We start from the raw sequence: 144,179 nt of genomic DNA, 5'->3' as shown, positions 1-144,179 counted from the left end.
GGATGTTGCTGCGCAGGGTCCATTAGAGGGCACCCAGCTGACACTGACGCAAGTCAGGCCTTTGGTCGTCCCTCCACCTGCCACTCCCTTGGCTCAATCCACCGGTCCCACTGGCCATGCTGATCAGGGCGGCATCAGCCAGCCAGGGTCTGCGCCACAATCCAAGAGGAGGAAGGTTGCACCTGCAGCACAGGCTGGGACCCCACACACAGCCACGACCTCCTGCACGTTGAGGAAGAAGCCTTTCTGCAACCAGGAACTGGACTACCTCGTGGACTACGTGCGGGACTACAGCCGTGACATGCTAGTGCAATTGTCAGACTACGGCTGCCCACCGTGATACCCACTGGAAGCAAGTTGCGGAACATGTGAGTGCAATCGGCCATGAGGTGCGCACGGCTCACGAGTGCAAAAAGCGTTGGAATGACCTCAAACGCAGAGCTAAGGCTAAGCGTGCCTCAAATTACAACTTGACTCTGGTGACTGGCGGTGGGCCTGCACCGGAGGAGGAAGACCTCACTCCGCATGAGTCACTCGTTGCAGAGTTCATACCATCAGAATTGGTCAAAGGAGTGGGAGAGATGCCGGACTTTGATGTACAGTCCAGTGAGTGTTGATGCGTGTTTGTGGAGGACGTGTGTGTTTTACTTGTGTGATGTGATGTGCATGACTGCCACTACATGTCACGTGTACATGGTTATGATGTGAGTAATGCAATGCTTCCCTGATGCATGTCTACTCTGCTGGATGGTGGACATGTGAAGCAGACGGGGACTGTCCACATCACCACTTTTGCATCCTACTCACATGCTGGTTACCAGTTTTCCCCTCCGGTCCATGTTCCAGCTCACTGGCACTTCTGCATGTAGCGTGGGGTGAGCTTCCTCTCAGCCCAGGAACTATGCATAGCATAACTGACGTGCATGTGTACTCTGCCTGCAAGGGGTACCCAAATGTAGGCATGCTCCCTTGCCCCTCAACCCCCTGCTCTGCACCCCAATTCCACCTTTGCACTGGTCTGCTACAATATTGCCGTTGGGTACTTCCCTGTTCATGCCTCCTGTGTACATGCTAACATCCAGCGGCCAATCTGCCAGACATATCCATTGTGGTACATCCTTAGTACTTGATGCAGGCTGTCTCACTTGGACTGTGCAGAGGTCAGATGCCCCGCAGGGACATGAGTGCCCATTCATGCTCCATGTGCATTCCACGCATGCCCATATGTGTCCATGACTGGATGATGACTGTAATACAAGTCCAGGATGACCTAAATTGCATGGCATTTCATCTGCCTTCCCATGTCAACTGTGGCTCAGTACTGCGTTGCACACATGTTTAGGGTATGACAATCTGTGAGGGTCACAGGCCTCAGCCTGTTTAAAGGCCAATGACTCTGTCCAACTGGTGTAGTGTCTTCTTCACACGTGGGTGGACTCCAGAGGTTTCATCATGTGTCCTGCTTACTGTCCCATCATCATTTGCAGTGTTGTCACTTGACTCACATGAAGCTGTTGATGCTAGTCAACACTGTCTGTCAATACACAGGTCTATGCTCAGCCTTTTGATACCATGCTAGGCATCCCTGCTTTTGCACTTGGGTGGAGGGGTGCTTTGCTTGTAGATATGCTAACCATTGAATGCACAGGGCACGTGATGCCTGAAGTTGACCTTGCACTGCCTTCACATTTTCTGACACACACCATGGAGTCTTTGTACATGTAGGTAGTGAGTACCATACATATTCGCTGCACTGCATAGACCCACTTCAGTGCAAACTGCCACCTTTCAACAGGTCTAATCACAGAAGCAAATTCAAGTTGGCCCAGCATGCATGCCAGGTTCTATTTTGTGTGTCACATGTCTGCCTGATGTGTTTGTTGTTGGTGTGTGTGTGTGTGTTGTGTGCTTCTAACATGTGTAGTGACCTTTTTCTCTCTATTTTTCAGATGATGACGCAATGGAGCCAGAGGATGGCATTGTCATGCCAGGCACAGGGTTGTTCTCACTACAACAACCCGGCACAAGTGGGGGTCGTGGGGTGGTAGGCCACGAGAACCCCCAAGTGCTACAGTCCATCTTGTCTCTGGCTGCCTATGAGTCCAGCCCTGAAGAACACTCTGACGACCATGCCGAGTTGGATGAGCATCAGGTCCATATGTCAGGGGTGGGTGATTCTGATGTGGACACTCCTCTGTCCGCGACACCTGCACTGAGGTGTCAGACAGTCTTGGTACCTCCGCCCGTGGTATATCGGGACGCAGGGTCACCCTCCACACCAGTCAATGATGTGCCTGGGACATCACGTCAACGGGGGCATGTAGTCGTGCAGCCGCAGACGGTGCTAACACAACGAGGACACACGGTCCTTGGGTCCCGCAGGGGTCACGCCCAGCAACGTGGTCGCCGCACGCCACCACAGTATACTGAGTGGGAGCAAGACATGACTGCCCATTCTGAACGGCAGGGGGCAGCAATGGAGAACATCGCTGAGAGCATGGAGCGTGTGGCCCAATCTGTGCTCCCCCTTGCTAGGCAGGTGCTTCTCCAGCAGCAGGCGGCACGGTCCACGGCCCGCTCGCTCAGGCTGGGCATGGCGGCCTCAGACAGGGCACGCCAGGCTGAAATGTCATCTCTGCATCAAGCAATTGCTGCTCACGTAGAGGCACACATGAAGGCCCTGAGGGAGGAGTATGCTTCCCTCAGATCCACTCTGGGTGTCCTTCTGATGTCCCAGAGGGAGCGGGCAGAGGAGAGGTTTGCACAGCTTGAGCGTACCATCTCGGCTGAGTTACATGCTTGTCGGGAGGTGCAGCAGTTGTCAAGCCAGGCCTTGCAGGAGGAACTCCGTGTTACACGTGCTACCTTGCAAGAGGAAGCACGTGTATCACGGGAGGTTCTGCATGCAGACCTACATGTCATCACCACACAGAACCAGGCTCACACGTCCGGCAGACCTGCTGCCGATGAGGGGCAAGCTGCGGCTAGGCGTGGTCATGCTCCTGTGCCACGTCCTCCTTTCCAGGAAGAGCCAGACTCAGACGACAATCTATCTCCCACATAGGTCGGGCTGTGCAGGTGTTGAGCCCATGGAGGTTTTTTTTTCCTCAGCATCATCGCATGTGGGTGTTGAGCAGCACCCTGTACCTCCCCCCTCCTGTGTGCCCCCCCCCCTGGGTCGTATGTGGCCATTTTTGATTTTTCTTTTAGTTTACTTAGTTAAGTTTCTGTTTGATAGTTAGTTTAAATAGGTAAAGTAGGTTTTTCATAGTTAGTGTAATTAGTTAATATAGTTTAAAATTGCTAGTCTATTGTGCTTTCATGTGATGGTGTGGTGCTTTGTGGCTTTTGAAAGCATCCACTGTCTGTTCCAGCTGGGCCCTTCAAGCTTGTCTTGTTTATGTGTTTGCTGCTTGGGGTCCTTGACTCACATATGCCACTCCTGCTTCCCTTATCCATGGGCTCGCAAGGATGGTTCGGTGTAACAGCCTAATACACAAGGGCAATGGACTGTCACATCTGTGGCATGTCTGCTGCTGTGGAACTTGTGTTAACACCCCTAGTGGGGATGATTGGGGTGTAATTGTCCACTGTTCTTCTTTTGCTAGATGGGGTGTTTAATGATTCATGTGTACATTCATTGCTATGCATTGTGTAGTATGTTTCTTATCTTTAATGAACATGTGCATGTTGCAAATCATGCCGTAGATAGTGTGTTCCACACTGTTGCTGTGAAAGACGGACTGATGGTGTGATTTCTGATGTACGTCTCTGACATGGTCCAGTCATGTAATGCCTGAAGAGACACACACAGGTGAATATTAAGCATTAATCATGTGTTTCATGCACTTTCTGCAGGGTTGATGAGCCTCAAGACCACCTTTGCCAGCAGACATGGGCCATTGGACGTCTGGAATCAGGACACGTTTGGTGCTGCCAACATGTGCATGTGTGCGCAGGCAGAGGCACAGGGATTGTGATCATACATCTGAAAATTGATGACGTGTTTCAAGGGACTACAAGCAAGGTAAGCAGCACAGGGGGGTCACAACACAGCAAACCTTCCACCTGGCCAGTTGAACATGCATGCTTAGTAGCAGCACTGACAGTGAACTTGGACAAATATTGGTGTAAAAGCGCACAATACAGCTCAGATGTGTTAAAGGACTGATGGCTAGTTGATGTGAAAGTTGTCAAGGGCACCTGCAGGGGCAGTGTCACATACCCTCCGGTCCACCATGGTCCATTGAGGCACTTGTATTAACCATATAGCATTCCGAGACATGGAATGAAGCAGCTCACAGGGACAGACAGCAAGGGACAGACTCAGGTGCAGTGCATTTCATTTCCAAGTAGAAATTGATACATGCACTGGCTACTTTATTTTGGTCATGGTGGTACAGGACTTGTTCTGAAGTCAGACCTTGCTATATGCGTCTGTCTGCTTACACAGGGAACATTGCATGTTGTGTGAATCGTGACACATTGGTGTTCCATTTGCCACGCACCCACCGGTGCCTGACTTACTGCATTGACTGTGTATGAACCATCAGAGGGGTAATGTTACGTATGGGTATGAAGCATCCACACAAGTTTGTCTGTTTGTAGTGTATTTTGTTACTTTGGGGCATATTTGGTAGTGTGTTTGTGTGTTTTGGGCATGCACAGATTATTAACTGTGGCTCTCTGCAGCATTGAACTGCTCCTGTTACCGGACCGGAGAGTGCGCAGGCAGGAGGCCAGCACTCACCCCAGAGATAAGTTTTTCTTTGACTTCCATTTGAGTAATTTGCTGCTATTTGCATGTGAACATGTTTTGTCTATTTGTGTATGTGTTAATGTGTGTACTACATTTTGGTGCATTCCCTACTTTTCTGTGTCAGTCCTACTCCCCTCTCCTGCCCCTCATTCCCGTTTTCCAGTATGCCAATGCCTGTGCCGACTGCATATCCCTGACCCTCCTTCCCCTCCAGGGTCTCAGAGGCCTGTGTGAGTTAGACCTTGCAGGCACCCAGACCACGGTGGGGGTGGTTGTTTTGTGCCACTCCTGCGCCTGTACACGGGAGCTGTGACAGTAGACATCCGTTTGTGTTGCATCATTCTATGTTATGTACCACACATGGTTCAGATCCCGTAGTGACATTGTTTTACTGTGCTACCTTGGTTGTTGACATCATTGTGGTCGTACTTGGCCTTTGTGGCGTACTGCTCCTTGAAGTCATCTACTGGAGGCTGTTCTGGTTTGTTTTACTGCCTGCAGGTTATTTGCTTGGCTTCTGTGTTGTCCTGCTTTGAGTTCTCTTGGATTTTGTGCTTTTGCAAATCTAGGTGGACTCTGAGGGTGCTGGCAACTTTTTACACACAAGGTGGGAGATGGTGACAAAGGAGAAGGGTGATCCTGTGGCCAGGTGGAATTCAAGAATGTACGATGAATGACCCAGATGCAGTTGTTCAGTGGGTCGTGGTGATTTGTGAGGGAGGGGGTGTTTTGTTGTTGATAGTTGCCTTGCCCTGCAGTGTGATGGGCACCCTGAAATTGTAATTGTGCTTTCCTATGTACATGATGTATTCTGCTGATCAATGCCTGTTCATGTGTTGTGTTTACCTTTCAGGTGTGAGGGGATAGTTGTGGTTTGACATGCTGGGGTATACACATGGTGAATGTTCACATGTGATGTGTAGACGACACTGATGGTCACTTGATTTCACATGCATATGTTGACTGCATGTCCCTACTGACCCACACGATCGCACTATGATCCACTACATGTACAACCACCCTTCCATGTCCACGTGTACACTCTGTTTGCCTTCTGGTGCCCACTGTGTCCCTGCAGCATATGTTCTCTGACCATTTGTGGATCCTGTACATGCCTAATTTGGTTTTTTATGTAGTTTGTCGCTTAGATGTCATGCTCAGGGTGTGCATCACACACAATGGCTGTTCACTGTGCTGTGTGCTGAGCAGTGTGTTGCAGGAAGTGGGCACAGCACACAGTAGCTGCAGTGTTGATTTTGCAATGCACATTGTGCATGTAGACAGGCATTCATTGTTATGTTTCAACTACAACTTTTGGAATGCATTTGGGTATGACTTATTTTGGGTGGGAGGTTGTTGGTCAGTCATTTCATCTGATTCCAAGTCAGGCATCATTGTCTGATGCCAAATTACATTTTCACATGGCAATGTGTACCTTATTGTTACTGTGTTGGTTTATGGCTATTGCTTGCCATGTCATGTTGTGGTTTTGGAGGGTTTGAGTGACATACCAGTGATAGTCATGGCCTGTTTGGCAGGTCTGTGTGATTCACACCTTGCATGTGTGCCTTTTGGTCACACAGGTTTGCTTGTGTTTAAGTAGCTAGAGATGCACACAATGTGGCAATTCCATGGCAACAATCTCAGGGTGGTAAGGGTGTGACAGTTAACTGTCTCTTTGTCATCATCGATTGTCACCTGGTATGTGCCAGGCCTGTGTGGACTCAGCAGGGTGGGGAGTTTAGGTGAAAAATCTGTCCACAAGCTGGGTCCGTGCTTCCTCGCCACGTGCACTATCCCCTCCCATGGGCAGCGCCTGTGCCTGTGGTTGGGGATGTGGGGGCACCACCATGTCCACCGGTACGCCCTGCCATGTTGCAACATTGTGCAGGACACATGCTGCCACAATGATCCTGCATACTACTGGGCAGTGCCTTAAGTGGCACTACAAATCGAGCCGGGGCCCATCGAGGGGGCGTGGGCTAACAACGGGGGTCTTGATGGGCCGTTAGGCCACGCCCCCTTGACGAGCCCCGGCTCAATGGGCTACTGGCACCCCTGCCAGGCAGCCTTTTGTAGAGATTAGCACCCTCTCCCCTTTGGGGGAGAGGGTGCTGATCTCTGCATTTCTATTCTATAGGCTTGCCTGGCAGGGGACAGCGCCTCTCCTATTCAGCCTTAATGGTGGCGCTGCCCCTCGCCAGCTGGGGAGGGGCAGCGTCACCATTAAGACTGAAAGGGTGAGGCCACTGGAAGCAGAGGCCTTTTTCCTAAAGACTGAAACTCCCGAGAATCCACGGGAGCTTCAGTATTTAGAAAGCAAGGCCTCTGCTTCCAGCGGCCACACGTTTTCTCCATAATGGTGGCGCTGGCCCACGTGCATCCCTTGATTAAAGGGATGCCTCGCAGGTGCGGCGCCACCATTATGGCTGAAAGGCATTTTTTTCTGAAGCCCGAAGCTCTCGCATACGAGCGAGAGCTTCAGGCTGTAGAAAAAAATGCTTTTTCCTGTAGTGGCCGGGGCTGACAGGGGAGATTAGTGGGCCCCGGCAGGGCCCCGCCTCAAAACGAAATTTCGGAGACTGCCGGGGCCCAGCCCCGGCAGGCCCCGGCCCACTTAAAGCCCTGCTACTGGGGGTGCATAGAGTAGCTGACCGCCAGAGCGGTCAAGGGAGCGGAAGCGTGACTTGAGCACTCTGAATGTGCACTCCACTATGGCCCTGGTTGCAATATGGGCCGCGTTGTATCTTACCTGGGGTGGTGTGGTGGGGTTCCGGATTGGCGTCATCATGTGGTTGCTCAGAGGGTAGGCACTGTCCCCTGTAGAGGTGATAATGGTTGTGATTATTGGGGTTCGTGTATTTGTGTGTGTGTGTGACATGCATGCATGTGCACGGGCATTTGTACTCACCTAGGAGCCATGTGTCGCCATGCTGGCCAGCTTCCAGGGCCCGGCTCAGGGCAGACATTCTGTATATGAAACTGTCATGGGTGGAGCCAGGGTAGTTTGCATAGACAGAGGTGATGATTCCCTTTGCATCGCATACCACCTGTACATTTATGGAATGCCAGTGCTTGCGGTTTCGGTAGATGTGCTCAGTGGCCCTAGGTGGACGTAGGGCCACATGGGTGCAACCTATGGCACCAAGCACTTTGGGGAGGTCTGCCACCCTGTAAAAGTCCTGGACAATGGCCTGCCTTTCTGCAGGTGTTCTGTGCATGTGTATGTGCCTGCGGACTGAGGGGCATGCAGTCATGATTGCCAAGACCTGGTGTAGGCAGCGTGACTGCACGGCCTGTGAGACCCCCCCACTATGGCAGTAATCCGCTGAAAAGACCCAGTGGCCAAAAAATGCAGGACATTGGGCACCTTCTCCAAGGGGCTCAATGCTTGGGAGCAGAGGGTGGGGGATGTTAGGTCATCTTCCCACTCCCTGACCAGGTCTAGGATGATACGGGGTAGAAACCTATACCTGCCATAGACCTGGTCGTCAGGCATCCCAAAAAGGCTTGTCCGTGGTGAAAAAATGCGTGCCCTGGCTATTCTTCTCCTCCTGCGGTGTCCCACGATCAGTGCTGCGACAAATGGGGCATTCATCGTAGCTGCATATACGTGTTTGTTGTTTGCGTGCACTTTTATACTGTGCGCGGGGACGCTTCCACCTGCCTTCCTGTGGCGGACGCGTTGACGCCTGTGCACTTCTTTTGCCGTGCGCGGGTTTCCCATATTCGAATCCATGAATATGGGTTGTTCGCGTGCGTGTGGGCGTTCCGTGTAGTTTCCTGCAGTACTTCCCCAGTTACGCCTTCTTTTTCTCGTGTTATTCCCCATTCCGCGTGTTACGCCCCCCTGTTCCGCCTACTTTTGTTGTGTGCGCCGCGCTATGTGCGCTTAGCGCACGCTGTTTGGAGACGTGTGCCCCAGCATGCGCCATGCACGGATTTTGCGCACAACCAGTGGGAAAGTAGCGCAGCGCCTTCCTTGAATCGCACGCGTGCGTGTGCGCTTGCTTTCTCACGCTTGCGCCTCCTTGCGCCTGCTTGCGCTGGGATTTTCGGCACACGTTTGTTCCATGAATCGGCCCCTTATTCTCTATCATCTTGGAATGTTGGCATGCCCGCACTTGGACGGAATTATGAATGTTAGCATGTCCACACCTGTATAGAATTTTGAAAATTAGCATGCCCACACTTGGATGGAATTGAGAATGTTAGCGTGTCCACACTTATATGGAATTGTGAATATTGGCCTGCGTTGCACCTAGACAGGACTTTGAATGTTAGCATGCCCGCACCTAGGTGAAACTTGAAAGTTAGCGTATGCCACACTTGGAAGTGTGGATATTGGCCTGCACCGCATCTGGATGGGACTGTGCGGGTCAACAGGTGCCACACTTAGACAAATCTGCGAATGTTAGCATGCTAAAGGTCAGGTAACCCACTAACCAATGTAAGCTCAAACTTTACATACTTATCTCACCCAAAAAACTCACACAACCATCTCTCGCACAACAAGCCACATGCACTTCACAACACTGTAACAACACATAAGACGGAACAACAGCACACGCAGACTAACACCGATCCAAAACCCGCACCAAAGCTCAGCATCTGGTGTATACCGAGCTGACGCTGCCAACAGAACACCACTCTCACTATTCTACTCCCTCTTCACCTTATTAACCCATCCCTCCTTATCATTTACAGATCCGCCAGAGCGCGTGGGGACCAATTCCATTGGTCATGGTGCGCGGTACAAATACCTTTAACATTTAACATCTTTGCATGTGTGTGTTTTGATAACATTTGGTAGAGCGTGTCGCCATAAGTATTAGATCGCATTGTGCAGCGATCGCGCAGGCAGCGTGGCAGAGCAGATCCGAGGGAGGCAACAGGGTGCAACCGGGCTGCAGGCTCCGGCGTCCGTGAGGGACGTGTGGGCAACAGGAGGCAATAGGTCCACGGAAGTCACCTCAGGGTGCGACGGGCCTCCCTCGGTTCTGGCACTGCTGGCATACTTCCATGGAGACAGCATTGAGGGCGCATACGATCGTTAGAGATCAGAGCACTCGTTAGCGAGGAAACGTAACGTGAATTTAGAAATGAAGCGACACTGACAGGTGCCACCTGCTGGACAGAAGTTGTACCACGCCTGATTAGACTCTGCAGCTGAGGACATTTGGAATGGGCACAGTCCCAAGAAAGATCATTACGGGCTCAGTCCCAAGTAAACCTGCCATCAGCTCCGAATGGACATATTCCCAGGAGTATTTTCATATGCGCGCAGTCCCAGGTAAAACTGTATAGAATCAATTACTCCTCCAGACCCGCCTTAGCTGTGAATGAAAGTTACATTGATGGGGGCAGACCCTGGTGAACTGCATTGACCCACAAGCCCAATAAAGGTATAAATCGAGATGAGACTGAGGGATAGTAACTCCAGTCAGGAGTCAGACGTACCACATACAAGTCATGACAGGATAAATCCCAGGATCATTCACGTGGTACAGAAGGCATTGAGTGCCAGCCTTGGACCGCTTAACAAACGCCTGGCAAAGTGGATGAATTGTTAGCTTTCTCTCAGGGCATGCAGGATTTGAGAAGAGAAAACAGAGAAACTTACAAGGAGAAAGGGGGGAGAAAGAAAACCCATAGGGCATACAGTGCCCATACCCCCTGATCCCCCCGACCTCCCTGGGTAAGCCACTCAGGAAGCACAGTGACAGGAAAAGAGCAAGGTCATGGGGCAAATATTAGCAAGAAAGTTCGGACACCTTTGCAGAGGAGATCTTGCAGAGCAGTGAAGACTCATCTGACAGAAACGCAGTCGAAAACGGATGAGTCATCGTCCAGCAGTGTTAAGAACACGAGGTTAAGAGGAAGAGACCAGTGGACGATGAGGGGCTGGTGGAGAAGTTTGATCCTGATTCTTTAGTACACCCCAGTTTCTCAGAATGGGAGCCATCGAACAAGATAGCCGCTCATCTGAAAAAGAGACTGAGAGCCCCTCTAAACAAGGAGGCTAGGAACAAGATGAGGGTGGAATTCCCCAGGCCCCTAGTACCAGACCGGGTGGCAAACACACCCTAGATCTATGAGCGGATGCTCACGTTCATGGTGAGATATGGCAAAGATGTCAAGAGGGGCATTGATAGAACTTGGAGAGCATGCCAGGACAAATTGTTAGATGTGCTAGGACCAATAACATGAATCTGGCAGCTTGTCAAAGAGGCCAAACAGAAAAATGAGATGGTAGACCCAGATATTTTAGCAGGTGAGGCACAGAGAGCAATTTACTTATTAGGAAATGCCAATGGCACTATGGCAACAGAACACAGACAGTGCATTTTGGTACAGATTGACCCCAAGCAGGGCGAGTTAGCCTCATAAGAAGCGGTGGCTACAGCTAAGCGGAAATTATTCAGTGAAGCGTTCATATTTTTTATGGATAAGTTTGTCAATGCTTATGCCACATTGGACAAGGTGCAAGAACATTTTTTTTCGACAGGGCTGGCAGAGGCAGTGGGCACTCGGCCCGCCGGTACTCCTCCTATAGGTCCTCTAACCGCAGAGCAAACCGGAGAGCAAAAAGACCAACATCTCAACCCTTTCTTCTCATCAAGGGGAAGAAGTCGAGGCAGAGGATGGCAGCCTAACGGAAAGCAACAAAGTAAAAATGCAGGTAAGAGGGATGCCAGTAGCACGAGATATACAGTCAGGCACAAGAATCCCACCTGTGGGGGTGGGATGGAGGAATAGCGCAGCGCATAGACAAGTCTAAAGAAATCTCTGGAGAGTCCTGGGTATTGGAGATGGTAGGAGGTTTTCAATTGGAGTTGGAGTCCGATTAAACCTACCAGAGAAGATGAAAAGCTATTAGGCACAGAGATAGAGGAGCTGTGGCGAAATTAAGCCATTGCCCCAGCATCTGCTGTAGCAGGATGTTTCATAAGCAATATGTTTTTGGTAAGAGGCAAACACAAGGTAAGACCGGTTATCAACCTCAGAGCATTGAATGTATTTCTGGTCTACAGACATTTCAAGATGGAAGGAAGCCATCTCTTGCGGGACAACCCACAGAAAGGAGACTGGCTGGCCCTAGTGGACCACAGAGACATGGATCTGACGATTCCCATTGCTCAGAGACAGCGTCACCTCCTTTAGTTTGTCTGGAAAGGACAGAGATTGGAGTTTACAAGTCTCCCATTTGGGCTGGCATCGGCATTATGGTGTTTCATCAAGCTGATAAGACCAATATTTGGACGACTGAGAGAGCAGGGCATCGGGTTACTCATATACCTGGACGACCTCTGTCTGATGGGCCAAGACAGAGACCTGCTGTTGGAGCAAGTGACGATCACGACCGACTTATTACAACAGTTGGGATTTCTAATCAACTTGGAGAAGTCGGGGGTAGTCCCATCTCAGTCGATGGAGTTTCTAGGCTTTATAGTGGACACCGACTAGGGAACACACAGATCACCATTAGGAAAGGTAAACTCGATCAAGAAAGAAATCAAGAACATCCTGACGAAGGAAGTGAAATCCCTGAGAGACCTGGCAAGACTAGTAGGTCGACTATCATCCTCCACTCAGGCCTTATTTCCAGGCCCTCTCCATTATCGAGCCATGCAATGACATAAAATACAGCACCATGGCAGTTTCACCCACTAGTTCAGATGAGGAATCTGAGCCTAATAGCATGGGCGATTTCTGGAGATCCTGGACTAAGCCAGGACTTTCGGGAGAAGCTCGGAAGTTCATCGGGCAAACATAGGCACCTGGAACTAAGAAGACCTATAAAAACGCCTGGTCAAAGTGGCATAGCCTGTTCATGGAGAGGGGCATGCATCCTGTTCAAACAGATGCAATTCACATGGTGAATTTCGAGCCACTTTGGTGGCGCAGGGTAAAGCATATCGGACAATCAATAGATATCGTTCAGCAATATCTGCTGGACATGAGAGTGTGGAAGGTAACCGATAGGGGAACATCCTCTGGTATGCAGACTGATCAAAGGAATAAAATTCATAATGCCCCTAGCACTGGACGGTTTGTCAAACATGCAAATGAAGCAATTTCCGGATATATGGGCTGACATATTATATCTTATGTTCATGAACATTCTTTCATCTCAAAAAATACAGGTGTCTTGGAAACAATCCATCACTATTCCAATTTACAAGAAAGGTGATCGGGCCAAGACCTATTTCCTTGTTAGATGTGCCTGGGAAGATTTTCTGCCGTCTAATTTTAAGGGATCTGAATAACTGGACAAAAAATCACTTTAAGAGAGATCCCTTTCAATCTGGATTCGTGAGTGGGCTTGGTACCCTCCCTAACATCATCACCATTAACATGCTTAAAGCCCAGTATGCTTTCTGGAAACAATCTTTGTATTTTGCATTTATTGATTTCCAGGCAGCATTTGATTCAATAAACCCGGAATTACTATTTCAAAAGCTAAAACTGCTTGGTTGTCCATCATCTCTACTAGCACTAGTGGTTCAGTTGCACACGGAGACCACTATGTGTGTGAGATTATCCTTGGAGGGTCTCTTGTCATCATCTTTTAGCACTCATTTGGGTCTCAAACAAGGCTGTATTTTAGCCTCTATATTGTTTAATTTATTTATTTTTGATATGGGCAATTCATTTCTTCGAACTGTCTCTGTGCTCCCCAACTGGGGGGTCAGTATATAGCCTGGTTATTGTACGCTGACGACCTGGTACTAATATCACAGACTCCAAAGGGACTCCAGAATCTGCCATCTGCTCTCTCTACTTATGTTGAAGAGAACCATCTCTTAGTGAACTTGGACAAATCACAGATTGTGGTCTGCAAAAATCAAGGTAAACACAAATCCAATAACTGTACTTGGCACATCCGAAAAGAACCATGAAAATAGTCTCAGAATACAAATACTTGGGGCTTATGATACAGAACATAGTCATCGACAATATCTATTTGATCACCCTACAATCTAAACTCTTGAGTCTGATCTCACAGGCTAGAATCCTCCTCTACAAGTATGGGAAATTTACCTTAAGACACCTTCTACTGTTCTATGAACAAAAGGTAATCCCCATATTGCTTTATGGTGTTGAATCAAAACTTTATATCAATGATAAAACATGGAATAAACTGGAGGCTTACTTTTGGAAAAGGGTATTACATCTCCCGAATTGCAGACCCATGCCTATCCTACGATTCGAATTAGGCTTGAATTCATTGGCTTGTGGAGTAAAGTGGCGGATGTGTTCCTTTTTTCGCAAGTGTTTGTTGGGTCTGGAAAATAATAATGTCTTGAGCACGGTTGCACATTATCTGTCCTCCTCAAATCACGTTTTTCCATTTAGATGGCATAACCATGTACTGAATACCTTGGCTGAAGCCGATATATCGTTACTGCTCTTAACTGAAAATCCTGTCCGTGCTAAGACAAAGTTCTATCGCTGAGACTGGATAGAAAACCGTGAATCTTGTTTAAAACACAAAGATTTTAATAGTAATAAATTTGGCAATAAGAAGCTGGGTCAAGTGGCAGGTTATCTATTGAAATGTCCTTTGGGTTTATACAGAATAAATTCTTACATTTGAGACTAAATCTATGGCTAATCAGGGAAGTACTTGTTAGGCGCAATATTATTCCAGCTAATATGAACTTTTGTCGCTTTTGTGGGCTTCCTTCTGAAAAGCAGACTCTGCAGCATTTGATAACATCTTGTGTTAAGCTAAATGAACAACGAGCCAAATTCTTCACTAACCTGTTAAATTTGCATGAGGAATTAGATGAAAATCAGATTTGGAGCATTTTATTCTCTAGCATGACATTTTCTGTGATAAAAGCTTTAGTGCATTTCCTTGAAGTAATCCTGCCATGTGAAATTAAGCTGTAAAAAAATTACTTCTGAACTTCATTTGTAAATGTCTAAAGCTTATTTTAAATTTAGGAACTGAAATGCGTAGTTTTTATTTCTATTATTTCTTTTAACTAATTACTGATTGTTCTCTTATCTTTTATTATTTTGTTATATTGAGTGTAATTGAAAAGTGTAAAACTTGTTTTGTCTTTGTGAAAAGTTGATTTATTCAGCTATATCAAAATAATAAAAAAATAAATTTAAAAAATGCCCCCAGCACTGTTATACTCTCATTTGTAGAGTGTTAATGAGGTGGCCTGGCCAGACAACAAAGAATTGTCCAGGAAAGTTTAATGGGCAAAGGTAACTACTCTGCTCTGTCTCATTTCGTGCAAAAGTGTGTTGGATGTCAGAGCTTGGGAAGTCGACCGGAAAACATTTTTGCTGACAGGCATCACTTTCTATGTCTCAAAAAGGACAAAAGCTAGGATTAGGACAGTTGAATATTCAGCCTTCTCGGAACAGCCTAAACTATGTCCAGTTAGATGTGTGAAGGCCTATGAAAACATGTCAGGATAGCTCAGGCCTGCGGGTGAGTCTTAGTTGCTGATTGCCTTGTGCAGAACCTTTGTGGCAGTGTCACCAGCTACACCGGCCAGATGGGTAAAATGGTGCATGCAACAAGCAGGCATTGACATTTATCAGTATGTGGCATATTCCATTCAAGGCGCTATGGCGTCTAAGGGATTCAGTGTGGGAGCACGTTTGGAGGACATCTTGAAAGCGGCTGACTAATTGAACAAGTCCGTTTTTAATTTTGTTTTATTTCCGTCCGATCAACCAGCTGTCTATGTCGTTGGTGAGTATGCTTTAAATGAGCATAATCCGATCCTCTGGGTCTTGACATAGAATACCGATTTTCAATACTAACGTGATAGAAAGTTATGATTCTGTGAAAGACAAAGAGGTGAAGGATTATCCCACCCTTGCAATCGCGAAGAATTGAATGAAGCAATGGAGTGAGTGGATCATATAAGTTGAAGTAATAATGCAATTGGTGTTTCTATATGCGATTGCCCACCCAGTCAACGGTTCTGTTCAACATGGGTCATATATGTTTAAGCAGGTGCGGAATCTAAAGCTTCAGGTTCATGAAGGATAGATGCAGATAACTGTTGAAGTTTTGGTGTTTACCGGTGGGAGGCAAGTTATAAGTGGTTGGAAGCAGTAAAAGAAAGAGGAAAAGGACAGGATGTCAGGGGGTGGGGGTGTAGTTGTTCATGGACAGCGATTGGCCAAATGAGTCACATGCACATGAAGGTCCAATCAAGATCAAACTACTATAGACACTAAATGGTCGAGGGAAATGTAGTTTTTTAAAAATACTTGATTTGAGAAGTTTTTTCATATGCTGTTCGAGAAGTAAAGAGTACAGTTGAGCATAATTCTTCAACTGTGTCGTTAATAGAATCATGACTTTCTATCATGTTATTATTGAAAATCTGTATTCCATCCGCATTGCACTTCTGTCGACCCCTGGACACCTCTTTGGTCCCAGACAGGCACTGCACATGACTACACCCTCTTCCCCACCAAATATGTCAACTCTTGTCGCTGATTCACAGTGAACCAGCGACAAGAGCTGTCATATTTGATGGGGAAGAGTATCTGGTCACCACTGTTGAAGAGCAAACAAGGTCAGGCTAAATTGGAGGAAAGAATCATGGGGACGAAATCAAGCTCCACTGAGTTGTTTATTATTTTGAAGGAGCTCAAAGGTATGGCACAAAAGTCAGCCAATATCAGGTGTGCACACCAGCTAACACCATTACTTCTCAGGCCATAGATACGACCCCTGAGATTACTAATGCTGAGGGAGATATGGCGGGGGATGCATGTGTCTTTCAGCAGGTCACAGTCCAAGAAGTATCTATAACTGTGGCCCAAATAAAACCCACATCTCGTAAGTGTGACATTTTCCCAGCCTCCTATTTTATGTATTATTTTACTACCATTGCGCCCTCTGTTACATCCTTTATAAACCACTCCTTTCAGGAAGGACTAGTCCCTTATTATATCAAAACGTCCTGGATCTCCCCCCATTTTAGAAGGAGGGTCTAGATCACAATGAGCCTGCCAACTGTCGATCTATAACTTATGTTCCGTTTCTGTTCAAAGTTTTAGATAAGATCACCTGTACACAGTACGATGCCTATGTGGAAGAGAAGGGAAACTTGGCCAAGGGCCAGTCAGGCTTTAGGAAGAATCATGGGACTGAAATCGCCTTGGTGGACGTCAAATCTTGCCTAGCAGAAATTGTGGATCATGGTAATGTGGCCATGCTACTGCTGCTAGACCTGTCTGCCGCCTTTGATTTAATAAATCATGATATGATGGCAGACAGGCTGGCCAAGGACGGTAACTTCTCTAAGTTAGCAGTAAACTGGTTTCGATCCTTTCTTGGTCCAAGGAAGGCTAGGGCGACTCTCGATCACAACAATCTCTACTTCATTGTCGAGTGCCACAAGGTTTCTGTGTTTCACCTCTGCTATATAACATCTATTCTAAACCTTTATTTGATCTCCTTGATGATCTGGGCGTTAAGTTCACTAACTATGCCGATGATACTCAGATTATTCTGGAGCTTTCTGGATCTTATGAAGCAGACACACTGAAAATTGGTAAGGTTTCCGATGCTGTCAAAGCGTGGATGGCAGAGAACTGTCTAGCTCTTAATGATAAGAAAACTGAGATCTTGATTGTTGGGAGTGCTGCAAAGCTGAAAAAACACGATGCTCATTATGATGCCTTTATAACAGGGGGCACTAAAATTCCAGTCTGCAACCACGTGAAAACCCTAGGGGTCATCTTTGATCACAACCTTCATTTTAGCAAACACGTGTCCTACTTGATCTCCTGCTGTGCTTATATGCCACAGCTAGTCTGGCAGATACGTCCATATCTATCCAAGGAAAACAGGGCTCTGATAGCGACAGCTACAATAAGCTCCAGGTTGGATTATTGTAATGGGCTACTGGTTGGCTCTTCGCAGGCAAACGAGAAGAGACTGCAAACCATCCAAAATGGTGCAGTCAGAGAACCGTATGCGGCCTGACGCGCAGAGATCACATCAATGCTGCCTGCAGGAAACTACACTGGCTCCCTGTTCACCAGTGGATTCGCTTTAAAGCATCCTGTATGGTCTACAAATGTTTAGCAGGTGATGCCGCAGGCTATCTCAGTTCATGAATCATGAGGCTGCTACACAAGTGTGCCTTATGCTTAAACAGTAAGGACCTGTGGATGCAGACTAGATTCTCCTTGAAAGGCTTTGGAGGCCTGAGCTTTAATGCTTGGGTGCCGAGATCTGGAATGATCTTCCACAGTCTCTAAAACAGTTGCCATCAATTGCCCAATTTAAGAAAGCCATGAAATCACATTTGTTTGATGGAGGAGGAGTCTAGGATTCTCCCTCTCTCTCAGCCTTTCCCACTCCCCCACACCTTTTTTTGTGTTTTTTTGTTGTCTTTGGTCAAGTGAGCGCCCTGAGGCCTGCGGGTATGTTGGTGCTATACAAACATTTTTTAGAGTAGAATAGAATAGTCCACCAAAATCAGATGAGTCAGCAGGAGCGCCCACAGTGAAGATGCAATGTGCCACGGAGGGCAGAGGAGCAGCAGCTGAACTTGGTTGCCTTGGGGGGACCTTAAGGAGGTGTTCCCTTGCTCCGAGACTGTGAGGCGAGCGAGCAGCTGCAAGCGAGGTGGTCCATGCACCGCACGGAGGTGAGCGGCACAGCGCCCGGCTGCAACCCGGGTCCACACCAGTCATCCTGCGCTGAAGGGGACCATGCAGAGTGCGAGGCAGACGGTGGCAGGGTGCCACCTCGCATAAGTGACCAGCAGATGCCAAGGAGGAAGGCCAATCCACCCACTGAAATAGAGGAGCACATTCTATTTCGCGGAGCGGCTTGCCCCAGCCTGCAACACGGTAGGCTGATCTCAGCCTCAGGACATGGGCATCCCTCCCAGTGCAGGACAGGCTGATCCCAGCCTCAGAACACCGGCAATCCGCCCATGCAGGACAGGCTAACACCAGCCTCAGGATAAGGACAATCCACCCATCGGAGTGGAGGAAGGAGCAGTGCAGTAGAGTAAGGGCATTCTGCTCACTGCACGGCTGATCCCAGCCCGAAGTAGGACAGGCTGATCCCAGCCCCGGGTCAGGGGCAATCCGCCCATTGGAATCGAGGAAGGGCATTCCGCCCACAGTACGGCTGATCCCAGCCCGAAGAGGGATAGACTGCTCCCAGTCTTAGGGCAAGGGCAATACACCCAGTGGAGCGAGGAAGGGCTATCCACCCCACAGAGAGACTGACCCTGTGAGTAAGAACAGAGGGGTGAGTGACCCACAAGGGAAGAAAGGGCGGCACGCCCAGAGGACAGGAGCAAAGTGGACGCATAAAGCACCAGCGTTGCGAGCATACACGGGAGCAGACCTCATAGGAAATGCAAAGGGTACTGTGGAAAGGAAAAGGAAGAGAGGGAAGCAACACAGAGGTGACAGGGGGGTAGACTAGATGCTGGCCGACAGCACAGAATAGGGAAAAAACAAGGAATCCCAAGAATGGACAGTGGTGCGAGGACAGCAAGAGCAGCGTTCCGCAGACGACCACAACCATTTCAACTGCAGCCGCAACAGGACCAGGAACCCAGATGGGAAGAGTGGCTAGACAACTTTAAGGACTACATGAAAGCACTAGGGGAAGATGATCCCACAACGCTCTCTGGATTTCTTCACAAACATTTTGGGGAGTGAGATCAGAGGAATCCTCAAGACAATCCCATCAGAAGAGAGAGCAACGTATGGGATGGCCATCGCTGCTCTCAACAAGAAGCTACTTGCCAAACCAAACAAAGACTTTGAAAGATACCTATTCAACAGGTGCCAACAGCTCCCCCAGGAATCAACAGACTGCTTCGTCATCAGGCTGCAAAAGATGAGCACACATTGTGACTTTGCGAATTTCAATGACGAGGAGGCCATACGCCTACAGATAATAGATAGGTGCACCTCACCCATATTCAGCAAGCACCTCCGGAAGGAGCCCCTCCTGCTTGCAGCCATCCTGGATTTAGCCTGACTCTATGAAAGGATCGCACACCAAGCCACGGAGATTGGAAAGCTGACTGGAAGTGAGCAGGTGGCAGCCATATCCACGGATCGTGCAATGTGGCCATGTGAACAAGACGACTATGATAGAATACCACAAAACAGCATGGCACAGGTGGGTGGGAAAGGGAGGATGTGCTACAGATGCAGGCTGCAATTCCCCCACAGTGGACCGTGCCTGGCGATAGGGCACCATTGCACCAGATGCGGGCGGAGAGATCACTTTGCGCAAGTGTGCAGGGAATGGATTCCTTTGCCATCACAAGAGATGACGGGCAGCCTGAGGAACGTAAGAGCGAGAGGAGATTCTCATCCTGGGAAGACCAAAGGAGGAATGATCCGCCGGATGACAGCCACTGTGTAAACCCTTGGCCACCGAGTGGACCAGAGGTAGATGCGAACGAGTGGTACTAAAGAGAAGACACCATAAGCCAGCAGGAAAATACCATCACCTCGAGGCGTCACTGAAATGTAGCAAGATCCACTGACTCACCAAGATGATAAGCAGGGGGAGGTGTTGGAGAGCAAACAAGGTCGGGCTCCCTTAAACCAAGGACAACCTTAAGAGAGGAGAAGGAAGGACTGGCGCGAGAGATGGGGGAGGAAGAGGATGGCCTATCAGAGCCCGGGCAGTTTCCATGAACAGGGAATTAAAGGAGGTTGCATTGAGAATCGGCTCCTGCGTCTTATTGAGTATCCCCATCCCAGGGCCCGCAAGGGCCGGTTGGCCAGTTGTCGTTATATCGTGGTCCAATTGGAGGCCACAACGACCATCTACGTGTATTTCTTATATATTAAAGTACATAAACATCAATTGCTTCTAACTCCCTCCTCTCTTGTGGTCCTCGAAGAACAACCCAGAAAGTGACCAGTGAGTACTGGCAGATGGCCCCAAGCTCAGGTTGCCCCAATAAATGAAATGTGCGTGATTCAGGAATATTCATATGTAGGGGCTCTCAAGTGCCACCACAATGTGTGAGCCTGTCACCTACCAGTTACCTTTGCGGCTCATAGTATTTGTTCTGTGTCTAGCAGGCAAGGGGCAAGGTTATAGAAAAATGTAACATGCCTTGCTGCTTTACAAGGGCCTGTCAGGTGTTTTTGTGGGTCATTTTTGTCTTTCCGTTTACTCTTTGCCGACTCACATTTGACATAAAAACAATATACTGTCATGTACATGCCGGAGAGGCATTGCAAGGTAAAGGGGCATGTTTTAACTGTCTGCGCTGCACATAGTATTTTCTTTCTTTGAATAGCATAGGCCCAGTCGAAGATGTAATCACCACCATTTTCGTGATTCTGCTTATTTCCAATCACCTAGAAATTATAGTGGTTTGAAGTTTCATTAAATTCGACTACCTGCGTCCATATTATGTTCATTGAAATGGTTGCCTCCGTCGTCAGTAATTCTTTGATTCAGACCATACGCTCTCATAATACTGCTCCTCCGGGATGTCTCCAAAGTGTTTGGAGACGTCCCCTCCAGGACTGAACACAACTTGATTTTACTGGGTACAATACCTCAGGAAAGACCTACAAAAATGTTTTATACCATACTAACAAATAGCCGGACAGACCAAGTGGGGTGTAATTTACAGTCATCATGGCGGCGCCCCTGTGTGCCAGCCCAGTCCCGGTAGAGGACGGCGACGCCTGGAGACGTAGAGAAGGAGCGCTGCGCGCGCACAGCCGTCCTCCAGTATCTAAACAGCCTGTCACCAGCAGCCATTGGGAGATAACGCACATGTATAAATAGAGCTCTTGTTTATGGAATTTCAAGCCCAGAGCTGGCACAAGAGGTGGGTGCCTCGCCCACCCCACTCTCCCACCGACCTAGGGAGGCAGCCACAGAACTTGCTGCAGGGGTGTGATGTACAGGAGAAGCTCTGGGAAAGCTGGGCTTCATGTGCACAGTGTAGTGGGCCCCAGGGATCAGGCAAAGCACTGCAGAGGCGGGACTGACACGTGCCTCATGGGCAGAAGGACTATGACTAGTAGGCAGAGGAGTAGCTGCAGCGTGGCGGGACCTGTTGTATATACAGTGCCTCTGGGTGTAAGCGGAGGAACTGCAGGGGTCTGGGCATCACAGACACTGTATAAACAGCGACCCGGAAGAATGTTATGGTAACACATTTCTCAAGCACATGTTCGCCGAGGCATCTTGCCGCTGATCACCAACAGGGACTGACCCTGGCACCAGGCAACTAACATAAGAGAGTTTTAGGGAGCGCCTGAACAGAAGATGGTTCCTTGTTCCTCTGACTACTCGTGGCAGAGCATTCCAGAGTTTAACGGCCATTACTGAAAAAGCACGGCTGCCGGTTCTATCCAGCTTGTAGCGTGGAATCACCAGGGGCCGGCCATCCTGCGAGCGGAGAGCACAGGTAGGAACATAAAGCTGGAATTTAGCCCGGAGATATTCGGCTCCCTGTCCATACGAGTCTCGGTAAACGACGCAGGGAGATTTAAACTCAATATTGCTGAAAGCCAGTGGAAGTTCCATAGAATAGGTGCAACAGGGGCAGATGGGGCAGGGGCAGATGGCCAAGATCAACCAGAGGTTTCCACATTAGGAGCACCCTATGTATGCACAGACACAGAAATACTTGCACAAATGTCAAAAATCTTTTGTATGAAAAAAGTGGAAAGAGAATCACAGAGAGTCTGAGATGGAACCATGGTCGAGGAGAGATTAGAGGTAGATGAGAGTGAGCGCACCAGAGAAAAGCGTTCCTTTGGTTGGTTTAAAGCTTTTTCAACCTCACCCTGAAAAAAGGAGCATTTAGCCTTACAAATAGACGTATAATAGAACATAGAGGCCATTTGAAATGCCTGCTTATCACTTAGAAGGTAGCCTGAATGCCACTTCCGTTCGACTTGCCTACATTTTAAATGCTGGACTTTAAGATCATCAGAAAACCGAGGTTGAGTCGGGCATTTACGAGTTCTAACCAGATGAAAGGGGCACGCAAATCGGCACACGAGATTGATGCTGATATAAATATGGATAAATCAGTTGTCGGGACACTGCCACACTTCTCAGTAAACAGTGAGACAAGGCCATCCTTACTCACCAGATGCCAATTACGTGTGGTCGAACCATCCATGCCCTGACGGTAAAAGGCCCTACAAAATGGTCTAACCATGTGATTCAAAACACAGGACAAACTGCCACTAAGGATTCAGAGGAAAAGACAAGATCATGGGTACTACACTGCTGATGTCTTGGCTCATGAACTAGCTGACTAAATACAAAGTCCCCATACTGTCAATAAACTGGGCGGAGACTGAATCTACCAGAGAGTTGAAGCTGAGATTGAAGTCGCCAACAATTAACATAGTAGAGAATTTATTATGAAGATCCGCCACCAAGTCCATAAATATGGTCCCAAAAAGGGAGTCATATAAACAATATGGCAATGTGCAACAAACTAGTAAGGCTTCTATTTTGATCGTATGTGTCAATGGAAGAACAAGCAGCATAATTTGAGATTTTTTAGATGATTGCAATTCCACACCCCCAGGATGAGAAGATATCCGATCCAAGTGAGCGATCGGGTAGTTATCGGGGAGAAGTCATACTATATCCAGACCAGATGAGTCTTTGATCCAAGTTTCGGTAACACATAAAACATCCGGCGAGTGATCATCAATCAAATCGTAGCATGACACAGAGTGAGCAACTAAAGAGCGTGCATTTGAAAGAAAACATTCTAGAATAAGGCAGGGGTTACAGAATTTTCTAGGGAGAGGCGGGATATACGCAACGGTAGCACTGTATCTGATGGAGGTAGATTCAATAAAATGCAGCGTGAAAAGTAGCCTACCGCAGACTCGGTAGTGGAGCTAAAACCAGAGGCCGCCCATGACCTGCTGCCCATGGCCCACCAAGTGCATGGACAGGCACAGACGGGCTGGATTTAGGCATGAATTCGGCGTGCAAGGCGCGAGCCAGCTGCGCCGTCCGCTGCACCTCCAGGGGGCAGTGTTCCTAGATATGCACATGATTACCACCTAGGCCAACCCTCTCTCTCCTGCAGATGGCAGAGAGAAAAGACTATGCGTGGGGAGTGCAGAAGTAGGTAAAGGAGGCACTGTGAACAGGCCTGGGGGACAGGCAAGGTACGTCCTATCACCTTTACTCCTTATCCTGAACTAACTCCACCTCCTCACCTCCTCCTCGTCACTTCCTTTCACTTGACCCAAGCTCCACATAAGATGAGTGCATGCTAAACAATGTGAAGACATTACAGGCCCACGGGTCAGGGAAAGTAGGAGTTGTGTCCTAATGCATACAAGGGCCTCATTGTATAAGTCAGCAAACACGGTACCATCTTGTCTGGCCACTTTACATGCAATGACGAGCAGTCACTGACCTTCAGGTCCCAAAGCCTTCGATAGTAGTAATTTTCCTATGTGAGCAGATGCAAACTCTGTGTCTTCAATGGTCTCAATGTATATGTTGATGGATTCCTTCCATGGCGCCCATAGTAGGCGGTGGGAGTGAAACACCTTGCATGATGGAAGAGGAGAAGAACGATCGGGGACTGCATAGGGCCAGAACAAAGGTGCTGCCGGGAATGCAGTGGTAGGTGTGTGAGGCGGTTTCAGTTTATCGCCATTGTGGTATTTGAAGTTTGGGTCCTGTGATTTCAGACACCATGCCAATAGACATACTTGAGAGTAGGAACAGTGGTGGAGCCAGTGGAGGTGCCAACCCTCTTCCCTCTGGCACCCAGTGCAACCCCCAGCCTCCCACTGGTGCCCTATTATCCGCTCCCCGGCACCAGAAGCTGCCTCCGCTACTGTGTAAGACTCAACATGTAATCTTTATTTAAGCCCCATGTACAGCACCATCCTTTCCTGGCATCTGATCCATGTGTATTTTGCTTGCACGTCACACTGTTGCTCCGGAGCGGTTCCCTGCTCATCCGTGCATTATTGTGGAATGCGTTGTTTGTTGTCTGTGTGCGGTGGAGCATTGCATGCCCAAAGGTTTTTCACACAAATTAAAGGGATATTACAAGTTGCTTCGGTGGAATGAGGTGGTAGGGAATGAGAGGAAATTGCAGAGGGGCGGCCAATGTTACTTATACAGGGCCCCCAGGCATAAGTGCAAGAGCTGCAGAGTTCTGGAATGGGCATTATATGTACCTTATAAAATGAGACCCAGGAGGTAGGCAGAGAAAACTCTGAGTGCCTCCTGGGCATCAAATATAAAAGGCCCCGGCAGCAGGAACAGGAGGAGTTACTTTGATGTCTCAAGGGAATGGGGCAGTTTGCAGAGTTTGATATTGTGATGGAACATTACATTCTGTGATGTCACCAAGAGAATAAAAGTGGGTATCCTCCTGGGCAGAGGCGAGGAAGAGAGCAATCCTATATGAGAGGACAATACTTGATTTAGTGCCACGCGGCGTACCCAAACCTCAAGGCTTGATTTCTAGCCCCTGGCGAGCGGCAGAGCCCTAGCAGGATTATCCAGGTAACCAACCACAAAGGTTATCACAACTGGCGAATGAAGGAGGGATGGGAGACTCTGAGAATGAAAATGTGCCTCTTGGTTCCGCAGCGGCCTCACTATCTATGGGGAAGATGCCAGCAACTTCAGACCCAAAGCTGGAATTTGATATGTTTACAGCCCCTTGATCGCTGGGCCCAAAATGGTCACTGTGGTTTGAATTCCTAGAACTTTATTTTTCCACCACAAAAGAAATGGATGATGAGGGCAAATGATCTGCACAAACAGATTCCTCAAACAGGATGGCCAATAGGGCTCTGCTATAATATTTCAATCCCCAGGCTAATGCAGAACTTGAAAGGCGCCAGCTCCACCAAGTTCGACAAACAGCTCGCAAATGCATCAGCGCTTTTTACCCATGCCTGCGGCACCCTGCATCCACGTGGCCGTTGGTCGCGCAGACAGATAAGGTACCTGCACTGCTGACAGTATGAAGGCAAGTCCTGTGTGAATTAGGTCTCTCCTTCCAGTGGATCTCAAAGCTGAGGTGCTCCCACAAGTTCACAGTAGTCCACGCTGAGAAAGTGGAAGCCCCACTTCAGAGTACAGCAAATGGGGAGGTGTGGACAGTCAGAAAGAATCATCCCTGGAGTAAGCAAGGGAGCGGCCAAGATGGAACTCAACAGAGTGGGGCCTCACCAAACAACCCCAGGTTATGCAACTATTGCAGTGGAAGAATACCGTAACATAGCCCTCGCTACACCAGGTGTGCTGAATGCTCGAAGTGTGCTCAGCTCAACCACTTTCACAAAGAGTGCCAAGCTGACTCCTTCATGACTCCTGTAAGGGCCAGTGGTCCTCACAGACAAAAGATGCGCTAGGTAGCGTCTGAACCCGATGAGACTCGTTTGGCTCAGACGACTACCAAAGGACTTCCTGATCTTGACTTTGGGGCACAAACCTGGGGCCTCCAGACCAGGTGTAGAATATAAAGCTCAGAAGCCTCTATTCTTGCCCTCATTGATACCAGGCAAACTGTAGCTAATGCCAGCAAACACTGACACACTCTTCAGCTATGATATGGAGGAAGACTTACAGCCAATTCAATTCGCAGTTGAAGTGCACGAAGAGGAACTGAAAGACATTCTACATGAATTTCACAAACTGTTCCATGGGATCAGGCACCTCTGCTCGCATAAGGCACACCAAGATGAAACAGTGCAACTGATAGCCCCCAATAACTGGCATATTTCTTACCATTTGAGGTAGAAAGTGGAAGGGGAGCTGCGCAAGTTGGAGGAAGCAGCTGACATAGAGAGAGTTGACGGACCAACATTGTGGGTGTTGCCTATTGTGGTGGCGCTCAAACCCAGTGACCTGACCAATTGCGCATATGTATTGACATGCGCCTACCAAACAGAACAGTGAAGATGACAAGATACTGCATGCCCACTCTTGATGACCTACTAGCAGATATCCAAGATGCCAGACATTTCTCAAAGTTGGATCTCAACACTGGATACCATCAAATCCTGCTGCAGAATGACTCCCACTGCAATATAACATTCTTGACGCACGCAGGACTCCACTGGTACACGCATTGGAGCCGTTTGAGCTTCAGGGTATACTACGCAGTGGAGGATTTCCAGAACATGATTTGAGGAGTGATTGCTGAAATTCCAGGGGGAAATCAATGTCAGTGACGATATGTTGGTATTTGCCAAGATTCATACTGAGCATCACCAAAACTATGAGTAGTGCTGTGAAGGTTGAAGGACCAAGGACTCACACTTAACCTATGCAAATGCAAATTTCACAATGACAAGTTGTAATTCTTTGGATTTGTATTCCAGAAAGATGGTGCCTCACATGACCCACAAAAGGTCAGTGACATAAAAGCTGACCAGGCTCCCTGAAACCAGTTAGAAATTAGGTGCTTCTTGTGCAGGATTAACTACGGTGAGAGATATATTCCGAACCTCGCCTCCCATGGGGGTGGAGGAAACATCAAGCCATAGCATTTTAGGCAACAAAAGACACCATGGCAGCGGACACAACAACGTCCTACTTCAACCCAAGACAGCAGACAGAGCTAAATGTTGATGCCAATACACATGGCCTTTGCGCAGTACTCCCCCAACGAATGGCAGCTGGTGATGTGGTCACAGTAGCCTTCAAGAGCAGGGCCTTGAAGAGACAAGATATTCACAGATCGAAAAGGAAGACAGAACCATGGTGTGTGGGTGCCACTATTTTCATCTGTATCTTTATGAGAGGCCCTTCAAGGTACTTACAGATCAGAAACCCCTCATCCTGATTATCAACAGATCTGCACTCAGTCCTCCAGCCAGATATCCTGCAACTACAAGAATTTGACTTCAGCATCGAATACCGCCTAGGCATTGGGAATCCAGCAGATTTCTTGTTGTGCCAACTGTGTGAAGCAACAGCCAGTCAAATGAAAGCAGCCAAGCGCATGGTGAAGAGAAGCAGCTGTATACGTCATTAGACCCCACCCCTTCACCTCTGTCATATTGGAAGGACAAGAAGACACTATGCCTGACCCCGGATATTATTCCAATACCACATTGAAACTGCATCATATGTATCGTAGAACTGAAGCGGCAGAAGGACGTTTGCAGACCTCAATGGAGCTTGAAGACTTGTAAGTAAAATCTGCCAGTGCAAAGTGATGTCATAAAGAGAAGATTCGATGATGCACAGAAACGATATAAAGATACTTAAAGAATGAAGATGTAACTGAAGAAGCAAAGTAAACATATGCGAATGTGAAGAAATCATATACAACAAAGAAAATAAGTAAGAAGAGATGTAGTAAATGTATATATATGCAGAAACACAAGGTAGATGAGCCACATAGAAGCTTGGTGCAGTCGAAAATGTAACACGGGTAAAGCGGCCATGTTGAAAAGACAGACATCGACTCTGAATAATAGTAAGCTAAAAGCTTGAAGGAGAGATACCGAGGCTGCAGAGTTGACAGGTGCTGGAACATGAAAGGATATCTGTTTGGCCAAGGATCAAGGATGCCACAGCAAGAAGCAATTGCAAGGTACGAAGGGAGTCAAAGAGGCTAAGCAATGTACGCAGGACATATTTCTCTCGGATTAAGTAAGAACAAGAGTGAACATTGTCAAATGCCAAGTATTGTATAATTAGAAATGCAGTAAGCATATGCAAGACAAAGCAACCACATCTCCAGAGACCGAAGAGAGTAATGACACTCAGTATAATTTAATCAAATAGCACTAAATAGAAAGGCAAGATGGACAAAATCATGGTCTTCTCACACGTGGTGCAAGACCAGAAAACAAGGCCTATTCATAAGCCCCAGGCGAAGAAAGCAATGTACTTAAGTGCCCTTCAAAGTTCCAGAGAAGAGAACATCCGGCAAGGTAAACTACAAAGAAGAATCCTTGGCTGAGGGCCTAACTCATGAGAGATGATAGACTAATTGGCCAAGTGGGCAGTTGTCTGATGCTGTTCCTTGCACCTGCGTTTCGTTTTGCTTACGTGCTGCTTACAAGTCGAATCTTCAAGGGTGGCAGAGAATACCAACCAATCATGAGGGCCTATGCAATGGTATCATACATTGTTACAAGGGCCAATCCACTGCTGCTATTCTGCTGTTATCTGTATTAGATGTAGTTAGAGGGAAGTTCAAGTCATGCCTACCAGATGAAGGGCAGCTATTCATGTTACTAACACCTACATAAGCTATAGGTATATATGTTCCACTAACCAATCCCTCAATCCAATAGGTTTTATTATTTGCCACATAGTATGATGTCATAGCTGATGCATATCGAGGTATAAAGCCTCTGTGTAACGCAAATGTATCGGAGAGTGTGTGAGCTACAATCTGTTGTTCGCCTGGTTCATTGAGCTGATAATAAAGTAGTATTTTGCCATATTCTTAGAGTCTGTCCGGTTATTTGGGTCTGAGATCATTTACTATGGTAATCCCACTCTGCGCTTAGAACGCTCAAAGGTGCGACTGCACACTGGCACAAAACGTAAACAAGTTGGCGGTAGACAACATCCAGAAAGCCTTGTCCCTGAAGGTAGTCCAGATTGGCACTGCCAGAAACAGGTGTATCCAGGTGATAAAACAGGTATTCACCACAGGGAAATGGAAGGCTTTCCTGCAAGGCCAACAACACAGTACGGAAGCTGCACAATGGTGCTTAACAAGCCTATTCCGATGAACGCACCGGCTGCCCACACCAGAAGAGTAGTCTAGTTTGCACGTGTGGTAAAACCAAGGCCAGAGCAAAACCAAGAGTCATCCCCCAGAAAAGGTATAGATCCCACGGCTGGAGCAGGCTGTTGAAGCCATTGTATCAAGGTGCTACCAATGCCAGGCCACTTGTTCCTCTCCATGATTGGTACCCATGGACCGAGGCAATGCCCTCTGGGAGCATGTAAGCAACTTTGGGCCATTGCAAACGCCCATTACATCTTCGTAGTCATTGAGTTCTTCTGCTATCTGGAGGTGGAAATAGTGAATCCTGCACCAGCAATGGCTTTGCAGATAAGGGCAAGTAGGGTAGTGATACGTGGGGGACAGGTAAACTCCTAGGGGGATTATCCGGAGTGCAGAGGGCATTTTGGGGGGATGAGATTTTAGGGAGGTACTGTTATCTCTGTATGCGTACAGGCAGGCTATCCCGGGGCAAGAAGAGTTGGGGAGGAATAGCACTCGTAGGGGTGGCAGCCGTAGACATGGGATTTGATTTACGGTGAGTGGCTGGGGTCGCAGAAGACAATGGTTAGGAGCATTGGAGATGAGGAGGGCAAATTGAAGGTGGGATTTATGGGAGGGTGATGGGCAAGGTGAACACTGTATTAGCAAGCTGTCAGGGCATAATCTGTTAAGGTGGCAAGCAGAGGCGTTTCTGGGGGCTTGAGGGCCGATAGCCCCTGGTCTTTTGGTCGTAGCCCCAGATAGAAGCTCAGGGGCTACAACCAAAAGGCTAGCTAACCCTGAGTCCTGACAGTCCCGACATCAGCGTAGCCCCAGAGCTTTTCCAGACCTAGCAACACCCCTGGTGGCAAGCCAGGGTCGCATGTTTTGTAAGCTTTGGCCCTGTAACATTCAAGCAACCTTGCACTCAGAAGCTGGAGGTCTGTGTTGGTTGCTTAGTCTCCCCCAAAGGAAACATTTGCATTAAGTGTGAGAAGTGTCACAAAGCAGACCCGGTCAGCGAGCTGCTGTGCCAAAGAAACATTTATATTTGCAAAGGTCAAGAGTTTAGCGAGGAAAAAAAAAACTCAGCTTACAAGCCAAAAATTCTGCAATTCCTGGCTTCTATTTGATGAGACACGAAAGCATGTCGAAAACAAATATAGCTAAAGTATACATACCTGCCAATAGCCCGCTAAAATCATATGCAACTTTGGGGAAATGGAACAGCAGAGATTCCTCCAAGCTCTCAGACTTTCTTGAGCCTCTAGCTAAGTCCTGCTCATTTTTACAGGGAGGATAAACATATTATTTATTTAAAGCCACACTTTAAGCTCCTTCTCTTTTTTAGTAACCAATTCGGCTTAGTTGCGCACATACCTATACACCTCCATGAACACCTCAACAGTCTTTATAAAGCAACTATCCCCCATGAAAAATCGGCCTAGCTGCACACATAATCTCATACACAAACTCCACTTCTGCCAGAATGCAGCTTCCCAATTCAAATCGGCCTTGCCGCACACATTCTACTGATCTCACACAACCACTGCACCACGCCTAGCATTAGAATGCAGCTACACACCACATAAATCGCCCTAGGCTGCACACATGTTATGTGCACCCAAGCACTATTTACTACACTACTCTACTCACCTGGACTGCGGTCCACGAGGGCGTTCATCCCACAGCGCTTTGAGATCATACCAATGGTAAAAAAAAGACACGAAACAAATGCCCAATAACATAACATGATAGATTAAGAACTGCTTTCGTGCAGATTTAACAACCGCGGCAGCAGACATCCTATGCTGAGTCTCTGGGATTCCATACACAGAAGCCAGCCACCTCTCTTTCAATACACACATAGAAAGACAACTTAGAAAGTATGGTACCAACTATCTATGCTGGGGAAAACTAAGCATTTCCTTCCAAACACCATCTTCAGATCCAGCATAAATGCCCTGCTCCTATCTCACTGAGCTGGAAGAAACACCCTGCTCACAGGCCTACCCATCACCACACTAGAACCTCCGAGAAGCATCCTCCATGCCGCTGTCCACCTCAAAGGTCTCCACAAATATGACTGCATAACACCCACACTTCTCAAACATCATTGGCTACCAATGCAAGCATGGCTCACGTTCAAAACTAGCTGCATCATATACAAGGCTGTTACCATGCATAATTGCTCCAACCTGGCAGACAAAAGTCCTATCTCTGGCGGTCAGCGCACCGCCAGAAATAAGGACCACGCCAGTCTAAAGCAGCAGAAATGCAAAAAAGAAAGAACCAGGAAAGCAGCATTCTCCTTTACCCCTTAAGACTCTGGAACCTCATAATGCTCGAGGACAGCCTCACTCCCACCCTCATGCAATTCATGAAAGAAATCCCTGGGAGGATAGCTCAGTGGCAACGTGCTCGCCTTGGAAGCAAGACGACACGAAGCAACACAGGTTCGATCCCCGGGTCCGTGCTTGGAAACCTCTGAGTATTTAAGCACGTTATAAATACGTAGCTAAGACAAAAACAATTACACAACTAAAAAAAAAAACTATTCCTGTAACAGTGACTGTTAGCACTTTAAAAATGCAAACAAATCAATACACTCCTCTTTGAAGAGTACCTTCTTCACACACTGTAAGATACACAACCACCCGAACACACCCAGTTCAGTATTTCCCCTTGACCACCCTTTACACATCCCTCCCGTTTCACCCTCACACCACTGGTACATGGTCACCACTAACTGTAAATGTTAAATAATTGCTGCTATTCTGAATGCTATGCCAATTACAAATGCTAGACTAATAAGCCTTGCAGTGGTCTGCAACCTTTGCTCTTCAAGTGTTTCGAACTACAACTCCCATCAGACCTAGTAAACATAGCCAATGTTGAAGGATGGTGGGAATCGTAGTTTAAAACATCTGGAGAGTCTGAGTTTGCAGACCCCTGCTTTAATGGCTAAGCCTCCCGCCCCATAACCATCTAATGTATGTCTGTGACCCCTATTGATGCACAGCACACTGATTCACACCCAATAACTGTTAGTAAGAAACATATTTTAACTGGCACTACCTTGTAGTTTCAGTTGATTTCAAGTGCATCTTGGAAATTAATGTTGGTCTTTAATGATGTATAATGCATTCATTTTGCTATTTTTAATGAGTATGATTTCCTCTTCTGCTGAGTCACATGCTGCAACTGGATCCAGTAGAAACCATTTGTAACTGGTCAGTTGAAACGATCACCTGTATGCACCCTCACCCACGGAGTCAGTTAACCTGATCCAGTTCTAGAAAGCCCACCAAACAAAATGTGTAATGGACTGAAATCTGAGTTCATGCCATGTCACCCCTCCAACATACAAAACCCAAACTTTCTTCCGTAACCGCCCATCAATTTGTCCAAGTCAAAGAATCATTTGTTAAGCGCTGGTAAAAACCAAACATTTCCATTACAATCTATAGAAAACAAATAAAATAGAGCAAGAGACAGAAAAATATACTTGGAAATTGTGGAGTGTAGAAAATAGTGGGGCAAGCAATGGAGAGTGTATGCAGGAAAGGGAGCAATGGGGAAACAAGAAAAAAGCATGTGGGAGCAGGGTCAGAAAGCAGAGAGCCTTACATGGGGAGAAGGGCTTACCTTCCACAGTGTCCTTCCTGGAAGAGGCGCTCTTCCTCCCACACATTCCTCATATTATCAAGCAGCTCCAGGCGGTGACTGGATCCATACACCTTTTAACATCCATTGGGGGCATGGGAGAGACTCCATCCTATGTCCACCGTGGACTGAAAGGCCCCACTGGCCACTGAACACCTAATCTGGCAAGAGATGTTCTGTCTCTTCAATACCCAGGGACCTCCCCACCACTCTAGGACCTCTCCCTACTTAGCTCCCTAGGATATTACGGAGGCCCTAACCCTGCACTGTGCTTCATTGCTCCTGAGCTAGGCTCCACATAAGACAGTCTATCTGGTCCAGGATCCTGTGCACCACCTCTTGCTCACCCATTCTGTGGCCACAAGGATCATGGTCATTTTATACCGCAGTAGCTGTCACAAGATGAGAGGAATTAGAGAGACAGGCAGCAAGGCATAAACAAGTCTATCCATCTACCAGGGCTCATCAGAGCTGAAAATCTCTTGAGTAGAACAGGGAAAAGTGTTATTGTGTCTGGAAGCAAACAGGTCAGTGTGATGGAGACAATGAGTTAGACACATGTTGTCTAGCCCCTCATGGTGCATCTCCGGCTCGTGGCATGTCACCTACAATCTGCTGACGGCATTAATGAAGATGTTGTTCTACTCAATTAGATGGCCTACCAAGAACAATGCTTCGTTTTGGAGACTGCAGAGCCATATTGGTAGGGCATCCCGTCACAGAGGCCAAGAGTCCACAGTCCACACTGTCCCTACTGTCTTGGTAATACATCACAGTGGTGCTGCCCATCAGGATTGGCAAGAATTGTCTACAATTGGACAAGACAAGGGATAATGATTGCACTCCAGTCCTAGAGATTGATTGGGAAACCCTTCTCGTTCTTGTCCACATGACCACTGTCTGAAAGGTTTGACATGGGAACAGTGAGACGACGGAAGAAATGTCAACTGGGGCTAGAGTTGGCCAAAGCGTTGACCATGCCGTATATTGTATCTCAATGCAGAACATCCTAGGACCTCGCAGATTTGTGTAAAGGCTAGGATGTGACTTTGGAGATCCCCCCAAAATGTGAACACTAGGTACCCAATGCCCATTATCCAGAGTGCATCTTTAGTTTTGCTTCTTCGTGCCGGCAGAATAAGTGTTGAGGCCAACATGCGAGAGTTAGGTTGAAACAGAGAAAACACTGAACAGATGCCTCACACTCTCACCGGAGGAGGCGACTGACCATCCAGAATTGCACCGGTGAACTGGATGCTCTTCAACGGAATCCGACAGCACTTGCCAAAGTTAGGGGAGATCTCAGACTGTAGAGGCAGGCACCTCTTCTCGAGATGAAGCAACGCTATTGCTAATGATTTAGCTCTCAGGAGCCATTCACCCAGGTCTGTGAATGGGTGAATGCCCTCCTTCTTTGGTGATCAGCCACCACTCATAGGGCCTTAATAAAAACTCGTAGGAAGATGTGCGAATATACGCTGCCAGGGACCATTCCCCTGTGTTAATACCATGCGTAAAAGGTGTATGCATGGTTTTGCACTGCCAGGGGATTTTAACGTTTTTTCAGGGGGGGCCCAAAGAACAAAATGTACTTTGTCTCAAGGCCATTACACCCCAAGCCTGTCCAAAAAGAAACACCCGTGATTTCGATGCAGGCAGCAACGCATTCGATTTCACCGTGATCCATGTAAATGTGCCCCGCCATGCATGTAAATGCAGAAAGCATCGACGATTGTTTTTATTAGGACGTACACACGATGCACAGAAACCTGGGTGTGCTTGGGTTTCCGTGCATTGTGTGCACTTCTTACTGCAAACAATGAAAGTTGCAGAGGGGGCGACTGACACGCAAGTGCTAGCGTGAGCGGTCCACTTTATTAGTGTGTTCCTGCTGCAACAAATCCCAGACATCTCCTGTGATTGACACAAAGGCGATTATTAAGAAAGTCACCTCCTGACATTGAGGGAGAGCAGCCGGTTCTCCACTGAAAAATTTGAAGATCTAAGCAAGAGTGGCCCTCTTAAAGAATGACTTCCACAGAAGCTTGTTCAATAGGCGAAAATCCAAGTAGGCCTTAGGATGCCTCAAATTTGGGCCACAAGAACATCATTCAAGTCCTCGTGTTTTCAGCTCATCTGGCACTGTGACCCATTCTCCAAACTAGCGAAAGGAAGTTCTCCAACTTCCAGAATCAGGATGTTGTCCTTGAGGGATGGCGAAGAAGGACGGGGAACTGTAGGGGCTGCGACATGAATGGGAGGCAGAACCCAGATGAAACTATCCTCAGGACTCATTGGTCTGCGGCAATCTCGGGAGGAGAGCTCAGGGGCAACGTGCTCGCCTTGGAAGCAAGACGACACAGAGCACCACAAGTTCGATCCCCAGGTCCACGTGTAGAAACCTCTGGGTATTAAGCGCGTTATAAATAACCAATCATATGATATCATAATCTGCTCCCAAACTGGGCGAAAATATAGGCTCCTACCGTGACAGGTGCACAATATCCCCTTCATTGAAGAGTCTTCTGAGTGGACAGCCGGATGGCAAGGAGGGCCCTGGCACATAAAAAGCCACATGTGGGTCTTATTGCTGCTCTTACTCAGACTGCTGCCCCTTTATTTGCAGCACCGTTCTGAAAAGGAAAAAGACCTGAAAAGATGAGGCTTCTGGGTGGCAGACCTCCAAAGCCTTAAAGATTTGCTCGGAAGTCCTGAAGTGCAATTCGTCTGTATGGCTAATATGTTTAAGAGTCTTCAGTGACTTATCTGCCTTTGAGTCGAAAAGGTCCTCGTTATCAAAAGGCATATTAATCAATCCATTTTTTTCTTTGACATCTTGCAAAAACTGAGTTAACGGAATGCCTTCTCTCGGCAATCCCTTTGCCCATCGATCTGAGGCAGTCAACACTATCCAGCCCTGTTGACAAAATGTATTTGGCCGCATGCTTTCAGTCTGTGACCATCTCACAAATGGCTTTTGCATCTCTTCAGATATAAATTATGTGACGTTTCTCTGACATTATCCCATAATTTGTGCACATTGCAGTGCAGTACCCAAGCCATGGCTAACCGAGGCAACACCTCTCACCCAAAAGTTTCCAACCCCTTAGATTCTCTATCTGGGGCATATTAGAAAAAACACATTAAGTTTGAAATAGATGCAATAAGCCTAAAATGCCAGACTAACTCACATGGGATGTGCCCAAAAAACAGCAGGTCTCTAGGAGCTGATTTGGGTGTTTTGCCTCCTTCTTACAAACATTTCTCACAGTACAGGATCAGTGATGGCGCCTGCATAAGAGATTGGAATGTCTGACTTGCCATCAGATTCTAGATTGTCAGTGGCCAAATGGGTTCTATTTGCAGTAGTAGGAGATATGCCAGTCCCATCACAGGGTTTCAAATTAAGCTTCGATGAGCAGGAGCTGAAACTAGATTCTGGATCTCTGGCATAGGAGATACCACTGGGGAATTTTCAGCAAGTACCCCATTGCAGCACAAATCTAACTTCTACATGGGATCCACATTTTTACTTTTTGCTTGTTATGTATGATCCATTTTGTTTAAATGGGTTCTAGGTGTGCCCTAATTCTTCATTATTAACATTCTCAAATGCTCAAAGTTAATGTCACATATGCATGTTTTGTAAGGCCCCAGTTCACCTGGGGAGCCAAATGTAGCTTGTGGTAGCTGTTGGTTTCAAACTACCCAGGCTGTCTTAGGCTAGAAGCAGGATCTAAATATCACCCAACTCCAAGCAATTTCGAACCCTGCCATAATATCAGCAATTGTAACCATCACAGCAAAAGAGGAGCTTGATTCACCAAATGGAAATGGCCCCAACTCCTCAAAGCCAAAATATGGTGACTCATTTTCCAAATACCTTTTTGTTTTGTACTAAGCCAAGGGCTGTTTCTTAGTTACCTTAGTAAGCAATGCCACCTCAGAACCATTCAGAGCGGAGTATGGACATGCATGCTGGCAAAGATGTGGTATGAGAGGTGCTTCATTTCAAGGCACTTGGAGGTCATGGTAAAAAAAAAACACTTAAAACCCTTACAGGGGGTAATTTCATATAAAACAGACAAGCGCCAGGAGAATAGGTGGTTCGGGAGGAGAAACCATCACTAGCTGCATAGGAAAATGTTGTAAACTTGCTAATAGGAAGCCAGCACACATACCCAGAGCTCAATTCGAAATTGTTAAAGGGCAATGCTGGTTATTTACTGTGCATACAATGTGTAAAGTAGCTACTTGGAGCACAGTTTATGCACTTCCAAACATTAGTGCATCATCTGTCATACACAAGGAGGTGTTTTGGTGGGACAGGCAGTTTTAAAAAAAAATGACTAGTACTTCCCTGTCCTTACACCCTTTACCCAAACGGGATTCATCATTGTTTGGAATTCTGTGCACAGAATGTGGATCTAAAACAAGGTTATGCCAGAAAAAGCGAACGTTACTTGTCTGTAACAGTATTTTTGAAGTTGGCCACTGTTTTAAATTCACATGCAACCCACTCACTTTCACCTGGCGGTTAGATGCTGTATCTACAAAATATATCTAGATACATTTTAGATGCTCTATAAATACTTTTGATTTCAAAGATTTGTTTTTTTTTAGTTTTGCATGGGATTATACACTGAAAAGGAATTTAATTGTATACTTCAGTATATACAAATAAGAATAAGTGTACAAGTTAGTGAAGATATCTTCATGAAGGAGAATTGCAGAATGCAAATGAATGTCTGAGGTATATTGTTACTGATACACCGATGTTAAAACCTATTTTCCGTATCTGGCAAAACAAGTTATAATAATCGAGTCCAAACACTAGATGATGATGTATGCGCGGCATGCAAATCTAAAACAGATTCACGCTGTGCAAATACTTGGCTTATCACTTTCGGTACCAGTGGCAACATAAAGTCTGTGACGGGGCAGGCTTCAGGTACTGTGCTTCCCCTGGTAGCCGTTCAAAGATTACTTGATTCATTCTACGCTAGGAGATTTTACATAAGATGAAGAATCTGTGGACAGAAGGTGTCTGTTAATAGAAACAAACTTGTGCATCACTGCAAGTTAAAGATTTATATAAAATAGCCAGAGCGACCAGGCGACAGAGAATAAACATGACAACAGACACAATCTGCTCAGGGACACCAATTAAATTATCATTTTAGTAAAATGTACAACAATCTCATTTTTTCACTTTTTTACAGTCACATTTTAAAATAGAACATTACCTCACCTCACCCTCTCTCAAGATTTTCTTTAAAAAATTAAAACCTTCCCTCATTACTGCATTTCATGCTAACCCTTCTCGAAGGTACAGTACATTGTTCTTTACACAGGTTTAGTGCAAATCCCTGCCTCAAGTGCATACGTTTAAAAGATGTCCGCCATGCTCCAGGACACCACGGTGACGAAACATCAGTGTGCTAGTTTTTGAAGAGGGAAAACAACCCTCCACCACCTATGTCAAAATGCGTCCAGTAATCCTTATACATCATAGAGAGACCCATCACTCAAGGAGACCCCGTCTATCACTAGATCTTAAGTGGACACATGTTAGGTGTGAATTATTCGTCCAGGTCCATTTTTACTTTGTATTCTAGTACTCGTAGTCCAGCATGAGAGAAAAGCAAAACGGCAAATATCTTAATGCAAAGAATCCCTGCACTCATAATTCAGCAGATCCCCTGGTTGCTAGTTCCAGCATCAAATGGCACAGTGCAGACTACATTCACCAGACAATTGGCTGTACTTTAAAACACCAACCCTGATTGGTCAAACTGAATCGTTTCCCATTGATCATTGTCAATCAACACTCAGATCATTATAAATGAATTCACCCCAGAGTTGCCAACTGGCCCCAGGCCATGAGGAGCGCCATTAACTAGCCCTAGTGTTTAGCCAAATTCACTTTGCGTTCTGGGGCTTGTAGGTTCATAATCGAAACTAGGAATCCCCACATGCAAAGCTGCAAAGTAATGTTGGCTAAAAACTCAGAACCGCAAAAAATGTGCTTTTGTTGCCAGGCCATATGTCCTTATTGTTATTCTAGCCTTAGAATACAGTTGAGTTAAGGGCTTATGTTCCCCCCTCCCTCTGCCTCTGCATTCCAATCTCCTAGTTCTAGTAGTGGCTTTGCGAATTGCAAATGAGGTTTGGTCTTGCATATTTGGGAAAGAGCACCCCAGTATAAGCAGTGCTCAGTCCTTTGTTTCAATGGGGCACCACGTCATGTATGACTCTTGAACTATAGCAGGCTTCTTAGAGGGCAGCACTTTGTAAGCTAGGACATCCAGGCACACGCCTATCATGGGAAAAGGAAACTAAGCAGCACTAAATACAAAGTGCTACTGGGCAAAACAAAAAGGCATTGGAAGAGAGTGGCACTTTGTAATGCATCTTTGGGTTAGAATTGTGTTCCTTTGGTCAAATACTAATGAATTGTAGAGTATGTAGGGTTACCCCATGCCTCATGCATCATTGCACATAATAAAAGAAACACTAGAGCACAATGCCACTTAGCATTGGGATTGCATTGGATTGACAACAGGGTACGTGTATGGCAGCCAGCTATAACCAGGTGGCCTCCTAACAGCCCAGGTTATAGGACCCTCATTATGACCAAGAAGGGAGTTTCCGATTTATTAACTCCAGCCAGGATAAAATTAGCATAAACTCTGCTACTCTGGTACAGCCACATTACCCAGGTATCTCAACGGAAACCAGAAATCCAGGCCCCAAAACAAATGACGACACATGATTCACGTTTCTGTTCTGTCCAAGGCCTGCAGCAAAGGTGCCCGTCAATGCCTGAGGTGCCACAATAGGTTTCCCACTGCCAAAGTGCAGTCCTCACTGCTCTACCTCAAGAGGGACCAATGGAAGAATCTTATATTTATTGAAGGTAAGAAGGACCAGAACACTTCATAAAGAAGCTAACATACCCTTTTTTACAGAAAGGGAAAAACAAAAATTACATGTTACGAGTTCCTTGACGGGCCTCATCCAGAAACAATTTCCGTGGACCAGCAGAAGCAGAAAATATCTGTGCAGCTCTCATTGTTGCTCACAGCTCACCTGGAAGCTGCCCTGTTAAAATTGCTTGTAGGAGTCTTGGGACCTCGTCAGACTCTTCACTAGCCCTATGCCATTGTCAGAGGGAACCCGAGAACCACAGGCCACCCAATGGTAATGGCCAAGTCAAAGATTTTCAGACTCAATGACTTTCACTGGCTAATCCAAGTTTAGATTCTGTCAGCTTTTGAGGACCCATTCCTGAAGAGAAAACTTATGTGCTGTGCTCAGCTGCCAGCTGTCATTAAATCACCTTTCGTCAGATCAAAAGCCTTCCACAAAGACTCTACACAGTGAGGTCCCCCACTCGGGCCGTTGATCTGGAGGACTTGCTGCTGTTGGGAGTGCTGGCAGGTGACTTTGGCTGGAACACAGTGCTTGGGTTGAAATGGTTCGGCAAACTTTGGCTACCTCGGGCTCCATCCTTTCTCTGGGGTATGAGGTGCCGGGCCTGCAGCAGGAAGTGCCGGGATTTCTCCTGCTCTCTGTTTGACCAGTTATCCTGATCATAGGATGGTGGCATTGGTCTCCTGCAACGGTCTTTAAAGATGAGATGGCCCAGTTCTGCCAAGCTCAAAATAGTAGAGACCACACCTACCACAAAGTAGAACTGAACAAATATAGTCTTCTCTGTAGGGCGGGATACAAAACAGTGCACCGTATCAGGACAGGGTTTGCGGGTGCAATTAAACTGGAGTTCAACTTTGAACCCATAGAGAAGCCACTGTCCAACCAGGAACCCAACTTCTGCCATGATCCGCAGAACCACATTGACGATGTAGAATGTGCGGATATGCTGTATGCGTTGCTCCACCCGCAACTTGGTCCGGCGTGGGCTCTTTGGCACTGCTACTGCTGATGTCTCTGCTTCTGGTGCTGTTTCTGCTACCTCTTCCTCCCGGTTCATCTTAACACCCTGGTGCATGGAGTAGATGACGAAGAGGACAGCTGGGGCGGAAAGCAGCACAATGTGGAAGACCCAGAAACGATAATGTGAGATGGGGAACGCCTTGTCATAACACACCTGACGACACCCTGGCTGTAAAGTGTTGCACACAAACTCCTCCTGCTCGTCTTCAAAGACGTCGCTTCCCACTGTGGCCAAGATGAGGATGCGGAATATCAACATGACCACCAGCCAGAAGCGGCCCACCATGGGCGAGTGTTCCTGGACCGCATCCAGCAGAGAGCTGAGAAAGCTCCATTCCCCCATCGCACATGGGACCGCCGGGCGGCCACAGCTCTACTTCGGGAACTGCCCCTGCAAGACAAAGAAGATGTTAGAGTGGGCATAATGGGAAGACATATCAATGCTGAATGGGCCAATGGGACACTGGTTATGGAGGTGAGAACCTTTGACCCATTAAGCCCTGTAATTGATATGGGGAGCCCATTAGTCCCAGAGCTGCTTTCCATTCAAAAAGTCAATAAATTAGTTGAATAATCTGTCAAATTAACATTTCAGGAATAATGTATTGTTTGTTGTAAAATTGTTTGGGTAACTCTTTCTAACTCTTACAAAGTGTATTTTACATTTAAAATGACAAAACTGTCTTCATCAGAGTAACACCACTACCCTATAACCAGTGCAGATATACGTAAAGAGCATTGCAGGTGACTAAGCACCACCCCGCGTCTTTCTGCTTTCCTCAAACATGGAGACAGGACTTCATTTTCTTTCATTATATCTGTGGTCGTCTTTAACACCAGCATTTTGTCACTGTACGTACAACTATCTTTAAATCTAATTTCCGGGTATCGGTCCATGCCCATTCTGTCATCATTTGGTGTGCTCAAAGGGGGGGCTGGTTTATAGGATTACTGGGGAAATTACCCAACAGATTCTTTCCGGGGGGAAAAGGTCTCACTTACCCCGCGGCCCAGTCTAACTGTGGACATGCACCAAAGCTTAATGCTCCCAGTTCTAAAAGTCAAATGGAACAACACTGTCTTGCATGTCTTAAGTTCCATTTTATTTTATTTATTTTTTATAACTTTTATTTATTAAAAAAAAGTTTGCTTCCAACATATATGAATATTAACGACATCACATAACTTCAAGGTTTAAAATATTGAAATAAACATTGTTAATATATTGAGTAATAGAAACCACCAAAGGCTGGAAAATACAGGTTTGACCTCTGTAGCTCATGGGCAGCATTTACCTTTGCTCGTGATATCTAGGATGTAAAGATTATCCAAACTAGTTCTTTATAAGGGACTTTGGACCCAGAAAAGAGCAGGGCAGAAGGATTATACATGATTTTACCGACGGGAAATTCAGAGTGGAACATTTCCTCGTGACCAAAATACTGAAAAACATTAACCCCCCCCCTAATTTTCTACCCTTATAACGTCACCCCAACCCCATCCCGACTCATTTGAACCCTTTACCCCGCTACCCTTTATATAATTGTTTAATATTTTTGGTGTTTTTTCGTATTATGGTCTTGGGTGAAATTTACCACTCTGTTTTATTTTCAGTAAAATGACTGGGTACCGACAGAAGCAGTTGGAGTGCAAATATTCAGCAAGGAATGCCCACTTTATAGCTTCTACAACATTTCCCATTGATCATGCACATACCTGAAGCTTCTGATTTGGTCCTGACACTGAAGTTTTCGATATATGTCTGCGTGGTGTGCAGATAGCCACGAGGGACATTCCACGCATTACAAGTATTGAGATTTTAACTCACCATGTCTATGACGCTGTGTGATAAAAGTCAATGCTGGTAACTCTCTCCACCCACCGTCTGAATTGTTGACTGCTTACTCTAACCCCGGCATTCCTCTCATTGTACCCCTTGCGCTAGCCCTCCCTCTACCATCAACCACCCTAACCACCTTGTGAACGTGCCTGAGAAAGAGTATGTCAACTTGTGATCCTATTGTAATCTGCCACCAGCCAATTGTGACCCAGGAATGCCCGCCAAGCGAGAAACGCATCACTCCCTTATCTCACCCTTCTCATGATATGCGCGTAAAGCGAAGCCAAGTTCAGCCACTATCTCTTGGCTATCAGCACTCGGCGACGTAACACCTCCCACCTTCACTCATTCCTTCACCAGCAAGATACGGACGGGGCAACACGCTCTTCCAACTGTGAGCCCCTCATCCGCAAAACCTACCCCCATTTGTAACACATGGGCTAGTGCTTCCTACCTCGCCTCAGTGCCCCCTCTACAGGTTTAAGGAATGTGTCTTTCTGCAGTACCCTAAACAATCCAGCCTCTCTGTTCACGATTCAGATACAAGCTTGGGATTGTTGTCCAAATCAAAGTGTCCCATTTGAACAGATGAAAAACGGATTTAGCCCATCTGGTAGTCAAGGCTGTCGCATGCAGACAGCATAGCCATCTGTAAGTGGGCATATTATGCCCTTACACGGTCTTTCCTGCTATTATACACCTACTTCTCACCCTCTTATCAATTCCTTTCAGACCAAACCCAACTTCCTGACCAGATGTCCCCTGTCACATTCGCACACTTCCAAACTTTTCCCACAAAGTTCGTTTTCTTCACGTGGTTAATGGCACCCTGGACCCACTCCCACATCACAGGGAAAGATCCATTCTAAGTGTATTGCCACCAATAACCAGGAATGATCGATCACCTGTTCTAGCCGGCAATTCAAGCAATTATGCGCCCAGAAGCCTGAATTATGGAGCTGAGCGAAGTAAAGGAGCACAAAGAGTGCTCAGGGCACATAACGGTCATATTGCCCGCACCAGAACGTGCATTGAGGCTACTTCCACTGGCTGCAAGGCCGGGTGCTACTGGTTGACTCGGAATTTAGGAAATGGTGGTCAAGACGAGGAGGCAAATAGTCAAGTAGGGCCATCAAGCAACTGATGCTTGGCAGCCACTCTGGGGAATGTAGTCTTCCAGGTCAGGACCCAAGAGAGGAGGATCCTGGAGAGGTTAACGCCGGGTGGGGCAGAGTGGGGGAGAAAGAGAGGCTGGAAGAAGTCTTGTGACGCAAGTGCTAGGAATTGGGGGCAGCAGAGGAGAGGCGGAAGCGAGCATTCAGAGCAGTGCAGAAGGCTGCCAGGGTGGCGCATGGAATCGAGAGCCACTAGGATCCGTGGCCACACTGATGAAGATTGACCAGAAGGCCTGGATCCCGACCGGGTCTTATGGTCATGATATGACACGCCGGGTGCTATCAAGCGTCACAGAAACTAGTGAACGCATGGGATGGTGATTGGCATCAGACTACAGAATGGTGGGTCCCACAGAGTGACACCTTAATAGTCAGAACTATTTCAATGCATCAACAAATATACAGCTTTTCCCCCCATCTAATATAAAACCCCATTATTCACATTTACTTGAACATTTTATTCAACCAACCCTCTTTAAACATAAAAGTACTAATAAAGTATTAGAATCAAAACTTTGTAAAGTGCTGTATCCTCTCATGAACAGGCGTGTCAAAGCGATTCTGCTTGGAATGGTGGGACCCCTCCAGTATGTGCAAAACGCAGCTGGCTATGATCAAGCACACTATCCACAGAACACATGTAATATCGCCCTCCACCCGAAGATGCAGGCCAGGTTAAAAGGAAACCACGGAACCCATATCATAGACCAAAATGTATAATATATTTGCTGAAAAATTGTACTTGGTGGTGCCTGTAAACAACTGTAAGACCATTTGGATAACCAATCGCTATTGGACCCCTTAACTCTCAACTGGAAGTAGTTAATGACCCATGAAACAGATGGACGTGTGGTAGGGATGCTCTGTTGACTTTGCTGGATGTTACAGCAGAATTGGACAGCCAGGGCCACCAGACTTTTTGGGGTGGATAAACATTGATCACCCGAGTGTCGGATGCAGCGCAAGCCCGCAACGCTTCCTTTTTTGTCCAAAAATTGCCCCGCAATTGTCACCCATTACTTCACCAATAGCTCTCACCCAATTCAGCTGCTGTGAGATCCCACACGCCCATGCAGAAACAAGCATATGCCCAAATGGCCTACCTAATTCCCCCTCTATTTAGGTAATCGTACGACTCTCTTCTTCTCCCCTCCCTATTTCCCATTCCACTTCCACAGACCCAGCATGGGCACACGACACAGCATCATCGGCGGGAGTGAGGTATGGCTGCTGGCGCAGTACAACCAACCGTTACTGTACATTTCATCGAATACCATTTCACCTAATGAGATTTCACCAAATTTATTCCAACAAAAATGATAGGTGAAGTGGTATATGTTTAATGCATAACAGGTGAGGTGTGGGGTAAGGGTATAAGTTAGGGTAGGGAGAGGTGAGGGGAGGCTGTGGGGGATGTCCTCACATTATAAATAAAAAAAAGTTCAAAAAGTAAAACGTTAATTTCGTTTTTCGGTGAAAGGGATTCGGTGAAATTTCCATTAGGTGAAATGTTTTTGAAGAAATCACATACATGCATAACCAACTACTACATTATATTAAATAGTGGTTCCTTCGGAATGTTTCGTGGAAGGGTCATGTTCTTCACCCTCCCACTAGAAGTAGGAATCGAAGAACGGTCCACACTGTCAGCAGACACTTTTTCCATAAAACTATAGGCCAACATCATGAGAACATTTTGGCGTTATGTTTCCCACCTGTGCAGAGAATGCCGCATAATGCCTAGAGCACGGTACGAGATCAGGTATACAATCGTAACTCTACATGAACTCAGAAACAAAACCGGATGAGCAAAAAAAAAAAACCTTCAGAGATATCAGATCAAGGCAAATATCACACACCCTTCGGTGCTTCATGAGGACACCCAGTGCATTTTATCAGGGACCAGCAGGGCACAAGTCGCGGGACCACAGGGGTGGATGGTGTCCGCCCACTTTTTTTGGAGAGCCTCTGCAGTGGTAGGGCTTAGCCTCCAATGCCAGAAGGTCGGTCCTACCCCTACAGGGGTAGGACTTAGCCTTCAATTCCTGAAGTCCTGCCCCTGCAGTGATAGGGCGTAGCCTCTAATGCCTGGAGGCCTGACCCTGCAGTGGTAGGACTTTGCATCCACTGCCTCGAGTCCTGCCTCTGCAGTGATAGGGCTTAGCTGCCAATGCCTGGAGGCCTGTCTCTGCAGTGGTAGGGCTTAGCCTCTAATGCCTGGAGGCCTGCCTCTGTCTGCATTGGTAGGGCTTAGCCTCCAAAGCATGGAGACCTGCCTGTGCAGTGATAGGGCTTAGCCTCCAATGCCTGGAGGCCTGCCCCTGCAGTGGTAGGACTTAGTCTCCAATGCCTCGAGGCCTGCCTCTGCAGTGCTAGGGTTTTGCCTCTAATGCCTGGAGGACTGCCTCTGCAGTGATAGGGCTTAGCTGCCAATGCCTGGAGGCCTGCCTCAGCAGTGGCAGGGCTTCTCACCCAATGCCTCGAGTCCTGCCTCTGCAGTGGTAAGGCTTAGCCTCTAATGCCTGGAGGCCTGCCCCTGCAGTGGTAGGACTTTGCATCCAATGCCCCGAGTCCTGCCTCTGCAGTGATAGGGCTTAGCTGCCAATGCCTGGAGGCCTGCCTCTGCAGTGGTAGGGCTTAGCCTCTAATGCCTGGAGGCCTGCCTCTGTCTGCAGTGGTAGGGCTTAGCCTCCAACGCCTGGAGACCTGCCTCTGCAGTGATAGGGCTTAGCCTCCAATGCCTGGAGACCTGCCCCTGCAGTGGTAGGGCTTAATCCCCAATTCCTGGAGGCCTGACTCTGCAGTAGTAGGGCTTAGCCTCCAATGCCTGGAGGCCTGCCCCTGCAGTGGTATGACTTAGTCTCCAATGCCTCGAGGCCTGCCTCTGCAGTGCTAGGGCTTTGCCTCTAATGCCTGGAGGACTGCCTCAGCAGTGGTAGGGCTTAGCTGCCAATGCCTGGAGGCCTGCCTCTGAAGTGGTAGGGCTTAGCCTCTAATACCTGGAGGCCTGCCTCTGTCTGTAGTGGCAGGGCTTAGCCTCCAAAGCCTGGAGACCTGCCTCTGCAGTCATAGGGCTTAGTCTCTAATACCCGGAGGCCTGCCTCTGCAGTGGTAGGTCTTGGCCTCTAATGCCTGGAGGACTGTCTCAGCAGTGGTAGGGCTTAGCTGCCAATGCCTGGAGGCCTGCCTCTGAAGTGGTAGGGCTTAGCCTCTAATGCCTGGAGGCCTGCCTCTGTCTGTAGTGGCAGGGCTTAGCCTCCAAAGCCTGGAGACCTGCCTCTGCAGTGATAGGGCTTAGTCTCTAATACCTGGAGGCCTGCCTCTGCAGTGGTAGGTCTTGGCCTCTAATGCCTGGAGGCCTGCCTCAGCAGTGGTAGGGCTTAGCTGCCAATGCCTGGAGGCCTGCCTCTGAAGTGGTAGGGCGTAGCCTCTAATGCTTGGAGGCCTTTAAATACAGGAATAGGAAAATCAAGACAACTTACAATTATTCAGCAACAATCAAATAGATGCTAATGTGTCGAAATTGCTATGTTTGTGTTTCCGTGACTACCATCATTGAAAATAAAGCCCTGACAGCAAAGACACAATGTCAGGGGAGGAAGTGTGAATCTGCCCATGGTCTTGGACTCCGTTTCAAAGCTGAATTAAAAACCCTTCTGGGGTCCATTCCCACTTAAAGCCCTGGGGAAATTATATTGCCTCTTGGAGCGTTTTATGCAGAACAATGACAAGAAACAGGGACCCATGTTGTAGAATCAGAGGTGTGTATTTCTTTATATTTTTGGAGCACTTTTGTAGTGCACACCACATTGTCCCAGTCCTCATCTATGGAATCACATTGCACTGTTTTGTGTCGCCCCTCCCCACCAGGGTCGTGCTGGGACAAGAAGGCCTGGAAACCCAAACAAAAGTGGCCCACCCCTCGCCTCAAAAAAGTGTCCCAACCCTCGCCTCACGACCCTTGACCTCTGATGACATCACCAGAAGTGATGTAATTTGACCGCACCCCAAAGTGACATCCCGGGAAGCGATGAAACATGACCTTTCACCCCTTGACAAAACAGGAAGTGGCATCAAATAGCATTGTTCCTAAGTTCACTACAAAAAATATGGTTATGATTTCACTAATGTGATATACATTTCATACAAGAATGGATCACCATATGTATCATTAATATCTGTGTGCATAGATCCATATTGTCAAATTACTGTGAATGCAAACAGACGTCCAAGGCCAAAGGATATGTTATTGTATAGCACTTACGCTTAAGCTCTTTTTTTATAAAACAAATATGCACACAATATCGTCGAGCCTATGTTGGTACTCTTTTATCGACCTAAGAAGGATGAAAGGCTGAGATGGCCTTGCTGTGATTCAAACCTGCAGATCACACACACATCGCAGCAGCGAGCGCTCAACCCACTAAGCTATCATATCAGCTATAGTAAAATGAGCAATTATTCTGTAGTGGATACCATTAAACTGGTAACTGAGATTTAACAGCAGACCAGTTAAATTCATCTGCCGGTCTGGAGCAAAGTTGGCCGCATGTCAAGCCTGCATGCATCTACTTTCAGGCTTCAGAGGTTGGCAAAATAGGGAAGGCAGCGCACTCATAGGACATCCCATACTCTGAGCACTTGTTACCTCATACTTTCAAGCAAACATCCTGAACAGCATGCCAGGGAGATGGGAAAGATATACACATTACAACAAAGCATTCATTGTGGCACAATGAAGTCAATGGCCACTTGATGTGCTATGGTCAAATATTTCTACACTGTACAGAAGCTTTTGGGCAGAAGGATTTTGTCAAGTGACCGAGGACACCGAGATGGAATATCTTGTGATGATCGTAACAGAGACAACAGCAGAAAAAAACATGCTATTACTGCAACTTGAGAAAGGCAAAATACATAGTCCAAAATTGATGCTTATTCTACTCTAAAATTGGTTGTTTATCACTAATACATATTTATCACTAATACAACAGCACAGCAATTCCAGGGGGCACTGTGCCCCATGGAGTGGCAGCACAGTGCCAACTGCAGGCTGTGTGGGTGCCCCGGCCCCTCAACTTTGCATGCTGCAGCAGCATGTGAATGATGCATGCATCATAATTTATGATGCACACATCATGCATGCAAATCAATCATCAAAGCAAGGTAACGTGTTACCTTGCTTTGGTGAATTATGCCATTTCAGGTGTTTTTTCTTTAAATTTCAATTTCATTTTTTTTTTCAAAATTTTATTTTTTTGTCCAAACCAGCCCCCACTCCCCAGGGACGATTTCGTCCCGGCCACAGGCCGAGAGGCCGAGGGGCCAATCCGATACTGCTCCCCACGCTCATCCGCTCCCATAATCTCACTTGTTACAACTTTGCCAGTGACACTGAGATCATCCTCAAGACTCCCAACTCCCCATCCTCAGCCCACCCAGATCTGGCCTCTTGCCTCTTAGACATTGACCACTGGAGGACAAACAATTACCACCTCCTCTACCTTGGAAAAACTGAAATCCTAACCTGCGGCAAAACAGCTCTCTTTCACCAATCTACTCCTTGGCCTCTCTCCTTATAACCCACGCCCATTGCATCTCCTTCAGTCAAAAGCCTAGGATGCACCTTTAGCCGCCTCTGGTGACCATCTTCAGATTGTTTTACCGCTTGTTAAGTGTTGGGAGTCCTTGAGAATTCTCCCTTCTAGAAATTCGACAATTGTGTCTATTTGTTACTAGTTATCTCCATCAAATCTTCCGGTTTGGTGCTGCATCACTTCTTGCCTATGACTGTGAAGTTTAAGCCCATTCCATTGCCTCCGGACTTCCTTTCTTCCGTCTGTGGCCTTCAGGAGTGAGTGGAGGCGACAGACACGAGAAAGAAAAGCCTACTCAAGGCCTGCTCATCTTGTAACCTTAAAAACGTAGTTGAGGATCTTAATGTAAAGATTCTTTACTGTCGATACCCGGTGCACGACTTGACCAACTGTACCCTCTGCCAATTGTTGTCATACAAGACCAGCAAGGACCTCCACTGGAGGTTAGTGGCCTGGTTGGATGACAGGGCCAGCAACTCTGGCTTGGCCTCTATCTGTAGTTATGCCTCTGCCAGGCACAGCAGACCACTGGAGCACACTCCCACAATGAAGAGGACAAGGTCGCACAAAGAATCTTTCTGTGAGAAGAAGGCAAAAAAGGGACAAGGATCACCTGCTCAGGCTGCCTCCTCGTCGACGATGTTGTTGACATCTCCATCTACACCTACGGTCACCTCGTTCACTACTTTGGTGCTGAGAACACTTTCGTCGGCAGCTCCAGCATGCAAGCACTCTTCGGAAAAGTGATGCTCATCCACGACTGCCGTTCCTCCATCTACAACATCATTGTCGAGGACCCTGTCGATGACCCACAGTTGGCCCAAATCCTTGTTGACAACAAAGTATTCTTCAACAACGACCATCATCCCGATGATGACTCTGCTGGCAACCTTGTCGACAACAAAGCTAACAATGTTGGCGATCAAAACTTCAGTCCCATCGAACACTTCATTGATGACCAAATCAATGTATACGTCTAAGTCGTCTTCACTAAGCGCTTTGTTGCCACCTAAACCTATGCCATTGCTTAGCATCATCGAAGACATATGTTCAAGGGCCCTTGGTCTCCACTTTTCCAAAGGGAGTTGATATGGACAGGGGTGTCCTTTATGCATTGTCTTACCTCCCCAGGCCAACTCGTGCTCAGCCACTGTTTTCACTGGCTCCCTATGTTATGCCTGCATTCCCCTTCCCATCCATGGCACATCCTGAGCAGCTACTACAGCAGGGTGCTGATTTGAACATTAATACACCAGAGGGTTGTGTCCTCCAATGATGATGAAGAAGATGCTGTGCTTCCTGTTGCTGACATGCCGCTGCCAGCTCCACCAAAGCAAGGCCTTCCTCTACCCTACTCAACATTCTCCAGTGCCACCTGTCCCAATGGGCATGCCCCCCAAGCGTCCGCAGGCTCCTGCACCTTCCGGTTCAAGGGATATGTCAATGGACATTCTATCCACGCTACAGACACTGGATTCAGAGCTCCCGCAACAGCTTCCTGCTCCACTGTTGCCTTCTCCAGCACAACCCTCTGGGTTCCCTGCAAGGGAAGGCCTTGTTACTCGGTCATCCTCTGGACCTCTTCCAAGGGTGCCACTTTTGCCACCAGTCACCCTCAAAGATACGGAAACCAATGCAGATGACTATCCAACAGATGATTTTTCAGGCCTGCACTCTACAGACGAGTTTGGGGATCTAGTACCAAGTGACGGTGATACAGTGGACCTACAATCAAATGATTCACCTCTGTGCGAGATTGGCTCCTTTCATGCCCTCATTTCACAACCTGTAAAGCTCTTTGATTTTCTACCTGAGGAGCAGAAAAAGGAGTGATTCCTGTACCAATGGCGGAAATCAGCCAGCAAATCAATGGTGGCCATTCCAGTGCTAGTGGATAATTGGGAGGACAGCCTCCTAGTGATGAGGGATCCATTCTTAGCATCGCACTAAAAGGATCATTCTGAGAAAAAAATACAAGGTCCGAGATTCAGCGCCCAAATGCCTCTGCACACAACCATGCCTGGACTCACTTGTCTCCGAAGCTGCCCGTAAGAATTCTGTCAATCCTTCCTTTCCTTTTATGGTGCCTCCAGACAAGGAAGGCAAACAACTAGATGCTTTTGGTAAGACGGTAATCTCTACAGCCGTGACGACCATCAAGGTGGCTAATTCGCTCACAATTCTCTCCCACTACGACCATGAACTCTCCCAGAATAGCCTCTATGATTCTAGAAGTGTGCATTTAAAAGCTGGAATTAGAAGTGTGCCCAATAGCCTCTCTGTGTTCCCAGAAGTGTGCCCAACAGCCTCGTTGAATCTCGAACGAATTGCGCCCAGTAGCCGCTCTGTGAATCTAGAAGTGTGCCCAATACCCTCTCTGTGGAAAGTTGAATTTAGAAATGTACCCAATAGCCTCTTAGTAAATTTTAGAAGTATGCCCAATCGCCTCCCCGCTAATTTAGAAGTGTACTCAACAGCCTCTCTGTAATTCTAGAAATGTGCATTTAGAAACTGAGCTTAGAAGTTGCCCAACAGCCCCGCAAACTCTGCCTAAAATAATATGCATATCTGTATTACAGCTTACTAGAAGAAAGCCTAACCAACAGCGTAACTGTGCTGTAGCTACAACTAAATAGGCCGCCCAGTTAGTATATCCTAGGATCCAACGTAACTGTGCTAACCGTGCTGTAGCTACAACTAAATAGGCCGCCCGTTAGAATTTCCTAGGATCTAACTATATCTCAAACGGCCTAATATCTGCAAGCCTGTACAATTGTACACTAAAACCTAGAATAAAGTGAATAATATCACCCGACTTCTTGGAACCTTGAGTACAAGACTACTCACAGCCAGTGAAGCGGCGGAACATATAAAGTCCAATAAACTGTAAGTTGCACTTGAGACTACACCTAACACCTCGTACTAGGCATGAGTGCATCCACTCCTCCAGAGCCCGTCAGAAATAACCACCATAATCTGCCCCCACTCCCCGTTCTGACTCCCCTCCCGTCTCCCCCTTCCCAAATCGCCCCCCCCTCCTTTGCACTCCCTACCATTCGCCTCTCCAAACACCAAGCCAGAGAGGCACGATGGCGAGCCAACCACCCTAAGGAGACTCCCCCCCGAACATCACCACCGATCAGCCCACATTACCCATGCCCGCTCCCCTCACTATCATAGCGAGCACACCCCGCCCTGCAAGCATCCCCCCCGCATTGCCTACAAAAACCCACCGCCTCTGCTCCCCGAACACACCATTTCCCCTCCCTAAAAACTGCACGCCGAGCCTTTGCAAGAACCGAAGCCGCATCCCTCTACCCGTCTGACCCCCATACTCTCTCCCACACTCCAATCGCAATAAAGAAACTAAAGAGGAACCGTACCTGGTCCCCCTTAATCTCTCAACACTCCTCGCCTGCCCTGTCTCGACCCACAACCTCCGTACGCCAATCACCTCCTTCCCCCGTAGCTTCACCCTGCCTGAAACCCCTCTCCCTCGACTTCTCTTCAACTACAACCGAAAATCCTAACCACCCAGACCCTACCTTCAATTCCCCCGAGCCAATCCCGAGCTTCCCAACTCACACAGCCACCCATTCCCGCCCGAAACCCGCCAACTCCTCTGCTCGCCCACTATTCCCATCGATCGTCTCCCACCCCACCCCTCTCCCTCCCCAACTTCCTCTCTCTCAGCCACCACCACCTTTTGCTCCTGCTCCGAGACCAACCTCGCCTCCCGATGTGAACTGCATCCTATTTAATGCCCGTTCCGTAGCAACGTAGCAAAAAACAGATACTGCATCTTTGAACTCCTCACCTCGGACAAACCAGATCTGGTATTCATCATCGAAACTTGGTTCTCGGATGACTTTGGCCCAATCGCCAGTGAAGCCTTCCCCCCCGAATACTCCCTCATCCCACTGAACCGACTTTCTAGAGGAGGAGGAATAGCGTTCGTCTTCAAGTCTCTCTTCCACGCCTCAATCATCGATAGCCAACCTTCCATTCCACACTGCAAATCTCTCCTCGTTGGACTATCCCTCTCCCCATCGCTCTCACACAGCTTCCTAATAATCTACAGACCCCCTGGCTATGATAGACATTTCGCAAACAACCTCTGCAACTCTATTTCTACCCTCCAACTAAACCAACCCAACCTCACCCTTCTTGGAGACTTCAACATATGGCTTGACATCCCCACCAACCCTATGACACACTCTCTGATCGACGGTTTGGACGCAATTAACCTCCAACCCCACACAAACGGCCCGACTCACTGCAAAGGACACTCTCTTGATGCCATCTTTAGCTCCAACTCCCTGATTCATTTAAAACCCCCCCTCCCCTATCCTCTGGTCCGACCACTTCATTCTCTCGTTCACCATTCACTCACCCAACCGCCATCCCGTACTCCAATCTGAACCTCCGAATCTACGCAAATGCTGGAAAAAATTAAAAATCGTCCCTGACCTAGCCGACGCACTCCTCCAGTCTCCACCACTTACCTGCCTACTGAACAAACAACTAACCCTCGACACCTTTGACTCATGGCTCTCTGCATCTCTGACGCAGCTCACTCCCCTTTGCAAACCATCAACCCACTGCAGCCAATTCCCCAGATGGTTCACTCCTGAGCTGAAGATCACTAAACAACTATATAAATACCTAGAACGCAAATGGCAGAAAGACAAAATCCAGGTGAATAGGGCCACCTTGACCCGACATCTCTATCAGTACAAGGCCCAAATCCGGAAAGCAAAAAAAGCCCACTACAACTCCCGAATCCAAAACTGCAAAAACCCAAGCAAAGAACTCCACAAAATCATCTCCGAATTCACCCATCCGGCTTGCAACACGACCGTCCCGACTCCCTCACAATCACTGTGCGACTCACTCTCCCTCCACTTCTTCACCACAGCTCTCGAAAGAACAAATACTCTAGCCACCAACCTAGCTCTCTTACATCCCCAAAGCAATTCAACCCCCATACCGGCCACCCCACCAGATGCAACCATTACGCAACCAACGTTTGAATCCTTTAGTCCAATATCACCTGAGCAATTTCACAAACGTCTATCTGCCCGCAAACCATCAGGCTCGCCTCTGGACCCTTGCCCAGCCACAACCCTCAAAGAAATCTTCACTTCCACCTGCGCAGGTGAACATGCATGATCCATCATAAATACCTCCCTTTCCTCTGGTATCTTTCCCGACGCATTTAAAACGGCTTATGTCAAACCTCTAATTAAAAAACCCTCGCTCGACCCTCTGGAGCCCAAAAACTACCGCCCCATCTCAAACACCAGATTCCTTGCCAAACTCATTGACCGAACTGCCTACTCCCAACTAAATGCTTTTGTCGAAGCCAACAATCTCCTAGACCCCGCTCAATCAGGTTTCAGAGCCCGTCACGGAACTGAAACCCCCCTAACTTCAATTTGGGATGACCTTAAAATGACTGCAGACTCCGCGGGATGCGCAGCACTAATCCTTCTTGACCTATCCGCTGCCTTCGACACAATCAACCACTCAATCCTCCTAGACCGCCTCCACTCCCTAGGAATTCATGGAACCGCTCTTAAATGGATAGCATCATTCCTCAAGGATCAGTACCAAATAACGATACTCTCCAACTATACCTCCCAAGCCCGACCAGTCAACATGGGAGTCCCACAAGGACCATGCCTATCCGCCCTCCTGTTCAATCTCTACTTGACCACCCTCCCACCAGTAATCCGTTCGCACAACATCCTGTGCTACAACTACGCCGATGACACTCAACTAATTTTAAAACTCCTGAACTCAAAACCCATCTGCAGACCTGACCTGGCCTCCTACCTGCTTGACATAGAACTCTGGATGACCCAAAGCCACCTCCTGTTAAACCCCTCCAAAACGGAAATCATGGTGTGTGGAAACCTGGAGCTTCTCCCTCAACCACTACCCTGGCCATCCGCCATGGGCAAATCTCCGACCCCCTCCAACCCTGTGAAAAATCTTGGATGCACCCTTGACTCTGGCCTAACACTCTCGCGCCAAGTCAACAACGTCTCAAAGTCCTGCCACTACCACCTTAAAACCCTTAGGCGCATCTTTCCATATCTCTCTTTTCCCAACAGACTCTCTGCGGTACAATCAATTGTTATATCAAGACTGGACTACGCAAACCCCCTATACCTCGGAGTCCACGCGTACCAAATGAATAAACTCCAAAGGGCACAAAACGCGGAAGCCAAATTGCTTCTTGCACTTGGCCCAAGAGACCACATCACCCCAGCCCTCAAGACGCTGCACTGGCTTCCGGTAGCCCGCAGGGTGACTTTTAAAACCTTGTGCATCTCACATTGAGCACTTCATAAAACAGGACCTCAATATCTTCAAGACAAGCTAAAACCCAACAACCCCCCACGCACCTTAAGATCAAGCTCAGCCGGCCTCCTAGTCATTCCGAAGACAAACTCCATTAGGTTAGGTGGATCATCATTCTCAGCCGTGGCCCCCACGCTATGGAACTCACTCCCACCCCACATCCGCCAGACTGAGGATTTAATGGCTTTTCGCAAACTGCTGAAAACCTGGCTCTTCCCCTAAAATCAAGCTGTACCAAACCAACCCAAACAGACCAACAGCAACTCAATGACTCCAATCCATCAAACCACCTGATGCAAGAAACTGACAACTAACAACCGCCAATAATCTAGAAGGGAAAACAGAATTAAATTAATATAGTTCAAAGCAGTGAAATGATTGATAGGAGTAATAAGATTTAGACTCCCGAAATAAATAGAATGCATGCAGAGTGAACAAAGTGAATGACATAGATGAATTACTTAGAACAGATAACTATAGAGTTTGAATGAATGTGGGATTCGAATGAATGTGCAGATCGGATGAGTGTATGGATTGGATGAACATGTTGAGTGGATGAGTGTGTAGAGCGGCTGGATGTGTAGAATAGACAAGCGTGTAGAGCGGATGAGTGCGTAATACGGGGAAGCAAGTAGAACGCAGATGCGCCTAAAACAGATGAATGGCCAGAACGGATGAGCATATACGGTATAAGTGTGTAGAAATGTCAAGTATGGGAACCTGATGAGTATGTAGAGTACATGAATATGGACAACGCATTAATATGGAAGTGTGATGAGTGTGTAGAACGGAGGAGTGTATAGAGCGGAGGAGTGTATAGAGTGGAGGAGCGTATAGAGCGGAGGAGTGTATAGAGCGGATGAGTGGAAAGACCGGAGGAGTGGACAAAGTGGAAGAGAGGATTGAACGGATGAGAGAATGAGTGGATAGAGCGGATGAATGGATAGAGCAGATGAGCGAACAGAGTGGATGAGAGGATAGAACAGACAAGTGGATAGAACGGATGAGAGAATGAGTGGATTAGGCGGATGAGTAGATGGGGCAAATGAGTGAATAGAGTGGATGAGTGGATAAAGCGGAGGAGTGTTAGAACATATGAGTGGATAAGTGTACAGACTGGATGAATGGATAAAGCGGATGAGTAGATAGAGCGCAGATGAGTGCATAAGTGTGCAGAATGAATGACTGTACAGAACGGAGGAAAGTATAGAACAAATGAGTGTAGAGATGAACATATAGGACAGAATATCTCTGTTGAATGTGTGAAATGCACGAGTCCTTAAAGCAGATGACTACGAGGAGCAGATGTGTGCGGGGAGCAAATGAGCAGGGGATCAGATAAGTGCAGAGAAGGGATGAATGCGTAGAGGGATGAATGCGTAGAGGGGATGAAGGCGTAAAGGGGGTTGAAACGCGTAGAGGGATAAGTGCGTAGAGAGGAAGAATGCGTAGAGGATGAGTGCGTATATGGGATGAGTGAGTGCGTAGATGGGATGAGTGAGTGCATAGAAGGGGTGAGTGCGTAGAAGGGGTGAGTGCGTAGAAGCGGTGAGTGCATAGAAGGGATGAGTGCGTAGAGGGGATGAGTGCGTAGAGGGGATGAGTGCATAGAGGGGATGAGTGTGTTGTGGGGGTGTGTGCGTCGCGGGGGTGTGTGCATCATGGGGGTGTGCGCATCGTGGGGGTGTGTGCTTCGTGGGGCTGAGCGCATCGAGGAGCTGAGCGCGTCGAGGGGTTGAGCGCGTCGAGGGGTTGAGTGCGTCGAGGGGTTGAGCGCGTCGAGGGGATGAGCGCGTCGAGGGGTTGAGTGCGTCAAGGGCTTGAGTGGATAGAGTGGATGAAGCGGATAGAGCAGATGAAGCGGATGAGTGGATAGTGCGGATGAGTGGATGGTGTGGATAGAGTGGATGGGTGGATGGAATGGACAAGTGGATAGAACGAATGAGAGAATTAATGGGTAGGGCAGATGAATGGATAGGGCGGATAAGTGAATAGAATGGATGAGAGGATAGAACGGACAAGTGGATAGAATGGAGGAGAGAATGAGTGGCTTGGGCGGATGAGTGCAGATGAGTGGATAGGGCAGATGAGTGGCACTATTCACTTATCCGCCCTATCCATTCATAGAACAGATGAGTGTAGAGATGAATATTTAGAACAAGATACTGATGTGAATGCGTGAAAGACACGAGTGCTTAAAACAGATGAGTACCGGGAGCAGATGAGTGCGGGGATCAAGTGAGTGTGGGGATCAGATAAATGTGTAGAAGGGATTAATGCGTAGAGGGCTGAGTGCGTAAAGGGGGTTGGATTGAGTAGAGGGGTTGAGCGCGTAGAGAGGAAGAATGCGTAGAGAGGAAGAATGCGTAGAAGGAATGAGTGTGTAGAGAGGATGAGTGCGTAGAGGGGTTGAGCGCGTAGAGAGGAAGAATGCATAGAGAGGAATAATACGTAGAAGGGATGAGTGCGTAGAGAGGGCGAGTGAGTAGAGGGGCTGAGCGCATACACGGGCTGAGCGCGTAGAGGGGATGAGCGCGTAGAGGGGATGAGCGCGTTGAGGGGTTGTGCGGGTAGAGGGGCTGAATGGGTAGAGGGGGTGAGTGGGTAGAGGGGTGAGTGGGTACACGCTTGATGCTGACAAGAGTGCACGCGTGAGGCTGACAAGAGTGGATACGAGGGCATCGAACGGACTGAAGCACTTAGAATTGCGTAACGTATAAAGTATGGTTTGGAACACAGAGAACGCTTAAAGTGCATTTAACCCACAATGACTGGAGCAGGCATGGCGAACAGGAGCGCACGGAGCGAGCTCGAACACACGCGGCAAGCCGGAATGCATGAATGCGTGACCGAAATATATGGAACAGACTGGGATGCATGGAGTGGATAGGAGTGCAAGGAACGGACGTATATAGTATGATTTGGAATGCAGAGAATTTCTGAAAGGGTATATAACCCATCTTTTCCCACCACGCTTACTCCCTCTTTACATCACCACTCAACTAGCACACATTGATACTATGACACCATTCGGTATAACTGTTCTCATAGCAACACTCGCCGCTCACTCCACATCATTCTAAGTAATCACTGCTGGTAACACCCCCCCCCCCCAGCCAGGCGTTCTCCTCAGGCCTAACGCAGCCACATCCGCTCTGGATAATTCCTGCCAGAACGAACACATACCCCTGACCTCACAACCAGCACACCTACCGCTAGAATGCAGCTATTACACGGATACAGCACGAGCTGCACACATACCCGGTGCCCACACGCACTGTTTTGACTCTCTCTATTCTCTCTATTGATGTGAACTTCGGTTCCCAAGGGCGTTCAACCTACCAGCGCCTTCAGACCATACCAATGGTATATAAGGCGCTATATAAATGCAAGATAACAATAACCATAACAGATGACGGATGAGGCGCTTACACTGCTACATGAAGGGAAAGCAGCATTGGATGATGCCATCTCTATTGCCCTGGACATCGTGGATACAGGATTCCGCCAGATGGGTAATGGGGCAGTGTTACAGTGTCAAGATTGGTTGAAGGCCACCAATTTCCATCCGGAGGTCGTGTTGAAGGTGGTTGTTGACATTCTGTTTGACAGCATCAGCCTCTGTGGGAAGAAAGGTGATGAGACCCTGCATGCCATCAAGGTTGACACTGAAGGGCACTCTACAACACAGCAAGTCCTTTCATTCAAGCAAAGGCACTACATGTCCTCCTACCATCCACAATCATCCCGCACTGGCAGCACCCAAGAGGGTTATATAAGGGAAGATCTCAATCTTATCGAGGAAACCAGTGATGACACAGAGCTTCCTCCAGAGGTCAAATGCCAAAGCACACCTGACCAGGCCACGGCTCTACCCCCCACTTCGACACCCCAGTGCGGGACAGCTTGCCATCTTTGTCGCACAGTGGAAAAACATCACCACTGACAAATGGGTGCCATCCATCATTCAACCGGGCCATACTCAAAAGCAGAAAAAACCCAGTCCATGCTGCCACAGGAAGTACAGTGCCTACTAAAAAAAGGGGTGATCAGAGTTGTACCACCGCACCTCCGATGCACCAGAGTATACGCCAGATACTTTCTGGTAAGGAAAAAGTCAGGAGGATGGAGACCCGTACTAGACCTCAGAAGACTCTACAAATTCCTTGAGTCTCAACAGTTTTGCATGGTAATGCTTCAACAAATACTGGACCAGTTGAAAGAAGGGGACGTCCTCTATTCTCTAGACCTAGAGGAGGCATACTTTCATATCTCCAATCATTGGCTGCACAGGCATTTCCTCCAATTTCAAGTCCAGGGAAACACTATCAATTCAAGGCTATGCCCTTCGGGTTGACGTCAGCACCAAGAGTGTTCACAAAGTGCCTAGCTCCATTGACGGACCACCGCCATTGTTGTTCAGGAATTCACATTTACTTGTATCTGGATAATTGGTTGGTGTGCGCCTCATCTCTACCACTAGCAACACAACACACTGCGGATACCATCCATTGTCTAACATCTCTGGGGTTCTACGGAATCTTTGCAAAGTCATGCTTACATGCTGCTCAAAACTCGGTTTTCTTGGGCTCACATCTTAACACTCTTGCATGTGACCCAAGGTCATCAGAGGAGAGGGTGAATACGATACTGCACAAGGTCCAGCAGCTGTCAGGTCTGCCAATCAGATCAGTCCACTACCTCAAGTCCCTAATGGGAATGATGTCCTCTTGCACCCCATTGATCCCATACTGCAGGCTCCGAATGAGACCACTTCAAGTGTTCTTAGGCGACTGTTGGCAGCAATTATCAGGGTCCTGGGATGACAAGCTTCGCCTAACACCCTCTTCATCATCCCAGCCTCACTCAGGGAGCCCCCTTTGGCCTTCCGGCACATCAAGTCACAGTGACCACGGATGCCTCCCTGGAAGCATGGGGTGCAAACACGGGAAAATTCAACACCAAAGGCCAGTTGTTGCCTGAAAAAAAACCTACATATCAATGTTCTGGAGTTAAGGGCAGTGTTCTGGGCCCTGAAGTCCTTCAAACCACACTTGCAGAACTCAAAGGTGCACATCTTCACAGGCAATACCACCACTATGTTCTACATCCACAAGCAGGGTGGGACCCGCTCTCCGTATCTGCCTGCAGAGGTGCAGGCGCTGTGGACATGGGTGCTGGTGCACAACATTTTCCTAATCCACTTCCAACAGCCAGGGAACCACAATACAATAGTGGATTCGCTCAGCATGGAACTCAGGTCCTGCCACAAACTGGAACTTCACCAGAGCCAGATTCTCTGTCTCATCTCCAAGTGGGAGCATTCAGAGATCGACCTGTTCGCTACAGCGACCAACATAACATGCACCAAGTTTGCAAGACCGTTTCCCCAAGAGAAGATCCTGAGGGACGTGTTCTCATTCCCATGGGAAGGACAGTTCCTTTCCGTTTTTCCCTTGATCCCTCAGTGTTCTCAGTAGACTCAAACAGAACACCTGCACGATGATCCGGTTAACCCTGGCAAATTTGGTACTCAGACCCTCATCACCTGTTGGTGGCTCCCTACATCAGGTTGCCCCAGGTTCTCAACCTGCACTTCAGCGACGGCGGGCAGAGCTACACCATGACCCAACATCCCTTGGCAAGGTCCAATACTGAAGAGTCCCAGGAAAGAGTCCTGATTCGGCCAAGCAGTGCTTGCAACCCCTTTGCATGAGGTGAGTGTGCCAGAGGTGAGTGAGTTACTTCTGTTGAGCTGTACCTGCGCCCGTTTGATTGTGTATATGTACTGCTGTATATTCTCCAGCATTGGTATCTTTCATGCATTCATATGTGACCCTTCCTCCTACCTCTCTCTCGCCCTTTTTGGCTCCTACTGCTGTATTACGTGCTCTGCCATATCTGGAGCTGGCTACCAGGGGATGAGCTAAGGGGACCTGTCTATTTGGCTGTGGTCAGTATGACCCAAAAATAATCTAATACAGCACCAAAGTGATAAGCATCTTAAAGATTTTAAAATAAAATGCTTTAATGTTGCAGAGGATTCCCAGTCTGACTGGGAATATTCAAGAGCATGTGAATCCATGAAAGATTCCAATGCTGGAGAACAGAAGTTACAGGTAAGTAACGTATTCCTTCTTGCCCCCACACTGATTTCCACCGATGCCCATAGCTTTTCCCTATGATTTCTCACCAATTAGTCTGAAGTCTCTGCAAAGGGAATTTGTGTTTTCTAGTGCCTCCAGCTATTTATTTGTCAATGGAATTGAAACAAACATTAATTCATGCCCCGTTTTCAGGAAAATGAAGTAACACAGGAGAAGCTTGATTCCCCCTTAAATTGTGGGTATATCTAGCCTCTGTCTGAATTGGGGCTACGGGCAGCATTTATGTCTGCTTGTCTTCATGTGTATTCCCCTAAAGCTGCTTCTTGGCACAAAAGAGGTTAGCGTTCTCCTGTCTCCTGAAACACACTTCCGTCACTACCGGTGGGCAGTTGTATTGGACTGCTGATGTGATTGTGGTATGGCATCTTTTCCCAACAAAGGGCAGAGCTTCACCTAATGAGATCAGATAACCTGGGAGGGTGTGGACTGACTAACAGAACAGGTGTAGTGACCTATCCAATTGCAGTAGTTTGATCGTTGATTATGGGTCCAGGGAGAAGGAGTGGTGGAAGACTGAGGGAAAAGGTGTTTGGTAGAAAGGGTACAAGAATATTTCCCCTGTCTGGGGGGGGGGGGTTATTCCTAAACTCCAGGCCCCCCTCCTTTAGACTCATACAACTATTGGCCAATTCATGCAATCATTGTATGGCTCACTGAAATGTCAGAGAGATCATTCAAAAGGTGGAATGTCCTGCACCAGGCAAGGATTGGACACTGTGGCAATAAGACCCGAGGCGGTGGGTCAATACCGCCCCAGGTAATGCCCCCTCGGCTGTAGTTGGGCCTTAAAAAATCCCCGGGGGCATTACTGTGGGCGATATTGGCCAGCTGCCAAGTCTCTGAGGGTCGTATAGCCATTAGTACTCCAGCTCGTTAGACTGGGGTACTAATGGCATTTTTTTCTGTTTCGCCGCGTTTCGAGACAGAACAAAAAAAAAAGAAAATTGCTCCCGGGAAAGGTAAAACGTAGTCCGTTTTCCCTTTCCATTGTGGCCATCAGGAGCAGGCGCGCTGGGAACAGAAGTGTTTCCAGCGCGTTCGCTCTAAAGAAAAGAAGAAAAAAGAAGGTAAGTGGGGTTGGGAGGGAAGGAAGGGGATAGTTTGCGGGGGAGGTGGGTGGAGGAAATAAAACATACCTGAGTCCCCAGCGGTGGACGAAGGCAGCCTCCAGCCATGGGGAGACTCGGAGCGCGGATTTCCCCGTTTCGAGCCTCCTCATTGGCTAAGGGGCTGCCACGCCCCTCACCAGGAACAGAGTACCCGGCACGCACGGGACGCACTAACGTGCATGGGAATACTGTGTGATATGGCTCGGAAAAGAGCCAATACACACGTAGTATTCCCAGTGTACAGCGCCCGCCGGGTACTAATGATGGTTAGTGAGTGGACTGAATGAAGCACTGGCCGATTGTGATAGAAGTGAATAGGTTTTAAGTCACTGTTAGCAAATCCCATAGAGCTTGATGCTGGTCAGTTTTGTGTGCCGTAAGGTGGTCTGCCCCGATGTAAGCAGACATAGGTAGGGAATGTAGTGTTAGTGCCAGGAATGCTCTATATACCTTTTAGTTCTGCTATAGGAGCACCCCACGGGTACTCCTATTGGAGGTGGGTTGTTTCGTTAGAACAAGAGAGCCAGGTAAAATATGAGAGCATGCCATACCCGGGCACTCCCATAAACTGGAGAAGGGTTGGATTTAGCCACTCTGGATGCCCCATAGCTATCCAGGTTTTTGTGTGACTGAGAGGATGGTGAATGCCGGCTGATGCTGGGAGCGACCCGTTAAGCACTTCCTTTGCTGAATCTTAAGTTATGTTGTGTTACTAAGCTTTTGTACTGTGCCCATCAACACTGTAGTGGTCTATGGTAAGGAGTAGCATTGTCCTCAGCATCTAAGTGCTACCTTTCTCTGAGGTTCGGGAGTAGGAGTTTCTCTGGGGAGTTCTGCCTGCACATGCCTGCAGTGGGTGGAAGTAGCTGAATGCAGGGAAGTGAAAGAGAGGAGTCTCATCCCTCTTTAACTCCAGAGCATCAGGGTCATTAACAACCTCCTCCGCTTAAGGTCATTAATGCCTTGATGCCTAGTCGAGGTGAGTGTATTCATTTTTATTGTATTGCTTATAGTGCAAACCTAGCTCAAGAACAGCAGAGTGATTAACAACAGGAGGGTGCCAACATTGGGCTTGGCATTTTATATAGTGGTGCAATACTCTTGGTGGAGGGAGAGAGGCATTTTTATTCGCTCGGCAGGCATTGTTGAAAGAGCCCCATTTTTAGTGTTTTGCAGAACTGGAGGATGGTGGGGCATTTTGAGCCTATCCCGGGACTGAGTTCCCGATGGTTGGGGCGTGGAAGGAGAAGGACTTCTTCCAAGTCTTCTCTTTACGGGCTTGGTAAGACTCCATACTTTTGACCGTTTTCCTTGGTGAAAAGCGAGAGCCTGCAGAGATGTGGCGTTTAGCCTTCAAGTATGTTGGTATTCTGTTCGAGACTGCTTTGCAGGCGATATATGCAGTTTTGAAAATAATCCTGGCAGGCAGAGTAGGCCAGTGAAGCATGTGTAGTGTTCTAGGGATACAGTCGAATTTGCAGGCACCTTTAATGAGGCCGGCTGCGGTGTGTTAGGTAGCCTTGAGAGGGGCCAGGTGTGGGGTTGGAAGCCCGGCAAGGAGGGTGTTTCCCCTCAGGGATTTGGCTGAGTTTGGCGGCTGTGGCGTGAATCCTTGCAGGCACATGCTGCCTGACCATTGTTGCACAAGTTGTTTTCTGCCGGGGGAAACAATGAGGAGAAATTCAGTCTTGTCGGATTCAGTTTAAGGTAGGCATTTGGTATCCATGTTTGGATGGTAGCCAGGCATTCACAGAGGTGAGCGATGTCCTTGGTTCCGCGGACCTTAAGGTGCAGTTAAGAGTCATTAGCATACTGATGGATGGCTTTGATGGGGTTATTTAGGAGAGTTCCCAAGGGTTCCATGTATAGACTGAAGACAATTGAGCAGAGGATGGAACGTTGGGAGAACCCACATGTGAGTGGGAGTCAGCTGGATTTGAATGAGCCCATCTGTACGGCTGGTGTCTACCAGAGAGATAGGATTCAAACCATTTTAGGACCGTTCCAGAGAAACCCATCATGTTGGTGAGGAGGGTAGATGAGTGTTAGGTGGTCAAGTGTGTCAAAGGCAGCAGGGTGGCCTAAAAGGAGTAGGAGGCATGTGTCTCCTGTGTCTGTGCTTCTCAGCGCATCGTCCGCCACTCGGCTGGTTGCAGCTATGGTGCTGCATTTGGGCATACGTCACACTGGTAATCGCATGAGGAGACCAAGCAGGTCATTTTTGGCAAGTAGTTGTGTCCCAACTACTTTCGCAAGAAGCTTCCCAAAGAACAGAGGCTTGTGAGGGGTCTGTAGTTGGCTAGGTCATCTGGGTGATGAGAGAGTTTTTTGAGAAGGGGTCACAGGAGATCTGTCTTCAATGCCTGCGAAAGCACCTTTGCTGAGAGAGGCATTCACAATCAGTTGTCTAAGTGGGCGGGAGCTGTCGGGAGCGGTGCTCCTCTACTTCTTTTAGTTAAGTTTTACCGTTCCTATACTTTTATTTTAAAAAGAAACCGTTCCGGAACGGTTTCGTTTTAAAATAAAAGTGTAGGAAGAGGTTGGAACTTGCACTTTCAGTGCACTGCAAAGGATGTTTCCTTAAAGAGCAGGCACACGTGTTTTGGGGTTTTTATTGTGCATAGGAGGGGGCACTGTGATGGGGTCTGTGGGGAGCAGTGCAGGCCAGTAGGGAACATAGTTCCACTACTTCTTTTCGCACACTTCGACCACTATTCATAATAAGTTGAGGGAGGTCGGGAGGAAGTCGTCTGTGAAACAGCAGGTTTAAGGGAAGCAAGTGGGTCAGAGGGATGCTTAGGAGGCAGGAGGGTGATGTTGGTCCATGAGGACGGTGCCAGGTGCCCGGGTGGGTGGCAGGACTCTGTCTGCTATAGAGCCATTGATAGGATATTATTCAGCCTCACCAGGGAGGGGTTGGCCAGTCATCACTTTGTTAATTCTATGAAAATGTTACCCCATTTGTATAGATTGAATATGGGGGGGGGGTGAAATTGTAAATGAGGATCATTGTAAACAATTGGTGCACAACTTAATTATACATTCATTATCTTTCTGGTATTTAGTGCAAGGTTTTCCATAAACAAATAGAGGTTTGACTTGTGTCACAATATGCAGCTTGATGCCTTCGTGTCAGAGAGTGGTGCTCAATGTACATGTATTGTGTGTGTGCAAACATCACGGTCGAGGTCCCTAGTGCCCCACTAAACAATGGCGGGTGGAGCCATTGTATTTTGTATTGTGCACTCGCCCTGCTATCTGTTCTTGCCCTCTGTTTAGGGCACTGTGCTTAAGGACTCGCCTCATGTGATGGCCCTGGTACTGTTATGGAGATCAGCGCCTTGAAGCGCCCTGTATCGATGGAGCTTTCATCTATATTTCATTCCAGTAGAAACAAGTGGTTGCATATACATATTGGGAGAGCCAAAGAAGCTTGCAAGTTTATACTGGCAGCTGTTTTTAACAGAATGTGCTTTACAATTGTAATTAAAAAAACATATTTTGGGTGTCAGTTAAGAAAGGAAAGCGCTGCACTGATGACAGAACTGAGGCCTACAGAAGGAGCTGTATATGGTGGATGAGGCAGGGGGAAAACATGAAAAGAAGCGGGATGCATTTTGTATTTATCATGGCATGTGCACTTTGTACAATGCAGGGCTTTCAGAATACCTTGATGGTATGCAGCTGTAATACTTTGTATGCATTGGGAGTTGTATTTATGGTGATGAGCATGGTTTGTTGGGTTAAGACCATATTCTGATCATGAAGTCTGTGGGACTTCGAATGCTAATGCAATTGCCATCTCAGCCTAATATATTCAAATTGCCCAATGAAAGGTATCAAAATTTGCATTTTGTTTGATTTTAAAAGTGGACAAACATTGCGCCAAACCCTTTCTCTGCCACAAACATTAAAGAAACTGGCTGCTGCTTCTCCCATCCATCTCCAAGTGGAAGGTCCATTTATTTATTTATTTATTGACTTATTTCATTTGTTATAAGGCGCTTCATGCCCGTAGCCCTCGGAGCGCTGAGACCCTCCAAATACGTGGTCTTCCACCTTGCTTCACAGCTGTCATTGCAGGACAGGTCTCCATTGTTGCCATCATGGTCCATTTCAATCTGCAGGTGTTTATGCAGTCCTGTTTTTGTTTTAATCCTCAGACTTGTAGTCTGAGTTTTATAATGGGGAAAGCAGAACTACAAATGCAAAAATGCAGAGAAAATAACAGGACTAGATCATCACAGGCAAATCTGAATGTATCATGTGGGCAACTATGGCAATGGCCATGCCATGGTAAGCAACTTTCCTCACCATGCTTTAGGGGGCACTCTCCATGCTACAGAACCCCAGCCTTGACACTTTTTTCCAGCCTGTAGAGTCTTGGAGGGGACCAGCACTTGCGGCAACCTATGCCGGCTCTAAACTGCTGCTCGCCACGACCGCCCATGCCCCGCATTTTCTCCTGTCTACTACCACCGACCAGTGTGGCGATGGTTCTGCTACTTGTAGCAGAGGTGACTCCACCTGCAGGGTCCTTCATTGCGTGAGACCAGACGGGAAGTATGCCTTCCCACTGAGGCCAAAACCAACACAAGCTTTGCACAACTTTGTATTCGCAAACTCTGAATTTCATGCACTGTATTTATTGTGTTGTGTTTATGTTATTTTGTGTTCTTTTTCTTTCGTCTTTGTGTGCACAACACCATGCATCTGGGGCCGGCTGGTAAATTGTTTGCACTCAATAAACATGTTTCACTACTTAGTAGTGAGTTGGTCAAATAGCTCGGCCCAGATTATGCCATTACACAGAATTCTGTAAGCGACACAACGACCATTGTGCTGTACACAGACAGCCAGTGGCGGGTTCAGACTCTTAACTGGGGTGGCCCATGTGGGGCACTGACTTATGCAGGGGTGGCATGTAGTACGAGCACACAGGCACATAATGATGTTAGTTTAGGATAATGGCGAGGCCCTGGAGTGGCCAATCAGATTGCAGGGGTAGCGCATGCCACCCCAGGCCACACCCTGGACATGCCCCTGCGCACAGCAAATTGAGGACTGCTTAGAATGCTTATAAAATTGATATACAATATTTTACCCAGAAAGGGTAAAGACAATCAGGTGCACAGCCATAGCCCAACATATGGGTTATGTTAACTTGACCATGGCCACCTACAGGACTGTCAGCAAGCACAGCAGGGCATCCATGATCAACGGTGACTGGGTCAGAGGCGTGTCCAGGGAGTGCCAAGGGAAATGAAGGGGGATTAGATGATATCATAACGATGAGTACAGAACATTGTCTTTACGTTAGACCTTGACGATGCAGAAGAAGACAATTGTCACACAAGGTGGGCAAATGATGTTAGACGAAGAAACGGAGGAGAATGAGAGGGCGCAAAGAGAGGGTGAATTGAGTGCAGTAAAAGGGGTAAAATTGTCCGATCTAGAGGACCCTAAAGAGAGGACACCGGAACCAACACCACATACTGAGCGACCACACGCATAATCACGTAATGTAAGGGATATATCCCTGTCATATGTAAGTAGGTTAAGACCATTACCAGGAAGGAAACAAATGGGCTAAGCTAGCTCTGCCTTGAAGACATGGTAAATAGGATTATGGACCGGGATTTTACAATTCCTATTATTGGAGAAGGGGGTTGGTGGGATGACCACAATATATACCATGGCAGCAGATGGATAAAGACAATTTAAGGTGTAAATTGCTGAGTTTGACTTCTGGTGTGGGAAAATTGATTTATGAGTTTGAAAGGATGGCATCAGGAATGACTTTAGCTATAGGTGACGTGAAAGGGCTGCTAGTAGCTATCCTAGTGGAGAGAGCTGACGACATTTGGAAGCGAGCAGGATGTGCAGGTGTGACTGCGCAAAATACGACACACATGGAGCGCCATTTAATAATTGCAGAGCAGACGTATGGCGGGCACTTAGAGTACAATACCGCGATACATCAAACATGGGTGCGATTAGGACTAGGAAGATTGGAGAGGGTGAAGATCCTTTTGCTATATTCAATATATTCAAGACAGATGGAGGCAGGAGACTTGTGAACCATGGGATAAAATGGTAGCATTATTTTACCATATTCTGTGTCAGGGACTGCCCGAGCCAGGGCAATGGCAATTGAAAAAACAGATGGGAATGGAAGTGAAGCCATGGCCAGAAATACAATTGACAATCGTGCATCACTCCTCATTAAAGCAGGAGAAAAATAAGAAGTTGAGAACAGAAAGCAGGAGGAAGCAAAGTTAGCTCAGAAGAGGTTATCCAAAATAACTATCATTGGAGTGGTATTGACAAGTAATGAAGGAGGGGTGACACAGGAGGTACAGTCAGGGAAGCAGAATAACCAGAGTGGGTACAATTTTTGGCATAGAGGAGTAGGACGAGGTGGATTTCAAAACTCTCAGGGAATAGGAGGATGTAATGGTGGACAGCCACAGCAATGTTGGAATTGTGGAAGAATGGGACGCATAGCTAGTACGTGCAGGAGCAGAGGAGGCATGCAGGAGCAGAGGAGGCATGCAACAGAATTGTCAAGCTCCAAGGTGAGGGGTCGGGGTGGGTGGGTTATGCTCTACAATATAATACAGAACCACAGAAAAATATGTATATATATAAGACCACACGTATGCTCAAACATATGTGTCACAATTCCAACAAATGCAGTCACTACTGCTGCAAATGCAATCGCCGCAAGGGCAACCCCAGCAGGTACCCATGCAAACACAACAGGCACACTGCAGCAAGTACAAACACAGCAAGCTATGGTACCACAATGGCACATGACCCCAAGGGCACAACATGCACCTGCACCCGAAATGGGTATGGGGATGAATTTATATCCACAATAGGGCAGCCCACAGAGCCACTTGATGTGTTTAGTACTAACAGTGACACCAGACCCCCCAAGAGGAACCAAGGGTCAAGGTGACAGTAGGAGGCAAGACATTTTAATTTCTGGTAGACTCTGGAGCCACTCATTCTTGTGTCCAATTGAGGGAAAATATTCAATGTCAAGTACTGCCATGAATGCTCAAGGATTCTCTGAGGTGCTGAGCTTAGTTTCTTTTACATATGAATTTCCAATCTCTATAGGAGAACATGATATGTCAATGCCATTACTATATTCTAGGCTGACACCAGTAAATATATTGGGACGTGACTTAATGGCAAAGCGTAACATGATGATATATTTTACTGATGAAGGGATAGTGTGCTCGACTACAGGGATACACTATATGAATGTGGGAGAGTTCATATTTGCCTTTACCGGCCAGAACTCATTACGGGGAGTTCCTGTAGATACAGAAGTATTTTTGTATGGAGTGACTATTTTATTATCATGGTTGCCCAGGTTGGTAGGTTAAGTATTGAGAGTACCTGATGCATTCTTGTTCAGACCAGAAGTTCCTATGGACGATGAGGAAGGGACGATTATTCCCTTAGAGTTAGAAGCAGCAGTTATCAGAGAAGAAACAGTGATGCTTTATGGTACAGATGATAAAGAAAGGGGTTGGAGGACAGTGATGGCCCTCAATGAAGGCTATAGACTGCCATATTTGACAGATGAAGAACTGTTCAGAGCTGACTAGTATTACAATGAACTAATGTTTTTTATAAGTATCACTAATTGGATAAAAGTGAAGAATATATAAATACCGCAGAGAATGGCATTGGTAAAAAGAAAACTGCCATTCTTTCAGAATGACTTAGAGAAAGTGCCAGAGATTTTATAGACTACACACCCATATGATGTGGGACTATTAAAAGGGATAGGTGCAGTGAAAATTAAATTAAAACCAGGAGCCCTTTTACCATGAGCAAAGCAATACCCCATACCCAGAGAGGCAGATGAAGGGATATTTGAGACCATTTCTGCTTTAGTGAAGCAAGTCATATTAGTGTCATCAGATTCATCATGTAGCTTGGCTGTGTACCCCATGACGATATCAAAGGGGGGGTCATGGAGATTTATTCAGGACCTTTGCCCTTTAAACAATATAGTTGAAGCTGAGTTTCCTTTAGTTCCAAATCCTGCGACAATACTGTGTAACATTCCATCCACTGCACATATTTCACAGTTGTCAAATTTGAAGACTGCATTCCTTTAGATTCTGCTTCATGAAGACTCACAAGATTTGACTTCCTTTTCATATAGAAATATGTGCCTAAAACATACTTGTTTACACCAGGGGTACTTTGAGTCCCCTTCAATCTATAACAGGCTCCTCCAGATGGACTTAGGCAATGTTCAACTCGAAAGTGCAATAATTCAGTACATGGATGACATTTTGGTGTGTAGTGAGACAGAAAAAAGATGTAGAGAAGACTCAGTTAAACTTATGACCATACTCTAACAGAAAGGATATAAGGTAGATAAGGAGAAATTATAATATTGTCAAGAAGAGGTTTGGTACATAGGACAGTTCATCGTCACAAAGGGAGAAAAGTGACACCTGAAAGAGCAGAAGCAATCATGAAAACGGGAGCACCTAAAACTGTGAGAGAAATGCAACAGTTTCTAGGGTCATGCAATTATTGCAGGGCCTCGGTTTTCAAATTACAGTACATACATTCAACCACTTTTAAAGCGTCTCAAAGAAGCACAGGTAGATAAGAGCACAATAATATAGACAGATGAAATGACTGAAGTGTTTAAAGAATTAAAAAAGGTGATCGGTACAGCTCCTGTATTGGGAATCCCAGATTACAATGAAGAATGGTATTTATTCTCCCATTCAAATGGAGAAGTCATGGCAGCAGTTCTTACGCAGAAGACTACATTAGGACATGGACACAAACGATCGGCATACTACAGTGGAATTTTAGATCCAGTAATGAAGGAACACTGTCCCTGTGAATAATTTTAACTGCTGCTGCATTCGCAATTGAAAAAGCTTCAAGTATAACGATGGGGTGCCAAATAACGTTATTTGTAGAGCATGCATGGTTTGCAATCTTAGAGAAGCCCAAAATTACATTGAACACACAAAGAGCATTGGGGTCTGAGGTGATTATTTCCAACCACACTATTAAAATTGTTTGATGGAAAACAGTAAATCCAGCAACGTTTGTAGCAGTACCAGTAGGGGAGGCTGACTATGTACATAAATGCACAACGTACTCTGACTGTTATAATGATGTTCCCAAGCTAGAGAAAATGCCCTAAGCATGGGAGGAATTGTTCTTATTGATGGTTCTTCAAAAATTGACCAGACAACTGGGAAGAGGCATACTGGAGCAGCGGTAGTGAAACTGAATAGTGAAGGTGAATTCTAGGCAATAACAAGCATGAAGTTGTCTTTGAGTTATTCAGCACAGAATGCAGAATTAGCAGCGCTCATCAAAGCGCTGCAGAGATTTGAGGATGAGGAAGTGATGAAGTACTCTGACTCCGCCTATGTGACATCAACCATACATATAGGTTTGTCATGCTGGAAAAGGAGGGGCTTCTTGCATGCAGACGGCACTCCAGTCTAACATGTAGCCCTATTGGATAGGCACATAGAAGCTTTAAGTCTCACATTGACCATAGCAGTCGTGAAATGCTCAGAACATTCTAAAAGAACAGACTTAATTTCCTGCAGAAACAAAGCCGCACACTGGCCAAAAAAGCAGCCTATTATTCACCTACATCGAGTTTGGAAAGAGAAGATGTTAAACAAATGACAGGGTAATGCCTGGTAGCAAGGGAGGGCTTTAACATGCTGTCTATTGTCCAGTTAATTGAAATACAACGTCGAGCTCCACAAGATGAACAAGATTTATGGAAAAAGCGGGGGTGTTCCTTATCCCCCACTGAGGCAATCTGGAGGCAGGACAGCACTAGAAAGCCAGTTATGCTTCTAGCACTGTTGAGAGTAGCGCTGGAGCTCATTCACTACCCAGCACACAAGTCTCAAGAGAATCTAGCTTCAACAATTGCAGAAGACTGGTTCTCACCCAATATTTTGGAACATGTGGCACAGTTCATTGTATAGTGTGCCAGAAATATAACGCAGGGCACACTTTGCGAACAGTGACAGGAGCAATCCTTAGACCCAAAGGCCTAGTTCAGCATCTACATGTACATTATGTAGATATGCTACAGATATGCAATGGCTACAGATATATGCTGGTCATAGTATCTCCTTTTTCTAGATGGAAAGAGGCTTGTCCATGCACACACTATGATGCCCCATGCACTGCCAAGTTACTTGTGCTCGAGGTGTTCCCCAGGTAGGTGGTGTGCAAGGTTTTGTGGTCTAACAATGGACCACATTTTGTAAATGAATTATTTGAACAGATAGTACTTCTGTTAGGTATGAAACACAAGTTTTCTTCTGCTTCTCACCCACATGTAAATGGCATCTGTGAGTGATTAAACATATTGTTAAAGGAGCGCATAGCCATGTTAAAAATGACTCTGAAAAAGAGATGTCTACATTACTTGTCCCTTGCCTTAATTGCTCTGAGAAATCACCCTGATTCAGATCACCATCTAACTCCTCATGAGTTGGTGACTGGACGCTATATGAGAACCCCACGACTCCTCCAACTAGTGTAAGAACTGATGCCCAGAGTGTAGCAAAGCCATTAGGCAACAAGATGCATGATTACCTAACAACAATGATTGCAAGTGTTTTTTTCATGTCTCAACAGATCAGGAATAGAAGGGAAGGGTCAAAAGGAATTGACAAAGACAATCAACCTTGTGAAAAAGGGGCTTTGCAGTGACCTCCAAGTTTATATCCAGGTGACCAGGTGTTAGTGCACAAATTTATATGCACCTGGAATACACCCCTCTTTGAGGGGCCACATGAGGCAGAAGAAGCTAGCCTGCTGTCAAACTGAAAGGGCAAAGAGCGTGGCTACATCTGTATGACATCAAACCCGATAAAGGCGAAACAGCAACCCCTCCCGAAGATATCCGAACTGAAGCAAGAGAAGCAGTTCTGTGGGTGCAGATCCATCCCGCAAAGCAAGAGAAAAAGCTCTGCTCATGCAGACTCGACTAATGGTTAGAAATGAGAACACGAAAAATGAAGTGCACACAAGCACTATAGATTAGGGTCTAGCGTTTCTCAAAATTTGACAAGAAGACAATAGACTTGCAGCTACCTGGGAACTCTTTTAAGACAAGCTTTAAGGAACAATGTAAGAAGAGTCTGGAATTTGAAGAAGAAAGATGAATATCGACCATCGTTTATGATACCTATTATAGCAATAGAACACACACTCTTGTCTGTTATCTTTTCTTATATATTTCAGACTTATCCAGCCCTAGTACGAAGAGGAATACACATTATCATGTTCTTGGAAGACTGGAAGAATAACTGTATTGTTTGGAGAGTGATAATTGCAATTATATTGCAGTTTCTGATATGCAAATGATTAAAAAGGAGATAACAAATGTGCATATTAAAGTAAATGCAAAATGGAGAGGCTTCAACATTTCAGAGATTCATTGTCATCCAGAAAGTCGATATTGTCCCCACTAAAAGTACAAACAGTCTGTTTTACATTATAACTAGGAGTCTATTTCAATTTAAAAGGGATGTTGAGGAAAACCATGAAGGTATGCATACATATCTTGATAATTCTGCTAATTTAAAAAATAATCTATGGAATCAGCACATGAAGGAGGTGGGAGAGAGAATGTCACATGAAAGTTGCCGTGTCTCGTCCTTAATACTCTATGCCATGAATGCAGCAAGGACATTTATTGCCAAAGATCATCTTAGGACAGTGCAAGAAGACAGCCAAGAAAGCTATTGCGATGAAGATAATTATTGACAATGATGCTGAAATGGGTGAGCAGATGCAACATGAAGCCATTACCCATAAAAATATAAAGAAATGTACCCTTGCACCTCGAGGAACCAGGTTCCATTGCCCCAAGGATCAGAAAAGATATGTAGGACGTTGGATATTCTGTTCACCCTCTTGAGAGTGCTACCACATGACCTGTAGTGTGGATGAACACATAAAGAATGCAGTTCACCTGAGGGAAGTGACGCAAATGTGGATCCCAAAAAAGAAGCACGATGAAAAGAAGATGCTGATAAGCAATGAAGAGGAGATAAAGACCATGGAAGAAGAGAATTTGGAAGTCAGAAATTCGACAAGAAGTGGGAATGTAGAGGAGTAGGTAGATGTTATCTCAGCAGTATCCACCCCCTCACTGCCGTCATAATGGAATCATCGGAAAAGAGCAATAAATGGGACCCCTTGCATTGTTCCCTTACCACATCGAGTGTATGAGAGATGTTATGCACTCAGACAGCCATACAGAATGTCTGAATGCGGGACATTCTTCATAGCTGAAGAAGAAAACATCTGGGAGAGCCAAATTGTTGGTCAATTAAACATACACAAAGTTCATATGAGATAGAGTGAGCAAGTCTCTAGAGATCAAGAGGAGGAACAGCGCCCTGCATAATTAAATCAAGTAGCAGTAAATAGAAGGCTGAAATCGACAAATGTGTGGTCTCTTCAAATGTGACTGAGAAGTCAAAAACAAAGGCTATTAATTAGAGCCTCAAGTTAAGATAGTGGTGTGCTTACACTCCCTTGAATGTTCCAGTACAGTGAGCAGGCAACAAAGTCAACTACAAATGGAAGACTTTGGCTGATGGCCTACCGATAAGAGATGGACTAATTGGGACAATGGGGAATAGTCTGATGGGATTCAAACACCTGATTTTTGTTTCAAATATGTGCTGCTAAAGAATCAATAGTCCAAGGTTTGGATAATATGCCAACCAATCAGTGGGGTTGGGGGACAACCTAGAATTTGATGAAGATTCAACCTAGGAATCCTCCCATCCTCTGCACACTATCAGTTTTTGGACAAAAGCCAATTAGTACAACATCTTTGAAAATTCAATCAATTAATTGTACATTCTGTACATGGAGTAATAATTTAATCACAAACAAAGGATTTTTTTGAAAAAGATATATTTCAATTAGAGGAAAATGGATTTGCAAACAAGCAAACAATCCAGCATTCATAAATATGCACAGAAATATAGGGAAGAAAGTCAGTTTTTCAAAGACGACGCATTTCGAGGAGCATTCCCCTTCTTCAATGGCCAATACGGACTATTGGAAAAAAGATAATTTACAGTGTTAGAATCCAGTCATTACAAAATATGTACAAGATGCATCCAATTGATCGTGAACTTCAGACAATTTTTTAATCCAAATTTTGACATTAGCCCAATAGAATAAAGGTCTAATCTTTGCACGTGTTCATGCCAAACATGGCTCTTGGTTTCTAATATTCATGATCTGTAAGGTATATTCAAATAACATTTTTTTTATGGTTATCCAACACTATACACATGTTTGTCACGGATTGACTGGTACTACTTAATAAAGATCCAGCGTTGGCACTGTACTATAGATAGACCATGAAGGGGTAGTTTAAAGAGGTAGTTTAAAGAGGGTAAATTCATTTAAAGATTCTTAACAGGGCAAGAAAAGTCAGAGAGCAAATGATTGCGACATACCTAAAGGGATAGGGGGAAAAGAACAATCATCTGGGTTGGAGCTTTTTCCGTGTTTATCTTAGTGTGGCAAAAAGCGGCGGATGTTGGCTTCGAAATTCAGTTCTGTTGTAGGGAATTTGAATGGCTCAAGGGTGATGCCAACCTGGGAAAGTAATGATATATTAGTGCATAGATGAGCACTGTTGCCTCAGTTGGACATATAGATAGTGTGCATGAGTCTCCTAATCTAGGATAACGCCTAGATAGGTTTCACTCTCAAATGAGAACTAGATGTAAACAACCTACCCAAAGAAATCTAGCGTGATACTCTAACTATTCATTACCTAAAGATGTGCACCAGTGTCTCAACCCGTTGGGGCACAACCTAACACACAATGTTGCATAAACCAATCCACTGTTGATTTGTCCGCTATTATCAGTACTATACTGTGAGAAACCTGAAGGTGTCTCACACTCTAGTCCATGGAGATCTGTCATCCAGCTGGCCAGGCAACGGCCATTGCTATTGGATCCAGTTGCTGAGGGTGGACCAGTGGGGGAGGATCACGTGGGTGGGGGGGTCTTCCACCTTCCTTATAACACCTTTTCCCCATCCTACCCCATGGGATACTTAGAGGCTCTACCTCCCCATTCCAACACGAACACTTTCTTACAAGGTGAAAGACAATGGACTAACTACAGAGCCATTTACCTGACGTGTCCCAACACAAGGGTGAGGCAGAGTCAGGCAATTTTCAATAACTACACACACCTGACAGCCCTTTCCCTTCCCCACAGGGATAAAAGGCAGAGCACGAGAGCACACTTTGAGCAAGGACCAACGCACGAGGAAGTAGCTATTCAAGGACAGCAGTTCAAACTGAGAAGAAAGGCAGCAAGACTGGAAAGGACAACAAGGAGGGAAGTACCCTTGTCCTTTTTGACCCAAATCCACAAAGCCCCAATGAAAGGAATCATAAGACCGGGAACTACAGCTGACGTGTGGTGTAACAGATGTTAATGGTGCACAGGACCCCCCCACACACTGATAAACAAGGAGGGGAGGCGTACTTGCTACTGTGGCACCATCCTTGACTCCAGAGACAAGAAACGACAAGGAGGTCAACACAGCCGGTGAGTCGGAGGGAGAACAGATAGTAAACTGGACGGTGTTGAGCGAAGGTTGCAAACGGCAACTTGTTAAGAAAGTGTGTGAAAGTGAACTTTTAAAGCCTGGGGAAAGACCAGCTGCAGAGTGGTCCAGCACCACATGACCGTCCATTTTAAAGACTCTGTATGGTCCCCCTTTCTTGTGAACATTATAGTAACAAGAGGCTGTAGGAAAGGCCAGCACGAAGAGTTAAGGTGGTCACACAAGGGCCGAGCCAAAATCCCTTCTACAATCGAAAGCCCTTAACTCATTACCAATGTTTTGACACTGTGAAACAGGCGTGTGTACCCGGCTGAGGGAAACACTGTACAAATGATAAATGTGGAAAGCCTGACTGGGGGCTTAAGAGAAATCCTGACTGGGGGCTAGAAAAAGCTAAGGGAAGTGACTCCCACAATACATGCATAAGTCCAATGTTTGTCAGGTTTCCCTACTTTATTAAATAGACAATAAAGTAGTACTTTGCCATATTCTTTGAGTCTGTCCGATTATTTGGTTTGAGATCATTACTGTAATCCTATCTAGCACAAAAAGCCATTTCCATGAGGTCTATGACTTTACGATGAAAGAAAGCCCTAACTGTAGTGAGACTACGAATTAAACATGAAGATACTACAATGTGGGTGGACGTGCACAATGAACTAGCAGCTGAACAAGCCAACCGCACATCATGTTCCAACCGCAGCATTACTGCTCTAACTTGACACAGGTTCCCACAAACATGCCTTGGCAGAGTACACCCCCACACATGTATGTTTTCCTCTCCCCTTACAGTCTTTGAAGTTAGCCCCCCCCACACAACCTTTCACAGGTTGGCCCTCCACTCCATGCATGTTTCTGGGTTTCCATTTTCCTATTTGATATGCAGATCTGGGCTCCATGCATTTAACCAACCCCGCTGAGGTCTAAAACCTCTGCCCCACTTCTGATTCATGCAAGGACTGACGGTGCACCTAGAGAGCAACCCAGTTTCAGAATCCCGGTCCCACATCTTTCAGCACTTGTCCATGCCTTGTTCTACTGCACGCTCTATACTGACCACTAATAACTGGGATTACCGAATGAAAGAAAACATCAATTTCTTTTGTCCCTTACCAGGGCTGTGCTACAAAGATAGACATCAAGGCCTAATACTTTGGAGAACTGCCACAAGGTTGAGTAGACCTTTAGACTGCAAACACTGATCTGGGTTTCCTTCCCTGTATGGACGATTTGTTCTCAGTCAGTCTTCTCGCCTTCGGTGTGTCAGTGGACCCCCTTGTCCTGGGACTCGGAAAGACGTGGGCTCGCCTGCTAGGCTTGCACAAGGGTTCAAGCTGAGGGCGAAACCCCAGAGCCGCTACCCAGACACCAGTGGGCTATGTGTATATATAGGCTTGAGTTCTGCATTATCTGCAACCCTCCTTCACAAAGGTCCCTGGACTTATTCCCAAGGGGAAACTAAAGGTTGATGGCTGGAGGGTTTTTGAATAAATCATAACCACAGGCACAGCTCCGGGCAACCCTCCAGACCATCGTTTTTCAGCCTGCCAAGCCATTACAGAAGGGGAAAGACCGTATGCAAATCAGGCTTGGTCCCACCGCAAAAGGGGCAGTCCAGCCCAAACTGCTAGGTCACATCCCTTCTGTACTAGACCACTAGCAACCCCAGACATGTTTCGGCCTTGTTGGGCCTCATCAGTGAGGAGTAGCATGGATCTTTAGGCCCAGCAGGCGTGGTACTTGCTTTCCTCTTTGATGGGCATCAATGATCTTGTGCCTAATGGAAACTCTGCTGCACCTCTGTCCTCTCCTCTCCCGTCTGGCTCTCCTCCTCCATCTTTTCGATGCGCCACCTTGTTGTTGAGGCCTGGCGGGGCCTCAATAAAGATGCACGACGCAGGACACGTCTTGACTCTTCTTTATTCCATCTCAGAACTGCCTTCTTCCCCTCTCCCGCCTCCCCTCGTCCCCTCTCTTTTCCGTTTCTCCTTTCGATTTCCGTTAAAGGGCCTGGTGCCCTTTTCCGTTCACAACACTCGTATTCATCTTCTCGATGCGCCACCTCATATTCATTGTTCCAGCCCTCTGGTTTCACCCATTTCAGGCATTGGGTTTGGGTTCTCCTTCCTTCCAACGTCATCCACGTATCGCCTCATTTCCTCCCTGTATTCGCTCTCGCTCTCTCTGCCATCTTGCTCTCATATCTTCTTCAACATCCTCCCTACGAGCTCTCCCAAACTCCACCGCCTTCCCTCCCTCTTAATGTTGCTTTTACCACATTTTCTCACGCTTGTTTTGATTCTCTCTCCACCTCTCCTCTCTGCACCACAAAGCTCCTCTGCAATACACATGTCCACCTTGTCTGCTCTCCTTCCAGCCTCCTTCCTTCACTGCTTTGAAAACCCTTCTGTCCTGTCTGCCTCCCAGGATTATTTCCTCCTCCTCTTTGCCTCAGTCTTCTTTCAACTCTTCCCCAGAAGATTCTTCCTTTGTCTTCTCCTCTTTCTATTTCTACTCTTTGACCCCAACTTTTGATACACTTCTTTCCCTCACCATAACACTCACTCTTTTCTCCTCGCTCCAGCTCTCACCACTCACCACTCTCCTTGCTCCTTCTTGCTCCTTTCTTCACTCCTAACAAGCCTCTGCGTCTTGCTAGCCAACACCTGGACCAATATTTTTGTCAACTACCCTACTCCTCCTATATTACGCAGTCATATGCAGGAGTGGGAGCGCCTGTGTATACTTGTGATGGCTGTGGTGGCCCACCTCCGGTCACCAGGGCGGGCCGCAGATGGTGTCGGGGTACACGACACACAGATGCTGCGCTCACGCAGCGTAGTACAGGCAGGGGTCACCCTGACTCGTCCGGATCACCTGACGGATTGCCACAAGGCTGGGGGTCACCCCAGCAATGGAAGCCTCAGCACTGGGGGCACCCAAGTCAGGCGTCCAGGACAGGCTGCGACTACGCAGCAGGGGAGTCAGAATAAAGGACACAGATATGAGTTGCCACTTCCTGGGGCTCTGCTGCACTGCCTGGTGCGTGCCAGCAGAGCCCCTTTTATTAGAGAGGCGTTATGACATTGTCATGACGCTCTCTCGCTTCCAAACACTAGACCCACACACAACATCCCTCCTTTATTATGACAAAAGAAAAATCACCCCCCCTCTCCAAAATAGTGACCCTATACTGGGTCAGACTTGGTGCATTCCAGTCCGCGCACCCTTTCTACTCCTACATCATCACTACAAACACAAGGTGCATTCCAATCCGAGCACCACCTCCTAACTAATCAAAGCCTTGAACTTTAACCACTGCAAACAAACAGGTGTGTGTTGCAGTCTGCACACCATGGGGCCTGACAGCGGGCTGTTCCAACTCAGAAGATTCCGGGATCGAACTGGCCAGTGGCGCTGCTGCAGGACAGAAAGAATATATTTCCTTCATCTTCCTCCTCACCCACATCATACTGCATTCTCCTTTGTTCTTCCGCCACTTGGACCGCAGGCACTCAGGGGTCTTTCTCCCCTTTAACTCACTCCCCCGATGTTCCCACTATGCTGGCTGGTGTCAGGGTGAGGCACCCCCGTGCGAAGTGATCCACCTTCCCGCACCTCCCACAGATGTGTCCTTTGGCAGGGCAGTCCTGCGGGTGTGGAAGATCCCGCCCGCACTGATGGCATATTGTGGCACCGGGGTCTCTCCTTGGCCAGTCTCCTCTCCTCATTGGCTTTCCTCCTTTCCACTTGCCGACAGCTGACACCTCCTCCAGCTTGCTCCGCTGCATGGGGACCTCCAGCTTGAGGTGTTTCTGCATAAGTCCATGACTGAGGCCCGCACCTCTGCCATTTCCTGGGCATGGCCAAGATCTAGTATCCAGTCAATGGTTAGTGCTGGGACCCTCAGGACTTGCTTGTTCAGCTTTGAAGAACTGCAGCCGTATGTGATCTGCGCCCTGATTTCGTCCTCCTCGAAATTTCCCAGGACACAGGACAGTGCAATGCTGCGCAGCTTCCAGTGAAATGCATTGAGGCTCTCCCCTTCCTCCTGCCTTGCACATCTCATCCTGAATCGTTCATAGTCCCTGTTGACCATGGGTCTGAAATATTCGTTCAGGGCTGCAATGGCTGCATCATAGGTCTCATTTGCGGGCCTTAATGCCTTGAATAGCCTTTGGACGGCCAGTCAGTCTGGCGGAGTACAGGAGTTTGGGGCGTTTGGCCTTGTCCTTCATTTCCAATGCCTCAAAGTATAGTTCAAAGTTCTCTACCCCGGCGGTCCCCCGGGGTCCTCTTGACTGGCAGGCGCACCCACCTAGTCAAAGTGAGGCAGTGGTGCGAGCTGTCCTCGACATGCCCCCTTGACATCCGACATGATAGAGCCTGGGCGGGCACACGATGTAGCTACGGGTGGTGGGTCTTAGGGCGCCTGTCCCTTGTGGACGTCTTTAAGGGTGCACAAGCACTCACCCGGGGAGGCGCTACCCTTGGGGTAAGGTAATTGGTCTGTGCGTGTGGTACAATCACCGTTCTTTGGCCCTTCTGTGCCGAGGTCCCAGAGGGCGCATGAGCACTCCTTCGGGAGCCACTACCCTTGGGGGACACCTGGGGGAAAAGGTTGAAAACCTAAATGGATGAATGACCCCTCTGTCTCCACGAGTCCCGGGCATCAGGGCCCTTCACCAATCCCCCGGGGTACCTTCCTCCTTCTTGTGCAAAATGTATAGGACAGGCGTTCTTTCCTGGCCCCTTGTGGAATAGGAGAGGCCAAGATACCGTGTTCCTCTTCTCTCTTCTTTCCTTGTTGTGACTAGGTGGGTCAGCCGCCCAGTATGTTGACTTCCAGTCACCGCCGCAGCCCGAATTGACAAGCCACGCCCCTTTTCTTTGTCTCCGGGGACAGGAGTGGTGAGGCCACGCGCCCCCCTTCAGGTCATGCTACGGGCGTGAGGGGATGCCCATGAGCGTTTTCTTCTTTTTTTTTGTCCACAACAAGTCCAAGTTAAGAGTATTTTCACCCTTGGGCGGCCCAGGGCTAGATGAGGTTGCCCTCACCTCCCTACTCCGCTCGTGGCAGGATGAGCTGATGGGTCGCAGGCCTGGGCCTTCAGGCTCCGCCCCCTTTCTTTGTGCTGGGGATTGGCGGCTCCACGCGGCTCACGCCGCAGCAACAAACGGCTCTTCCTCTTTGAAGCCGCTGCAGGCACCAGGCAACCTGTGCAGGTATACAGCACCAGATCCCTGGGCCACCCGCCACGCAGCCGATGCCACGTCCTTCCTCCACATGGCTGCGGACTGCCACCATGTACGCGGGTCCTTTTCTCCACCCGCTCGACACAGGAGAAGAGGAACACCTCTGGGCGGGCGAGAACTCCTCATCGCCAATGTGGTGGCCCACCTCCGGTCATCGGGGCGGGGCCACAGATGGTGTCGGGGTACCCGACACGACACACGGACGCTGCGCTCACGCATCGTAGTACAGGCATGGATCACCCTGACTCGTGCATCACCGGACGGATTACCACAAGGCTGGGGGTCACCCCAGCAATGGAAACCTAGGCACTGGGGGCACCTAGGCCAAGCATCCAGGACAGGCCGCGACCACACGGCAGGGGAGTTCGAATAAAGGACACAGACACGAGTTGCCGCTTCTTGGGGCTCTGCTGCACTGCCTGGTGCATGCTGGCAGAGCCCCTTTTATTAGAGAGGCGTCATGACATTGTCATGACGCTCTCTCGCATCCAAACACTAGACCCACACCCAACATTGGCAGGTGCAGGATTGGGTCTGAAGGGTCCCTAGATTAATTTCCCCTGTTGGTAATGTATGTCCACCGCGGTGCGCGACCATGTGGACCGAGATGATTTCAGGCTCGACCATTATCTTGGCACACATGAGCGGGTTCAGGATGCCACAGAGTGGACCGTCCTCATTCACTCTCCCCCGGTCTGACAGTGGCTGCAGTACCTGAACCCCTGATGCCTTCAGCATCCCACTGTGGAGTAGAACAGTGGCAGAATGTCTATACATGGTTCTTCAGCATTTAGGCGGCCACCAAGGGGGAATAAAACCTACTGGGATACTGGTTCACTGATCTACTAGCAGACCTGAGGATCCCTTAAAAGGTAAGGAGAATTAAGAGTAAATGTAAAAATGCAGTGCAGGCTATTGGGGTGAATCTTTCTGCGACATGGACTCATTAATATCATATGGCAGTTTTCCAAGTTAGTTGTCCTGTCGCATTGCAAGTGGCCTGTAAGTAGACCCCCTACTCGTTTTAGAAAGGAAAAAACGGATTGCCACTTCACAAATTGTGCCAGGAAATACTTTAATCAAATGTGTGTCCTTGGAGTTGCACGTATTTTGGCCCCTGGCCTTTCACAAAACCAGACAAATACCCAATAGTTGATGAAATCATTTCTTATAGTTGCTGAAAATATTCTTGGTGGATGCTGGAATTCCGGGGTAATCCCTGTTCCTATATCTAAGGAGCTAAGTTCTCCTCGCGGCCACGTTGTTGAGAACTTAGCTCCTTATATATAGGAACAGCAACTATAAGAGAGAATTAAGAGCGGGCTGCCTGTGATGTGCAGTTCTTTACTCGTAGGATAAGGTGGGGTGGTCTAAGGCATCCCCTGCTCACCTCGTCCAATCACAGCGTCACACTGCAGGTGGAGTCACTTGGCCCCTCGGAGCACCGCACCCACTACCCCCAGGCAAAGAGATGTGTCACAGAATCCACATATTCTTTCTTTTCCGAATAATTGCAGGGGGTTTCCGATGTTCTGTCTGCTATTGGGGTTTACACCACGCCCCATTGCCATTTGTAAGGCGTCTTGGTACGATGGGATGTGAACATGATTGGGCTAGGTTTCTTTATTTGGGACAGGTGGAAAGTGTAGGGTAGCGTTGAGGTTGTATTGATGGTAAGTACCTGGGCACCATGTGCAGGTTTGTCTTTAGGTGGTCTGTGTGGAGAGCACCTCGTGTGCCTGCAATAAAAGATTGTGTTGGTTGGGACTGTGGTATACAATGAAGGGGGGAAGATGTAGGGGTATAATATTGTGATCTTTGTTGGCACCGGGTGTTTAAATGCTGTGTGTGGCTAGCTTAGAATTTGAGCGTGCTCGCGCGGCAGCAGTCAGTGGAGACCCCAATGGGTTTTTGGGATATCTTATCCAATGTAGCCGTGCGGAAGTCGTGGAAGTGGTGGATTTCTGGGCAGAGTCATTGTGTGGAGCAGCCTAGAGTGGGTTACTATCCCTGACAGCGGACTGTGTGCAGCACCTGAACCTAAATCACAGTGGAGAAAAACTGGGAAGATATTCAGGAGTAGACCATAGCGGGAATCATCGCCTGTGTGGATGCTACTCTGCACACCAAGCACTGCGCAGGGGTGTTGCTAGGTCTGGAAAAGATCTGCACTTCAATCCTGGGCTACAACCAAAAGACTGGGGGCTATAGCCCCCCCAGGTCCCCACTATCAATGCCTCTGATGCCTGTATCCTCTGACCCCTCACGCCATACTCCTCTCCATTCTGCAGGCCGCTCTCCAGTCCACACCATCACACTGCACCACTGCTTGGCTCCACACTCTGGGGAAACACTGTTTCTCTGTGCTGCTCACTTGTCACTGTGGAGTGAGATAGCCGTGGGTGATACCTCGAAGTAGCCGGCAGTGGCAATAGATCGCAGTGGCACAGAATAATGGTGGACAGGGTCTAGGAGTAAACAACAGCGAAATCACAGAGGAGCAGACTGGAAGGGGGGTGATACCTCTAAGCAGATAACAGTGAGGACATCCAGGAGTAGAGTCAGGATGTGCACATGCTGGTGGAGAAGGTTCTGGAGCAAACAGTGAGGGGGGCTAGGACAAGATGCGGCACATAGGCGTGTACAACAGTGGAGCACTGTGCAACAGTGGAGCACTTAAGAGGCACAACTCCTGTTGCATCGTTTTGGATAACATTCTAGCTATCACTGGGGCCAAAGACAGTGGTTACTAACCAGGGTCGACTGCTTTCGGTAGGCCAGAGAGAAATACCCCACATCTCTGCATGGCCTACACACTATTGCCGGCATTCGAGGTTGTGCTGCATCAACAGTGGCGCCTAAACATGCAGCCCAGATGGGGCAACGCGGTGCAGCATGTAGTCCAGAGATGGGTCTTTGATCGGGTTGACCAGTACCGGCAGCTGACACCCTCCTTCTACAAAGGTAGGCTGCCCGCGAACCTCCTTGTTGCTGTGTTGGTCATCAGAAGACGCTAGGACACGAGGCAGCCACTCTCTCCCCACCCAGGCCCCACTCTCAGATCAATGGAATCATTGGTATCTCACACATAATGGTCTTGTTTGTTTATGTTTCTTTGACACAGCATCCTGTACATTCAGTAACTGTAAATTATGGGTCCAGACCTCTTATGTAAATATCCACTGTATACATACGGTGGAATTACACCACCCTACCACTTGTTATCCTGTGGCAACCGCACAGACCAAGTGGCAGTAAAAGTAAATGATGTTGGCAGTAAGTCGGCAGAATTACCATCGAATTACCACCAAACTTGTAACGGGGGCCTAAATGTTCACTGTGTGTCCACAAGTAGGGACAGGCAGGAATTTAAAATGCACACACATTCGCGCCTGGCTGTACTTCTCGCCCCTTTTTTATACACACGTATCCAATTGTATACTCAAGAACTCAGCCAGATGTATTTTGCTCTCTTTTCTTTTCAAGTGGACAGCACCAGTGTAAGCCTGTTACCACAGATGCCAAAGCCTCAGGCATATGATATGGGGTGCACCTACCACCCCTGATGATCACAGATGTTGAAGTGAGACGGAACTATGGGGAACCGAGTTCCACTCGTTTTAATTTTTAATGGTGGCAGTTCCACTGCTTCCTAGAGCAATGTTCGAAGTACTGGATTCATTTTATTTAAAGTTATAGCATACCTCTTAATTTCACTGGACAGGCCAGTTGAAGCTTATCACTTCACTTGGGCTTATACTAAGCACCTTCTGTGCTCTGAGGCGCGTTGTGCGAGAGGGGAAGCACGTTTAATCACATATCTCGAACTACTTAAAAGCCCTAGCAGAACCTTGAAGGCCAAAACAAAGAATATACGTTAGAATTTCGAAAGGAGAAATTACCGCATCCATTTTCTTTTGGGTTAAATTGCAGGGGGAGACTTTAACGTTTCCCACACTCTAACTATTCCCCTTAGCCCCTAGCCCCCACCCCTATATTTCTTAAAAATGTCCCCAAATCTGAAGAAATTAATGCAATAACGCTGCAGTCATTTCTCCTTTGGAAATGTTTTCTGCCTACTTTTCTTCGGATACCAAAACAAATGGCTCACTGGTTGCCTCCTCATTTCCTTTTCTGGTAATAATATTTGCCCCCTTTCCATTTCATGCAGACTTTAAGGTTTGTACATGTATATTGTTCACATAAACACAACTACTCCTGGGCCACTGTGCAGCCATTAACAGCATCTCCAACAGAATCTTCCGGAGTACGGATAAAAGAGAGGAAGAGTTGGCACAATCGCGCTACCTTCAGACGCGCTGCTAGGGGGGGCTGAGGGGGCTATAGCCCCGGGTCTTTTGGTTGTAGCCCCGGATAGAAGCTCAGGGACTACACCTGAAAGGCTAGCTAGCCCTCAGTCCTGACAGTCCTGACATTAGCGCAGCCCCTGGTCTTTTGGTTGTATCCCCAGATAGAAGCTCAGGGACTACACCTGAAAGGTTAGCTAGCCCCCAGTCCCGACAGTCCTGACATTAGCGCAGCCCCGGGTCTTTTTCAGCCCTAGCAACACCCCTGGCTACCTTAGAAAGTCAGCACTTTCCTGGCCTGATCAGTCCTTTCCAAAAAAGAAAAAATATAAATGGCCGCTCTAACCTCCGGTTTTCTTGAATTTCCTCCATTCCCACAACCAGCCGTCCCGACTCCCGGCGCTTGGGTCACTGCTCTGGTACAGTTACTTTATTTTTTGCACTTATACAGTGGTATTCAAACTTTTAATACTGAGCCCCGGCACACGCTCCCCTGGAGTAAAAATACTGTTTCCAGCCCCCCCTCCCCCACAAGCTATGACTGCTTATATTTCCTATTAAGTGCTTATAATTTCTATTAAAAGCAGTCACCGTAATGCCTTTTTTAAAGAGCCTTGCTCCCCCTGGACATCCTTCAGGCCCCCTTAAGGGAGCTAGTCCTACAGTTTGAAGACCACTGACTTATAATGACGTTTGCAAGATTGGCGCAGGGACCAGCAGGCAGTTTTTTTTAGCTTCACCCCTGGAGAAATTGTAGGAACAAGGAATTCAAAAAGCTTGAATACATTCACGGCTTTGCAGATAAAACCCCTCCTGTCGCCACTAAGGGGGGGCTGGGGGAGAGGCCCAGTGGCACACAAGCTGGGGTTGATCGGAGCTGCGTGCATGGCCGTCCATTGCTGCACGCCACAGACAGGGGCGATGACAAGTCTTATCCTGGAAGAGACATATCACGCCCCCCCGCCCCCCAGTAACTTGTTATCAACCAGGGAGTGCGCATAACTGCACCACAGAAGGTCTTTGCAACTGCCCCACTGTAAAGGAAATTCAGCATATGGAATCAAAGTAAGGAATATATATATATATATATATATATATATATATATATATATATATATATATATATATATATATATATATTTAATGTTTATTTAGAATTACAATAATAATGAACACTTTAAAAGTAAGCGCATGCGCAACCGGGACGATTGCTCAGGGGCAATGCGTTTGTCTTGGAAGCGCGACAATGCAAAGCAACACCGGCGCCAATCCGTGCTCAGAGACTGGCCTTCGGTATTAAGCTTGTTACAAAAGATTCATTAACAGATTAGAATAATGTTCACTGCTTTTGATGGTCTTTTTAAACTAATGATACACTTTCAAATTTTTAAAAATAAAATATTAAATTGTCTGTTTCTTGGCTCTTGCCATCAAATTTGAGGGCCGCTGAGTGCTACATTCAAGTTATAAAGCACACGTCGGTCATTAACATGGCCTCTGGCCGCTAAAGACAGTCGCCAAAATGCAGACCTGGTCTGGACCTTTTTGTTGTTAGGCAGCGGGTCCAGACAGATCTCCTGCGTGTCAATGGATCCACGGAGGTATGCTAGTATGGTGTTCCAGAGAGCAGTTACCCGGGTAGAGGAAGCCAGTCTCACCACCAGAGTGGGTTGTTGAAAGTTGGTGATGTTCAGTAGAGACGGTGCATCGTAGGCCCTGGGCTGAATTTGGAAATGTATCCATCACCATGCGTGGCCAAAAGCATCAACTACCCTGTGTACGATGCATAAAGCTTGCGCTTCACTCTCTTGGCCAATGAGAACCAATAGAGGGGTTGCTATAACATTACCGCATTTCAGTTCATGTATTTTTAGAGGAAGTCAGCACGGCAGCATTTTACCATGCCTACAGACTACTATCATATGGGTCAAGGGTCTGGCACAAAAATTGGCACATGGATTTCATTATAAACCTCCTCTCAGCCAATCCGAATGCTCCGGATGCAGTCTAAAAGCTCTGGTATACACTTTCTTGGGAAGGAGAGAGGGTCTTCCCACCCCCCTAGGCGATACCAAATGAGAAGCAAACGCTAGAGAGCACACCCAGGGAGCAGGGGAGAGGCGAGTGGACACAAAGGAGGATGCATGATCAATTTAGTGCATGCATTAGAAACAATACAGTAGATGCATGCATGAACGCCATTTTAGCTAATGGCAGCCATCTTGGAACTTAGGCACAGGCGCAGCGAACAGCATTATGTGTGTTAGTATTAGATCCCTTGCATGAGCGAGGACATCACCCCCACCCCGGTCAGGTCTCACAGAGTCCATGAAATTCTCCATTGTTCTAGAAGTTACAGGCCCTCGCACAGAGGGAAGAATGCACCCAGAAAGGTCATGAGAAGGGAGCAGTGCGCCTCTTGGCAGTACCATCCCACGGGACAGATTGCAAGGTCCTCCTGCCCCCAACAATCCCCACATGAGAAATACAGCCTTGCAATGCTTTCATCCCGAGACCCCTGCATGCCTCAGTACCATCCAAACCCAGACCACCGACCATAAAACGTTTACACCCCTCAATCGATCACTAAGATCAGAAGGCAAGGCTATGGCACCTTCACAAATGGGTCACATGATTTCTGCATCAAGGTGCAGGGTGGTGGCAAATTATATCCCAAAACAAAGGTGGAGCACCTTGGGAGTTACTGAACTGTCTGGGAAATGAATGGAGCATGTGAGTTAGGATGACCTCAGCCCTCCCTCGAACTCATCTCTCTATCTGTCAGGTGCACAGTTACAACAATAAAATGACATTGTTTGTGTTAGTAGCCAATTAATTGTTAGGCCAACTTCCCCGCGGATGACGAGCCCAGCAGCTCCCACGTGGACGAGGACGAACAGATGAAGATAGACCAATGGCCTGGCATCCCATATGGAGCAGGCCCTACATGTATGGAGCTCTTCCAATGAGGAGCGGAGAACTGCACTGCGTGTAATTGCATCATCAGTGACGTTGTTTGTGCTTATAATGAGCTACATGTGCGTATGGAGACCAGAACGTTTGGCGGCAGCAGAGTTCTTTGTTGATGCATCTCTATTTGTAGATATAAATACTTGTGATCCTTGCAAGCAGTGTCTTGGGCCTTTTTCCCTAGCGGGTTGTATTTTTTACTGGTGTGTGCATGCAGGGGCGTGCCTTCAACCTTTTTCCAAATATTCCAACATGAGCAACAGCCTGACAAGCAGCACGGAAACAATTGTTTTGTCAGCAGTGCAAAAGCTGATGGAAGTACGTGCAGTTGAATTCCCCAAACTAACAAAGAACAATGAAATACAAAATGTCTAAAGATTGTTTGGACGGTGCGATTGGGCAGAGTTTCTTTGGCCTCCTCGAATAGTACTCCACTTCTGGAGATTAGATTAAGGGATGGCGTTAGCGCCTCATTGGTTAGGCTAAATCTGACACAATATTATAATAGCTAGGGTTAAAAAAGAGAACAACTGAAGAACAATTCTAGGTCACGTTTATTAAATGAACTTTTAGTCAAGGTTCCTATTTGATTATGAAAGTAGAACATTCATTGTACAATTACTTCAAAAGCAAAGTCAAAACCCAATTAACTGTCCACCACTAACACAAAAAAGTAAAAAAAGATCGAGCAAAAACCTAATCATGTCAATCACGTCATCAAGAGCATATCCACAATCAATAATAAAATTGCACAAAAGAACACATAATTCACAATGTAAGGCTTCACACACACAGCTTTGGTCCAGAAGTCAGGGTACCCAAACAATTTCTAGGACCCTGTAATTAACCAGTCCCAACGGGTTTCAACATATAAAAGTTCAAAAACGTCTTCATCGGGGGGGATTCAAAGCACGGGCTGTGTTTGGTAGATTCTGAAGAAGGCACATACTGGGTCACTCATAAGATTCCTCAAGGTTCAAAGCGGCCCAGTTGCAATCGTGCTAGTCATCTAATGGCTCACCCAACAGAATATATTCTTCAATTCTAAATAGGCTTTGAAGTACAGGTACCTTCTACAGAACACTGATGCGTATTATTTCCTTTTATAAGGAGACGTGCAAGTATCATCTTGGGGGTAATCCAGCAGAAGCAGCTTATCAGGTGTGTGCACACCCTTAGTTGTGTAGTCGGATGCTCTGTGCAGCGGCCCCACGATTAATCGTTATTGGGGCATATTGTTGTGACAATTATTGAGTTGGTGATCTGACGAATAGCCAAAGTTATGGCGTGCTGTTGCTTCCTTCTTTAGAGGGTCGATACGATTAAACACTCCCAAAGATGTGTTGTCTGCAGGCGGTCCGCTCCGATAACAAGGGAGAGGAAAAGGGACGCATTTGAAAAGGAGTCATTTCGTCAGTTGCCAATGGGCGAGTTCAAGTCCAGTACACCAAGTCCCTCAAACTGGCCAGGTGCTTCGGTTGCTTCAGATGTCTGCCCAATCAACATCCCCGAACCAGTAGGTTTGAAAAATACAAACCATGAAACCTTTACATTTGACTTTAACCACTGAAGTGCCAGGCTATTATGCAAGTCTATGCAAAAAGGACGAGCATACTCGTCCTTGGCACGTAAGAGTGAATACAAGTTTTGGGGAAAAACATGAGCAGTGCCATGTGAACTAATTACCCCCAATATGGCAATTAGGGACTTATCATGGATTGGCTGTATACAACCATACTTAAAGCCAGTGCCATCCCGCGCCATCCATAGAGATATGAAAGTTTGGATGAGTCAAGCGCCTGTACCGCCTTACCTATGTACCCGCCGCAATATTGGCCAATGTAAGCGAATGTGCCGATTATTTATTTATTTTTAATTTTTATATCGTGCCGCTCAGCCATGGGTCTCAGGACGCACATAAAGGAGACAAAGAGGAGAATGGAAGAGTGGATCAATTAGAAGTGTTACGATATGCCATATTATGCAGCAATAGAACCGAAAACTGAAATCACATTTTAAATGTTTGGGGGAAAATGAGGGAATCCAGCAAAGCTTCCTGGGTACACGACGCCCATGAGGTCAAGCTTCTCCAGTTGGACAATTTGAGCAAAATGTACTCTGTGATCGAAAAATATTTAACATTCTTCGAGTCACAGTTAAAAATGCAAAAGCTGCATTGAAGCCGGAAGTGCACTTTGGAAATTTTGGAATACGGAAAGATACGCTATATGTTTAAAATTGATAGAAGTGGGAGGCATTAAATATTTCATTGAAGTATGTAATTGGTACAATGGCGGTCTTTTTAAAGTTAATTTCATTATACATTGTTTAAATGATTCGTTTTATTTGTATTGAGTAACACGTTTTTGGGTTAGGCACCCTATCTTGAGGAATATTAAAGAACTTGGAACAGGAGGCTCTTGGAAAATTACATTACAAGCAGTTGCCATGAATAAGCAAAAAGAAAGCTAACCTGGTGGTCTGCAGTATATTAAATGGTACTGTTCTTTGTGTTATACGTGGTGCAAAACCCAGAGCAAAAGGCTTTTTAAAATAGCTCACGGAGTGATCTGGATCACATTTAGGGCCTCGAATGGTGCTAGATTGCCAAAGTGAGAATATTAGATTTTCCCAGGATCACACACTTTAAGTGGTGGAACCGGGATTTGAGTCCAATCTGCATTTTAGGCACTTGACATCAATGTGCCTTTCCAGAAAACCGAATTTAGGTGGCCTTACATCTTGTAGCCATTTCGGTTTTTGTGTGCTTTAGCAGTGCCTCGGTGATGAACACTGACCTTTCTCCTCCTTCTGTGCAGGGTTCTAGCCCTGCTCCTCTCTCCTCCCGTCTGTTCTCTGTGCCCCCACTCACTTGCATCACACTAGATTCTGTCAAGTCGCTAGGATGGTTTATGTTTTTATGTCTCTGTCTGTGCCTTCCCCTCTCCTTTGCCCCCATCTCTTCCCTCACTTTATGTCACGGCACTTGTACCACACTAGATGCCGCCAGGTCGCTAGGAGGGTCTATGTTTTTATGTTGTTCAAGTCTCTTACATCCCAGTTCACATGTTTTACCATATTAACACATTGCACTTGCCTATTCTGAACCTTCCATGGCCTTGTTCGAATGTCTTTCAATTTCTGATTGTATACTGTGCTTTTTGCCTGCCCTGGCGCGCTTTGTCCAAGTGTATTGTATTGGTGCTTTCTAAATGACCAATAAATAAATAAACAAACTAACTTGGCAAATCCATAACTCCGTAAATAAACATGTTGTCATTGCATTTTGATTTCACACATTTACCTAGAAGCCTACAAGTACCAGAATGCAAAGCAATGTGAGATTTAAAACTTGCTCTCAGTTTTTTTTATCAGGCTTCTGTCAAGGATTGAAGACCCACAACAACAAATACAGTGTGATTAGGTCACCAATGTGTAGTTACTGTTTGGCACAGGCATGCACCCTCATTTTAAATCTGATGCGAATAAAGTGCGAAGCTCCACAAAAGATCTAATTCAAATAATCACACATCCTGCAAATGAAGGAGACAGTTTGAATATGTTTTTTGTGATTTTGTTTTATTGGCCTGCAAGATGGCGGCCCTCTGTGCACATTGCCCTGCCACAGAGGCACAGGGGAGTGTTTCCATGCCCCTTTGTCTTATCAGCAAGCAGTGGCACTTTGCGCTGCTGACTAGTGATCTTCACCCCTTGGAACTCGCACTTCCCTGAATATGCCGCCAGGCTACTTTGGGGGCAAACCAACACTTTTAAGACCACTGCACTCCATCACTCTAGCTTGCTATAGAAATCCTTCAGTCGATCCACAAGATCCCGAATTCTCACTCTGTGCAAGAGGCGGGGCAAGGAGGTAGCCCTTGAGACAAAACGTCTCTGCTGGACTCATCTAATCCGGCACCTTTTTTAACTGAGATTCAAGCTATGTAAAGGTCCAACATTTCTAGAGTGAGTGGTCATGGAACAGATCTCTGATTTTGTGGACTGAATTATACAGTTATAAGTCAGCAAATTTCACTGAAGTCAAAATACCGAACAAATACAGATTTTTTTTTTTGGGGGGAGTTCCCCCCCAATGGCCCTGTTTTTTATCCTTTTCACCCCACCCATTTTAACCCTTACCCCACTACCATGTATATATTTAATTAAAATGTTCTGTATTTTTTAAGTATTTTGGGTTTCGGTAAAACTTACCACTCTGATTTATTTTCAGTAAAATGACTGGGTACCAATTATACAATTTGCTGGATATCTTTCCAGTCGGCTTGCATCCAAGGAAGGGAATGGAATCAGCGCTCCGGTCGCTCCTTGATGATGCAGGAAGGGCTGCTGCCTGCATTAGCAACTGCACAGCCAACCTATTAGATCAGTCTCCTGCTCTTGACACCGCCAGCAAACATCTTGTTCTGCTGCCTAGAGCAGGTCAGACTCTAGTGGCATATGCTGGACTGGGACGTGTCTATCAGTTCTCAACCCTCCCCTCATTTCTTTTACTTTAGATTAGGACTAGAGTAGGGTCCCATGGCCTTTTAGGGGGGTGATAGTTAGAGGCATCAAAGGATAGTTCACATTGGTGCTATCCTCATGTCGTCATCAATTTATTGAGTACCAAATGACTATGGGCCTCATTACGAGGCGGGCGGAATGGGTTTAATGGCGCCGGTAATGGTACCGGCGCCCTTAAACTCATTCTGCCCTATTACGAGGTTCCCTTGCGGGACGCGCTCTGGACGTCTGATTTTACCAGACGTCCATAACGGGCCCGTTGTTAGCTCCCTCCCCATTCCCATTGAGCCCTATGGGGGCTCGAATGGGAATGGGGAAGGTCCGGGTCCGTTCCAAGGTCGGAATGGCCCGGTATTTCCCCATTCAGGGAACCCGGACCCGTACAGGGGTGCAAACCACCAACCTTTCTCCCTGCTCTCAATTCCCCTTGCACAGAAGAGCAGGAGAGATGTGTACAAGTGATAGCACTACACGGCGAGCCCACACTAAAAGAAATATAGTAAAAGGGAGGACCCACTCCTGAATTTGTTAAAAGCATGTGCCGAATTTCGTGAATGCCATTCATTAGATATTATTAAATCCTTGACACCAATGTTGACATTTCCAGATTATACGTACTGTAAAAACGGTATGCAGTGATCATAACGAATCACAAAATGACTAATCCTATTACAATAAATCAAAAATAACTAATTCCAAAATAACGAATTTGGAAAAAAATGAAAAATGGGGTTGGGAGTGGGAATAGTGGTTTTGGGGCTGGGGGGAAAGTATTAGAAATAAAAACAAAGGCGGGGTCTTGGGGGCGGGGAACCCCTACCCCCCCAAAAACAACAGAAAAGGAATTTGTTATTTTGGAATTCATTATTATAGTATTAGTTGTAATGGAATTAGTTATTATGGATACGATAAAATCACATGTAACCGTAAAAACGATACCATAATAAACACCATGGTGGGGAACAATGGTACTAATTGATCAGTGCATAACAACTATTTCTGGTAAATTGTAACAGCCCAGAAGGGTGCACAAGAGGAGAGATGTACTTCACAACAGCATGACGTAACATCCATGCACTTGCGCGTTCTCAATGTCACTGGGCCTAGTAAGATCACTGTTTTGTTTTCCCCTGTTCCCCTCCCTTGCCTTGTCGCGCTCTGAAACACTTGTGTACGAGCGAGATAGAAATAAAATATCAATCAATCAATCAATCCCACACCTCAACAGACATCCTCACTACATCTGTTAATTTACAATCAGATTAAGAATGTATTTATTTGAAGATCAGCAATGTCAATTTCGAACAGAAATTATTTAACATAGTACATCTACAGATAGTGGAGGTAGTCGCACGATGGGTGGCTGCACAATAGCATAAAGATGAGAACAACTTGTGAGCTAGTTTATGAGGATGTAACACATTAGGACATATACCAGGGGCAAAAGATCTAAGGGAGAAAGTGCTTCAAACTAACAAGGAGTAGTAATTAAATGTACAAAATGACATTATTAAGCATCACTGCAGGCAGTGGTGGAGTCGGGTAGGGAGGATGGGGAGAGGGCAGGCATACATAGTTGCCAGCATGACCCATTTCAGTCTATAGGTGCTTATCCAGTCCTGTTTCTTTTGCATTCTGGGACTTGTAGTCTGAGTTTTATAATGCGAAAAGTGGAACTACATGTTACAGAATGAAAGAAAAAAACAGGACTGGATAAGCACCTACACATAGGAATGGGTCATGTTGGCAAGTATGGGCATAGCTCCCACTTTAGCAAGTAAGTGACGTTTAAGCCAAGCTTTGGAGAGATCCACAGTTGGGCTAGCTTTGATTGTTATACGCTGTGGGTTCCAGTGGAGCAAAGCAAGTAGGTGAAAAGATTGACATGAGGCAAAGGGAGGATATGGGACGGTGAGGTTGAGTGCAGAGGAGGATCGGCAGGAACGAGGTGGTGAATAAACTGAGATATAATCAGAAAGGTACTGAGGAGCAAGGCCATTGATAGCTTTGTAAACTAAAAGGAAGAACTTGAAAAGAGAGGAGTTGTGCATGGAGAGCCAACCAGAATGTTGTTGGTAAATCAAGGTGGGGGAGGATCTGGGTGGTTTATAGAGAGTGCAGGTAGCAAGGTTGAGGGTTTTGTGTCAACAGAAGGAGTAGAGTGCCAAAGAGTAGTCCAGTTTGATGAGCACAAGAGCGGAGATAATAGTTTATGGTAAGAAAGGATGCATTTTCAGAATGTTGAAGAGGTTAATACGGGCAGCAAAGGCAGTGGTACTGATGAATTGTTGCAGCCGTAGGTCGCTATCAAAGAGAAACTCAAGATTGAGAGCCTTGTGTGACAGTGCAAGAAGGTCAGGCGGGAAGGAGATAGGAGAGGAGAGGGTAGGGATGGCATTGGAAGCTAGGAGAAAGATAAGTAATAGTAACACTTGTGTACAGGCGTGTTATAAATGCCATATCATATCATATCATAAGGGGCATCCTTTACAGGTATTCTAAGCCCTTTTTTATTTATTTATTTATAACAATTGTTATATGCCCAAACCCGGAGGTATCACGGCGTAGGCTTACAAGGTGCATACTTCTCTGGTTACAGGGTAAAAGCAATATATTTTAAGCCTTTACATTTAGAGCAGAATTAACATTGGTGTAGAGCACATAATTACATTTGAGTTACAAATGGGTTATGCAGGTAAGTAGTGAAAGCAATTTGAAGTTACTATATATGCGGTGCCTAGTTAACACAGAGGGCAGGTAGCATGTTAGACATTCTTAAAGAGCCAAGTTTTAATGAGACTCTTAAAAAGCTGGTGTGAGGGCTAATTTCTAATATGGGAAGGGAGGGAGTCCTAGATCGTGGGTGCTGCTACTGGGAAGCTGACCCCCTTGGCCCTCATAGTCTTAAACCTTGGGCCAACTAACTGGGTGTTGGCATAAGATCTAAGGTTTCTGGTGGACCTTTTTTGCGAGATGGCGTTGTTGAGGTAGGGTGGACTGGGAGGGGAGGACTGGCCGCGAGGCCCTCCTCACCTGCAGCCTTCTCCCCAGGTGAGGACCATGACTCGGTGGCCGTCCCCTCATGCCACCCGGGCCCAGGTGGAGGAGGGGTCACCCGCCGACGACATTGCCCACACATATCCGTTCCCTGCATATACCCAAATTCAGTTAGGCCTAGAAGCCATCTTGTTTAGCAAACATGGCGTGAGTTCAGCACACTGTAACGAGGCCCCCACCTTTGGAGGACCTTTCATGCATCTCTGCCGCCGCAGTAGCCCTGGTAGATCCGCTGCGAGCGCGTTCCCATGAGAAAGTCGGATATGAGCTAACCCGAGATGCTAACACTGTAACATTATTCTCATCCACAATGTAATATCGCACCCTGCATGACCTGGTCCGCGAGGCCGGGGTGACGGGAGAAAAGCTGAAGCATCACTATCTGAAGAAAGTAGAAAATAATTCAAGTATTGGTATTAACGAACTACCTCGGTTTAAACAGATCATGTAAACTGTGAATTAACCATAAAGATGTAACGTTACATGATACCACCCTAGGTCTGGACTAGTGCTGCTACAACCACAGAGAAAGATGTCGACCAAATGTATAGCCTTTACTTACTCATATATGTTTTCTTAATCACCTAAAGCAGCGAGCATCAATTTCTGTAGGCCATAACCTAGAACGACCTCGTGTAACGTTTAATGTACATAAAATAATCACATCATGTAGTAAATATAATGTTAGGTAACGAAAAGGTACTCGGACCGACTGTATTAAAGAAATGTGTAACGAAATGGAAATATATATGTGTGTTTAAATAACATCAAAATAAGGCGGAACGTTATAAAAAGTTCTGCATTTAAAAGTTAGCAACGCACGAGGAAAAAACCTTTGTGAGTATATGCAAGGCCATTCTCCCTCCCACCCTGCCAAGCCTGCCAGATAAGGAAGCTAAGGCCTGTGCCGCACTCCCTCACCTCCCCCAACCAAGCTGGAGCCGCTTCAGAGAGTCAGAGGCCCCGGTACCGCACCCAAGGCCACAGCCCACCACCTGCGTTATTTACAGCACGGTAATAAACCCACGTTTTGAATCCACTGATCTACCAGCACCCTCTCGTAAAGTCCACAACCCTCCCCCCTAGACCACCCCAAGAACGACCCCCATCACTGGGACAAGACACAGAGACCCATTTATATAATAACTTCTAACGCGACAGACAGGCATGTACCAGTCGGCTCAGGCCCCAAAACTCAGCCCCTCGACCTAAAATACCGGTCAATAGGACACAGGTAAATCTCACCCTAACCGACAATCACCGGACCTCTCAAGAGGTGCATTCCTCATGCGTTGCGTTTATTGTATAAGACAAACTGCCGAGCGATTTATTGATGAACTTAGATGTCGTTTCTTGAATAACTGCAGTGTGCATGGCCTAGGGCAAACGAGTCAGGAGAGGTATTCATCTTTGTCACAGGCTGCCCCAGCATACCAACACCGCTCGGATGACCTCAAGCTGGCCTGCCAGGCCCAACCCAACCCACGAGGCTGACCAGTGACGTCCTCACGCCAAGACCAACCACGCTGCAGCAACACCTATAGTTAGTCGACGCCACCCAATCCCAATTAACTTGTGCCCCCTATAGTGTGTAGGTTCTGATGACGTTTTTTGTATTAGAAATACGCCTGTCTTTGCTATTGTCAGACAGAGCGCTCTCGGAGGTTGCAGAGTTCTTTGCATGCCCTATTCTTTGGATAAACTCCCACTTACGCTCACCCGCACTCTGTCTTGGCCTTATTCCCACTACGGGAGAGTCCCTTATTGTCTCTCATTGCGGGGAGGATCGTGCTGAAATTGGGGGCGCTTCCTTTCAGTGGTGACCCCGATAGCGTGATATCTCCAAATTATTTTTCCTAACTCCTTTCTAACGACCCCCTTGTGGCACGAGAATCTCCGGTCGAGAAGGGATACGCACGGTGAGCCGGCTCCGGGAGGCCGCCCGCCAACGGCGACCGGCACAATAAGAAGTGCGCACTCAATGAGAAAGGGTACGGGATCCCGATTGGAAAAAAATCCCCTTTGAGTGCCGCTCGCCGGAGCCAGGGGCTGACCGTTGAGTTACCGGTGACACCGCCTGGACGGACCCAGTTACGGAGACTATCGGTTCAAGACGGGCACGTGAGTACTGAGTGCGAGCGATCGTAAAGGGGAAGGGAGGGGAAACGGTGAACAGGAGAACGGGGACAGGTAGAGGAGAAGAATAACGGGGGTCTACTAAAGACGGGTCTTGAAACTTTCTTTATCTTTTCTTTGCATATGGCCATTAGGAGTAAGAAATAAGTGAAGTGGTAGAAGTGACGGAAACCTAGCTCCGAAAGGGGGTGGAAGGCGGCGCCGCATAGTGCTATCTAAACTAGTACTGGGAATATATGAAGAAGTAAGAAATAAGTTATTGGTGTCTGGCAAAAGGAGACACCGGGAATATTTTTTAGTGATTGCTACTCTCTCTATTTCTTTTTTCCATTCCACGGGGCAGGGGAAGAAAGCGAAAAGGATATAAGATAAATATACTTGTAGAAGGACTATAAAATAGGGAGCACATTTTGAGGAGTAGGGACTAAGTAGTGGCACGTACAGACGTGAACATAGCAACCTTAGCAGAGAAATAGGGACAGCTGGCCAGGGAGGAAAGGGAGGAAATAAGAAGAAGTGTGAGTGGAAAGGCATTGTGATGGGTGCGCGCACCGTGTGAGTGTTGGAGACGATCGGTTGACCGCGAGGTGGCGCCAGAGAGTGTTGACCATAACTAGTACTTGATCAGTTGTAAGCGGAATCATATGAGAGTGTATGGGAATGGGAAGGAGATGAGCTATGGTGAGTGCGAAAGGATTTGCGCAGTGAATAAACTTGGGTGATAATATTTGAGACGTCCGCTCTTGTCTGTGCCATAAGGGTATACATACATAGATCTACACCTAACTAAACGTAAAGAAGGTGGACACGGCTGTGAGAGTGATTTAGAGGATGGGGGCCGAAACTCCCTTGTCACATATTTGTAAGAGCTTACCGGGATACGCTGAACGAATAAATAAATATCACGATCAATGGGTAACAGAATTGAAGGGGGAGGGTCTGCCCCAGATTTGGCCCGAGGGAGGGTCTTTTGACAAAAGCGTTCTTGATATGGTACGAACATGTATTAGCCTCAAGTATAAGGGGAAACAATGGCAAAATAGGAAGGAGATATTAGACCTCTGGAGATTGTTTGAGGAGGTACCCCCACCCAAAGCTCCGGCACCAAATATTGATCTACCTTCCACCACAGATAATCCATTGATGATTCCAAGAGAGGAAAAGGAACAGCTAAGTACAGCACAACCTGCGGAGGTGATTAGTTTGTACCCGATATTACCTAAACCAGCCCCCGCAGCAGGATACAGCGACCCTACGTATGTGCCTCCCCCCACAACTGGTACACCACAAAGACCAACAGCCCCCCCGCCATACGAAAGTACCAGAGAGCGCGCCCAGGGAAGCACACAGAGGGTGGATATAGAGAAGCTAACGAGTGACTTAGAGTCGAGGCTTACTGTGGCAAGGGATGAACTCTCAAGGATAAAAGACATATGTGAGCGCACAGCGTGTGCCCCCACCCAATCAGGACGCACGTCTAGAGCGTCGAGCGAAGGTAGACAGATTGAGGAAGGATGGAAAAAGGGGGAAATACTGTTCAGGATTGAGGAAGAGCCGACACGAATAATAGAGGTAGGAGCAGTAGAAGGGAGCATTGGTGATGTATCACGAGAGAGAGGGATCAGAGAGGACTTGTTATATGATGTCAGAGGAGGGTTGGATGACAGTGATAGGTTGAGTATGGCAGTGGGAGGGGAAAGCGAGGAAGTGGACGGTGCATGTTCACTAGGGACTATAGACGACGAATGGATGGGACGACTAAGAAATAGGGTGGGGAAGATGGCGTCATTGGAGTCAGCAGCGACTAAGGAAAGGGAGGGTGCAACTGCAAAAGGGAAGTTACAACTTCCATTGATACACAGAGGGGGGGGGAGACCAAACTATATACCATGGGCTCAGATGGATAAGGCTAATTTAATGAAATTATTGCCCCAGCTGTCAGGAGGGGCGAGCAAGTGGATATATGCATTTGAGAAACATACCGCCGGCATACCGTTGGCAGTAGGCGATGTGAAAAGCCTACTAGTAACCGCAGTAGGAGATCAAGCGGACAGAGTATGGGCTAAGGCTGGTTTCCCGGCCGTGACGTTAGATTATGATCGTCATGATGGGGCTTCCTTTAATACAGTACGAGCAAGGGTGTGGGACGCGCTGCGGGAGACATTCCCAGATACCCCTGATTTACAGTCAGTAATGCAATGTACAATGAATGACGGGGAGGATGCTATGGATTACATTCTCCGGGTGCAGGAGATGTGGAGAGCGGAAACGGGCACGCCCTGGCACCAATCCACATCTCTATTTTATTTCATCATTAAGAGAGGGCTCCCAAAAGAGGTGCAGAAGGCACTCGATAAGATAGCGGGCGTTGAGGCGAAGGGGTGGCCAGAGATCCAAAGTATAATAGTGCACCATTGCAAAAGGATCAAAGAGAGAGAGAGGGAAGTAGCACAGAAAAGGTTGGCAGACGAGGCAAAGTTGGTACAATCAAAACTAGTGAAGGTTGCAGCAGCGGTAGCAGGACTCCCACTCATGAGGGAGGGAGAGGAAGGAGAGAAGGGGCAAATAGCAATACAAGGAAGAATAGCAGCAAATTGGGCAGGACAAGGACAACGACAGTGGACTGAGCAGGAGCAGAACGGAGGTCCAATGTGGCAAGAGTGGGCCCCAAGAGGGGGAAGAGGTGGGTACCGGGGCCGAAGAGGGGGACAAGGGTATGGAGGAATGGGAGGTAATGGGTGGCAGGGTCCCAGAGGTCCACAGGGGAGCTGCTGGAATTGTGGGAGATGGGGGCACTACTCAAGAGAGTGCAGGAGCAGACAAAACAACGGGTTCCAGGAGACAGAACAGTACGGTCACCCCCACCCAGGAAGCCCCTACGGCCTCCCCATGGGACAATACCAACAACCAGAAAATGTAGGACAAAGAAGTAACGCACAACTACACGGACATCAGTACAGGACACAAAACCACCCACAGAATAATGACAATATGCAATACACGCCAGGTAACACTTTCGCCACAGTAGCTAACGGAGCACCTGCTCCTGCACCTTACAGCGGGGTGTCAGTAGTTTCGGGGAACATTTTTGATCAAGGGGGGGCAATGAGACACCCCGCATAGGACAGCCCACAGAGAGCACTTGCGTGTCCAGTACTATCTACGACCCACAATGCATCAGAGGAACCATTGATAGGAGCGCAGATAGGAGACAAGCAGTTCATATTCATGGTGGATTCGGGAGCGGAGAAATCATGCATTAGAGAGGGCCGGTTCCCGTTATCTAATAGAACGTTAGAGACGCAGGGGTTCTCTGGGGCTGTAATTGAAGTTCCTTACACAGAAGCATTGGATGTGACAGTGGGGGGTAAAACAGTGAAAGCACCCTTACTGTACTATGAACACTCTCCCATTAATTTGCTGGGGAGAGATCTCTTAAGCAAACTAAATATGACAATATCATTCACAGGGAGCGGTATCGTATGTTCGACGCCAGGCATATGCCCCCTCCGCATATTAGCAGTAATACACGGCCACACAATTATGCAAGAGATCAGAGGGTTACCAAGAAACGAGGAGATGTTTGTTGAGGGCATGAGAGCATTGGCTCTCATAGTACCAGAACTAAAAAGGATGGATTGGAGGATTCCAGCCGAATTCCTCTTCCGCCCCATAGCAAGCCCCGACACTGCTCTCGGGTCAGTGGTATCGTTGGATTTACACGCAGTACACGTGTCAGCAAACAGAATATGTGTGATTGGCGTTGACATGGAAGGATGTGAGTGGCGGACAGTACTGTGTACAAATGCAAATATCCCACTGAGGGAGCTCTCGGACGAGGAGCTATTTTCAGACACTGAGACAGATGGCGAAATAGTGATGGAACTAGCAATGCCGTGTGACATTGTAGTTACAGCCAGAAAAACTCAAGTTGAATTAATGGCAGTGGTAGGAGCACCACATGCATTCTTTGATGACGACATGCGGTTAGTACCCACTAACATATGGACAAATGGCCCCCATGACGTGGGGTTATTACATGAGGTTCAGCCTGTGGTAATAAAACTGAAACCGGGAGCAATTATACCCCGGGTAAAACAATATCCATTGTCACGCGAAGCAGAAGAAGGGATCAGAGAGACACTAGATGCACTGCTAGCACAAGGAATAATAGTGCCCTCAAACTCCCCATGCAACACATGCATTTACCCGATTAAAAAGGCGAAGGGAGGTTCATGGAGGATGATACAGGATTTACGCCCACTCAATGATGTGATTCAGAAGGAGTTCCCTTTAGTCCCGAACCCATCAACAATACTGTGCAACATTCCAAAAACGGCATCCCACTTCACAGTTATTGACTTAAAAAATGCATTTTTCTCGATTCCCTTAGCAGAGGAGAGCAGGTACTTAACAGCGTTTACACTAGGGGGGAGGAGGTTCGAACACTGCAGACTGCCTCAAGGGTATTGCGAGAGCCCAAGCATATTCAACAGGGTACTACATGAAGATCTGGGGAATTTGTGTGTAGAAAGCACAGTGATTCAGTACGTTGATGATTTATTGATCTGTGCACAAACTGAGGAAGAGTGTAGAAAGGACTCAATAACACTCCTGACATTATTGGCCAATAAAGGGTACAAGGTGGACAAGGGGAAGTTACAATACTGTATGACCGAGGTCCTATACTTGGGACAGCTGATATCAAAGGATGGCAAGCGGATCATACCCGACAGGGCACAGGCGATTAGAGCAGTTGGGGAGCCCAAAACAGTAAAAGAGATGCAGAAATTTCTGGGTATGTGCAACTATTGCCGAGCATGGATATTGGATTATGCAGCATACACAAGGCCCTTGTTACAGGCACTAAAAGAGGCACAGCAGGAAAACAAACACATAGAATGGACAGAAGAGATGAACACAGCATTTGACTCACTAAAAGAACTGATATCAAGCGCTCCAGTACTGGCAAATCCAGACTATGGGCGCGAATTCTTCTTATTTTCACACTGCAAAGGAACACTGATGACAGCAGTATTGACACAAAAGACATCGTTAGGGCACAAACCACTGGCTTACTATAGTGGCACCCTAGACGCAGTAATGCAAGGTCATTTCGCGTGCGAGCAATCTCTAGCTGCAGCCGCGTTCGCGATTGAGAAAAGTGCCACGATAGTGATGGGCTGTCCTGTGACACTGTTTGTGGAACACTCACTCTTTGCAATATTAGAGCGATCAAAGAGCACATTGACAACACAACGCGCCACAGCATATGAAATAATACTGTCCAGCGCAAACATCCACATAGTAAGATGTAAAACAGTGAACCCAGCCACATTCATCACAGAGGCGTGCACCATAGAGGACATGCAAAACCACAACTGCGCTACATTCACAGGTGACGAAGGTCAGGATCAAGTGATTTTTGAGAATGCCCTGAACGAGGGAGAGGTGTATTTCGTAGACGGGTCAGCATCAATAGATATGGAGACAGGAGAGAAACATGTGGGTATGGCAGTTGTACGATTAGAGGAAGATGAATACGAGACACTAGTGCAACACCGCCTCCCATCCCACTATTCAGCCCAAGCAGCAGAACTAATTGCGCTAATAGAAGCATTGCATGCCGCCAAGGGGTGCGCAGTGACAATATATACCGACTCAGCATACATGACAACGACAGTACACGGCGGGTTGGCACGGTGGGGGCGGAGAGGGTTCCGACGAGCAGATGGAACACCAGTTCAGCATGCAGAACTATTGAAAGAACTGATTGAGGCTCTGCAAGACCCCACGGCAGTGGCCATCGTAAAATGCCAAGCCCACACCACAAATACAGATTTTATATCTTTGGGGAACGCGGCAGCAGACGCCGCTGCCAAAGAAGCTTCGTATTTACAGAAAGGTGTAGTAGGAGAATACATGTTGCACCACACAGCAAGCCAAGAGGTCCCCACAGGATACAACATGATGCCCACACAGGAAATAATAGAGCTGCAAGAGGGAGCTAGTGCAGAAGAAAAATTGCTGTGGACTAAAAGGGGATGCAGCAAATCGCCGACTGATTTGTTATGGCGACAAAAAAGTTCAGGAAAAGCGGTAATGCCAGTCACATTGTTAGAAATAGCATTTCAACAACTACACTTTCCCGCACATAACGCAAAGCAACACATAATGGCAGAAATACAAGAAGATTGGTTTGCACCTTGCCTCCATGAACATGTCACAAGACTGGCTTTAGAATGCACGACATGTCAGATTTACAACTCAGGTATGACATTGCGCACACTGAGAGGAACGATACCCAAACCAAATGGCCCATTCATAGAGCTCCACATTGATTATGTAGACATGGGAGAAAGATGTAACGGGGCTCGCTACATGATTGTGGTTGTATGTCCATTTTCGAGATGGGTGGAGGCAGGCCCCTGTGCGCGCCCTGATGCGAAGGGCGCCGCGAAGTTCCTAGTGCGGGAAGTGTTCCCGCGCTGGGGGATTTGCGAAGTTATTCGCTCAGATAACGGCACGCATTTTGTTAATGAGCTATTCAAGGAAGTGACTGCCCTATTGGGAATAAAGCACAAATTATGTTCAATTTATCATCCTCAAAGTAATGGCGTAGTGGAAAAGATGAACGGTCTGTTAAAAAGCAGATTGTCAAAACTGTGTTTTTCCCTTAAAAAGACCTGGATGTACTGCCTGCCTTTGGCCTTGTTCGAGTTACGGAATCAGCCAAGTAAAGACCACCACTTGTCCCCGCATGAGATCGTCACGGGAAGGAGGATGCACACAGCGCATTCACCTCTCCGTGAACGTTCTGATGCACACAGAAGCGCAGCGATATTAGGAGAGGAGTTCACAGAGTACTTGAGAAAACTGACACGGGCAGCGCGCGTAATTGCAAAGCAACTAGCCCCCCCCTCTACAAGAGAGGAGGGGAACACAACAGAAACAGAGACAATGCCTGAAAAACCATTACAACTAATGCCTGGTGACCTTATATATGTCCGAAGTTTTGTGCGAAGGTGGAATGCACCACGTTTCCATGGCCCTTATGAGGTAGTGTTTTGCACACCCACAGCAGTAAAGGTAAAGGGCCTACGATACTGGGTGCATTTGACAGACGTACGCAGAGCTTATAGCGCCGCGGAAGGTGAGGTACAGGACGAGGCACAGACAACTGCGGACAATGAAATTGTGCAGAATGGATGATGGGAATTTTGTGTGCATTAAGTGCTGAACACTGAACACGAATGGCGCACGACATGCGTACTGAAATGAACATGTGCATATACATATATATATATATAATTTTTTACAACTTTTGAAGGTTTTTTTTGGTCCTTTTTGGGGTTTGGAGAAGTTTTCTTTTCTCTCTCTCTCGACTTTTCTCTTTATGTATGAAATAATGTACTGATAGTAATATTTGTAAAGTTACCTTGTCTGTGGACACACCCCCTCCTTCACCCACTGCCATACTTTGCCGAAAAAATTTCACAACGTTCTAAATGTTTACATGCGTGTACTTAATGCACTTTTATGTCTCAAACAGGATTTACTATGGCATCGGATGGGCAGCCTGCAACTAATAGATTTGTTAGATTTAGAGAAATGTTAGTAGATAGATTGACATATTCATACGAATGCGGTTTATCAATGTGTGTTATTGTGTTCTTCATCTCAATATTGTGCCTAATGACACATTGGGTCATAGCGTTCATCTCTACTGAGATGAACGAGGGGGGAGGGGGGAGTAACACCACCCTTGCCCCTGGCACGAATACAATTACAAATATGAGTATTAAAGAGGGTGATTTTTTGATCTGGGATGGATCCCGCCTTGTATGGGGTTACTACACTACACCACCCACTGCTGCCCCGTCACGATCAAAAGATAAAGGTATGGAAAATGACACAATGTCCCTACCTGAAATATATAACAGCCCCACTACCCTTCCCGCCCCGATACAAAACAGCGACTTGTTGTTTATTGAGGAAAATGGAAAAGTAATTACAATGACAGAACACAAGTCCCTACATGAAGAATTGGAAAAGGGGGGAGGGAATGAGAAAGGGGGGCCTATTCTTACACCTATCGAAACTATAAGGTACAGGAGGGGGGAGAGAAGTAGGCGAAGAAGAGAGACAAGCAGGAGGGGGTATGATGAGTATTATGGGTTAGGATTAGACAAGATGGAAGACCCACGACACCCCCACCAAGCAAATAAATGGTATGCAGATATGAGTACAACAGCTAAACAGACAACTAATGAAAGCTGCTATGTCTGTTCGCTCATCCCCCATGCATCAGGTACACCCAAAGTGTTGTTGCCAAGAGAATTGCCCATTGTGGATGCCCAATGTCTCCTTCATCTCACACTGTGTAGAATAAAGAACACCTTTCAAGCACACGATGTCTCTTTCAAAATAATACAGGACAACAAAACGTGCTATTCAAAAGCGTCTGGAGTGGTCTGTCCTAAAGAACCTTTCTTTGCAATACAAGGGACGCTGTTTTCAGAAAACAAATGGAAAGATGAAGAAGTACTGTGCAAAGCGGAAGCACTGAGAGGTGTCCAACCAGACAAGCTGCGATGGATGGAAAAAACGTGCTTACCAATATGGAAAGAACACATCTCTAAACTAACATGGGTAACAGCGATGGAGAAACCCTTCAAGCTACAAAGTGAAATACAAAACGAACTATGTTTCAAGGGAGAAGGAAAAGTGGCAATGGGAACGAACAAAAACTGTAACAAAACTCTCACCATCCCAGACATGAAAAAAGGAACAGCAGCACTAATGGACACATACTGGGTGTGCGGGAATCAGGCTTACTTGCACCTTCCCCAGGCATGGAGTGGCAGCTGCTCGATGGCCACTTTGCATTCGGCCCTAATGGTGATTCCAGAAAGCCACGTCGACAAAAATAAAAAGACGCAAGGAAACATGAACAAGGACGAGACGTCTCCCACTGCAGAAGCACACCTCTATGTCCTGTCCTCCGGAGGGAAAGAAGAGGAGCTATCACGGAACAAGCGAGCATCAAACTATATATCACAAGCGTCATCCGATTTATTGGCACAGATCCCAGACAGGTATCGCCTGTTCAGCTCCGTGGAAACATTTTTTGCCTCACTGGTTTCAAGTGTCCAAGCAAGAGCAAATGCAAAATGGCTTCAGATCACACGGTGGGAATTGATTCAGCTGGCCAATGACACTGAAGAAGGATTCAACATAATAAAGGTGGAATTACGAGCTCTGCGACTAATGACCATGCAGAACAGGTATGTTCTGGACCTGCTAACAGCAATCGATGGAGGTGTTTGCCGAAAAATAGGAAGTGCGTGCTGCACGTTCGTACCTTCTGAAGACGCAGAAAATGGGTCCCTGTCACACGTCATTGAAGCAGTCCATAACCTGGGAGAGAAAATGAAGCTGGAAGGTGGGGCTAAAGACAGCTCATGGTTCGACAACATCTTCTCCTGGGTTCCCTCCTGGCTTGGAATGACGATGAAATTACTGATACCGGTGGCGGTGGTCCTCCTCGTGGTGTTCTGCCTGTGCCAGGTGGGCCTTCGATGTTGTGCTAACGCAGTCCCTAACGGTGCGATGATGATGGTGACAATGGGCAACTCTGGTGGTACAATTAAGGCGACACAAGAAGTACATGTACAGACAGGACCGGATAACACTCCCAGATACCAGTTAGTGCCTATGTGCCGTGATAAGTACATAGTAGACAAACTATGGCACACCACTATCAAAGAACCCAGAGATGTGGAACTGGAATGGTATGAGGAGGTCTGGGTAGAATTGGAAGAGACGGGTGACTGTATATATTTAACATGTACCCCAGATGAGTATGCTAGAAGAGGTGAGAGCTTGAGGGGGGTATGCAGAGCCTGGATGCCTAGAAAAGGAACACCTGCATGGGATGACGCAGTGATAGAGGAGCAAGAATGTAGAAGATTAGAAGAGCTAAAGAATTCGTTACTTTAGTAACGAAAGGGGGGAAATGTAGGGGAGGACTGGCCGCGAGGCCCTCCTCACCTGCAGCCTTCTCCCCAGGTGAGGACCATGACTCGGTGGCCGTCCCCTCATGCCACCCGGGCCCAGGTGGAGGAGGGGTCACCCGCCGACGACATTGCCCACACCTATCCATTCCCTGCATATACCCAAATTCAGTTAGGCCTAGAAGCCATCTTGTTTAGCAAACATGGCGTGAGTTCAGCACACTGTAACGAGGCCCCCACCTTTGGAGGACCTTTCATGCATCTCTGCCGCCGCAGTAGCCCTGGTAGATCCGCTGCGAGCGCGTTCCCATGAGAAAGTCGGATATGAGCTAACCCGAGATGCTAACACTGTAACATTATTCTCATCCACAATGTAATATCGCACCCTGCATGACCTGGTCCGCGAGGCCGGGGTGACGGGAAAAAAGCTGAAGCATCACTATCTGAAGAAAGTAGAAAATAATTCAAGTATTGGTATTAACGAACTACCTCGGTTTAAACAGATCATGTAAACTGTGAATTAACCATAAAGATGTAACGTTACATGATACCACCCTAGGTCTGGACTAGTGCTGCTACAACCACAGAGAAAGATGTCGACCAAGTGTATAGCCTTTACTTACTCATATATGTTTTCTTAATCACCTAAAGCAGCGAGCATCAATTTCTGTAGGCCATAACCTAGAACGACCTCGTGTAACGTTTAATGTACATAAAATAATCACATCATGTAGTAAATATAATGTTAGGTAACGAAAAGGTACTCGGACCGACTGTATTAAAGAAATGTGTAACGAAATGGAAATATATATGTGTGTTTAAATAACATCAAAATAAGGCGGAACGTTATAAAAAGTTCTGCATTTAAAAGTTAGCAACGCACGAGGAAAAAACCTTTGTGAGTATATGCAAGGCCATTCTCCCTCCCACCCTGCCAAGCCTGCCAGATAAGGAAGCTAAGGCCTGTGCCGCACTCCCTCACCTCCCCCAACCAAGCTGGAGCCGCTTCAGAGAGTCAGAGGCCCCGGTACCGCACCCAAGGCCACAGCCCACCACCTGCGTTATTTACAGCACGGTAATAAACCCACGTTTTGAATCCACTGATCTACCAGCACCCTCTCGTAAAGTCCACAACCCTCCCCCCTAGACCACCCCAAGAACGACCCCCATCACTGGGACAAGACACAGAGACCCATTTATATAATAACTTCTAACGCGACAGACAGGCATGTACCAGTCGGCTCAGGCCCCAAAACTCAGCCCCTCGACCTAAAATACCGGTCAATAGGACACAGGTAAATCTCACCCTAACCGACAATCACCGGACCTCTCAAGAGGTGCATTCCTCATGCGTTGCGTTTATTGTATAAGACAAACTGCCGAGCGATTTATTGATGAACTTAGATGTCGTTTCTTGAATAACTGCAGTGTGCATGGCCTAGGGCAAACGAGTCAGGAGAGGTATTCATCTTTGTCACAGGCTGCCCCAGCATACCAACACCGCTCGGATGACCTCAAGCTGGCCTGCCAGGCCCAACCCAACCCACGAGGCTGACCAGTGACGTCCTCACGCCAAGACCAACCACGCTGCAGCAACACCTATAGTTAGTCGACGCCACCCAATCCCAATTAACTTGTGCCCCCTATAGTGTGTAGGTTCTGATGACGTTTTTTGTATTAGAAATACGCCTGTCTTTGCTATTGTCAGACAGAGCGCTCTCGGAGGTTGCAGAGTTCTTTGCATGCCCTATTCTTTGGATAAACTCCCACTTACGCTCACCCGCACTCTGTCTTGGCCTTATTCCCACTACGGGAGAGTCCCTTATTGTCTCTCATTGCGGGGAGGATCGTGCTGAAATTGGGGGCGCTTCCTTTCAGGCTACTTTAGTAAACGTATTTATGGGTGACTCAAAGCATTTTGAGGAGGATTCTGGCTTGTATGGGCAACCAATGAGCTTCCCTCGGGATATGGGAAATATGTTTATTTCTTTTTAATCCGAAGACTGCTCGTAAGGCTTTATTTTGCAACAGTTGGAGTTTTGATAAATTCGTTCTTGTGGTTCCCAAAAGGAGGATGCTGCAGTAATCTAATTTGGATAGTCCGAGGGCTCGGGCCAGAGTGAAGCAGTTATGTGGGGTTAGAAATTGGCGACTTAGTGTGATCAGTTTTGCCGTGTAGGCCGTAGAAGAAGAGAGGGCACTGATATGTTCGGTCAGCATGAGGTTGGAGTATAGGTGGACACCCAGTGTTTTGACTTGGCTGAGAACTGGGATGGGTGTTCCATCAACTGTAATGGTGGAGTAGTCGGTATGTAGAGATTTTATGCTAGCAGGAGAGCCTACGAGGAGAATCTCCGTTTTATCATCGTTAAGGCATAAACTGTTGGTGACCATCAATTTTGGATAATAGAGTGCACCTTGTTATTCGAGGTTGAGTCATGCTCATAGTTTCCTGTAATAGGTATGAGGATCTTGGTGTTGTCGGCGAAGTTCATGTAAACAACACACATGGCATCGAGGGTTGCAAAAAGGAGTTTTGTGTATGCATTATACATGGTAGGTGACAGGCTAGAGCCTTGGGGGACCCATATGGGGTACCGGAATTGGGTCAGCGGCCTCACTTCCAATAGAAACTCTTGAGGTACATTCTGCTAGAAAAGATTTGACCCAAAGGGTGGCTTCGGTGGAGAAATTGAAGTTTGCTGCTAGTGCTTTACATAGTTTGTCATGATACACCAAATCGAAAGCAGCAGTGAGGTTGAGGAGGAGGAGGAGGATACACAAGTTACCTGAGTCTCTTATGGCATTCATCTGGATTTTTAGGTCTAATAGAGCTGTCTCTGTACTTTGATTGGCCTGAAACCCGATTGTCTGGCTCCTAGCAGTTTGTTAATTTCAAGGTAGTTTTGGACTTGTGAGTATGCTATTTTACTGTCTATTTTTAGCAGGAAGGGCACAGTGGTTATGGGGCAGTAGTTGGTCGGTATGGTGGGGCCCAGAGATGGTTGTTTGAGGAGTGGGGTGACACATGCTTCTTTGATGATGGCGGGGACAGAGTTGGAGTTGAAGGAGGCATTAACAAAGTTAGTGATAATGGGTGTTAATGTGGGCGCACACAGTTTGCGCCGGGATGCTATCACCTTTGCAGTTGGATGGTTTTGATGTCGAGAAGGTGTTCAGGACATGGTCTTGGGATACCGTGGAGAATTTGAACAGGGTATCTATTTTTTTGAGTCAGCGTCTGTTACTAAAGGTGGTGAACTTTTGCTAGCCAAGAGATTCCTTTTAACAAGTATTTTCTTTTGGAGTGTGAGAATTCTGGAGGCTAGTGCATTCTGGACGGTTGCGCACCATGCTTTGCTAGAGTTGATGGGGTTGGTGGAGGGGATAGGGGATTCCAATTCCCTGAGAATGCAGAATAATTATTTGGAATTCGAGGAGGCGTTGTTGATACAGGTGTTGAGGGATTTAGCTTGATGGGTTATAACTGCAGGTTTGTAGGTTTGTTAGCTGCTAGGAATGCATTAGTCGAGGTGGCGGATGGGGCCTTTTTTGTAGGTGTTCCAGAGCTCTTTTGTTGTGCCGGAGTACCATGAGTTCTTCGTTGAACCAAGTTGGTTCGCTTGGCAGGACAGGGAGTTTTGGTTTTGAATGGGGCTACTGCCTCAATGGCGGACTTAAGGCAATTGTGGTACACGGAGGCAATGAGAGCGGGGTTGGTGACTGATGGAGGATAGGTCGTCAGGGATTCCATCAGAACGGGGATGAGGCAATCAACAGTAAGATTACGGGTGTTTCTCATTGCAATGATAGGTGAAAATTCGAACCTGGGGTGTGATTTCGGGGGGTTGAGTTCTGCAGTAAGTTGTTGGGTAGAGGGGGGGAGTTTCACTTTTTTTTAGGTTGATCTTTTGTTGTAAGGATGTGATTTTGTCCAGGAGTGCTTTTTGGATGCTTTTGCGCCATGCCTGGTCTTTGTTAATAGTGTCAGGGGCCTGGAAGGGCGATTCTAGTTTGTGCAGGACAAAGAATAGCTCGTTGGTGCTGGAGATGGTGTTCTCTATGCATGTGTTATAAGCATTGCTGTTAGCTGGGAGGTGGCTTCTTTATATTCTGCGGCTAAGGTGGTGAACTGGAGTTCGTTGTTGTAGTTGTTTTTTTTTTTACAGTTCAATGATTCTGCATTTCTTTTTCTAGTGTGCAGGTTCTTGAGCTCTGAGGTGAACCAATGATTGGTGTGGACTTTGGGTTTGGCTTTACATGAGCCGAGGGGAGCCACCTTGTTGATGGCTGCCTGCATGGTCTGGTTGTAAGTGGATACCAAGGAAGTGGGGTCGGTGGTCTTGTCATCGTGATCAGTGACAATAGAGAGCAATGGGAGCATGTTGGCTGGCGTGATGTTGCGGTGGTTCCGTGCTAGGGTAGCAGGTGCGATGATGGTGGGTAGGCTGGAGTGTGTGTCTATGTTTATGGTGAACAGTATGGTGCTGTGGTCTGACCATGGGCAAGGGTCATTGTTAGATATGTTAATGGTGCAGTTGTGGTTGGCTAGCCAATCTAGGGTATGGCCTTTGATGTAGATAGGGGGTGCAGAGCGAGTGGAGAATCCTTGTGCTTCCAAGGTGTTGGATAGAGCAGTGGCTTGGGTATCATTGTTATCGTTAAACCCAAGATGGAAATCTCCTAGGATGATGACCTTGGATAAGGGCTTGAGGCCTGAGGTTAGTAGTGTGGCTGTGTCCTCTTCAAATGATGAGCTAAGGCCCGGGGGTCTGTAGATTAGGTGGAGGAGGAGAGGAGCTGTGGCAAATAGCGTTATTTTAGCTGTCAGTGATTCTCCTGATGGGAAGGCTTGGTTTGCTATTTCTCTTATGCTTAGGTTCTTTGCGGAGATGAAGGCGACTCCGCCTCCCTTAGAGGTGGTTCTGTGCTTTCTAGTGATGGAATAGCCATATGGTAAGGCAAGAGCAAGGGAAGGGCCAGCTGCTGGGTGTAGCCAGGTGTCTGTTATGGCGATGAGGTCCAAGTCATTGGCGGTGATAAGGTCTGACATATCTAGGGCATGCACGGGGAGAGATCTGGCGTTGATGAGACCTCCATTGATAGGGTGGAGCAGGTCTATTCCTTTCGGCCTGTTCTGAGTCCTGTTAGTTGTAGGTGTGATGGGTTTGCTGTCCTTGGATTGGAGCGTGTTCCAAGAGTGATGAGTAGTTTTAGTTTTGTTACTGAGATTTTCATTTCTCTGTGGGATGGGTGGGGTGAAACTGGTAATGTTGGTTGAAGTGTAGTGGTGTCGCGTGAGGTGGGGGGTGGTCTGGGTTTTAACGTGCATGGCTGAGTGAGTCGAGTGAGCACCAGCTATTTGCAAGAGTCACTAGGGCACAGGCTAGATGCAATAATCAGATGGGCACAGGCTAATAGCAATAGTCAAGTGGGCACAGGCTAGATGCAATGATCAGATGGGCATAGGCTGGTTGCAATGATCTAGTGGGCACAGGCTAGATGCACTAATCAGGTGGGCACAGGCCAATAGCAATAATCAAGTGGGTGCAGTCTAATAGCAATAATCAGGTGGGCAGAGGTCAATAGCAATAATCAGGTGGGCACAGGCTAGATGCAATAGTCAAGTGGGCACAGGCTAATAGCAATAATCAAGTGGGCAAAGGCTAATAGCAATAATCAAGTGGGCAAAGGCTAGATGCAATAATCAGGTGGGCGCAGGCTAATAGCAATAGGCAAGTGGGCATAAGTTAATAGCAATAATCAAGTGGGCACAGGCTAGATGCAATAATCAGGTGGGCGCAGGCTAATAGCAATAGTCAAGTGGGCACAAACTAATAGCAATAATCAAGTGGGCACAGGCTAGATGCAATAATCAGGTGGGCACAGCCTAATAGCAATAATCAAGTGGGCACAGGCTAGATGCAATAACCTGGTGGGCACAGGCTAAATGCAATAATCAGGTGGGCACAGGCTAGATGCCATGGTCAGATGGGCATAGGCTGGTTGCAATGATCTAGTGGGCGCAGGCAAGATGCAATAATCAGGTATAGGCTAGTTGCAAGAGTCACAAGGACGCAGGCTGGTAGCAGTAGTCATCTTAACACAGATGAGGTGTCTCAGGTTGGTGGCCAAGTCAGGTGCTGGTATCTGCGAAGCATGCCAAGAGTGCGCATGTTACACTGGGTGGTTACTAGGTTGAAACCGGGTGGCACACGATAGGGCATGTATGGTTAGATAACGATAAGGCAAGGCGTGGGCATGTGTCGGGTGGGGCATAACGCCATATGCGCAGCCGAAATAATATACAGGCAAATTGTTATGGCAGTTGGGGGGCCCGTCTTAGTGGCGCCTTTTATCGGCGGAGTGCCATAATGGCAACACTGATGTGGAGAGGGATACTGCGACGGTCGAGCGCCGCATGGTATCAGGGGATGGGGGATAACCAGCAGGTGCTTACCTGCGTAGTGGCGTGGATCAGGAATCAGGGCTCCGCAATCCGCGTCGACGCGAACAGACACAAACAGGGCCTTGCCATAATCTGCCGATGGCATTTGCTGAAGGATTCCTATTGAATCCGCCTGCTTTTCATAGGAATCCCTATGTTTCACGGCTGCACGAAAAATGTCATGCAGTGCTCTTACAAGACGGAGGATGTCTGCCATGCCTGCCCTTTGAAAAGATCCTTTTCTGGGGGGGAGGCCAGCTCCTCACTGGAACTGTTTGCCGATTCATAGACGGCAAATTCCTGTGTACTCGAGATTTAGCAAAGCTCTTATTTATTTTGCATTTTTAACACGCTCAAACAGACCGCGGGCATCAAGGCGCTGTTACAGGAGTTGTTTATATCTTAGTTGCATAGTTCTTTGTCTTAGATGCGTATTTATAACACATGCGCTTAAATACCCAGAGGTTTCTAGGCATGGACCCGGGGATCGAACCGCGGGGATTGAGTCTGTGTTGCTTTGTGTCGTCTTGCTTCCAAGGCGCGAGCACGTTGCCGCTGAGCTATCCTCCTCTTAAACCCTGGCTCTGTGAATTTCAATAATGTTTTCGCTTTGTGACTTGCTTTTACATTTTAATTTGAAATTGTTATTAATTCTTGTCATTGTACGGTATGTGTTTTATCATATGTGTATTATGTACAGCGCTCTGATGCTCTTTGCCTAGTTCACGCTCTAGAAGATCTATTCATAAATCAATCAATCAATAAACAGTGACACCCAACTGCAGGGGCTGCGGCGATGCATGATGTGTCTTGAGCATGCCTTTGTGCTTACTTTCGATTCACAAAAGTACAAATAAAGCGCTTCCGGAATCCGGAAGTTGCAATATCACGGGAAATTCCGCAGGGCTCAGAATGGGAGTCATTACACGGGAAGGAATGGAAGACATCCAGAACAGATCTCCCCCCACTCCCCCCCCCCCCCCATCAGCCCCAACTTTAACAAAAGTGCATTAAACAGACGGCTCGTGGCAACAACAAAGTTAAACCACTATTGGCAAAGCCAATAGGTTATGGCTGCCAAATGTATCCTCAAATGCACCAATTCTGCCACCCTATGCCTGGCATAGTCTATCCCTCTATCCCACATATTCTACAGTCATATAACATGTGCAGTCGCAAATGCCGCAATAATACCCTCTGCAAACATTTCCAACGGCTACATAAATACATGTACAGTTGCTCATACCCTCCCCCTCCTCATAGACATGAGTACAAGACACCTTCTTATATGATACCGGAAAAGAACGTGTGCCAGTATTTTCAGCTATTAACCCATTACCTCGCAGACAGCTCAATTAGTTCTAAATCACCGCAACGAGGCAGGATTTAGATATTGAGAGGTTTAATAGCCGCAGTGAACCTCTCAGATGGCTGATTTTTCAGGCAGATACTGTGATAATAAATCATCTTAATGTGACAGAATGTGGACGCGACAAAAGAGGGCATTTGGTGTAACAACTAAATTGTCCGGTGGGGACGACGTCCGTTTGCACTTCAGAGAAAAAGATCCACTTCAGGCAACTTTAAAACTTTCCACCACGTGGAAAACAGAGGCGAAATCGTCTTTTCAGGCATTTAAAATGGAAGCTGCCGGCTTTTACCTGCTGTAAAAAGGCAGATTCCATTGGTTTAATGGCAGCATAAACACACGTTGGTGTTAAACCATGTGTTGTTTTGTGGTCGAGGGAAATCTAACAGACACAGTTTGTCCATTCAGTGACAAAGCTCAACCTCAAGACAAAAGAAAAATCCCACTTTTCATTAAAGAAAGTGTCAAGACAAATATAACACAGGTGTGGCTGTTTTGACACCTTTTTTGACGATTCCTGGGCCCGTTCTTGGGACTTGCGAAATGAGCCCAGGACTATCAGCTACTGTCGACTTCCCCCTTGTCGAGGTAAACCTCTGCGAATTCCATTGCCCCGTCCTCCAAACAATACATGGTGGCTACCTAGCTGCTGCAGAGGTGATACCCGTGAGCCAAAACCCTCTCTCATTAGCACCCACAAAAATATGTGAAGCCTACGGGTTGAGCTATCCATTGAGAAATATAAGGACGCCCAATTCAATAAATCAATCTACAATATCAAAGCATCCTTCCTGCTAAAAGGGGTGCAGGCGCCCAAACCCCCAAAAGACATGCCTGGATAATGGATGAAAGGATGAGCAAATCTCCTAACGAACTTCCCAAAAAAAGCCCCTATGCCCTTTGATAGAGTATTAGGGTTAAGGAGGGGGCTGCCCGTCTGTCCCCCACTATCCCTGAATGCACATGGTGCCCCCTGGCCTGTATTTATTTAAGAGAGTTGAGGTGCTCCCTTTGACTTTCTTTACATTTATTTTGCATGTGTGGTGGCCACTGACAACATTTTGACCCCCCCCCCCACCTCCCACCCCACTGCCAAAACCTCCCTCCGCGACGGGTCCATCTCAGCTTCACTTCAACAGACAGGGTTTGGAGCAGTTTCCAAAATTAGGAAACCAAAAGTTATGAAGCGAGTGAGCAATTTATGGAAATCAGTCAAGGGGGGGGGGGGATTTATGACAACGAATGGAGCGATGACCAGAACAAACCCAGCGGTGAGGAGCAGCTCGGGCGAGTATGAGATATCGGAATACCATGGTGACACAAGAATGTATCCTCGCCCCGGGAACCTGAAGCTGGACTCGTTATGCGTTTCTGATAAGAACAACATGGCGCCTTCCTTTCCACTTTATTTATTTATTTTTATTTATCGCATTTCTTATGCACCCAAACCCTTGGGAATCTCGGCGTAGGTTACCGAAGGCTTGATTTCTCTGGTTACAGGGGATAAGGAAGCGTTCTCTGGTTACAGGGGATAAGGAAGCTTTCTCTGGTTACAATATGAGAACGACTCTAACACACTCTTGCAGTCAACCAGGGTCAAAAAAACATGGGCGAATCTCCCCTCAAGAGTTGAGAGCAAGCCTATGACCCAGACCTGTGGAGAGTTTTCACGGCTACGGCCCAGAACTCTGGACAACCCTAGGGCAAACAGCCATGAGAAAGATCCATAGAGGAACCTCCAAACCTGTGGCCATGAACAGTGCTCCAATCAAGACCCATGGAAAAGCTTCCTGCTAGGATTTGAAAAACAGCAAACCAGGAAGAGCCATTAATACGTCCCCTGTGAACAAGGCCTCAACCAAGAGCTTTAAACAATCCTTCGTGCAGGACTAGGGACAAACATCTGGTCAAAGGGTATGGGAAAGCCAGCAGTGACGAGTCATGGACAAACTTCTGTACAAACGCCATAGCCAAATCTACTGTCAAAACCTCAAAGTAAATCTATATCCAAGAGCGATGGACAACTCCCCCAACCAACAGGCGTGGATAATCCTCCAATCAAGAGCCATGGACAAGGCTCAGTCTAAAAGCCATAGACACATTGACTGATAAAACCCTAAGGTAAAGGACAGCCAAGAGCCATTGTCAGACCATTACCCAAGAACCATCAACAAACCTCCAACGAAGAGCCATGGTCATACCTACAACCAAGAACCATGGAAAGGCTTCCTGCTAGGAGCTGGGGGAAAGCCTACCAAGAAGAGCCATAAGCAAGTTCCCTGGCAATAACTGTAAACAAGGCCCCAACCAAGAGCTCTAAACAAGCCTCTGGCCAAAACCTATGGACAAACATCTGGTCAAAGGGTATGGAAAAGTCAGCAGTGACGCGCCATGGACAAACCTCTGTGCAAACGCCATAGCCAACTGTACTGCTAAAACCTACAAGTAAAACTACAGCCAAGAGTAATGCAAAATCCCCAACCAAGAGCCACTAACAAACCTCTAACCAAAAGCCATGGACACACCTAACCAAAAGCCATGGGAAATCTTACTGCCAAGAGCTGACTACAAGTCTACCAAAAGCATCCATTAATGCACTGGCATGAACTGTGAACCAGACCTCCAACAAGAGCTGTAAACAATCCTCAGGGCAATGGACAACATCTGATCAAAGGACATGGACACTCCTGCGGTGATGAGCTAAAGAGAAACCCCACAGCCAAATCTACTGCTAAACCTAAAATTAAACCTAAAATTAAGAGCGGTGGGCAAACCCCAACCAAGAGCAATTGACAAACCTCCAAACAAGAGCCATGGTCAAACCTCCAACAAACCTCCAATCTCTCAAACCTCAACAAACATACAACAAAGAGCAAATGAAAAGCTTCCTGCTTGGAGCAGAGGGGCGCAGACAGGCTAAACAACGGTGGTGTGGAAGGTTGCCCAGAACAGTGCCAGTGGTTCGGATTAATTCAAAACCTTCCACCCATCACTTTTGTGCTTACTGTTTGTCTCACTATGTGAGAGAGGGTATGCCCAGACGTGAGTCCCCTGCTCGCTGCGCCATAGGGAACCAAACTGCACCTCACTGATGAGGCCCGACAAGGCCGAAACATGTCTCAGGTTGCTTGTGTTTCCGTGCAGAGGGGACCTAGCCTAGCACTTTGGGCAGGGAGGCTCCCATTGGTGGCAGCACCTGACCGATTTGCACATGAATGGACCCCTTTTGCAATGGCACAGATGTGCTAAGAAACAGTGGCGTGGAAGGTTGCCTAGAGCAGTGCCATGGTTCAGATTAATTCAAAACCTTCCGCCCATCACTTTTTGGGTTTTGGCAGCAGAGGGAAAGCCTGCCAGGAAAGCCACTAGCAAGTTCCTTGACAAGAGCTGTAAACAAGGCCCACATAAAAGAGCTATAACCAAGTCTCTGCAGTGACGTACCATGGACAAACTTCTGTCCAAAAGTCATCACTCACCCTGTATCACGTAACACCGCAGGACATGAAACAACAGCCACATGAAATAAGCAGCCACCATTAGGGACGCATTGCACTTGCTCAGAGAATGCAACACAGGGCACTGCCGCATGCACAGACACCCGATCTGTGGAGCCATTTTGGCAAAATTATTTGAGAACAAGGAAGTAACGCTACATGATGTTCAATCGAAAAACTAAGATAACTAATCCCAGCAGTCCACCCATTAACTAATCCCAGCAGTCCACCCATTAACTAATCCCAGCAGTCCACCCATTTTGAGGGAGGCAAGAGATTAACACTCGACTTGTCTCATGGCCAGCTATTGAGCTTCTTTAAAATCCCAAGCAGGTGGAAGCATTTCAAATGTATCCTCACCAACGCTAACTCACCATGGATGTTTGAAAGCAGTATGATGAATATGCTGCACTTACTAATAAGTGGTTCAAGTATTGCGAAGTAGACAAACTGGGTCCAACACAGCAACATTCTTCAATCGACATTGCTGTAACAATTAGAAACCTGTAGCACAAGCCTAGAGAAAGCCATTTGATTGGCGAAACATAAATGCACGTGCGCCAAAGTTTACTGTTGGTTCATACACATCAACTGTATGTAACTTATATATGAATGTCACACAAGTCACATACTTGAATGTCTGTTTACATGGGATGTGATGCAACATTGCTGGTAGATTGTTAATTAAACCAAACGTTGATAACACACAAAGGTGCAACTCATTATTTTTGCTAATACAATGCCTGAGCGCACAACTGGGGTGAGACTAACTTTCTCGTACAAAAGTCATAGACAACTCTACTGTTAAAACCTAAAAGTAAACCTACAACCAAGAATCACAGACAAACCCGCAACCAAGACTCACAGACAACTCCCACCCTCACCAAACGTCAACAGTGGCCAACCAAGCCACTGACAAACCCCTTACCATGTGACATAGACAACAGTGGCCAACCAAGCCACTGACAAACCCCCTACCAAAGTGCCATGGATTAAGCTCTGTCTAAACGCCATAGACAAGTCAACTGCTAAAACCTAAAATGAAACCCGAAAACCAAGAACCATAGACAAGCTTCGACTAAGGGACATGGTCATGCCAGCCACCAAGAGTTGTGAACAAACCTCCCACCCAGATTTGGGAACACGTCTTTTGTGAAGGGTTCTGAACAAACCTTCGACCAAGAGCATTATGGACAAGACTAAAGCTAAGAGCCATGGCCAAACCCCTTGCCTAGATAAGTAAACAAGTATTTTGCCAAGGACTATCAACATTTCTAAAGGTCTAGGTATCGGGACGAGCCTATGGACTAGGCCTATGGTTGACCTCCATGCAGGACACTTACGTCTACACCCAAGAATCAATGATAAACCTCACACTGTAAATAAGATTTGCGCAAAACAACTTTAAATGAATGTCCAGCTCAGAGATAGAGACAAACATACGGCAAAGACCAATGGACCATCATACATCAAACACCTATTAACAAACAAGTGGCGAAGATCCTCAGACAAGCCTACTATCCAGACCTATGGACAATTATATGACAAACACCTATAAACGAGCATGTGGCCAACAGCCAGAGGCAATACTACTGCCCAGACCTATGGACAAGCATACGACAAACAGCTATAAAGAAGCATATGGCCAACAGCCAGAGGCAAATCTTTAGGGCAGACCTACGGACAATCATATGACAAACACCTATAACAAGCATGTGGCCAACAGCCAGAGGCAAGCCTACAGACAAAACCTATGGAAAATAATATGACAAACACTTATACACAAGAATATGGCCAAAAGCCAGAGGCAAAGCTATGGCCCAGACCTATGGACAATCATACATCAAACACCAATTAACAAACCTGTGGCCAAGAGCCAGAGACAAGCCTACAGCCCAGACCTATGGACAATCATACGTCAAACACCTACACAAGCATGTGGCCAACAGCCAAAGGCAAATCTATGGCTCAGACCTACAAACAATCATACGACAAACACCTATAAACAAGTATGTGGCCAACAGCTAGAGGCGAGCCTACTGCCAAGACCTATGGACAATCATAAAACAAACAACTGTAAACAAGCATATGGTCAACAGCCAGAGACAAACCTATGGCCCAGACCTATGGACAATCATACGACACACACCTATAAACAAGCATATGGCCAACAGCCAGAGGCAAACCTATGGCCCAGACCTATGGACAATCATACATCAAACACCAATTAACAAACCTGTGGCTAAGAGCCAGACACAAGCCTACAGCCCAGGCCTATGGAGAATCTTACAACAAACAGCTATAAACAAGCACGTGGCCAACAGCCAGAGGCAAGCCTACTGCCCAGACCTATGGACAATCATACGACAAACACCTATAAACAAACATGTGGCCAACAGCTAGAGGCAAGCCTATGGGGCAAACCTACGGACAATCATACAACAAACACCTATAAACAAGCATGTGGCCAACAGCCAGAGGCAACCCTGTGACAATGACCTATGGACAAGCCTACGACAAAGACCTATAAACAAGCATATGACCAACACCCTGAGGTAAACCTACTGCCCAGAATTTTGGACAATCATATGTCAAACACCAATTAACAAACCTGTGGCCAAGAGCCAGAGACAAGCCTACAGCCCAGACCTATGGACAATCATACAACAAACACCTATAAACAAGCATGTGGCCAACAGCCAGAGGCAAGCCTGTGACAATGACCTATGGACAAGCCTACGACAAAGACCTATAAACAAGCATGTGACCAACACCCTGAGGTAAACCTACTGCCCAGAATTTTGCACAATCATATGTCAAACACCAATTAACAAACCTGTGGCCAAGAGCCAGAGACAAGCCTACAGCCCAGACCTATGGACAATCATACAACAAACACCTATAAACAAGCATGTGGCCAACAGTCAGCGGCAAACCTTTGATACAGACTTATGGATAATCATACAACAAACACCTATAAACAAGCATGTGGCCAACAGCCAGAGGCAAGCCTACTGCCCAGACCGGTGGACAATCATATGACAAACACCTATAAAAAGCATGTGGCCAACAGCCAGAGGCAAGCCTCTGGCCAAGACATATGGACAATCATACGACAAACACCTATAAACAAGCATGTGGCCAACAGCCACAACCAAGCCTACCTCCAAGACCTGCAAACAATCATACTATAAACAATAATGTGGCCAACGGCCAAGCCCTATGGACAACCATAGTCAAACACCTATTAACAAATATGTGAGCCATGAGACAGGGGAAGGCCTATGGCCAAGACCTATGGACAATCATTCGACAAACACCTATAAACCAGCATGTGGCCAAGAGGCAGGCCTACAGCCAACACCTACGGACAATCAAATGACAAACACCCTTTAACAAGCAAGTGGTCAAGTGCCAGAGAGAGTCCAGTCTGCAGCCAAGAGCTGTGGACCGGCTTCTGGAACAAAGGCCTTCCACCTGGCGATGGGCTTGGGGCTTGAAGCAGCCCGATACTGTTAAATGCTTGGCTTAAATGAGCGTCTGCCTGCGGGTTGGAAGCATGCCTTTTTAAGGAAAGCCGCACAGCTGTCCTGTCAACAGTTCGGCGTTCGTCTGCGCTGCGCTATGAGGACCGACTACATTGCCCTTAAGTGATGTACAGATGCGACAGCTCCCCGAGGCGCTTTTTAAGCATGTTGACACTATATCAGGCCCAGCAGCGCTCGTTAATACTGGTTAATCCCCCGCCTCTGTAGAAAGGACTGAATTGCACATTTTAATGTGTGTTCCCATGTCGTGCCCCAGTTGTTGGAAACTCCCCGAGGTGCAACCGTTTCACCCTTGGGGAGTTGGAGCTGCCAGGGCCGGACGTTTGTGCTCGCGACCCCACTTACAGGTTGATGTGCTTTCTAGGGCTATTCCCACCGCACTATGGCCCGTCCCACAGTGAGCGCGCCCCGGTTAGCTTAGAAGTTACACGGTGCAGTGCAGCTTCCACCAAAATACACCACAAACTAAAACAAACATGTTGACGCAGAAAACACAGGTGATTTGCTGACGCGTTAGTAACGTCATACAAGAAAACATCATTAATGTTGCCTCGCCAATAGTCCACCTAAGGGGGGAAGTGGTTAATCGTTAATGTATAAAGCAGGCGTGTTCTTGCGGGTGGCATCTGGCTGATCCGCGGACTTTTCTGCGACACCGTTATTTTTTTTCTTCTCCAGAGCCACATGAAGAGAAACCAGTTTCAGAGCGCTGTCATGGGACCATAACGTAACCGTTATCTTCCTGCTGTCCCAACCCCCTATGAATTGGTTATGGCCAGAGCCTTGATGCGGTACAGACGCTATAAGAATTACGCCTATCACACGAGCAGCACAACCTGCATTTACGCCCGATGCATGGCATGTTTTGCACAGTTCAAAGTGACTTTGCACTGCTGGAAAGTGACTTTGCACTGCTGGAAAGTGACTGCACTGCTGACTCAAACCCTGATTCATGGAACTGTGCAAAGTGTATTTTTGCCGTGCAAAGTCAATGAAAAGTAATTTTGTACTGCAAAAAATGACTATGAACTGACTTTGCACTGCAAAAATACACTTTGCACAGTTCCATGAATCAGGGTTTGCGCCAGCAGTGCAAAGTCACTTTTCAGCAGTGCAAAGTCACTTTGAACCGTGCAAAAAATTCCACGAATCAGGCCCATAGGCATCCCATTAGAGACGGACCTAACTTTGGGGAACTGTGAACGGTATGAAGGGACGAGTCCGGCCCCTCCCGCCCCCACCGGTGACCCTTACCTGGTGTGAAGGGAAGCCGTGCCCCCTCGTGCGCCAGGTCCGCGATGCTGAGTTTGTCCCATGGAGCACCGTCGCCCTCCTCTCGCCCTCCCCTGGCGGAACTCACGCAGGCACTGGGTGGGATGAGTGGAAAAGCGTTGAGGGTAGCGGGGAGGGGGTGCTTTCCAGGAGTCCGGCCCCGACTCCTCCTGGGAGCAGGCAGTGCGCCTTTAAAGCGACAGGGCTGAGGGAGAAGAAAGGGGGGGGGGGGACAGCGCATGCCGCCGTCGGAAGGAGAGGAATGCACACAGCACTGCGGGCTGTTTTACGATTTATTTATAAATGTACGACTCACGGCCCCAAGAAGAAAACCATGCCCCAATCCGGGAAAGTAAGGAGGGCACAGGGAGCTTTGGGTGGTAAAGAGTGCAATGGGGGGGGGGGGAGGGAAAGAGTGGGGGGGGATGGAACACTAGGGCATCGTTCAAGGTCATACAGGTGCTTCCGGAGCTGGCGAGAAATAAGGGGGGCCCGGTGAGAAGGCTGATACTCGCAGGCACCCCAAAAGCGTTTATGAGACGGCAACGCCATCACTAAAGAGACTAATTCACCCTTAAGCAGAACAGCCCTTCTTTCCTCACCCTTACACATAAATGTATCAATCTCTCCGCCCCCCTCACCCCTATCAGAAGCGATCCCCAAACACGTCTCTGCCCGCCCCACAAGAAGCCATCTTGCCAATCAACTAAAGAGCTAACGCCGGCGGCATTGGCTTCCCTCACATAGCCCCGAAACTCTGGAACACCCTACCCAACGCACTAAGAGCAGAACCCTCCTTACTAGCTTTCCTCAAATCCCTTAAAACCACACTATTCACTTAACCCTCTGTACTCCGCAGCACCCGGCAAACCCACCAGCTGCTACCAACCATGCTGTTAGAAATTAACTTGACTGCAATTATATTTTAACTGCTGTATACTTTGTAACTCCAAGATATACTGTAAACACATTTACCAATGTAACTAATAAACCTTCCTTGTAACCAGATATGCATATATGTAACAGCGCCACGATGCCCACGGGCTGCTGTGCCCTCCAAACAAATATGAATAAATAAATAAATACATTTAGCGGGGTCATTCCCTCCTAAGGGAGAACAGCCCCTCTTTAGCGGGGCTAGTCCCTCCTAAGGGAGAACAGCCCCTGTTAAGTGAGGTCAGTACCTGCTTATGGGGAGCAACCACTTTTTAAATATTGAACACATTTTATTGAAACTCATGAGCAAATTAAAAAGCATAAAAGGATCGGTAACAGAAGAATGTGATGACTAAGCACGCATGGACCCGGAGTACCAAACCTTACTGGACACATAGGACTTGCAAGAACTCCTACATCTGCTCAGAAGTCGCCAACCTGGCAGCTTACAGGGACCGCTCAAGAAACTCCTACAAGTAGTAAATCAACTGGTGACAGGGGCGTTCCATCTTAAGGGGGGTACCAGGCAGGGGTGCCCGCTGTCGCCGATGCTATTCGCTGTCGCGCTGGAGCCGCTAGCGGAATGGGTGAGGGTGGACCCTGGGATCGCGGGGCGGGGTGCCTGCTGGCGCTGATGCTATTTGATATCGTGCTGGAGCTGCTAGCGGAATGGGTGAGGGTGGACCCTGGGATCGTGGGGCAGGGGTGCCTGCTGTCGCCGATGCTATTCGCTGTCGCGCTGGAGCCGCTAGCGGAATGGGTGAGGGTGGACCCTGGGATCGCGGGTCAGGGGTGCCTGCTGTCGCCGATGCTATTTGCTATCGCGCTGGAGCCACTGGCAGAATGGGTGAGGGTGGACCCTGGGATCGCAGGTCAGGGGTGCCTGCTGTCGCCGATGCTATTCGCTGTCGCGCTGGCGGAATGGGTGAGGCTGGACCCTGGGATCGCGGGGCAGAGGTGCCTGCTGTCGCCGATGCTATTCGATATCGCACTGGAGCCGCTGGCGGAATGGGTGAGGGTGGACGCTGGGATCACAGGCTTCCCGTGGCCAGGTGAAAGGGAAGAGAGGATATCACCATTTTATTTTTACATATTTTTCTTGGCATTTGGATATAGTTACAGTTGTGCATTTCAATTGACATTACATATGCCTACATTTAGATTAACAACAGTAAATATCCATTAACAAACAACTTCCTACACATGCTGTGTGATATTTGTAACCTCGGGTGGGGCAGCCGCTTCCATGTTGGGGGTTTAGCCGGTCGCTCCTCGTGTCGCCGGTTGGGCAATGTCATTTGGGTGCCTGGAGGTGACTAGGCTAGGCACACCGCGGGCGGTCCTTGGTTTGCTGGTGCACTCTTGGGGGTTTGTCGTCAGACAGGTGGAACATGTCCCAGAGCAGGGCTTTTCATGCTGCACATTTATCAGTACCATCAGGGTCCGATCTATTTGCTCCCTCCCCCTACACCTTGGTCTCTGCTTCTGCCCACCTTTCAAATTCTTTGCGCCATTTTACATATTGTGGCCCAACTGCAGTTCTCCAGGACATGGCAATGGTTCTCTTGGCTAGTATGCATGCCAGGTCCAGGAACCTGGTTACATGTTTGTGTTTGCTGATTCTGGGGTAGGCACCTAGCAAGCATTCTTTCAGTGACCACGCATACCTTTTTACTCCAGCCTCCCTGCAAGCTCTCTCTAAGCGCTTACATGTTGCACCTGCACACCCCCCAGAACATGTGTAGGAGGTCAGCCTTCTCGCCCTTGCACCAGGGGCATTGTGAACTCGCTTCTTTGTTAAACATTGCTATTCTAAGTGGGGTCATGTACGTGTGGTACAGCACATTCAGTTGTATTAGTCTGAAGCACTGGTTCCTCGATACAGCCTTAGGAAAGCTCAGTATTCTCTCCCACTCTTTCTCTGTTATGTTCGCACCTAGGTCCTTTTCCCATTGTTCTTTCAGTGCCGTGCTCTTGGGGTTGGGTATGTCTAGCAACATGCTAGACAGCCGGGAGGTCGGCCTCCAGCCGTCGTTTAAATTGTACATCAGGGTTAGTAGTGGGCTTGCCTGTGTTTCCTCTGGCCAACCCTCCCATTTTTCTTTGGCCTTTTCTCGGACTCCTCTATTTCCTGCATTGAGTCGAATCCCCTGAAGACCCCGTCTTCATATACATCTCCCCATGTGTATATTCCTTTCCCTTCCCATTTCCTTACCACTGCCATATCCGTACTATCTTTGCATGTGTATGGTGCTATTGACACTTCAGTGAGTAGGGGTTTGTTATCTGCAGTATGATTTGCGCTCTCCTCCATACCTTCCTACTCTGTGTTACTATCAGAGGGGTGTGGTCCGGGTCCCCCTGGGTCACCCACAGTATTTCTTTTAGTTTGGTAGGAGCCATCAGGTGCTTCAGCAGGTGTGTTTCGGAGGTGGCTTCGTCCGCCAGCCACTTGATTGTGTGGCTGAGCTGGGCTGCCAGGTAGTACTTCTCTAGGTTTGGTAATCCCGCCCTTGTCATATGGTAAATATAAAATTGCCAGTGTGAGTCTGTGCCGGTTGGCGCCCCATAATAACTCTCGAAGCAACACCTCCAAGGAACGAAAAAAGGATGCCCCAACATAGTAGTGCACATTGTTGAAGAAGTACAAGAACCTCGGGAGAATAATCATTTTGGTGATGGCTACCCTGCCTAACAGTGACAGTGGCAGCTTCAACCAGAACTTCATGGATCTCCTCAAGCCCTGCACCACCTTTGCCGTGTTATGCTGGTGCATTTGTTCCGGAATGTGTCTAATATTCTCTCCCAGGTATCTGAACGAGTCCACCTCCCATTTAAGCCCCACCATTGGTAGTTTGCTGACGCTCCTCCCTCTCAGCCCCCCTTACGGGAATATGCAGGATTTGATCTTACTGAAGTGGATCATTGATACTTTGGCATAGTTGTCAAGTATGTCCAGGATCACTGGTACATTCAGATGCGGATCTCTCACGTACATCAGCACGTCGTCCACATAGAGCGACATCAAGTGTCCTGTTCTCCCAACCCAGATGCCCGCATTGAGGTATTGCTTCCTGAGATATATTGCTTTGGGTTCAAGACCCAACACATATAGCATTGTGGATAATGGGCAACCCTGTCTCGTCCCTCTCTTTATATCCCAGATTGCTGACACTATTCTGCCTGTTTTGACCCTGGGCTTTCGGTTTGTGTATAGTATTCGCACCCATCGAAGGAACCCCCCCCCAAATCCAAATTCCCTCAGCGCTGCCACCAACCATCCCCAATATATTGAATCAAACGCCTTTGTGGCGTCTAGGTAGAGTATGGCATATCGTTCCTAGGATGCCGCTGTTTGCTCGAGATGTGTTGTAGCCTGCGTAAGTTTAATGCTGTGCTGCATCCCGGTATGAAGCGTTTTGGTCACTGTGTACTAGGGCCCCCATTATCCTGTTCAGGCACTTGGCCAATATGGTGGTTAGAATCTTAATGTGATAGTTCAACATCGCTAGTGGGCGGTACAAATCACATTCATCCATAGGTTTCCCTGGTTTGGGTATCGGTATAACTAGGGTTTCCCTCATGGATTCAGGCAGTTCCCCTTTGATGTATGCCTCCTGGAAAACCTCAAGCAACACCAGTGATAAGGTTGTTTCATATGTTTTCTAGAATTCTGGGGGGAGTCCGTCACTTCCCGGTGTTTTACTAGAGGCAAGTGATCGTATTGCCTCCGTGATATCGTCCCCTGTTATTTTGGCCTCTAAGGATTCCTGTTCTGATCTTGGGGAGGCCTATTTCTTCCAGTGAGTTTAGTATGTCAGTTTGTGGCACCTGATGTTCATGACTGTAGAGGTGGGAGTAGAAATCTCAAACAATTTCGTTGATTTGCTGTTGTGTTTTGCGTGTTGTACCTGCTGTGTCTTTGATCTCCATGGTTTGGGATCGTGGGTGCTCTATCTTGCATAACCACGCTAATAGTCTACATGGCTTATCTCCCTCAACATGTGCTTTTGCGGTTTTTACTGAGTAGTCGAACTTAGAGAGCCTCCCCCATGCTTCTTGGCAGTTTCCGTACAGTTTTACTAGTTCTACCTCCTCCTCTTTTGTCCCTTTTGTGTCTGCCTCCTTGTATTTTATCTTCTCCTCCAGTTCAGCTCTCAGGGTTTTCCTTATGCCCACCGCCCCCGCAATGGCCTCGCCCCTCACCACTAATTTCATTGCCTCCCAGACTGTGCCCCATCTCTCGACGCTGCCTATGTTTGTTTCCATGTATTCCTCTATTTTATCCCGCAGCTCTTCCGTGAAGGCCGGATCTGTTAGAGCATCTGGCGCCATGCGCCACAGCAGTGTGGGTGGTCTGGGCCCCCGCATTTTCCAACTCATCAGCAACGGCGAATGTTCTGATATCGACCTGCCTAAGTACTATGCAGATTCTATTTGTGTTTGCTGGCCACAAATAGGTAGTCAATTTTTGTGTGCAGGGAGTGTGGCGATGAGTAGTATGAGTAGCCTTTGTCAGTGGGATGTAGCTCCCTCCACACATCTACCAGGTCCAGGGTTTCTACCAGTGTGTTTAGCGCCCCTGTTGCAGCGTCATTTCTGGTCGCTGTCGGTTTAAACCTGTCCAGCTCCTAGTCCCTAACACAGTTGAGGTCCCCTCCCCATATGAAAAAGCTATCCTGGCATTGGGCTAGTTTGGCCCCCAGTGTGTCTAGGTGTTTCGGGATACCGTGATTGGGGGAAGTATGAATTTATTATGCAGACCTCTACAGTTCAATGCATCCTTTTAATATTCGGTACCGGCCCTCTGGATCTGCCTCCCAGCTCAGAGGTTTGAATGGAGTTGCCAGACTTATCCAGATGAGCACCCCCCTAGCATATCTTGAGTAGGGGGCCCCATAGCATTTCCCGTCCCAGTGTTCCGCTACTGTTGCCATAGTCTCCTTGGTCAGGTGGGTTTCTTGAAGCATCGCAATAGCCACCCTTTTCCTGTTAATGAAGGATGTCAGCCTATTCCTGCGCATGTAAGTTCCCAGGCCTCTGACATTCCATGTCAGCACTTTAATTTTGTTGGCCATTGCAATGCTTGGAGCCCTCCCCCAGCCCTCTCACCTCCTCAGTCACCAATTACCTTTGCAGGATTTTCTAATTGCGTTACCCCCCAGGTAGCCCCACCCCCATTCCGTTGTGTAAGACCGCATTCACACATTTCTTGGCACATACCTTGCTCCGTGTAGTGTTCGAACCAAACTCCAAACCAAACCAAAACTCGGTAACTGCACTCAGCTGCCACCATCCAATCGTGGCGCTCGAGCGGCCCCGCAGCGGCTTGGCCCATCCGGGCTTCCGCGTGCGGGCTGTGATGCGCCAGCAACAGGCTAACGCTTACCAATTTGTGGGGTGTGTCTGTTCGCTCTGTTCGAAGTGTTTATCTCACTCCTGCCGTGTACAAAAAGCAAAGTTTATTACTGTCCTTGTCGCCCTTCAGCATTCCATTCTATCAGTGTGTCCTATCCCACCCTTCTTCTCCGTATTCTTTTGGGGCCGCTATAGTTCATGACACTGCCTCTTTGCCGTCATCCAAGTTGTGTTCTAACCACATTGTGACTGCCGCTGGCATTTCCAGGAAAACAGCCCTACCCTTGTAGAGTACTTTTAGCCTAGAAGGGTACATCAGCATGTATTAGAGGTTCAGTTTCATGAGCTTCACTTTGACTGGTGCAAATGAGTTCCATGCCCTTTTCACTGCTGGTGTGTAGTCCAAATATATGGCTTTGCTGGCGTTGTCTCTGCGGATCTCCCCACCTTCTCTTGAGAATTTCAGTATTGTTTCTCTGTCGCGTAAATTCTGTACTTTTGCTATCATGGGGCGGGGGTGAGAGCCTGGCGGTGTTTTTTTCTGTAGTGATCTATGGGCCATTTCTATTACAAACCCCTGTGACAAAACACCTGCCCCTATTTCTTGTAGTATTAAGTTTTCAATGAAGTCTGTTGGGGGTGAGAGCCCGGCAGTGTTTTTTTCTGTAGTGATCTATGGGCCGTTTCTATTAGAAACCCCTGTGACAAAACACCTGCCCCTATTTCTTGTAGTATTAAGTTTTCAATGAAGTCCATTGGGTTGGGTCCTTCCATCCCCTCCGGGACGCCAGGCAGGCATATGTTGTTGCGACGTACGCATCCTTCCGTGTCTTCTGCTTGGGCCTCCAATGTCGCAGTCCTCCTCTCCAGCTCTGTAAGCCGCTTCTCCAGGTCTTTGGTGGTTTCCGTCGTCTCTCTTAGCTCAGTCTCCGCCGTCGTGACTCTCTCTCTCTGTGAGGTTGCGGGCGTCCTGTCTCATCAGTTGCATGTCCGATGGGCCCTCCTCAATTTTTGTGTCAATAAAGGATCGTAGGGCTGTGATTGCTTCAAGCACTTGACCATCTTTAGTGATGGTCTCTTTGTCTGGGGGCCCTGGTTGTGTTTCAGGGGCTGTTTGTGGTTGCCCTTTCTGTTTGGTTACATTGAAGGAGTCCATGATCGTTGTTTCCTTCTTATTCTTGGGGGAGGGCATTTCTTTAGTGGTGCCTGATTATGTTGACGTGTGTGTTACAGTTGCGTGCCTTTAGCCTTCTCGGAGCGGGGGGTCCCTCAGATCAATTCGGTGGTTTACCGGTCGCTTTCTTGTTTGCCCACTTGTGTGTTTGCCGCTTTCGGCATCAACCGCTGCCAGCGAGGGTTCGGTTCAGTTGTGTGGTATCGCCACCTGTCTCCAATAGTATTGTTTGTGCGTGTACTTGCTCCTTGGGTTGGTTATGTTTTAGGTGCCTCATTGCTGGTTGCAGTGCCTGTCCGTGTCGGCCTGAGTGGGGTTCTTTTTGTTCCCCACTCCCTCCTTATGGTGCACCCTCGAGGTGAGTGTCCTTGTTGCAGTGTGTGCCTGCTGCTGTTTTGCGCCGTGCCACTGGTTATCCACTTGCACGTCTTGCAGTCACTGCTGCTTCATTTCACCTCCTTCCCTAGCTTCTCTCCAACTCGGGCTTCTGGGTGCAATCTTGGTTGCCCCTGGGCAGCTGGGTCAGGTGCAGTGACATTTGCTGGCTCCCCTGGGCGCAGACTAGCCCTATGCTGGGGGTGCGCAGCATAGCTTTTGATGTTGGCAGGGTTTTTTGGGTCCTAGACCAGGTTATGCTCCCCTTGCCCCCCCGGCTAGTGCTCTGTGCATTGACGAAGTCCCTCGTAGCAGTCAATGCTGCACTTTCTCTCCTCTCGCCTCCGCAGTCCCAGGTCACAGCTTCCTAGTGTTCCGCCTTGTGGAGCACCTCTGTGTCATGTCGTGCTTTGCCTTTCTTTGCCCTTCATGTGTTTGCCCCGATTTCATATAGTGGGTCTCGGTTGGTCTGTGGCGGTCTTATCCTGGTTCCTGTCCCAACTATTTTGGGCTGCGCTTTCCAGGCTGCCACTGGGTCACGGGCGCATTCTTGCTGCCGTCCCTGTCCAGTTACGGCAGCTTGTGCTAGTGGTCTGGCCACCCTAGCACTCTTTTGTGCTTAGCTATGTGTTCTTGGGGGCCTTGGTGAAGCTTTCCCTGCTTCCATTGACATGATCGGGCTCGTCCCCATGAGTTGGATCAGTGTAGCCTGTCTTATCCGCGCTTCTGCCCTCATGGTGTCGCCGCCTTCTCTCTTTTCCTCCCGGCCACGGCTTCCACTTTGCTGTCCGGCATCACCAGTCTGCTACATCCAGGCCACGTGTTGTCTTCTCACTTGCGTTGGGCTGCCCGTTCCCCCTGGCAGTCTTCACTCCTGGGCGTTTTGCTCACAGTCCTGTGGTCTGTTGTCTGATCCTCACCGCTGGTGATCTTGCATGTGCTCTCGATCTGCTCATGCTGTGGTCCCAAGTCGCCACCTCAGCTGTTTGCCTCTCGTTCCCGTTGCACCGCAGCATGTGGGGCATGTGGGCAGCCATTTCAATAGCCGCTCCACTGCTTCTCCCGACTGTCTCCTTCCCGGGGCTCTCCTCCTTCACACCATTGGAATCCCAGCCGCCATCTTGGGTCCACAGGGGCACCGCTTCACCGGCCTCTCACTTGATTTCTGTCCTCCAGTTAGCCAAGATGATTTGCTTGGGAGCCAGGGAATCGGTTGTCGCTTCCTCTGTTGCTTTTTGGTTGCTGAGTGCAGTTGTTTATTTGGTGTTCGTAGGATCTGTTATGGATCTCGGCAGGAGCTTCGTTCACACGCAGCCTCATGGCATGAGCCTAGGCCACACCTCCAGAGAGGATATCACCATACGCAGATGACATCCTGATGTACCTTATAAACCTGGCAATTTCGATCCCCAAATTTATGGACATGCTGACAGAGTTCGGCTGGTACTGTAGGATGCAAATACATTGGGGCAAATCCATCCATTATCCAGTGCAGTGGGGGGAGGGTACGGTGCAACAGTATCCACCGCGGATGACAGGCGAAGAAGGGTTCATGCACTTGGTGTGGATACAGAAGAACGAGACCCGTTTCTGTGAGTTTAATCTGGAGCCGGCACTTAAAAGATTTGAGTCAGATGTTAAACAATGGATGACCTTGCCAATCTCGTTAATGGGGACGGTGGTTATGCATAAAATGGTAACCCTCATCACAGAGGCGTTGCTAGAGGGGGCTGAGGGGGCTATAACCCCTGGTCTTTTAGTTGTAGCCTCAGATAGAATCTCAGGGGCTACAACCAAAAGGCTAGCTAGCCCCGAGTCCCGACAGTCTCGGCATAAGCAGAGCCCCGGACCTTTTCCAGACCTAGCAACCCCAGAATGCTGTACATCATCCACCATCCCCCGCGGTGATACTGAGTCAGAAACTCAATACGATCAACAGGTATCTGAAAGAGTTCCTGTGGGAGCGGAAGACACCAAGAGTTAGACTGGAGACGTTGTATATCTCACACTGGGAGGGAGGTTGGGCCTCCCTAATCTAAGGTGGTACTATTGGGCTTCACAATTGACGGTTGTGAATGGCTGGGCGTATCGGGTGGGGGAGCCGAGACACATTGGTGGATATGGAGATGGCATTGGTGGCGAGAAACTCCTATGGCGGAGGATACCGCAGGGTCCCGCTCCACCGATCTTGAAGGCAGTGGAGATAACTGGGAAGTAAGTGCATAGACATCTGGGGTGGGACACGTCTCTCACATTGTCTCCGGGGTCTGGGGTAACAGGTTAATTAAAGGGATGCAACACTTGCAATAAGAGGGGGACTTTGAAAGTAAGGGCATCAAAGTAGTGGGAGATGTGGAAAAACCCCAATTTCAAAACATTTTAAAGAGATGAGGGAAGAACGGGGACTAGGTAGGACCATTACAGATTCCTCCAACTAAGGTACTCTCGGGCCCCACACATCAACGGAGTGAATCAAAATTCCACACGTCTCCCCCATTGAACAGAACGTTTTGGATGGGGAGATTACGGAATAAAGATCTCAACACTGTATAAAATACTGACACTGTACTCCATTAAGCCGCTGGAGGAGTTGAAGAGGAGTTGAAGAGGTGATGGGAAGGGGATGTCAGGGACATAGACGGAGAGGATTGGGTGCACGCGTTGCAGCGCCCCCGAGAAGTAGATGTCGCGGCCCGGCTATGTTTGATTCAATTCACGGTTTACTACTCCAGGGAACGGATCAGTAAGATGGGCAGAGGGGCCGTGGACACCTGCCTAAAATATAAGGATACGTTCTTCCACATGGGTTGGGACTGCCCCGAGAGTAGAAAATATTGGGAAAAAGTGATGTGTGAAGAAGAGGATGTGCTGGAAAGGCCTATCCTATCGGAACCCAGGGGACCATTGCCGGGTATATGGGGGACCTGGAGGCAGACAAATAAGTGAAGACCTTCATTAAGATAGCGGGTATAGTGGCCAAACGGGATATCGCAGAGAAATGGGGACGTGGGGGGCGGGACGTGTCATTGATGGCAGTCTGGAGGTCAGGAATGGATGCAATTCAGAAATGGGATGGGTGGGTATATAGGTTTAAGAGTTTCCCTCAGAAACACAAGAAGATTTGGGGACGTTGAGGTGGAGCGTATGATATGATATAATATGATAAGTCATTTATAACGCGCCTGTACACAAGTGTTTCTAGCAGCGTACACAGAACTGGATGAGGGGTGAGCATGGGGGAAGCAGGGAGGGCCCAATGGCGAGGTTACCCCCCGCCTCTGTAATGGGTGGGGAATGAAGGGGTTGGCCATGGGACGGTGGAATAGGCGTAGCGACGGGGCGGGGGGCTGGCATAATGAAGATGGCAATGTACTACTGATGTATGCTTTGCTATGTTTGACTGGTTATGAAATTGACTCTATGCACACATTCAATAAATAGTTGTTTAAAAAAAGAAACTCATACGTTTTACATATAGAGAAAGAGAAGTTAAAAGCCAGATGATCGGTGAGAGAGGGGGCGAAAGGTGGACAAGTACCGCGTAAAGAGCAATTAATGGCGCAATTCATGCACCTCCTCGCCTTTGACATGTTAGTGTAACATTACATTTCCTGTATACATTAGAACATAATGTGGTATTGTTACTTATCTCTGATCACCCAATTTCTAGCCATGGCTATCACCTGGAGTTGCATAAGAATTCATCTAACAGGTGCCAAGAGCTAGTCCTAAACGAGGCGTGTTAGGCCTTCTTATAAAAGTAGGTTTCCATTCAATGCACATATGCCACCATGACGTCACAGAAAGCTTCGAGAAATCTTTCCAGTATGTTGCAATTAACTTGAAGGCTACGGTGAAAAGTGTCCCTTAGACAAACACTGGCAACGAAGTCAGGTTGCACACTACCGCACAGAACTGAGAAAACAGAAAAGGGCATGGAAATACCGCAAAAACGCAGAATCAGGGGCCACCCACACATCCAGAACGCGTCAGGGAATCGCCATGAGAAGTCCGTACTTCCAACCTGCATGACCAGCAGAGGGCGCTTGAGGAATCCTGACCAGATTCTCCAAGTCTTGACCCGATAAATTGGGCCCCATTCTAAATCATGCATCCTGTTTGGGCAGGTGAGGATACCACCGAGGTGTACCGGATTGTCTTCCGGAAAGTGATTCAGAAATTGCAGACACACAGTCAGTGATCCATGCCATTTCCATCTTATTATTAGGGTTCGACCCACTGAGGGTCTGATTCTGAGGTGCATGCAAACGTAAGAGAGGGTTCATCTGTGAAGGAGGAGCATTTTACTTACAAACACCATATTCTGATAAAGAAAGAATGTGCTGCAGGGACATGAAAGCCTCAGCTTTTGCAGGAGCCTGATTTACGGCTTGACCACAGCCCTAGCAACCATCAGGAATGCAGGGAAGCCACATGGAGGGGATTCCACTCCCAGCAGCACTGGTCTAGCACAGGAAAAGGAGCTAAAATACGACACCTCTGAGGTGCCGTTAAACTCCACCGCACACTTTTCCCCTTTATAAATATGGCATTTCTTAGACTGCAGCCCCACTTTTCTAGTTTGATGAAAGTTTAAGAAAACGTTCTTATATTAGAAAAGTGGCAGTCTTTTAAGAAATGCTTGCAATGCGCTGAGCACATGTGTCCCCGACAACAAGGAGATTTTAGTAGCTTTTGCTACTGGAAATCACAACATCTTCTCTCCAATATGTCCACCCAGTTCAGAACAGTTGAGCTGGATACTGGAGGGATGAATGTCGTATTTCCACACTCTTTTGATCATAAGCCCAGAATTGGCCCCTCACTGAGGATGGGATTTTGTAGATTGCCAATGCCGATGCAGGGGAGATTTTGAAGCTTCGATTACTCATGCAGCTGCACCTTATAGGTTTATATACACTACGCGATGATTTACGATATCTTAAAAATTCATCCACGGGGAGGTTAAAAGCAACTTCCAGCATGTGAAAGTGGAGCAACCAGATGCAGACCACACCTGATGTGCACACAATAACCCCCAGTCCATCCAAGCAGGCCAATGTAAAGGTCTACCTGCTACTTTCAAATTTCTATTGAACCAGAGAGGGTATGAATTTGATGGCTTGCCCTGACATCCAGTAGCAATTACCCGTAAGGCTTTACAGGTGCCCAGGGTGCATGAAACTGCATTCATCTCAAGAATTGAGGTATGGGATGTCACTGGACATAAACAGGGAGGCTAAGTCCTCTTCCAGAGCTACCTCAGGGTTGGATCGACCTCCGGTGCCGCCTCAAGCCTTGAGTACAAATGCTTTGGAGTATCTTCCGAAATGTGGGTAACCCACTTCACCCTGTGTTGGCTTTAATTGTAGCCTGTTAAAAGAGATGCTGGGATTTTCCCTTTCCATAGAAAGCTGGCTAGGTCCTTATTTATACCATCCAAAAAATGGAGAAGGCCCCTCCAGCGGCAGCATCGCAAGGCCACATTATATCACTGGGGATATACACATCTTTACAGTCTCCAATCGGCCCCACCAGGAAGGAAGGTGTGCGGACCTCTTATTGACTATTTTTGTTTTAATGATATCGGCGTTAAGTTGTATTGTGTTGCTTGCTTTGTTAGCGAGTTGAATGCCCAAGTATTTGATATCAGTTAGTCCCAAATTAGACAATACCCCTCAATGTGTGAATTAAAAACTTCTGTTTGGTCTGCATTAATCCGGGACCGCTGAGTATTGTAAGATTTATTCTAGGGACATGGGAAGGGAAGTACATGATATGGAATGATATGCTATGGCATATTATAACGCGCCTCTACATGGATGTTCCACATAGGCCTAGACATCATGAGCATATGCTGTGGTTTTTATGCAACACAACCTTGATCAATTAATTCATGCATAAAGACTAGAGTAGCAGCTTGGAAATCAATCTCTCCTTAGAGAGACGTATACCTAATTAAGGAGAATATCCCGCCTTACTACTTTCAGTCCTTAGAGTGACTACTATCGATTGATGGAGAGCAATACCTTTTTAGGGTGATCAGTCCCTCTTTAGAGAGAACAGTCTTTATTTGGTGAAATTAGGTTCTCCATATGGAAAAGAACACTTGTTTGAGGACAGAAACCTTTGGCTAGGAACAGCGTCCCAATTAAGGGAAGATCAGTGGGCCATCAGTCCCCTTATCATCATCATCATTGGTATTATAGTTAGGATATTTATTGAGCGTGGACCTAGCTTCGAGAAGCAATGGAACATTTTACAATCAGACTGGAAAGAACATGGTGACAGGAGCAGACAAACAAAGGAGTGGGCATCTAACAATAGGAAATGGGAAACGTGGACAATTTGTCAGCAAGGGATCTGCAAGCAAGAGGTGGAGGAAACAGTGGGGATCAGATCACCCAGTCTCAGGTATGGCCGGGGCGGGGGGTATATAGCCCTACGTGTTACGGAGGAGCCATTCCTTGTAGGAGAGGGTATTGAGCTCCTTCCTGAACTGTAGAAGCAATGGGGCAAGTCTAATGTTGATGGGGAAAAGGTTCCAGAGACTTGGGGCATAAACTGAGAAGGCCTGTCCTCTGGTTCCTTCTTTCCTGCACCGGCAGAGTTCAAGTCTGCGCATGTCCTCTGGTGAATCGTAGGCCTCCGAAGATGCTGTGCTTCACATTGAGGTAGTTTGGGGACTTCAGGGTGATAGCCTTGCAGAAGATGCAGCGGGATTTGAAGATGACACAGGACTGCAGCGGGAGCCAGTGCACTCCTTGAACTCTACCTTGCGTTTGCCTTAGTTTACGCCCCCCAGGCGGCAGATTCACCAATAATAGTAAAAGTGCGTTGGTGCCCTAAGCTACATACCCACCATGTTCCAAACACAGCCCATCAGAAGCATTGCTCACCAAATGGAAGAGCTGTGTTCCCCTAGATGCTGTGATTTTCCACCATGGTTTTGAAGGAAATGCTGTCACTGCAGCACTATGCCTGTTATATTTTCTGTGAATCGGGTTGCTGTTTTCAGTTTGGTGCTGCAGCACAGAAATGTTCAAATGTCCCCTGGCCTGAGTGTGTAGCCACTCCCATGTCACCCCCATGCAATTACCAAGATATTAGGTATGGTTTCTGAGATACAATGCAGTGCCATCATTTGGCTGCAATGACCTTGAGTAAAATGATCAACTGTTGGAATGCTTTGCACATGCATGTTCTATCCTTTCGAATAAATTGGGCATAGGCACACTTTGCAAGGACACAGCTGTTACTGGACCCAGCCTAGCAGCGTAAGAGTGCAGTAGTAAACCAGGGAGCAATGTTGAGTGAGAACTGAAAACACAGAGCTGAAAGGTAGGATATTCCCAGGGAAAACCCAAAGATGGTGAAAGGAAATGCTTGGGTGGAAATCCCAATATATCTAGAGATCGGACCAACTTAAAGGACAGGGGTGCCTTGTGTAGGACACATACACATACAAACATCTCTAAAAACCCTGTCACTCAGACATGCTTTAGAACAGATACTAACACCACGTATGCCCTCAACTTTTTAGTCAATGATGAATCAAGAAAGCTTGGGCCTCATTACAACCCCGGCGTTAAGGGGTTAACGGCGCCGTAAAAGGCTGCGGCGCCGTTAAACCCTTAACGCCAGATTCACACTTTAACGCCTGCTTTTTGCAGGCGTTAAAGTTCAAGGCGCTAAGCGACCTTGGTGCTAATTACGGCACCGTAATTTACGGTGCCGTAATTAGCGCCTTCCCCATCCCCATTGAGCCCTATGGGGCAAAAATGGGAATGGGGAAGGGGCAATGGTGAATGGGGATTTACCGCCCCGCCAACCTTGGAATGGGGCAGTAAATCCACCATCCACCATGGCGGAATCCGGCATGGACCATGGTGCTAATAGCACCATGGTCCTACGCCAGGGTTGTAACGAGGCCCCTTGTCTTTTATTGCAAACATGTATCTGGACTGCAGTGGTCACATTGGGCCTCATTACGACCCTAGCGGAAGACCATGGTGCTATTAGCACCATGGTCCATGCCGGTAAGTTACCGACTCCGCCATGGAGAAAGGGGGAATTACCACCCCATTACAAGGTTGGCGGGGCGGTAATTCCCCCTTCCTCCATGGCCCTTCCCCATTCCCATTCCCATTTTGCGCTATAGGGCTCAATGGGAATGGGGAAGGCGCTAAGTACGGTACCGCAAATTGCGGCACCGTAATTAACACCAAGGTCCCTTTGCGGGTCCCTACTTTAACGGCTGGTCTACACCAGCCGTTAAGGTCGGGTCCCGCAAAGGGACCTCGTAATTAGGCGCTAATAGGTTAATGGCGCCGCAGCCTTTTACGGCGCCGTTAACCCATTAGCGCCTGGGTCGTAATGAGGCCCAGCATGTGAGTGTACACCTCTGCCTTAAATGGGGTACAACCAGAGCGTTCATCTTACCTATGCAAAGGCGACTAAGATGTACTTAAAAACACCTTGCTTGACTTCAGATTGAGGGACATAACATTTTTATAGGAGGCAAAATGTTGTTCCTTATTTTTTTATGCTTTCGCTTTTTTCGGATTTCCATCCCAAATCTTGTCATCTATCTCATTTTTATCATTTTTGCAAGTATTTTTTATTAGGTTTTGTGAATTTCCTTTAATTCTTGAAACAGGAAGTGACATCAGAGGGCGAAGAGGAAGTGCGCTCTGCAGGTCCATTAGGCAGCAAGGATACATTTTCTTTTACATTTCACTGCTACGTTTATGTGTCTAGTAATCCTTCCCCCCGTAGAATTAATAACACTACTATTACTACTACTTGTACTAAAAGTATTAATACCACTTTAGCTAGTAATAATTGCTTTATTACTTTTCTTAGTAGTAGTATTAGTGCTGCTAGTAACACTGGTAGTCGTTCTCCTAATGCTAGCACCATAACTACAACTAATACTATCTGTACTACTGCTGCAGCTACCACCAAACATAGTACTTCCATTACTATTGCTAATGCTACTGCTAGTGCTGGCTGAGGATTAGTAGAAATGTAAACACGTGGTGGAAAGTAAGAAAACACGTGACCCTCCACATTGCATCATTGCAGCTTTAATGGCGCTGCAGACTGCACTTCCTGTCCCTCTCTGATGTCACTTCCTGTTTCAAGGATTGAAACATTTTTGAGGATAATCTAGGTAGGACAAATACACAAATATTAAAAGTAAGGTAGAAGGAAAGATGCTTTGTTTGGAAAATTAGCAGAAAAGACTTGATCGCATTGGGATGGTGGCGACCTATCATGAACTATGGGGGTGGAGTGGGTATAAACAGCAATGCCCATTGCTGCCTGGTCACCAGCATTCCAAAATGGCTGCCAATGCTTTGCCTACTCCTGAAGTGGTCTGCTACGTTGAGAATTGAGACAGCTGCCCTCATTGCGAGTTGCATGATATTGGCAAAGCTAAGACCACCCACCGGTAATCACAGTATTTGTGCAAGATTACTGGTTTAGGCTATTCCCCATGATGGAGTCCCATCGGACCGCATTGGGGATTGGTGGAATAACTGCAAACCCGCATATTTCTTTCTGGTAAAGCCTTATGTCCTATGAAATTTGTATTTGTTTTTATTTGGGGAGGGAGGAAAGCTTTAACATGAACACACATGGCTGACAGGACACTCCCATGGATCCATCGGTGCCTTGCATTGGTAGATGAGATATAGAGAAAGATAAAATAACAAGGTGTCCTAGAGAGGCGTTGGGGCAGTAAGAAGGGAAGACACGGGGGTCATTCCAAGTTTGGTGGTATCTGCCGGTAATTCTAGCAGGATACCACCAAACGGTATTATCGTTTCCGATGCCTGATATAACAAGCAGAGGAAATGCTGGCAATTCCCCATTCCATGGAGTCCCATAGGATTCCATGGGGGGAATTGCCAGTATTTCCGGCACTGG

General features: G+C 47.3%; 1 protein-coding gene across 1 annotated transcript; it reads right to left on the bottom strand.

The window, feature by feature from the left end:
* Positions 1-38,282: 38,282 nt before the first annotated feature.
* Positions 38,283-126,501, bottom strand: GJD3 (gap junction protein delta 3). Its single transcript, XM_069634569.1, has 2 exons — positions 126,383-126,501; positions 38,283-41,479 (listed from the first exon to the last, which is right to left on the bottom strand). The coding sequence occupies exon 2, from the start codon at positions 41,429-41,431 to the stop codon at positions 40,505-40,507; it is 927 nt and encodes a 308-aa protein (XP_069490670.1). The 5' UTR covers positions 41,432-41,479; positions 126,383-126,501; the 3' UTR covers positions 38,283-40,504.
* Positions 126,502-144,179: the final 17,678 nt, after the last annotated feature.

This window comes from Ambystoma mexicanum, chromosome 13, assembly GCF_040938575.1.
Source record: "Ambystoma mexicanum isolate Mex_15411 chromosome 13, UKY_AmexF1_1, whole genome shotgun sequence".
NCBI classification, from domain to species: domain Eukaryota; kingdom Metazoa; phylum Chordata; class Amphibia; order Caudata; family Ambystomatidae; genus Ambystoma; species Ambystoma mexicanum.
Note: the sequence above shows the minus strand (reverse complement) of the source record. Positions and strands in the feature narration are given on the sequence as shown.

Coding starts and splice junctions, on each gene's coding strand:
- GJD3 (XM_069634569.1), bottom strand. CDS start 41,431: ATGGGGGAATGGAGCTTTCTCAGCTCTCTGCTGGATGCGGTCCAGGAA.